This window comes from Cryptomeria japonica, chromosome 5 (genome assembly GCF_030272615.1).
Source record: "Cryptomeria japonica chromosome 5, Sugi_1.0, whole genome shotgun sequence".
In the NCBI taxonomy this organism is placed as follows: domain Eukaryota; kingdom Viridiplantae; phylum Streptophyta; class Pinopsida; order Cupressales; family Cupressaceae; genus Cryptomeria; species Cryptomeria japonica.
Genome location: NC_081409.1, coordinates 881,982,989 through 882,127,167, shown reverse-complemented (window position 1 = coordinate 882,127,167; position 144,179 = coordinate 881,982,989). Strand labels below are relative to the sequence as shown.

Below are 144,179 nucleotides of genomic sequence, written 5' to 3'. Positions count from 1 at the left end.
GAGCAAGATATACGCAATTGTGTTGGATCAAGCAGTGAAGTCACTACTTATGCAATCAAAGTTGGGAGAACGTTGAGGGAAATGGATGGCTATTTTACAAGAGTTTGATCTAAAAATGCATCCAATGAGGTTAGTTAGAGGCCATGGTCTGTCTCAAGCTATGGTGACTAATATCCCTCAAATATAGTACCAACAGTATACATTGCAGTCATTCACCCAGGACCCATGGTACACTGATTTGGTTTTAATCTTACTGAATAACAAGTGTCCTAAGTGGTTAACAACCACACAAAGATGAGCTTTAAGGCTCAAAAGTGCCAATTATATGATCAAGAATTTGACACTTTATAGGAAGAACTACAATGGTATTTACCTTCGATGTCTTGATCATCAGGAAGCCTGTAAAATGATCAAGGAATTTCATGGGAAGTATGGTATAAGTCATGGGTCAGCAAATGCTACTGCACATCAGATTTTGAAGGCTGCATACTACTGGCCTGGTATTTTTAAAGATACTCATGAACATGTTCGTCATTGCCATACATGACAAACTACATCTTCCAGAGAGAGGAATCTCTTCATGCCTCTCCAACTAGTGTTTGAGGTAAGACCATTTTCCCAATGGGCATTGGATTTTGTAGGTGTCATTAATTATAATTCGTCTGCAGGACACAAGTTCATTCTCACAACAACAGATTATTGCACCTGATGGATGGAGGCCATAGCATGTAGGAATGCTACTGGGGAGGTTGTTCTAAAATTCATTGATGAATACATCATCACCAGTTTTGGTATGCCATTCGCTCTAACAACCACCCTGCTTTTCGATCAGCATAATTAATGTAGTGGCTTTATGAGTACAAGGTAGTTATGAAATTATCATCTAATTATTACCCACAGGGGAATGGAGTAGTTGAATCCACAAATAAAAACATTTTAGATGTTACTAAGGAGCTGCTTGAGAGTAACCCTAGGGATTGGCACAATCACTTGAGGTATGCCTTATGGGCTTACCACACCAGAGTTAAAGTCGCCCTAGGAACTTCTCCATACTACCTTGTCTATGGCCAAAATCTTGTTTTTTCAATCAATTTACAGATACCTGTCCTCCAGCTAATGAAAGATCTTGAAATTAAGGACTAGGTAGAGGTTCATCTCCTGAATCTATTAAAACTTGATAAGAAAAGAATAAATACCCTGCAACACTTTGCTAAGCATCAAGCAGTTTTAAGCGATGGTTTGATAAAAGAGCCAAGGTGAAAGCTTTTCAGATCTCTGACTTAGTTATGTTATGGGACAAGGCTAAAGAAAAGAAGGGTGATCACCATAAGTTTGAGAGGTTATGGGTAGGTCCCTACCAGATTGCTAAAATTTTAGGAGAGAACACTTTTAGGTTGAGCTCTTTGACAGGAGAACTTGTACCATTGCCCGTCAATGGTTAGCTCCTCAAGCACTATTTTGATTAATCTGCAATGGAGTTTGACCTATTGTACTATAGTAGATTAGTTTTGTTTTTTTTGTTTTGTTTGCTTTGTTGCTTGTTTGAGTGTGTGTGTTGGTTGCATGTTTTCATTTTTGTTGCGTGCCTATTTCCCTTTCTATTTTTGTTTGCTTATTTTATTTGGTTTTGTTTCATTTTGTTGTGTCGGGATACATGTTTATTCTCAAAGATTCTGAAGGATAGGTGTTCTTTGCATAACAGATTGAATTTTTTTGAGAGATTTCAACTCTTTGCTTTTTACAATTTCATTATTATTTGGTTAATTTTGAAACCTTTGTCTACACTCGTCCAAGGTGGTATATAATCATTTAAATATGATTTGAGTTCTTGACTCTCAATTGGAAAAGGATAACTTGATTACTCAACACTACCATCACATTAAGTTACATCAGAAAATTTTGTAAGATATCAGATGGACTTGCTTCCAAGTGAAAAATCAGAAGTCAAGATGTTTCACGTTGTCCATCGTGGCTCCCAACCCAGTAGTCGGACTTCAATGTTTGAAAGTTTCTTAAAGGTTACGAAAGAAATAATCGTTCTATATTCTATGATGTGAAAAAAAATGATCTAAAAAAAAATGAAATAGAAAAGAAACGATCCACTTAAAGCAACTAAACTTGGGTGTTTCAAGTAATCTCCACCGAGAATATGGACGCCTGGCTGGCAGTGGAACACTGCTTGACGGGAACCAGAGGTATCTCTGTCGGGGCTATGGACACCCGACTGGCAGCAGAGATATGCCCAGGATAACTTTGCACAAAACACGTTAGTTGACTTCACCTACGTAGCTTGGGCCCAATTTCCTTTGTTTGTCTTAATTATTGAAAATGATGGAGTAATAAATCAGCCGCACACTTAAGAGTTAATCTTGTTCAGTTCTGGACTTGGTTGTTTGTTCATTAGTTCACTCATCTTTTCGCTTTTATACATTGTTTTGAATGATAGTATCCTTAGGCGTCAGTTATATCAGAGATTCTGAAGTTCTAAAATGCCTAGAGTCATTTTTCCCAAATAGTCGCCATTTGTTGTGCCCTGCATAATGACCCCCTTTAGTTTTCTTGTCTTGAAAATATGGGTCCCCCTTTATTTTGCTTTTTTTTTATAGCTTTATTTTTTTAAGTTTTTTTTCCTTAACACCTCGGAAACCCAGAAACCCGAAGTCCTGAGGTGTTCTTTGCTTATCTTTGAAGTCCTACCTCGGTACCATTCCGGGGTAGGCACTTTTTTCTATTGTGTTATTACCTTGAAACCCCAGAGTTCCAAGGTAGGCTTTTGCTTCTTGTGTTTGTCACAACCTCAAAACCTCGGAACCCCAGAGTCCCGAAGTCATGCTTTGTCTTTTGTCATTGAAACCTCAGAATCCTGGTCTCAGAATTCTGAGCTCTTCTTGTTTTGTCATTAGTCACTTCAGAACCCCGAATCCTCGAAGTCTTGATGTTGTGTTGTGTTTTTTAACTTCGGAACCCCGAAGTCCCAAGGTACCCTACTTGTTTTTTACCCTGGAACCCTAGAGTTCTGAGGTCTGTTTGTGGTTTCACTTCAGAAGTCTGGAACCCCAAAGTTCTGAGGTGTGTTTTTGCCTTTCTGTGTTTTCCATCTCGGAAGTCCGGAACCTTGGACTCTTGAGGTCGTGTTTAAGGCAACTATACAAACAAAATATCGGGGGTATAAATAGAGGAAATGAACTTTTTTGAGCTCATTTGTGCATTAAAGTTTTCCAACTTCCTAGCTTTACCTCCTGACTTTGTGCATCCGTATTGCTGAGTTTTTTAGGGTTTTCTTTCGCCAGGTTGGTAGATATTTTTTTGCCTTCTTTGTGCTTTCTTGTTTAGATCTAGTTTTTAGCCTAGATTTTCTTTTTTGTAGTTTTTCTCATTTTGTGTGTTTTAGTTCTTCTCGTGTCCCTTAGGTTTTTCAAACCATGGAACCCCGAAGTTCTGATCTCTATAGTTATTTTTACCTTGGAGTCTCGAGGTTGATCTTTTTTGGGTCATTCTTTTAACTCGGGACCCCGGATCCCCGAAGTTCTAGACCATCCCTTTTGACCCGTCGAATGAACTACTCACCCCAGAACCCCAGAGTTTCGAAGGTTTTATCTCGTAGGCCACTATTTTAACTCGGAACCCCAGAGTCACAGAGTTCCGGAACATCTTTCGGGTCATCATTTGAACTACCTCAGGAATTCAGAGCCCCGAAGTCTCGAATGAGTTGTGCTAACTTAGTCCACCCCAGAACCTCGGAGTTCCAGGTTTATTATTTTAATCTTGTCCTACCCTGGAACCCTGGAACTCCAGAGTTCTAGGCTCCATTGTTTTGTTCCACCCCGGAACCTTGGAACCCCGAAGTTTCGGTCCATGTTATTTTAACCCATCCTTACCTCGAAACCCCGGAGTTCCGAGGTTAGTTGTTTGAGAAAGAGTTTTCCACCCCGGAACCTCAGAGCCTTGGAGTCTTGAGGTGGGTGATATAATTGATATATTTGATGATGTGATAGGCTAATTTGTGGTTCTTTCTTGCAGATCAGAGCAATTAGATAAGAGAGGCAAGGAATTGGATAAACTCCTTGTAACCATGAAGTACCATTATCAGGGGCAGCTTTATGTTTCAAAATTGGATGATCAAATCAAATGGGCAACTGACACAAATGTGGGACATGTTGAATTAGAGGATATTGGAACACAATTGGATAAACCACAGCTAGAGGCTCGTTATAGGAGAATCAAGACATCAGGGCTAGTAGAAGAAACTATTTTATCTCAATCTATCCAAGCCCCCAAATTCATTGTGACCATGGCACAATTCTACAATGCAGACACTAGGAAGTGCACCGATGCCCAAGGAAGGATAGTAATTGTAGACGTATAAAAATGACCATATTCCTAAATGAATATTTTATGTTCATTTCTCTATTTGATTAAATCCAATTTAATTAAATTACCCGCATTCCTCTATTTAATTAAGTAAATTACTCAATTTATTTAAATTAAATTCACTATATCCATTTAATGAATAAATCATTTTATTCAATTAAATCCCCCTATCCACTTTTAATTAAATTCAAATTTAATTAAATAGTTATCCTAAATTGAATAAATCTAATTTATTTAATTGCAACCAAATTGAATTAAATCATTTAAATCAATTAAATCCTATTATCCCTCCATCCACTTGCAAAATCCCAAACCCCTTTCTAATCCCTTCTAGAATCTTCTAATCGCTTCTAATTATCCTAACCCGTCTTCTAAACTTTGTCACATCCCTAAGCAAAGGGAAGTCACTTCTCAAACCCTCAAAGTCTTTGATAACCATTAAAGGCTTTCAACCTTCAACCACTTAATTCCTCAAAGTCTTTGATAACCATTAAAGGCTTCCAACTTTCAACCACTTAATCCCCCAAAGTCTCCAATAACCATTAATGGTTAACTCAAACCCTCCTACATGGTTAAAACATTTGTTTTGACTCAACCTTCATCCAACCCAAGGGTCTCATTAGGCCTTTAATGCTTTGACCATGATTATCTCTTAATCATTTGCACAAAGGTTTATCCTTGGATTAACTCTTAATCTAGTGGGTAATCCTAATTTAAGCTTGACCCTTAGCCTCTAGATAACCATGAGGTCTTCTCAGGCATTCAATGTCTCCAACCCCTTTTCTCAACCCAACCCTATGTTGACACTTGTCACCATTTCATTGGTGCCAATTACAAACATGGATCCCCAACTTTCAAACTCAACCCTTGATCAACTCTTTCAATCCTGACCATCCATTGCCCTGTTTTTGCTATAAATAGAGCTCTCATTCCTCCATTTTGAATCATCCTCTAAATTTGTAGTATCACACTTATTCTCAAATACATTCAAGCTTTCATATCATTTTTATGCTCATCATTTAGCCTCTCTTTAACTAGGAACTAGTCTAAATATGCATGTTTAGAATAATTTCTTTATCATTTAGCTTAAATCATTGAACTAATATATCATGTTAGGATAGTATTCATACTAACCTTGTCATCTTATCATCTAGTTTATTGCATTCTAGAATCATGCATAGCTTAGGATGCATTTCGTTCTAAAATCTATCAAAGCATCCCTCGTTCTTGCATTTGCCATCCCTAAACCATTTTTGCTCAGTGATCTGAGAGCAAAAACATTGGTTTGAGGGACATTGTGAGATAGAGAACCATGGGACCCACCTTGGGAAGCCGAGTAATACTACGTTACTCCATAGCTTGCACCAAGAAGTCCTGTGTGTGTGTGTGGACTAGTCATTTAGCAATATTTTCACATATTGAGTTTTATCAGCCCACTTTTCCACCATACAGTAATAGATTTATCTGCTGATATGCTGGGATTTGTGTTTGGTATTCCTTCAAGAGAGGAAGAGATGTTGTTCACAACTAAGGAAGAAGTCGCTGAAGTATGGAATGGGGATATTGCTTCAAGAAAAAGGCATATAAATGAAAATTTGCTCGAGGAGGAGAGGAAAATAGGATTGAAAGCCAATGAAATTTTAAGGGTTGATTTCAAGGATCCACAACGTGACCTAATTATTATGCTGAGCAAGGCCTTCGACAAGACAGATTATCAATATTTTCACCCATGGATTTTTCACTACATGACTACTATTTTGATTGGAAATAAATATTGTGATTGGGCTCAGATCATACCAGACAATATACATAAGTAATTAGGTGATGTGCATAGAATGAAGAAATTCTTCTTCACCTCCTATGTTGTCTGGGTAGCTACTCGAGCAGGCAAATTGCCAAGACAACGGAGCAGGAGTTACAAGATTTAAATTTAAAATAATTCAATTATGCTCGAGAGTACTATGACCCATACGAAAAACTGAAACAAATAATGCCAAAGGCATATGATGCGCATAAACCAAGATTGGAGGAATTTTGGGCCAACCTCCAAGACAGTTTTGAAGTTAGAGAGAAAAACTATTCTAGACTCTCGGTGCCACAAATAAGGAATTTTGAAATAGAGACCAATTTCCCTAAAGAATTAAGGGATGATGGTGATTGATAAGAAGCCCCTATCTCCAATCAGATGGTTGGGACATGAAGAGGTGGATATAGATATAGTAAATCAAACTATTATAGATAGAACTAGGCAATGGCTAAGTTTGAAGGTTAGGTCGAGTGCTTTGAAGGGGAAGCAAAAGGAATCAACCTCTGGTGTTCCTCAGTCAAGGGCTCATAAAGAGTATGCCCGCAGGACAAGGTCCAACTCTAGAAAGAATACATCTACGGACCCAGAAGAGGTTGCCCAACCTGAAGAAAGTACTGAGGAACTCCTGAAGCAAGTCAAGGAGCAAATGAGGAAGGGCAAAATTTTGAAGAAGGTTGCTGATTTCGGAGTAAGAGAAGGGTTAGGAGCTATGCCATTGGCAGAGGTACATCCCGCTAAGACAACAATTAGGAAAAGGCTAGGAGAGGGCACTCAGGAGGAAGATGAACAAAGGAAAACTGATGAAAGGATACAACCTCCTCCTGATATGACAAGTACATCTACTCAGCCCCCGCCAGCAACAACCACACAAGCTTCGATTTTGACGTCAACCACAACAACCCCTCTACCAACACCATCCGGTATTTTGTAACAACATCAACAAGATTACCTTAAGTAGCCACAGTATTGACTCTTGTTGTAGAAAATGTAATCATTCATAACATGGAGTCAAATTCTAACCAAGAAGATGAGCAACTTGTGGAACAATTGGTACAAAGATGGACGAAAGAGAAAAAAGAAAATAAGTTTACCAAGCTCACGAAATACGTATCGGTTGACCCCATAAACATTGATGAACAAGGTCTACTAGCTAAGCAACCACTTGGGGGAGAGAGGGCACAAAATGAGCCTGAGGATTCACAGGATGAAAGATTGGTCTTAACTCCAAAAGACCAAGAAGATCTACTAAAAGAGATAGTTGCTAAGCAAGGTATGGAGGAAACAAATAAAGGTGGTAGGGAGTTTGAAGAAGAGATGAGTGATAGGTTAGGAGAGTTGCATAAGCAATGATAGTTGAATATTGATGTCACTCTCCGAACCGCCCAAATTCCATCGGCTGCATCAACCCAAGATATTCAAACCCAAGAGCAAGAAGGAGAAGAGAAAGATGAGGCAGAAGAGCAGTCAAACGTACACGCAGTGACTTTCAAAATCGTGCGACATGAAGGTGAAAAAGATAATGATGTGCCACAATGGCTAAACCTCACCTTTGAGAAGAAGAAGAAAGTTGTGCTACCAAAGGTTACACTACAGCATGCCATTACTAAAGAGCCATGAAAAACCAAGAAGGCAAAGACAGTGCACCATTTGTCAAGGACAAGTTCTGCTGAAGTGATTGCTTATGTAGCAGTTCCAAAACAAGCTGAAGGTCAAGATTCTCATAAATACCAGATGTCATGGGTCAAATTGGGTAAACAGACCAAGTGGGGAGAGCTAGATACATTGGAACTTGCTACTAGGGTCATCAAGGGCCGAATAGAAAAGGAGCACATCTCCCATTCAGAGGTCAAGGCACAACTGGAACAATATAAGCAACTATTGCTAGAGTTAGGTAAGCCCCTAGATACATGTATAAATGACAACCTACCTTCAATATCATCTCTCCCAGAAGGAGATATAAAGGCACTGGTTGAAGTAAGACAAGTGGCAACTACAACAAAGGCATGGGCACGAACAAATGCCTCTATAATTAGATTATTCTTGCAAAACACCATGAGAGAATATGAAAAGGCCATGCAAGTTGGAGGAGCATTAGCTTCTTGTTCTCAGCAGTGGGAGCCAAAGCTCAACATTTTTGGCAAATAGTTTCAAGTTTTGAATAAAGTTTTGAATAAAGTTTTGAATCTTGGGGAAGAGGTTATATTAAGAGAAGACCTCTTAGGCGAAGATAGTTGTCAAAATTTTCAATCCTACATATACATTTTGGAGTTGAAGATTGAAATGCTTCAACAACATGGGAAGGATATAACAGGTATTCGGTCTCCCCTTCTCAGTGTAGTAGAGAAGTACGAGAAGTTTGTAGGGAAGTTTTTTAGAGTTTTGGGGCTTGATATAGCCAGTATTGGACATATGGAGGGGGAGGACAAGGTACTCTGCCAATGGGATGCATATGAGGTACATTACTTTGTAGCTCCTACTCAGTTTGATGTTGTGTTAATGGATAGGTATACGTATTTGATAACTCAGTGTCAATAGTTTGCGAAAATAGTAGAAGAGTTGGAAGGTGGAAGAAAGAATGTAGAGGAGATTTTGAGGAAGTACGAGTTCATAATAAAACATGTTGTTGACCCTCTTGTTGAAGTGATTGCATGTATCATTAGCAACTACAAGACCTATAAAAAGAAGTGAAAGATAATCATATGGTTGCTAATGATAGCATGAGTTTTTGAAGGAATTTTTTATGACACTACACTGGGACTTCAACTAAACCTCCAAATTACACTTGAGTTTTGAGAAAATTTTGCATGACTACGAAAGATTGGCTCATGGAACACCATTTTCATAGTTCTCTCTCACTCCCAGTTTCGTAATAGTTAACTAGAGTCTAAGGCAGAGACTTACATGTCAATTGCAACTCATTGCTTTTTAGTTCTTAATTTAGGTGGATTTATTTCCTAGAAGGTAGGACAAGAAACTCTATAAATTGGAGAGTTTGATTCTTTTGTAAGGGTCCATAAATTGATGATTTGAGGCCCACTTAGAGATTTTAGATTATTTTATGCATATTGTTATGAATTAGAATATTTTTGTGATACATTCTTTGAATTTAATTCAAGAAACAACTTATAGATTGCCTGATCTATGTGTATGTGCTATTAATTTGTTCTTTGCAATCTGATTATGTCTATTGTTTGAAATCAGCAACTTGTTCTGGTCTTATGTATATTTCTTTATGAATCATACTGCCCATGTAATGGTGTATGAGAATTACTGGGATTGACGATATCGTGGTGATATTCTTGCCACGAATTTGTGAGGTTGTTGACTTTGCAGGTTTATTGGAGGTCTGTTATTGAATGGTAGGCTAAATAATATTGATGATGTTTTATTGCAGGGTACTAACTGAGTAGTTCATTAAGTTGTGATTGCATTAGTTTTATTGTTATTTTCTTGTTTCCTTGATCTATCTTTTGCAGTTTATTTCAAAAGAGTTTTTAAATCATAAAATACAAAAAAAAGTGAAGTTATTGGGATTCATTTAACCAACATGTCCCTTAACAGGTACAATTGCATCAACCATTGAGTTTCCCATCACCATCGAGACCCGATTATAGAGACCTTGGAGTAGTTAGTTTCTCAAAACTTATTTCTTTTGAGGAGAGGTGGTGAGTGGTCACATAAACTACCTGACTTTTACCTCAAAATTGATGTCATATATCTACATGGTGACCTGAAACCCTGTCTTGAGCTATGAGCGCCCCATTCTTAGGAAGTTCACCTTGTTTTGGATGGATATGGGCATTTGGGTGTCCTTCTCCACAAAAATTGGGCTCAAATTTGAATATCTCGGTGCCCGCTTCCCACTATTCAATTCCCAATCATGATGCCTCAAATTGACCATTGGAGTTCCTCGGTGAAATATCTTGAGAACCCTATATAAGAGCATTCTTCTCATTCATTTTCACACCCACAATTTGTCAGTCAAAAGAATTCATCTACAAGCATTCATTGAGAATTGAGGTGACATTTCATCCCATCATATCCTTCAAGCATTTTGTAAGATCTACATATCATGGAGCAATAAATTACATCAATCCTCATGCAAGCATGTGTTTATGATTAGGCCATTTATGTCTTCTCAAGTCATGTCATGTTATTGCATCAACACTTGTGATCACCTTCAAAAAGCATTGCATCATAAATATTCATCAATCACAATATATCTGAAGTATAACATTCAACATTCTACTTCATAATTTTAAATCCATTCAAGGGTTAATTCCAAACCAAGGGTTTGACCTAGGAAAAACCCTATCCAGAACACATTTGTCTCTTTTGTAGGTGCAAGTGGCAGGTTCAAAAGTTGCAATTATAGAATCAAGTAGAGTAGACATAGACAATTAGATCTAGCTTTAGCAAGAGTAAAAAGTGAAGGACAAAGTCACTCCACACATCTATTTCCAACAACTTCATGGAGAAACTTTAGGAGGACATTTGAGACTACATTTTAATCCTAGAAAAAATATGTGTTGTTTGCATCCAACATTCGTAGGACAAGGTTTCTTGGAGCACCATTGTTCTACACTTTTAGGCTCATATTCCAAACATAGGTTCTTTTCAGTTCCTTGATTCTAGATTTTACATTTAACCTACATCTTTACATAGTCCATTTCAACCCAAATAAAGGGACCACCCAAAGTCAATCAACATTCATCCTTTTGGAGGTGAATCTATTGATTTCATCTCCTTTTAATGTAACAGTGTTGTGTTGGCATTGTGTTGTCATTGATGTCAACCGGTATGGGACGACTATCGGTATGAGAGATGTATGTGCAACACTGTCAAGGAGGAGTACAAGTTGAGATATCTTTGATATCACCTTGTGTTGCACAACATCGATACCAATAAGGAAATGATGTCAACTGGTAAGTGATGTGTTGACATGAAGAAGTCAGATCAACCAAGTGAGTGGTTGTCAGCTTGGAAAGCTCATGACCAGTGTACAAGCTGGAGGGCCAAGGTGCTAGAGCTCTTGTTTGTGATGAAGAGGCAAAATTTTACCTAAATCACATCAACACAACAGGAGAAGAATGAACAGATCACAAGTATGTTGTGAAGTTGCAGAACAACAGGACTCCCTCTGGATGAAGATGTAGTCATCATGAGAAGCAATGATTGATATTGAATGCGCCCACACCGGATCACATGTGCCTAGTTGAAGATATGCTACTCAAACAGGGAAGTCACATGAGTACATTACATGATGCAAAAGACAAGGTGTCACTCCACCGGTAAGTGGAACTTATCTCCTATCATGCTTTGTGTGCATCATAGTTTTATGAGATAAGGAAGAAGAGGTGTGCATCAAGTGCATGAAATCGGGGATATGCATTGAACCAACTGAGAAGGCTTGTTGAGATGTCGGTACAGATCAAGAGTGTTTACCGGTATGTAAGTCAACTAGTAATATGGACAAAGTGCAGATGAAGAAGACTCCCCATCTGATGAAGATGCACATAAGGCATGTTAGCAAGAGTGTTGACCAATTGAGTAGTCCACCAGAAGAGAAGCATAGTGCAAGGTTGATTTCAAACCGGTTTGAGGGTTTAACCGGCAAGGTTAGTAAATTGACAAAGAAGAGAAACTAGTAGAGTGTTTGGTCAGTGATCCTATCTGGACCAACATGAAGAGTAAAGCTGGCAGTTGGTCGACATGGACGCCACATGGATTTAAGATGGTGGACCTACATTCGGATGAACAAGGAATGTACACTGATCGGGTAGTTGCAGAGTTGGTCGACATTAATGGAAGATCCCACAAATCACGTGATGTGTTGCAGAGGTTTGCGACTCGAGGTCTGGAGGACAACTTAGAGCTAGCTAAGAGTGATTAAGGAGATCAAAGTGGATGAAGGAAATAACAAGACCAATCTTGGTGGTTGACCAAGAAATCAATTGATAAGGGAAAAAACATATCGCCAAAGATGGAAGGCGTAATCAAGAAGGTGCATTAATGGAGGAGTTGTATAGTTGCCTGTTTGGGTGATCAGATTGGGTAAGATTTGATTGGATTTGGTTTGCCTCGAGGTAAGTGAGGAAACCCTAACTGCTCAAAGTTTGAATTGGTTTTTGGCAGGAAAACCAGTCTATAAATATGAAAGCCAAAAACAAAGATGGTTGTCGCTGGATGAAAGAGTAGAGTTGTTGCATAGAAGAAGAGGGTGCTACTTCTTCATGTGAGAACAAATCAGTCAAATAATCGATGAATATCTGAGAAGATACTGAGTGTGAGAAAGAACCAGGTTGAAGTATCCAACTGGTAGCAGTGCAGAACCAGTAGTGGTTATACCGATAGAGCAGAAGTGAAGAGAGTTGCAGAGAAGGAAGGCAGTGGACCGACATAGTGTAGTACTGGTGATTAGCAGAGCAGTGAGGAGGAGATCCAACAAAGTAGAAGGAGAGTAAAGGTGAACTGGTAGAGTTTACTAGCAGTGAAGAAACATATGTGAGCAGTAGGAGAAGTGTACCAATGTAGTAGATAAGATATCTCACCGATAGAGTAAGGTAAATGAAATGGTTACAAGATTCACTTGTAACAAGACAACTACTTTGGTAATTGAATTTTTCATTGTGATCACTGAGTTGTAGCTTGGTGCAGGGGTTGTAGCCCATAAACAAGTTAGGGGTTGGTGCTCCTTGGGTTGGTATCCTAAATTAGGGGTTGTAGCTCCTTGGGTTGGTGCCCTAAACATTGTAATAGAGTTTTCATTATGAGGCTGGATTGGAGTAGTAGACTCCAACATCATTGCTCATCGAGGTTTTTACCATCTTGGGTTTCATCGTACATGCTAGTGTTATGAGATGTCCATTTATGTGTGATTGCATTGGTGTTTTTGTCTCCCCTCTAACCAATAAGTCTATATTGTTTTAGATCCCATAACTGGTATGTACATCTAGGTTGTTAAACGAATTGAGTTGAGAACCACTAATTCACCCCCCCTCTCAGTGGTACATTGTGTCTAACAATTGGTATCAAAGTGTAGGTTCCTAGTTAGACGAGCTTTCTCCAGCTTGGGTAGATTATGGATTAAGGACACAATGGTTTTTTTAGTGTCAATCCCTGCTCCAGTTATTAATGGATCAAACTATGCCATTTGGAGTTGTAGAATGGAAGTCTTCCTATCCTCTCTAGGGTTTGATGTGTGGATGTCGGCTATCAATTATCTCCCTTGGAATGGTAGTCCTCCCTCTGGATCTGAAGAAGAAAGAAGATGCTTGTGCAATGAAGAAGCCATGAAGGCCATATTCAGTGAGCTCACCAGTGATGATATTCAGTGGGCTCACCAGTGTAAATCAACAAAGAGTCTATGGGATAGACTAAGGAATCTCTATAGAAATGAGCCTACTACTGCAGAACCGGTTAGTGGTGAATTGATGAGAAATTCATCTCATGTATCTGCAGATGATGAAGGCAGATCCACTAGTAGTCGCAACTTTGATGAAGAAGGAACCCACCTCTTCATGGCTCAAGGATATAAAGATGAGGTGCACACATCTGAAAGTGATAGGGAAAATAGATCCCACCGACAAGATCTATTTGGCAATGATGATGATGAAGAAGAAGAAGATACAGAAGTAGATCTTGAGTGTGAACTAGTAAGTGCTCTAGAAGAGCTTCAAAATGTTAGAAATGATTTTAAAAACTACAAAAGATCAGTTCATGAGGATTGCAGCCAGTTGAGAATCTGCCATGAAATATCCAACCAAAAGGTTGGTTTATTGACCACTCAACTAGAAGAGACAAAAAGATTGACTAATGATTTGAAATCAATTTGGACTCCAAGGGAAGTGAAAGGGAAAATATGAGAAATGAATATAAGCTATTCAAGAATGCTGCTATAGTATAGCAGAACTGACTAACAAAATGCCTTGAAAAATCTGAGAAATGCATCTTAGAGTTGAAGTCTCAAGCAAAGAACATCAAAGAGTGTCGGTGTGAAGATCTAGTATCTAGGATAGAAGTTAAAAATGAAGAATATCAATAGCTACATGGAGAAATGGAGGTTCTTCGAAATGACCTTGAGAAATGTCAGGATGAGCTCAAGGTAAAAATCTGGTTTGATGGCAGTAGTGATGCCTTGGACAAAATGTTGAAAGAGAAAAAGCATGCTAAGGACACTGAAGGATTAGAAAGTGGTGTCGATAAATGCTCCACCAGAAAGAATGTCCCCCACAATTACATTCTGTTTGTCTCCCCCAATAGAGAAAACAAAGGCCAAACCTTCACAGTGAGAAATGTTCCCCAGAAGAAGGTTGATCTAAACACAACCGGTGAGGACTTGCAAACAAAAAGGGAGATTGGTGTTGTAAGAGGGAGGAACAATGCAAATCCCAAAGGTAAAGGGAAGATGGGAGAAGACAACTTCACCAGAAGCAGGAAAATGAAGAAGAAATAAAGAAGACCTCCTACCAACAGAGGACAAAATAATGCTACCACCCACAAGGCTAAGCAAGTGTGGGAAAAGAAGAGACCAGATGGAAGAGCTTCACAGAATGGACAACCAAGGATCCATTCTCAAAGAAGAAGAAATGGGGATGCTAAACTGATAAGATCTCCTCATGCATGGCAAAATAAATTTATAAGTCATATGACATCTTTTGCTGGTTACTTTTTTGCATGTAATGCTTATGGCCATAGGACAGAGGCATGTAAAAAGAGATCTAGAAAGAATAATATAGGATCTCATGGACATCATGCATATGAGAAAAATATATCCAGGAGTAGATACATGCATGTCCTCTCTCTCGGTTATGCAAATGTTGTTTGTCATAACTACAATGATTTTGGCCATAGAGAGTTTGAGTGCAGGAAGAGGAACCTGCAGTCACATGGTGGCCGGTATAACTATGCTCTGTAGAAAGGTGAATTCAGAGCATATGGAAGTCAAATACTTGCATGAAACCAAAGGAGAAATTTCCCTACGGGAGCAAGAGGTCCACCTGTTTCGGTTGCCAGTCACAACAACATGACTAGAAGAAGATGGTCAAACAGGTATGTCAAGAGATTTCCCAAACATGAAGTTGGTATGGATGTTGTGTGCTACTATAGAACTACTTCTAGTTGTGATGGAGGATCAGGAAATGGAAGGACCCATCAGCAGAAGAAGGAAAGACCTGCTCCCAAGCTTGAAAATGGAAGAAGGATGAGACCAAGCAAGTATGGAGGAAGAAGACCACGGATCGGCACTGTGCATCCAATGCACCAATGATATCTCCTAAGGCCTAAAGGAGATGCAGGATCTTAGGGGGAGTAATACACTGAACCTATCACTCACCCCCTCAGTGATGAAGGCAACAGGTGAGAACATATTGCTGTTGGTATGAAGGAAGAAAATGAGAAGATAAGTGTGTGTAGAGGTTGACTTGGCTACACACCCACAGATTAGAGTTGAATCACTATTGCTATATTAATGTATGACAAGGTAACAATTGGAATCAGATACAAAGTGACACAGAATTTCAGGAGTCACAAAAAGGTGCTTTGGTAGTGATAGTGGATCAGTACAGGAAACCAGTATGTATAGTGATGAGTTGATACTTTGTTATATTTTTATCCTCAGAACTCTTGAGTTTTTGTTATCTTTTGGTATGCATAGTAGTAGTTATGTATTGGAAGTTTACTATATGTACTCCATATGTTAAGCTTGAACTTATTTAATCATGTTCTACCTTTGCCAGTCTATTCCTGTAGCCAAGTCATTTATTCCTGCAACCATGTGACTTATTCCTATAGCCATGCAGATTATTTAGGGTAATATCATAAGTAAATTAATAGACGTGTTAATTAAATAAAATGTGTATGTATGTCCTTGTATGTTATTTTTGTTGTAGTGCAGGTAATAAATGATACCACTGTGGATGTTCTCCTATCACGCCTGATGAAGGAAAGGATACGTATGAGATAATTGAAGATCAAATTATTGAGGACCTGAGCAAGTGCAAGGTACGGCGTAAGCAGAGTAGTCAACCAACATTACCAATGTCTAACTTCAGTGGGCATTGAATTTGCAAATACCACCGCGGCATGTAAAGACTGTGGTGTGGTTTAGATCCACGTTTCCTACAGCATAGCTCCAGTTATCTTCTCTATCAGTCAATCATCCGCCTCTTCTTCTGGGTGTGATTTGTGTGGTCTTTTGTAGTTAATTTCTTTTTAATAAAGAGCTCTTCTTCTTCTCAAGAGTTAGATAGAAAAGGAGAAGAATAGAGAAGAGAATTTTTGATAGTCATTCTTGAGTTTCTTTTTAAAACTATGTAATCACTTTTAGAAAAGGATGAATAAAAGTTATGTTATTCTGATCTGTTAAGAGTTGTTTTTCAGGAAACCTGGTATCACTCATCCAAGGGGGTTCACTTGGCGAGTGATCCCCTGTGTTTGTTAAAATTAGTTTTCTTTCTTTAGCAGCAGTACAAGTTCTTGCATTGACTGTCCATGCAACCACTGGAAATAGATCCATTGACTGCTCCTGCAGCCAAACCAGAACAGAGTAATTCCTGTTTATCCATATTGAATTTATCCAGCATTGCTTTTAAGAATTTATGCAGAATTCTTCATGTAGCCTTTTACTTTTTTTCGCATAATGTTAGTTGCTGCAGTAATGCAGAATAGATGTTACATGAACTTAGCGCATATATAGTGCAGACCCATTTCAAGTACTATGTCCCTGGGTTGACAATCAAATGAACACTAGCTATGGAAATCAAATAAACAATCGGACCCAATGTTTGAGTTCCCCATATCTGATCAGCATGATAATGCCAATCTCAAGAACATTCCAGCTTCTTCCCTCCCTAAATTCTATGGATTGGTGACAGAGGACCCAAACACATTTCTGTTTGAGTTTGATGTTCTCTATAGGAGTTTTGACTATACCACAGATGCCCATAGACTCAAAAAATTTCCCACCACCTTGAAGGAGTCTTCCTTGAGATGGTTTATGAGCTTGGGTGGTAGCACAATCAATACATGGGATGAGATGAAATGATCGTTTCTTGCAAAATACAAAGACTATTGTAGAGGCAGTGATCGTCATGGGGATGACATCTTTAGAATGACACAAAAAGAAGATGAGAGTCTTGAAGATTATCTGGAAAGATTCCTATATAGTGTCAAAAAGTCTAAACATAGTACTCTCAATGAAGATTCCCTCAAGTTGATATTTTTGAGGGGAATCAGTGATGAGTGCACTGATTATTTGGATATTATGGGATGAGGTGACATTACATAGTCCACTTGGGCTAAAATAGGACAAATTTGTAAGAAGTATTCTAGATTTGCTTCAAATAAGAATAGGTGTTTCAAACTAGGAGCACCATCATCAACATCTGGTACTGGAGTCTCTAGATTGGAACTTAGCCATTTATTGAAGGACTTTAAGGAGGACATTATAAATAATATGGCTACCCAATTGGATACACTTGCAGCTAAGAAGAAGCATGAAGAATCTGATGCATTTCTTGTAAAATTTTGCCCTCATTGTAGACAACGAAAGAAGGATTGTCGTTGCAAAATGATTGCAAATGTGGAAGTTCCTGACTTCAAGCCAATACAAGGTGAGGATGAGAAAGCCTTCTATGTTTCTCAAAGAAGGCCAAATTTCCAACGATAAGGTATGCTTCCGGATCCACTTTCTTTTTCTGGTTATAGTGGAAATTCTTATGTACCAAATAATCAATGGCAACCACCTTATGCTCAAAATCTTGGTAATTATCAAAATTGGTATGGTTCTCAAGCCCAAGGGAAGCATTTTGGTAATCAAATACTACAGTGGCAGCAGCCACAAGAGAATTGGTATCCACCTCAAAGCCAAGGAAGTTAGTTTCAAGGAAATTGGCAACCCACTTCCTAATGGAGGGGGAGTCAGCCATGGAATGCCCAATCTTCTGGTTATCAATAGCCTATTCCGCAGCCACAGCCTCCTGCAATAATGCCTCCTCCTGCAGCCACTGTAGTCCCACCTAAGCCAATGCAGTTGCCTACTCAACCATTGCCAAATCCTAATATTAAGCCTCAGCAACAACAACAAGCTTATTCAGCAGATCTTAATCAATCTCGGCCTATTCTCTATCTCTAAGTGATATTCACTTCCGATCTGGAATAACTCTGCCTAATCCATCTCCTCCAATTATCACTGAGGTACAAGAAGAACAAGAAATCTCTGATCCAGCAGATGCCATCCCTCAGAAGCAGGTACCACCATCATTTCCCTAGAGATTGCAAGGAAAGGAAGTTCCCACGGAACAAGAGCAAGGCTTTGATATTATAGATCAACTAAAGCATATTTGTGTTAAAATTCCATTGTTGCAAGCAATAAAAGATGTTCCCATATATGATAAGGCACTGAGAGAAGCATGTTTAAAAATACCTGGTAGGAAGAAGAAGGATCCACAAACAATGCATGTTGTGGGTCAATTAGCAGATATTATGTTAGGCAAGGTTGCAATTCCAAAATATTCTGATCCAGGTAGTCCTATTGTAAGTATAGTCATTAATGGCAACCAGATAAGGAATGTTTTAATTGATTTAGGGGTAGCCATTAATGTGATGACAAGAGAAGTAATGAAACAACTTGAAATCAATAGTCTAAGGCCTACACCCACAGTTCTACAACTTGTTGGTAGTTCTAGAGTAAGACCTGATGGTATCATTGAGGATGTAGTGGTTATTTTGGATTCATGGGAATACCCTGCAGACTTTATGATTCTATCTCCAAAGGAAACATTGGGAGGATATCCGGTGATTTTGGGAAGACCTTTTCTTTCCACGGCTGATGCATATATTGGATGTAGATCAGGGTATATAACTATTTTAGATGGGAATTCTACAAAAATATTAGCCTTGTATTCTCCTGCACAACCCCAACTTGATCAACAACAAGTCGTTTGGCCTATTTTAGGAGAAGAATATGAGGGAATTGACTCTATTAATCATCTTATGATGATTAATTGAGGGCCATTCATACAATTACATTATGAAGACTCAATTCTTTATCAAATTCTGATAAATGAATTGATACAAGAACAACAATTGCATGAGTTGGTTCCGAATATTGCAGGTTTGGAATTTCCTATACCCACTGATATATTGCATACTCTGTTATCGCAGGAAGTATCTTCTTCTCATTTTTCTGATATAAACCAAATTGATCTTACTATCAAGATAGAAGTTGATTGAGTAAATGTTTGAATATCAATAGAGATCTTTCAGATACTCAAAAAGAGGCCCTTATGGACTTGCTGAAATGTCATAAAAATACTTTTGCATGGGATTACAAGGATATGCATGAAAAAGATCCAATAGTTTGCATCCACTGTATTTATATAAAAGAAGAGTGTTGCCCACTCAGACAGCCTCAAAGAAGAATTAATCCTGCCTTGAAAGAGATAGTTAAAGAAGAATTGCAGAAGTTGTTAAAGGTCAGGTTTATCTATCCTATCTCTGATAGCCAATGGGCATCACCTTTGGTCATAGTCCCTAATAAAGGAGGGAAATGGAGGGTATGTGTTGATTATAGAGCCCTGAACTTAGCAACAAGAAAAGATCATTTTCCATTACCATTTGGGGATCAGGTATTGGATTCCTTGGCTGGTAAAAGATACTTTTCATTCCTTGATGGATTTAGTGGTTGCAATCAGATTCAGATAGCCTCGGAGGATCAAGAGAAGACAACATTCACTAGTCCTTCGAGCACATATGCATATTTTGTTCTTTCTTTTGGGTTGTGTAATGCTCCAGCCACTTTTTAAAGAGTAGTGATCGGTACCTTTTTTGATATTTCTCAAGACATTATGGAAATATATATGGATGACTTTACAACTTATGGTTCTGAATTTGAACAAGCATTAGGGAGCCTAAAAAAAGTTTTACAGTGATGTGAAGACTATAGTTTGTCATTAAATAGTGAGAAATGCTTCATCATGATGCAAGCAGGAATAGTCCTTGGTCATCATATCTTTGTAAAAGGAATACAGGTGGATCCAGCAAAGATTGAAGTCATTTAGAATATCAATGCTCCTGTGAAGCAAAAAGATGTAAGAAGTTTCCTTGGTCATGCTGGATACTACATAAGGTTTATCAAGGATTTCAGCAAAACTGCAAGTTCCTTATATTCAGTACTTACCAAGGATATAGAATTTAAATGGACCTTAGCATGAAATGAAGCTTTCTTAAAGCTTAAGCATGCCTTGACTCAAACACCAGTTCTTAAAGGTCCAAATTGGTCTTTACCATTTCAAATCCATACCGGTGCATCTGATTATGCAATAGGGGCAGTCTTAGGATAGAAGATTGACAAATTGGAAAATACAATATATTATATTAGCAAGAACTTATAGGGACCTGAGTTGAATTACACAATCACTGAAAAGGAAATGTTAGTTGTTATATATGCACTCAACAAATTCAGGCACTATATCACGAGATATCCTATATTTGTGCATACAAATCATACTGAAATAAGATATCTCATGAATAAGCCTTTAATAATTGGTAGATTGGCTTGTTGGTTGCTCTTGATGCATAAATTTGATATCACAGTTGTTGATAAGCCAGGGAAGTCCAATGTGGTTGCAGACTATCTTTCAAGACTTCAGTTACAAGAAAATTCTACAGTGATAGATGATGCTTTTCCAGATGAAAATTTATTTCTTATCCAAGCTCATACTCCCTGGTATGCTGATATTGCTAATTATTTAGTTGCTGCTAAAATCCAAATTCATTTCTCTCATAAGGAAAGAAGATTGTTAGTTGAAAAAAGTTTTAACTTCTCATAGATTATTGATTGTTTGTTTTATACTGGGCCTGACCAAGTCATGAGAAGATGTGTGAGAGAAAATGAAACATATGATATCTTGTATGCATGTCATGATGAGCCATGTGGAGGACATTTTACTGCCAAAAGGATAGCACTGAAAGTACTAAATACAGGATACGATTGGCCCACATTACACAAGGATGCAACACAGTATACAAGGAAATGTGACAGATGTCAACGTATGGGAAGACCTACAAAATCTGATGAAATGCCATTATATCCACAAATATCAATAGCACCATTTGATAAATGGGGTTTAGATTTTGTTGGTCCAATTGATCCACCTTCTAATGGCAAATCCTACATTTTGGTATGTACAGACTATGTAACAAAATGGGTGGAAGCTCGTGCCATGACACATGCACGAGACAATAAGGTGGATGAGTTTCTTTATGAAGAGATATTTACAAGATATGGAGTACCAAGAGAGATTGTCTCGGACTAGGGACCTCAATTTACTTCAACATTAATAGTAGCTTTGGTCAATGAATATAATATAAGGCACAAAAAATCTACTCCGTATCATCCACAAGCTAATTGACAGGTAGAAGTTACAAATAGGGAGCTTGAGGCTATTCTTACTAAAACAGTATCTGTTCATAAAAAAGACTAGTCTCATAGGATTTTAGAAGCAATTTGGGCATACAGAACAACTTGGAAAACACCAATTAGTTTTACACCTTTTGAGATGGTTTATGGAAAAACAACAATGATGCCTATTGAATTCGAGCATAAAACTTTGAGGACAACTTTGCAATTAAATATGACATTCTCTATAGCACAGAAAGAATGTATTCAGCAATTGAATACTCTGGATGAATGGAGGAAAATAGTTGTCCAACAGACATAACTAATTCAAAATCAGAGAGAAAAGTGGCATGATAATTATATCAAAGAAAAGAAGTTCAAAGCAGGTGACTGGGCACTGCTATATGATTCTAGATATAAAGATGCTATGGGGAAGTTGCAAACCAGGTGGTTAGGTCCATATGAGATAGAAGAAGTTTTCAATAATGGACCAGTTTGTTTGACCACAATTGATCATGTTCGGTTTAAGCTTTTAGTGAATAGTCACCGACTGGGTCTGTATCATAAGTCGACCACTAAAGAGGAGTTCCTGCCACAATTTGACCAAAAGGATGAAACAAAGGTTCCTGCAGCAACTGATAAGGTTCCTACAGCCACTACCGAGGATCCTGCAACAACTGATCAACTTCCTGCTGCAATTGAGCAAAGTAATAATGGTGAGGTTCCTGCAACCACTACAGTGAACATGCTTACCGCTTCATAATTCTTATCACATCATTTCACAATAAATATTTCTATATCTTATAGGAATATTCTTCTTCGTTAATAAAATTCCATCCACGTCATTCCATCCCATTTTCTTATCTGTCATTTCACTTCATTTCACCGTCATTTTCCGTACGACTGCAGGTATGTGCATATTGTGTTTTGTTTTAATTACACATTTATTATTTCATTATGATTATTCCTTTTTAAAAATCCACTACACTCCCCGAAATCTCGTCAGCCTGTGTGGACACATGCTAGGTTAAGTTGGGGGGTGCTTTATGATTCGGTTTCCAAAGTTATTGATTATCCGTCATTTTTGGTACTTAGAATTGATTGCATGCCATCATTGTTTATCAAGTTATTATTTCACGCAAGCAAATAATAAATTTTGCCGCTAGAATTGAAATATTATGGATTTTTCAATTTAGCAAGTCTGTCAGATATTTTGGTTCTTTGTTTCTCAGTTGCATAGTGTTCAATACTAGCAGAGTAAGAGATGGATGGTGATCTAATCAGCCATGAGCCAACAGTTCATGAGGTGTTGCTGCAAGATGCTCTTTGTGAGAATCATTTTAGACACCATGGTTGGCTGGATTACTTCTTGAAAATCAAATACTTTAATGAAGAAATAGCTACAGAATTTATGCATTCCTTAAATGAAGGAGAAGCTACGGTTAAAGGCTTAAGGGTTATTGCAACAAAGCAACGAATAGAAAAATTAACAGGGTTGTTGCAGGAAGGGGAACTATTTTCAGAATCAAAAGATGCAAGGAGCATCAGAGCAGAGTTCACAATTCCCACAGATGAACCTCTAATGGTGGACAAGCAAGGAACTAGAAGGGTTTCCCTGCCAGCAGAGTGGCCTCAGGTAGCTTTGTATGTTATAAAATACATTACTTGTGAAGGGAGATATTCAAATTTACATTCACCTCATTTTAAATTACTTAGTCATTTACGGCATGGTCGGAGGGTGAATGTCCCTAATTTTCTGTACCACCTCATTTCTACAAGTGCTAAGGAGACACGGAAAAATGGAAATCGTTCTATTAGCCATCATGGATTGGTTAAACTGCTTGTAGAATGTTCCCTTGGAGATTTTTCACAGATGGAATGGGGAGTATTTTAGGATATACTACAGTTTAGGGTTGAAGATGCCCCTGTTGCAGAGAATCTGCCAGTTGAAGAAGAAAATGTTTCTGAACCCTCTTCTCTTGTAGTTGTTGTAGAGGATGATTTGCTTGTTGTTGAAAGAGTTGTGGTTATTATGGAGGAAGAGATGGTCGAAATGAATGTGGAACAACCCTCTACCTCTCTTCAAAGAGAGTCACCAATTTCTAGGAGAAAAGGGAAGGAGTTGGAAAGGAATGAAATAGATGAAGAACCCATGATATAGCCATAGGCAACACAAATTTCTCCTGCGGCCAATAGACGTAGGACAAAAAGAAAAACTCCTGCAGCAACTGAAACCATTCCTGCAGCCACTCCAAAAGTTTGTGTAAGAAGAACACGAAGTAGGACCCAGAAGGCTCATCCAGCAGGTGATCCAAAAGAGGTTATTGCAGTGGAAACATCAAAAGAAGGAAGCCCCGCCAATATCAAATTACAAGAAGAAGGAAGCCTTGCAGATGCTGAAATCTAGGAGGAAGTTGATGAAGAGAGATTGACAAATCTTGTTTTTGTGGCACAACAGCTTGAGAAGGTTAATGAAAAAACCGGTGGAGACACTTCACATCATTTAGAGAAAACTATTGAAGAGAATCAAGAGCAGTTTGAAGAAACTATTGGAGATATTTCACAGCAACCTAAAGAAATAATTGGAGATATTCCAGAATGGTTTGAAGAAACTGGTGGAGACACTTTACATCAATTTGAGGAAAATATTGGAGAGATTCCAACACAGATTGAGGAATTTATTGAAGAAATCCCACGGCCTAAGGTAACACCTATTAGACCTCCTTCATCCCTAAGCAGTTTATCCATTGCTTTAACATTTTATAGACAATAGGAAATAGAGAAGGCTAGGTTGCAAGGGATTATTGATAAACAACAAAAAGAAATTGAAAAGAGGGATAGCAAAATTGAGGAATTAGAGGCTAAAGTTGAAACAATTTCTAGTATGGTCCTCGAATTGATGCAATGTAGGGAACCTCCAAGGGTTTATTCTGTGCATTTGAAGGAGCGATATTTAAATTTCAAATTGAACCGCATTGTTAGGGATCTTAACCCCTCTTTAGAAACCCCTGAAGATATCTTTTATGCTTACCAAACCTCTCCACCAGTTGTGGCGAATTTTCTATGTGAATTCTATTTACATAAATATGTTGTATCCTTAGACAGTGAGTGGAACCCTTTATTATATATTGGGGATATTCATATCAAAGCTTTAATGTCATGGATCCAGAATGAGATCAGCATAGGGACACAAGCCAGAGCAAATAAAGATTTAGAGTTTGACTGTCCATTGTCATTAAGGAAAGAATCAAAAGAACCAAGAGTTCTTTATTATGAATGGCAGAAATTACTGGCGAGGGATGATGTTAGAAAACTAGTGCTTCCAATGAGAGAAGAAATCTATCAGGCATATGAGCATCCAGTTCATATTGATAGAGCAACTGTAATAGATGGGTTAACTCAATGCTGCAATAACTTACCAGATCAATTAAAGCAGGGGGAACCTTATTCATTGTAAAATTTTCAAGAAGCTATGCAAAGAGCCCCCAGATATATACAACTAGGCAGAGAGAAAACCAACAACTGGCTACCACTAATCTTTCAACCTCCTATTCTTATGTGGTCACTATTGGGATGTCAGCCTACAAATTAGCCCTATGATGCACTCACAGAAGAATCATACAGATGGTCCAGGCTAGAAAAAATGAAGGGATTTTATTGGAATTTGGCTTCAGGAGGGACAAGTCAAGGCACCATTGGTGATTTGAGAGTTAGTGCAAGAGTCGGAAATTTTCCTTTTGTTGTAGGATCAGCAAGCTCTTAAAGTTGGGGGGCATGATGAGTTGATACTTTGTTATAATTTTATCCTCAGAACTCTTGAGTTTTTGTTATCTTTTGGTATGCATAGTAGTAGTAATGTATTGGAAGTTGACTATGTGTATTCCATATGTTAAGCTTGAACTTATTAAATCATGTTCTACCTTTGCTAGTCTATTCCTGCAGCCAAGTCATTTATTCCTATAGCCATGTGATTTATTCTTGTAGCCATGTGATTTATTCCTGTAGCCATGTGGATTACTTAGGGTAATATCATATGTGAATTAATAGATGTGTTAATTAAATAAAATATGTATGTATGTCCTTGTATGTTATTTTTGTTGTAGTGCAGGTAATAAATGATACCATCGTGGATGTTCTCCTATTGCACCTGATGAAGGAAAGGATACGTATGAGATAACTGAAGATCAAACTATTGAGGACCTGAGCAAGTGCAAGGTACAGCATAAGCGGAGAAATCAAGCGATATTACCAATGTCTAACTTCAGTGGGCATTGAATTTGCAAATACCATCGTGTCATGTAAAGACTGTGGTGTGGTTTAGATCCACGTTTCTTGCAGCATAGCTCCAGTTATCTTCTTTATCAGTCAATCAACCACCTCTTCTTCTGGGCGTGATTTGTGTGGTCTTTTGTAGTTAATTTCTTTTTAATAAGGAGCTCTTCTTCTTCTCAAGAGTTAGACAGAAAAGGAGAAGAATAGAGCAGAGAATTTTTGATAGTCATTCTTGAGTTTCTTTATAAAACTATGTAATCACTTTCAAAAAAGGATGAATAAAAGTTATGTTATTCTAATTTGTTAAGAGTTGTTTTTCGGGAAACCTGGTATCACTCATCCAAGGGGGCCCACTTGGCGAGTGATCCTGTGTGTTTGTTAAAACTAGTTTTCTTTCTTTAGCAGCAGTAGAAGTTCTTGCATTGACTGTCCCTACAACCACTGAAAACAAATCCATTGACTATTCCTGGAGCCACTAAAAATAGATCCATTGACTGTTCCTGCAGCCAAACCAGAACAGAGTAATTCCTATTTATCCATATTGAATTTATCCAGCATTGCTTTTAATAATTTATGCAGAATTCTTCATGTAGCCTTTTAACCTTTTCCGCATAATGTTAGTTGTTGCAGTAATGCAGAATAGTTGTTACAGGAACTTAATGCATATATAGTGTAGGCCCATTTCAAGTACTGCGTCCCTGGGTTGACAATCAAATGAACACTGGCTATGGAAATAGTGACTTTACCAAATGAATGTTCAAACTTCGAATTGAGACTTCAATTAGAGTTATTATTCTTATTGTTGGGGTGAACATATAGGATGTTACCGACATTAATGCTAACATATACTTGTAGGTTATGTTAGACAATGAGGTTGGAAATCATTGCAATATCCCCGATAGTATGGAATGTGAAGTTTATGTCTCAAGAGGTGGTGATGAAGACCTGAATGACATATGTTAGCCTCGTAGTTAATCATGCAGGCATGCATATTTTTGGGCTAACCGGTTCAATTTATGGCATGATGATGTCATTGTATGGCTTTGTGTTCTTCCAGGATCATGTCATAGGTTGTGGTGGATATGATGGAGCCAAAAGATTACCAGATGATCACATATGCATAGCTCAACCAGTACATGGAAGATGATTGAAGCACTAGTATTGGACCTGATTGGAGATAAGGACCTGAGATGTATGACTTAGGGGGAGTTCAAGTGGCTATGATGCAAAGCCAAGATGCTTGAACTTGGAAGAGTAAGTGCACTGACTACCCAAAACTGCAGATGATGAAAAGTTACAGTAGGAATACCCAAGAAAATTTTACTATAAGAGGTATCTACCTGTCATTTGGTTAATTGTATTCATAGTACAATCACATTTGATTCCTACTTTTCAGTTAGTTGGTTGTATTAGTTGTAGAATCACAATAGATTCCTAAAGAAATTTGGGATCAAACAAGAGGTGATGCAGGTTGACCGGTAGGTGAGTAGTGTTCACTAGCACATCCCTCTAAAATTGAGTAGTTTAACAAAAGGTATAAAACTTGCATGCTCAATTGGTGTCAGTTGATGGTTGAGTTCTCCATCTCAAGTGTTGTGACTTGAGAAAATGAAACAAAATGCAACAATTGGTATCAAAGAAGGAGAGACATCTGGTAAAGACAAAGGGGGAGAAAGAATTCTATCAGTGCCTGGCAAATACCAGGAGGAATGATACCCTGACAGTGCCCTTTGTCATTGTTGTCAAAGGGAGAGAAGGATTTTGTAGTATACCTCATACTACATGTGTGAGAATCCATTGGATCATACGAAGGGGGAGAAAGATTATGTAGTATGTTAGATACTACATGATTTGACATCAATGCCAAAGGGGGAGATTATTGGCATTCTGTTGTCATTGATGTCAACCGATATGGGATGACTTACCAGTACAAGAGATGTATGTGCAACACTGTCAAGGAGGAGTATAGGTTAAGATATCTTTGATATCACCTTGTGTTGCAGAAAATCGGTACCGATAAGGAAAGGATGTCAACTGGTAAGTGATGTGTTGGCATGAAGAAGTCAAATTAACCAAGTGAGTGGTTGTTAGCCTGGAAAGCTCATGACTGGCGTACAAGTTGGAGGGCCAAGGTGCTAGAGTTGTTGTTTGTGATGAAGAGGGAAAATGTTACCTAAATCACATCAACACATCAGGAGAAGAATGAACAGATTGCGGGTATGCTGTAAAGTTGCAGAACAACAAGACTCCCTCTGGATGAAGATGCAATCATCATGAGAAGCAATGAATGACAGTGAATGTGTCCACACCAGATCACATATGTCTGGTTGAAGATATGTTTCTCAAACAGGGAAGTCACATGAGTACATTGCAAGATGCAAAAGACAAGGTGTCACTCCACCAGTAAGTAGAACTTATCTCCTATCATGCTTTGTGCATATCATAGTTTTGTGAGATAAGGAAGAAGAGGTGTGCATCAAGTGCATGAAATCAGGGATATGCACTGAACCAACTGAAAAGGCATGTTGAGATACCGGTACAGATCAAGAGTGTTTACCGGTATGTAAGTCAACCGGTAATATGGACAAAGTGTAGATGAAGAAGACTCCTCATTTGATGAAGATGCACATAAGGCAGGTTAGCAAGAATGTTGACAGATTGAGTATTCCACCGGAAGAGAAGTAGAGTGCAAGGTTGATGTCAGACCGGTTTGAGGGTTTAACCGACAGAGTTAGTAAATCGGCAGAGAAGAGAGACTGGTAGAGTGTTTGGTCGGTGATCCTATCTGGACCGACATGAAGAGTCAAGATGGTAGTTGGTCGACATGGATGCCACATGGAGTCAAGGTGGCGGACCTCTATTCGGATGAAGAAGAAATTTACACTGACGGGGTAGTTGCAGAGTTGGTCGACATTAATGGAAGATCCCACAAATCACGGGATATGTTGCAGAGTTGTTGCAAAGGTTTGCAACTCGAGGTCTGGAGGACAACTTAGAGCTAATTAAGAGTGATTGAGGAGATCGAAGTGGATGAAGGAAATAACAAGACCAATCTTGGTGGTTGACCAAGAAATCAGTCGATAAGGGAAAAAGTAGATCGCTAAAGATGGAAGGCGTGATCAAGAAGGTGCGTTAATGGAAGAGTTGTATAGTTAGTTGTCTGGGTGATCAGATCAGGAAAGATCTAATTGGATTTGGTTTTCCACAAGGTAAGTGAGGAAACCCTAACTTCACAAAGTTTGAATTGGTTTTTGGTGGGAAAACCAGTCTATAAATATGCAAGCCAAAAACAGAGATGGTTGCCGCTAGATGAAAGAGTAGAGTTGTTGCATAAAAGAAGAGGGTGCTACTTATTCATGTGAGAAAACATTAGTCAAATACTCGACGAATATCTAAGAAGAGACTGAGTGTGAGAAAGAACCAGGCTGAAGTGTCTAACCGGTAGTAGTGCAGAACTGGTAGTGGTTATATCAGCAGAGAAAAAGTAAAGAGAGTTGCATAGAAGGCAGACAGTGGACTGACAGAGTGTAGTACTAGTGATTAGCAAAGCAGTGAGGAGGAGATCCAGCAAAGCAGAAGGAGAGTAGAGGTGAATCGGTAGAATTTACTTGCAGTGAAGCAACAGATGTGAGCAACAAGAGAAGTGTATCGGTGTAGCAGAGAAGATATCTTACCGACAAAGTAAGGCAAATGAAATGGTTACAAGATTCACTTGTAACAAGATAACTACTTTGGTAATTGAAGTTTTCATTGTGATCACTGAGTTGTAGCTCGGTGCAGGGTTTGTAGCCCATAAACAAGTTAGGGGTTGGTGCTCCTTGGGTTGTTGCCCTAAATCAGGGGTTGTAGCTCCTTGGGTTGGTGCCCTAAACATTGTAACAAAGTTTTCATTGTGAGGTTGGATTGGAGCAGTATACTCTAGCAGCATTGCTCATCGAGGTTTTTCCCATCTTGGGTTTTCCTCGTACATGCTAGTGTTATGAAATGTCCCTTTATGTGTGATTGCATTGGTGTTTTTGTCTCCCCTCTAACCCTTAAGTCTACATTGTGTTAGATCCCATAACTAGTATGCACATCTAGGTTGTTAAAATAATTGAGTTGAGAACCACTAATTCATCCTCCTCTTAGTGGTACATTATGTCTAACATGTTGTGCAACACAAGGATGACACACGATGTAAGGGGGATCCACCACATGTGCCTACTCCAACTATAATAATAATAACTCTAATTGAAATCTCAATCCGAAGTTGGACATTCATCTAGTAAAGTTACTATTTTCATAGCTAGTGTCCATTTAGTTATCAACCAAGGGACGTAAAACTTGAAATGGGTCTGCACTATATATGCACTAAGCTCCTTCAATGGCTATTTTGCATTGCTGCAGTAACTAACATTATGTAGAAAGGAAAAGCAAGAATGGAAAACATAGAATGCTACATGAAAGCTTATAAAAAGTATGTTGGAATGATCTAATGTAAATAACATAAATCACTATGTTCTGGCTTGGCTGCAGGAACAATCCAGGCATGAACTTCTACTGCATCTAAAGAAGAACTAAATTCAATGAACATAAAAACAGGATCACTCACCAAGTGGGCCCCCTTGGATGAGTGATCAAGCTTCCAGCAAAATACTTTTAAAGATCAGAACAACATATTTTTCATTCATTTCTTCCTGAAAATGATTACATGTTCTAAAAGAAAAACTTTGGAATGCTTTTCAAAATTCTCTTCTCTATTCCTTTCTATTTTGTCTAACCTCTAAGAAAAAGGAAGAGCTTATTATAAAGAAAATATCAACTACAATGGACAACTCAAATCACGTCCAGAAGAAGAGGCGGACGATTGATAGATGAAGAAGATAACTAGAGCTTGGATGCAGGAAACGTGGATATAAACCGAAAAACAGTCTTTGCATGTCGTACCGATATTTTGCGAATTCAATGCCCACTAGAGTTAAACTCCCATAGTGATATATGGTTGCTCCAGTTATGCCATATCTTGCGCTCGCTCAGCTCCTCTTTAGTTTGATCTTCAATTATCTCATACATGATTCTTCATTCCTTAGACGCGAAAGGAGAACATCCATTGCAACATCATTTATTATCTGCACTAAAACAAAACAACATACAAGGTCATGCATACGTACTTTACTTAATTAATACATTCATTAACTCACATATGAAACTATCCCAAATAATCCACATAACAATAGGAACAAATCACTTGGCTGCAGGAATGAATTGGCATGGCTACAGGAATAAACTGGCAAAGTTCAAACATGATTTCATAAGTTCAGGTTCAACACATGGAATACATATAGTCGATTCACAATACTTTACTACCACAATGCAACCCAAAAGATGCCAAAAACCTAAGAGTTTTGATGATAAAAACATGACAAAGTATCAACTTATCATGCCCCCCAACTTTAAGAGTTTGTTGATCCTGCAGCAAAAGAAAAATTCTTGATTCTCGCTGTAACCCTTAAATCACCAACAGTTCCCTGACCTGTCCCCCCTGAAGCCAAGTTCCAATAAAATCCTTTCATTTTTTCCAACCTGGACCATCTAGTTGTTTCTTCTGTGACTGCATCATAGTTCTGCTCTCTTGGCTAGCATGCCAAGAGTGGCCACATAAGGATCGGAGGTTGAAAGATCAATGGTAGCCAGTTGTTGGCTTTCTCCCTGCCTAACTGTATGTATCTGGGGGCTCTTTGCATGGCTGCATGAAAGTTTTGTAGTGAGTAAGGTTCTCCCTATTTTAAATGTTCCGATAGATTATTCCAGCGCTGAGTTAACCCTTCTATTGCAGTTGTCCTACCAATTTGAACCAAATGCTCATATGCTTGATAGACTTCCTCTCTCATTGGAAGCACTATTTTACTAACATCATCTCTTATTAGTAACTTTTTCCAATCATAATAAAGAACCCTTGGCGCTTGTGATTCCCTTCTTAATGGCAATGGACAGTCAAGCTCTAATTTTTCATACTCCTTGGCTTGTGGCCCTATGATAATCTCATTTTGGATCCATGACATTAAAGCTTTGATATGGATATCCCCAATATACAATAAAGGATTTCACTCCCTGTCTGAAGGTACAACATAGTTATGTAAATATAATTCACATAGCAAATTCTTCACAACAAGTGGAGAGGTTTGATAAGCAGAAAAGAATTCTTCAGGTGTTTCTAAGGAAGGATTAAGGTCCCTAACAATGTGGTTTAGTTTGAAGTTTAGATACCGCTCTTTCAAATGTACTACATAAACTCTTGGAGGTGCCCTACACTGCATCAACTCAGGAACCATATCATAAATTATTTCTACCTTAGCCTCTAATTCCTCAATTTTGTTGTCTCTCTTTTCAATCTTTTTTGTTGTTTATCAATAATCCCCTACAACCTATACTTCTCTATTTCCCATTGTCTATAAAATGTTAAAGCAATAGATAAACTACTTAGGGATGAAGGAGGTCTAATAGTTACTACCTTAGATCGCACGATTTCTTCAATAAACTCCTCATTCTAAGCTGGCATATCTCCCATATTTTCCTCAGGCTGTTGTAGAACATCTTCAACATTTTCTTCAAATTGCAGTGCCACAGAAGCAAGATTTGCTAGTTTATGCTTAATAACATTTTCTTGAATCTCATCCTCAACAACATTTTCTTGAATCTCATCCTCAATAACATTTTCTTGAATTTTATCCTCCACAGGGCTTCCTTCTTCCGAAGTTTCTACTACAATAACCTCTGCTGGATTACCCACAGGTTGAGTCTTCTGTGTCCTCCTTTGTGTTCTTCTCACATACACTTTTGGAATGGCTGCAGGAGTTTTTATTTTTGTCCTACGCCTCTTGGCTGCAGGAGGAATCTGAGTTACCTATGGCTGGGTAATAAATTCTTCATCTGTTTCACCCATTTCTAACTCTTTTCCCTTCCTTTGCAAAACTGGCAAATCTCTTTGAAGAGAAGTAGAGGGTTGTTCTTCAATTGGTTTTGTTTCAATATTTTCTTCATAATAACTGCGGCTCCTTCAGTAACAAGCAAACCTTCATCTTCAACAGGCGGATTATCTGCAACATTCTCTTCTTCAACCGGCGGATTATCTGCAACAGGGGCATCATTAATCCTAAATTGTTGTATATCCTCAAATACACCCCATTCCATTTGTGAAACATCTCTCAGTGACCGCTGTACAAGTAGCTTAATCAATCCATGATGGCTAACGGAACGATTTCCATTCTTTCACATCTCCTTAGCACTTGTAGAAATGAGATGGTATAAGAAATTAGGAACATTAACTCGTCGGCCATGCCACATATGACTAAGTAACTTAAAATGAGGTGAATGCAGGTTTGAATACCGCCCTTCACATGTAATGTATTTCATAACATACAAAGCTACTTGAGGCCAATGTGTTGGTAGAGAAACCCTTCTAGTTCCTTGTCTATCCACCATTAAGGGTCCGTCAGTGGGAGTTGTGAACTCTGCCCTGGCACTCCTTGCATCTTTTGATTTCGGAAAGAGTTCTCCTTCCTGCAGCAACCCTATTACTTCTACTATTCACTGCTCTGTAGCGATTACCCTCAAAAATTTAACTGTAGCTTCTCCTTCATTAAAGGAATGCATGAATTCTGCAACAATTTCTTCGTTGTAATCTCTGATTTTCAAGAAGTAATCCAACCAGCCGTGGTTTCGAAAATAATGCTCACAAAGACCATCCCACAACAACCCTTCATGGACCATTGGCTCATGGTGAATTAGATCACCACCCATCTTTTACTCTGATATTTTTCTCTCTACAGCTGAACCAAAATATTTGACAGTATTGCTAAAAATGAAATCTCCTTACATATCTTAATTCTGACGATAGACTTTATCATTCACTTGCGTGAAATAATAACATAATAAGTAATGATGGGGAGAAGATCAATTTGGGGTACCAAAAAGGACTGATAATTAATTATATTGAAAAATGAGCCATAAAGTACCCCCCCCCCCCCCCCGAACTTAACCTAGCACGTGTCCACACAAGCTGACAAGATTTTGGGTAGTGGAGCAGATTTAAACAGGATATAATCATAATGAACTAATAAATGCATAATTAAAATAAAATACAATATACACGTACCTGCAATTGCATGAAAATGAAGGTGAAATGAAATGAAATGACATGTAAGAACGTGGGATGGAATGTCGTGGATGAGATTTTATGTACGAAGAAGAATATTCCCATAAAAAATAAAAATATTTTATTATAAAACGATAAATATGTTCACTGCAGAGGCTGCAGGAACATTACCTTTATTATCTTGCTCAATTGCAACAGGAAGCTCAAGAATTGCTGCAGAGTCAGTGTCAGTTGTTGCAGGAACCTTTTTAGTGGCTGCAAGAACCTTTATGTCACTTTGTGGAACAAACTGCTACAGGAACTCTTCTTTAGTAGTTGGCTTATGATATAGTCTTAGTCGGTGCCCATTTACTAAGAGTTTAAATCGAACGGGATCAATTGTGGATAAACGGATTGCTCCATTCTGGAAAACTTCTTCTATCTCATAAGAACCTAACCACCTGGTTTGAAGCTTTCCCATAGCATCTTTATATCTAGAATCATACATAAGTGCCCAGTCACCAACTTTGAATTTCTTTTCTCTGGTATATTTATCATGTCATTTTGCTCATTGATTTTGAATTAATTCTGTCTGTTGGACAACTATCTTTCTTCATTCATCTAGAGCATTTAATTGTTGAATGCTTTCTTTCTATGCTTTAGACAATGTCATATTTAATTGCAAAGTTGTCCTCAAAGTTTTATGCTCAAATTCAATAGGCATCATTGATTTTTTGCCATAAACCATCTCAAAAGGTGTGAAACCAATTGGTGTTTTCCAAGTTGTTCTATATGCCCAAATTGCTTCTGAAAGCCGATGAGACCAATCTTTCTTGTGAACAGACACTATTTTTGTAAGAATAGCCTCAAGCTCTCTATTTGTAACTTCTACCTGTCCATTAGACTGTGGATGATATGGAGTAGATTTCTTGTGTCTTATATTGTATTCATTGACCAAAGCCTTTATCAATATTGAAGTAAATTGAGGTCCCTAGTCTGAGACAATTTCTCTCGGTACTTCATATCTTGTAAATATCTCTTCATAGAGAAACTCAACCACCTTGTTATCTCTTGCATGTGTCATGGCTTGAGCTTCTACCCATTTTGTTACATAGTTTGTACATACCAAGATATAAGATTTTCCATTAGAAGGGGGATCAATTGGGCCAACAAAATCTAATCCCCACTTGTCAAATAGTGCAACTGATATTTGAGGATATAGTGGCATCTCATCAGATTTTGTAGGTTTGCCCATTCGCTGACATCTATCACATTTCCTTGTGTACTAAGCTGCACACAAGTTGCATCCTTGTGTAATGTGGGCCAATAGTATCATGTATTGAGTATTTTTTAGTTTTGTTCTTTTGGCAGCAAAATGACATCCACATGGCTCATCATGACATGCATGCGGGATGTCATATATTTCATCTTCTCTGACACATCTTCGCATGACTTGGTTAGGTCCAATATAAAATAAACAATCAACAATCCATGAAAAGTTGAAACTTTTTTCAACTAGCAACCTTTTTTCCTTAGGAAAGAAATAAATTGGCATCTTAGTTGCAACTAAATAGTTGGCAATATTAGCATACCAAGGAGTATGAGCCTATATGAGAAACAAATGTTCATCTAGAAAAGTTTCATCTATTATTGTAGAATCTTCCTTCAATTAAAGATGTGAAAGATAATTTGCAACCACATTAGACTTCCATGGCTTATCAACTATTGTGATATCAAATTCCTGCATCAACAATAACCAGCAAGCTAATCTACCAGTGATTGATGGCTTATTCATGAGATATCTGGTTGCAGTATGATCTGTATGCACAAATATGGGATATCCTGTGATATAGTGTCTAAATTTATTAAGTGCATATATGACAACTAGCATTTCCTTTTCAGTAACTGTATAATTCAATTCAGGTCCCTGCAAATTCTTACTAATATAATATATTGCATTTTCCAATTTGTCACTTCTTTGGCCTAGCACTACTCCTATTGCATAATCAGATGCATCTGTATGGATTTGGAATGGTAAAGACCAATTTGGCCCTTTAAGAACTGGTGCTTGAGTCAAAGCATGCTTAAGCTTTAAGAAAGCTTCATTGCATGTTGGAGTCCATTTAAATTCTGCATCTTTAGTAAGCAGTGAATATAAGGGACTTGCAATTTTACTGAAATCTTTGATAAACCTTTTGTAGTATCCAGCATGACCAAGAAAACTTCTCACATCTTTTTGCTTCACAAGGTCATTAATATGCTGAATGACCTCAATCTTTGCTGGATCCACCTGTATGCCTTATACAAATATATGATGACCAATGACTATTCCTTTTTCCATCATGATGAAACACTCCTCACTGTTCAAAGACATATTGTAGTCTTCACATTGTTGCAAAACTTTCTTCAAGTTACCCAATGCTTGATCAAATTCAGAACCATAAGTTGTAAAGTCATCCATGTAAATTTCCATTAAATCTTGAGAAATATCAGAAAAAATATTGATCACTGCTCTTTGAAAAGTGGCTGGAGCATTACACAACCCAAAAGGAAGAACATAATATGCATATGTGCCCCATGGGCAAGTAAATGTTGTCTTCTCTTGATCCTCTGGGGCTATCTGTATCTGATTGTAGCCACTAAATCCATCAAGGAATGAAAAATATTTCTTACCAGCAAGAGAATGGAAAATGATCTTTTCTTGTTGCTAAATTCAGAGCTCTATAATCAACACATACCCTCCATTTTCCTCCTTTTTTAGGTACTATCACCATAGGTGATACCCATTGACTGTCAGAAATAGGATAGATAAACCTAGCTTTCAACAATTTCTGCAATTCTTCTTTAACTATCTTCTTCAAGGCAGGATTGACTCTTCTTTGAGGTTGTCTAAGTGGGCAACACTCATCCTTTATGTAAATGTGGTGAGTACAAACTACTGGATCAATCCCACTCATATCCTTGTAATCCCATGCAAAAGCATTTTTATGGAGTTTCAGCAAGTCTACAAGGCCCTCCTTTTGAGTATCTGATAGATCTCTATTGATATTCAAATATGTATTCAATTCCACCTCTATCTTACTAGTAAGATCAATTTGGTTTATATAAGAAAAATGAGAAAAAGATAATTCCTGCAGCAACAGAGTATGCAAGATATTAGTGGCTGCAGGAAAGTCCAAACCTGCAATATTCGAAACCAATTCCCGCAATTTTTGCTCTTCTATAAATTCTTTTATCAGTATTTTATAAAGAATTGATTCCTCATCATATATCTGCATGAGTGGTCCTCGATTAATCTTCGTAAGGTGATTAATAGAGTCAATTTCTTCAGATTCCTCTCCCAAGATAGGCCAAACAGCTTGTTGATGTTCAAGATAAGGTTGTGTTGGAGAATACAAGGCTAATGTTTTCGTAGAACTTCCATTTGAAATAGTCATGTCCCCTTATCTACACCCAATATATGCATCAGTTGTGGCAAGCCAAGGTCTACCCAGAATGACTAGATATCCTCCCAATGTTGCTTTTGGAGATAAAGTCATAAAATCTTCAGGATATTCCCAGGAATGTAGAATAACTACTACCTCCTCTATGATACCGTCAGGTCTCACTGTAGAGCCATCAACAAGTTGGAGAACTATGGGTGTAGCCCTTAAACTATTGATCTCTAGATGTTTCATTACTTCCCTTGTCATTATGGCTGCCCCTAGATCAATCAAAACATTTTTTATTTGACTGCCATTAATGACTATACTCACAACAGGACTACCTGGATCAAAATACTTTGGAATGACAATTTTACCTAACATAATATCAGCCAATTGACCCATAACATGCACTGTTTGTGGATCCTTTTTCTTCTTGCCAGGTTTCTTTAGGCATGCTTCTCTCAATGCCTTACCATATATAGGAACATCCTTTATTGCTTGCAACAATGGAATTTTAACACAAATGTGCTTTAGTTGATCAATAATATCAAAGCTTTGTTGTTGTTCAGTGGGAACTTCTGTGTCTTGCAATCTATGGGGAAATGGTGGCAATATTTGACTCAAGGGTATTGTATCTGTTGGATTAGAGATTTCTTGCTCCTCTTGTACCTCAGTGATAACTGGATGAGAGGGATTAGGTAAAGTTGTTCAAGATCGGAGGTGAATGCCATCTAGTGATAAAGAATAGGCTGGGTACTGATTAACATCAGCTGAATAAGCTTCTTGTTGTTGCTGAGATTTGATATTTGGATTTGGCAACAGTTGAGTAGGCAACTGTGTTGGTTTAAGTGGTGCAGTCATAGCTGTAGGAGGAGGTATTAAAGCGGGAGGTTGTGGTTGCTGAACAGGAGGCTGATATCTAGAAGATTGGGCTGGCCATGATTGGTTTCCTCTCCATTGAGAGGTAGGTTGCCAATTCCCTTGAAACTGGTTTCCTTGACCCTGAGGTGGATTCCAATTCCCTTGTGGCTGCTGCCACTGTGGAAATTGACTAGCAAATTGCTGCCCTTGGCCTTGTGACCCATACCAATGTGGATAGTTACCAAAATTTTGAGAATATTGTGGTTGCCATTGGTTATTTGGTGCATAAGAATTACCACTATAACCAGAAAAAGAAAGTGGATCGAGTGGCATACCTTGTCTTTGAAAATTTGGTCTTCTTTGAGCAACATAGAAGACTTGCTCATCCTCACCTTGAACTGGTTTGAAGTCACGTACTTCCACATTTGCAACCATCTTACATCTGCAATCTTTCTTCCGCAGTTTACAATGAGGACAAAATTCTGCAAGGAATGCATCAACTTCGTCATGCTTCTTCTTAGCTACCAATGTATCCAACTGGGTAGCCATATTGTTTATAATGTCCTCCTTGAAGTCCTTTAACAAATGACTAAGTTCCAATCGAGAAACTCTAGTTCCAGATGTTGATAATGGTGCCCCTGGCTTAAATCTCCTATTCTTCTTAGAAGTAGATATAGAATACTTCTTGCAAATTTGTCCTATTTTAGCCCAAGTGGATTGTGTAATGTCACCTCCTCCCATAAGATCTGAGGAATCGGTGTATTCATCACTGATACCCCTCAAAAATATCAATTTGAGGGAATCTTCATTGAGAGTACTATGCTTGGACTTTTTAACACTAAATAGAAACATTTCCAAATAATCTTCAAGACTCTCATCTTCGGTTTGTGTCATTCTAAAGATATCATCCCAATGACGATCAGTACCTCTACAATAATCTTTGTATTTTGCAAGAAATAACTGTTTCATCTCATCCCATGTGTTGATTGTGCTACTACCCAAGCTCATAAACCATCTCAAGGATGACTCCTTCAAAGTGGCAGGAAAATTTTTGAGTCTATGGGCATCTGTAGTATAGTCAAAACTCCTACAGAGAACATCAAACTCAAACAGAAATGTATCTGGATCCTCTGTCACCAACCCATAGAATTTAGGGAGTGAAGATGCTGGAATGTTCTTGAGGTTAGCATTATCATGCTGATCAGAGATGGGAAACTCAAACATTGGACCTGGTGTTGGTGGTGGTGGATTATTCCCACTAGGAGGAGGGTTCCCTTGCATTGGACTTGTAGGGGTTATTACTATAGGAAATTCTTCTTCTTGTGGACCAAAAAGGAAATGAATACTACCTTCCAGAAATTCAGATTCAAGGTGATTCAAATTTTGTGGGGCTTGGTAAAGCTCAACAAAAGAATTTATATCTGGGAAATTATCTTCTGCATGATTAGGATGAGTGGGCAAAAATCTACCTCTGGGGTCTCTTCTTTTGCTATGCATGCAGATTCATGAATTTTTCAAACAATTAACTAGAAACTATAATAATCATAAAAGGTTCTTAGTTTGACACCATCCCCAACAATGACGCCAAAAATGTCTACTCCAACTATAATAATAATAACTCTAATTGAAATCTCAATCCGAAGTTTGGACATTCATCTGGTGAAGTTACTATTTTCATAGCTAGTGTCCATTTAGTTATCAACCCAGGGACGTAAAAATTGAAATGGGTCTACACTATATATGCACTAAGCTCCTTCAATGGCTATTTTGCATTGTTGCAGTAACTGACATTATGCAGAAAGGAAAAGCAAGAATGGAAAACATAGAATGCTACATGAAAGCTTATAAAAACTATGCTAGAATGATCTAATGTAAATAACAGAAATCACTCTGTTCTGGCTTGGCTGCAGGAACAATTTAGGCATGAACTTCTACTGCAACTAAAGAAGAACTAAATTCAATGAACATAAACACAGGATCACTCACCAAGTGGGCCCCCTTGGATGAGTGATATCAAGCTTCCAGCAAAATGCTTTTAACAGATCAGAACAACATATTTTTTCATTCATTTCTTTCTAAAAATGATTACATGTTCTAAAAGAAAAACTCTGAAATGCTTTTCAAAATTCTCTGCTCTATTCCTTTCTATTCTGTCTAACCTCTAAGAAAAAGGAAGAGCTTATTATAAAGCAAAGGTCAACTACAATGGACAACTCAAATCACGCCTAGAAGAAGAGGCAAATGATTGATAGATGAAGAAGAAAACTAGAGCTTGGCTGTAGGAAACATGGATTTAAACCGAACCACAGTCTTTGCACGTCGTAGTGATATATTGTGAATTCAATGCCCACTAGAGTTAAACTCCCATAGTGATGTATGGCTACTTCGGTTATGCCATATCTTGCGCTCACTCGGCTCCTCTTCAGTTTGATCTCCAGTTATCTCATACGTGATTCTTCATTCCTTAGACGCGAAAGGAGAACATCCACCACAACATCATTTATTATCTGCACTAAAACAAAAACAACATACAAGGACATGCATACGTATTTTACTTAATTAATACATTCATTAACTCACATATGAAACTATCCCAAATAATCTGCATAACAACAAGAACAAATCACTTGGCTGCAGGAATGAATTGATATGGCTACAGGAATAAACCGACAAAGTTCAAACATGATTTCATAAGTTCAGGTTTAACACATGGAATACATATAGTCAATTCACAATACTTTACTACCACAATGCAACCCAAAAGATGTCAAAAACCTAAGAGCTTTAATGATAAAAACATGACAAAGTATCAACTTATCAACATGGATGCCAATTGGAGGATTGATGGGGTTGCCCCTTCTAATTGAAGAGAAAATCATGGCTTAGCTTTTGATAAGAGTGACACATGTCATCATTTCATGAGCTGAAATCTTTGAAATATTTTGACAAAATGAATTTGTGGTAGACCAAGGGAGTGTGATGTAATAAAAACACAACATGTATAATACTATGCTCAATCCTAATGTAATTGATCACTAAGGGGAAGAAAGGTCAAAGAATACAAAGTTCACTGATAAACCATGCTATGTGGCATGAATTCATTATGTCATGACTTCAAGGTGGGACCACTTATAGGAACCTATTGTATACACATAAAAATTAGCTATGAGCAATTAAATAAATATTTATTTAATAATCATTCTTCTATTAAATAGTTAATTTGAAGAGATTAATGTATTTAATTCATTTCCGTGTCTTTCTATTAATTAATATTTTATTAATTAATTTATCTATTCTATTCTTTTAATTAATTAAATATCTAATATTTAATTATTCTTTTAACCAAGTTAATTAAATATCTAATATTTAATTATCTCCTCCAATCAATTAAATATCCAATATTTAATGGTTATTCTCCTATCTTATAGTTTCAAATATTAAATATTTCTCAAAATTATTTAATCCCTTTTCCAACTCACCTTCCATCTCCACTTTATCTTCCCTTTGCCAACTCATCAAACATGTGGCTAAGGAAATTAATATTTCTTAAATATTAATTCATCATTTATCTTCAACTTCCAAATTTAATGAAAATTGTGTACGTACACATATTTCATAATCATTTCCTATATTCTCTCCAACACCCTCTACATCTTAGGAAGGACTTGAATCCACTTGTCCTATCATGCCTAAATTTCCTCCAACCATCCCTGTATTCTCTTAGTTAGCAAACCAATCAAGGTGAGATGAGTGACACTTGTCTTCCCCTTCCCCCTTTCTCTCAACCTTCACCTTTGCTCACAGCCTTTCAAATCTGCAGATTTGATCATGACCGTTGATCTAAGCCACATCATCTCATCCTCTCAAAGTCTATAAAATCAAGAGCTTCAGTTGAGAGAGAGTTAGACTTCAAGTGCATTTTGCAAGCTAATCATATGCATCCGTGAGTTTTAGTTTTGAAGCAAATAGCAATTGTCATATAGCATTATAGCATAATCATTTTAGCATAATCATGTAGTATTGCATATCATAGCATCAGTTAACTATCAGTTATCAGTCCATTCTTCATATGCCATCTTGGAAGCCATCAGTGCATTGTCTGAGAGCACACCATCTACAACCAGGAACAATGGAGTTAGGACACAATGAGACATAAATCATGAAGGTAATATTAATGTTTTTATTTAATCTATTTCATGTAGTTTCATTGGTTGAGTTTGGATTTCCTGTAGCATTTCTATTTGTATTTTGTGAAACTAACTTGTTGCAGGTAGCATTCTGAGGAGGAAATTCAAGTCGACACACCTATGATAGAAAGAGCATGAGAAATGCGATAAAATTACAATACTTGGCACTTGGTTAGATAGTATGAAGGGACCACCACATAAGCACTTGGTTGATAATAATAGGGGCCTCAAGATAGAGGGCTTGGTAACACAACTGTTAGTGTAGGTTTTTTATTTTCCTTATGTTAGGGGGTATTTATTTTTCCTACACATATTATTTAAGCTTGCTTAGGTTTATAGGAGTGGTTTATATGAGGACACGTGGCGAAATACTTCAGCTACATGTGTAACTCTCCACCTCTCATGGGTAGTTGAGTTACACACCCTCTTTTGGCTTGTTGTGCCACCTCTCATAACCACTATTTTGTCATTTCCTAAGTGGGTTATGGGGTAGTTGGGTTTCACACCCTCTTTTGGCCTTATGTGCCAACTTTCTCAACTCCTTTTTTATCTTCATGTAAGGAGGTTATGCCACATATTTTGGCATTTACCAAGAAGGTAAAACCTCCCATTTTTTATGGGGAATAGGAGTTAATGCACCTCTTGGATGTATATGCTTATATTTTTCTATATAATAAGCACTATACTCTCACCTTCACTAATTAAGTAAGTGGAGTGATAGCTCGATGAGAGTTTTCTCCAAATTCTCCTCTTTGTCTCTATTTCTCTCTCATATTGAAATTATCTTCATTTAGCTATTTTGATCTTCGATCATCCATTGTGTGAGGAGTTGCATGTGATCTACAACCGACATCAAATCTTGGCTCGATTCTCGCTTCTCGCAGAATCTCACATGGTATCAGAGCTTATTGTCTGGTATAGCTCATTGCTTTTTTTTTTGTTAATTTGAGGGATTTGAGACTTTTATATAGCTAATATTTTCCTTAAAAACTAAGTATGCTCTTCTCCTGCATTCTCGTGTGATCTAGAAAATCAGAACAATTTAAAGGAAAATAACTTCTAGTTAAATCTGGTTTACATGTATGTGTTCTTGTAAGATCTGGGTGATTGCAGCTTTGTGGTAATATTGGAAGCTTAAAAAGAATTTCCAGAGTGTCCACAAGGCTTGACAAAGTCAAAAGTGACTTTTACTTCACCAAAATCAGAGTTTGGAGGACACAGTAAAAAATCAGAGTAAATTTTTTTTACTGAAGCTGTTTTCATTTCGGCTTTAGTGTTTCAACTTCTGTTCACTTTCACAAAAAACGATTTCTGGGTTTTCTTCCCAGCATCGAAAAAATTCTAGGTTTCAGATGGTATTTCCATAAAATTAATAAATTTTGCAAAAATTGAGCTTTAGTAGGGCCTAAGCCGTTTTTCTATCAGGGAAATTCAACAATATTTCTTAAAAGTTGCACAACTTTTGCCTCGGGTATCAGATTTTTGCAAACAAATACTTGACAAAAAGCTGGAAACGAGCACTCTCCATTATTGCAAGTCTAATTGAAATTTTTTGCCTTTGTCTATCAAATATTAAAGGTTGTATCAGCTGCTTCGTTTTCTCTTCAACTGGTCATATCTTTCTCCTCACAACTCTGTTTTTCAAAAACTAATAGTTGTTGGAAAGGTATTGAGATAAATTAAGCAGTTATAAGGCTAATTTGTTTCAGATCTTGTCTCAAATTATTTGTATTTAAAATCTCTATTGGTTTCTTAAAAGAATTGTAATCTGATAAAAAGCCTTGTAAATGCACTAATTATAAAGTGCCAACTTTGTAATATTTGGGGGGGTGATTTCTGAGACTAGTGAAAAGGGGGGGTGTCTCTTGTGCCTTCTTTCTTGCACTTTTTCTGATTCTTTGCAATCTTTTTTTCTACTATCATGGATGCATCTATAGTTCCACTTTTAACACCATATAATTATTTCAAATGGAAATCTAAGATGATAATATATCTGAAAAGACATGGATATCATCGTGTTACTATGGGACTTGAAATTGAACCTCAAGATGATGCATAAAAGATTAAATGGTTTAATAAATGTGATGAAGCTTTTGGTACTCTATGCATGCAAGTCTCTCCAAACCTTCTTTTTCACATTGAATCTGCCACCACACCAAATGCAGTGTGGACCACTTTGGAAAACCTCTTTGGTAAGCAGGATGAGCTAAGAGGTCATCAGTTAGAGAATGAACTCATAGAGTTGAATCCAACCAATTTTGATATTATACAAGACTTCTTCACTAAACTTAAGTCTGTAAGATTGTAGTTGAAATGGTGTGGAACTAAGAAAGATGATAAGCAACTGATCTTGAGTATTCTTTCTAAGCTTGGTCCTAACTATTCAGTGTTTGTTTCTACATTCTATGCTACAAAATGTGCCCTAGGTACCACATTCAAAATGCCTTCTCTGGATGAATTTGTTGCAGAACTCACTAAGGAGCAAGACAAATTGGTTCAAATGGGTACAATAAAACCCTCTAAGTCACATGCCTTAGTTGTAAATCAAGGCACAAAAGAACAAAAAGGGTCTAGTAAGCAAGATAAGAAACAAAAGAACCAAGGAAAGAAGAAAAAAGATCAAAAATCTACTACTTCAAAAGCAGATAATCAGACCTCTTCATCAAGAGATGAACAACCTAAGAAGGAGAAGGTCAAGTGTTCTTATTGTAAGAGGCTTGGTCATGATGAACGTAAGTGTTTAAAGAAACAAATTGATCACCTTTCAAATCTTCTTGAAAAGAATAATATCAAGGTGCCTGATTCAGTCAAACAGAGTTCATCAGAAGAATCTGCTAAGGATATAGATAAGAGTAAAGGGAAAGGAAAGGGTAAGGCCCTAGTTGTTGTTGCTTCACAACCCAATTCTTGGATAATTGACTCGGGTGCTTCACACCACGTGGCTTCTTCAAAAGATGATTTCACCTCTTTAGAGCCATGTTCTATGCCTTCCATACTAATGGGTGATGACACTCCTGTTGAAGTGCATGGGAGAGGGTCTGTTGATGTGGGCGAAGGAACATTTAAGGATGTCCTTTGTGTTCCATCTTTATCAACTAATCTCCTATCTGTTTATCAGATCACTCACACTGGTTCTAGCAAGTGAGTTGAGTTCACACCAGATACAGTGGTAATCAGTGAAATGCATAATGAGTCTACTATTGCTGTGGGAAAAGCAGATCATCAATCTAGATTATATTAGTTTTCTCACTTTGTTCCTGACTCTCCTTCGACAATTTTACTCACTCATGCAAATGAGATTAGTTGTTTGTGGCATCAATGATTTGGCCACTCGAACTATTGTTACTTGCAACAACTTAGTAAACAAGACATGGTTTCAGGGTTGCCTTCTATTCGATTTTCTGATGGAGTTTGCCAGGGATGTATTCTTGGTAAGCATCCTGAGGAGAAGTGTGATAAAGGCAAAGCATGGAGAGCTCCACAGCTATTGGAGCTGGTACATAGTGACTTGGCAGGACCATTTCCATAACCATCTTTTAGCAGGGCTAGATATGTCTTAACATTTATTGATGACTTTTCCAGATTTACATGGGTTTACTTTCTCAAACAAAAGTTTGAGGTATTTGAAAATTTTCTAGATTTCAAAGTTTTTGCAGAGAAACAATCTGGGAAGTTCATCAAGATTCTACATACAGATAATGGGGGTGAATATGTTAATAATCAGTTTGAACAATTTTGTGCTTTAGAAGGTATCAACATGCAGCACACAGTTCCATACAGTCCTCATAATGTTGTAACTTGAGTTACTGACAGATAGGGCAACATTTAAATCACAAATTAAACAAAAAAATAATAGCTCAAATTGTTTAGGATTTAAGCTAGGGTACAAAATTAGAGCCCTCTTAAAACACTTAGACAAAAACATTAAAAATGTAAAGGTTATACCAATTTATTTTTTTTGCCAAAATTGGGGCATGATTTTTGCCCAAGTTTGAATCCTATATTTTGTTGATTGAGAAGAATGTAATTCATTATTTGTAAAAGGTTATTGAGCAAGTACAAAAGTGTGAGGTTGAAAAAATACATAAATATAAATTTAGATGCAAATAAGAAGCAAGTGATTGTATTGTATTCTCATTTCAAGATAAAATAGATTTAAGATCTCTTTTTTGGTGGATTCTTTCAACCTAAAAGGTCTTTTCTTGACATAAATACTATGTTGTGTGATTCTCTTATACTTTAAGATCTCTTTTTTGATGGATTCTTTTAATCTAAAAGGTCTTTTCTTGACATAAATACTATGTTGTGTAATTCTCTTATGCTTGTTGATTTCTTTATTATTGTTGATTTATATTTTCTTAAATCTTCTTAGGTATCATATGTTGGGACCTTTAAATTTTGCATAAATTTGAGGACCCGAGGTTCAAAATTTTGTTTGTTGCATTCAGAATCACCTTTCAAAGCAAGCTTGAGTAGCGGGTGGCTAAGTATTTCACAATGTAAGAGGGAGTCTTTTTGGGCTCCAAAATTCTATTTTTGAGTTGACCGGTCGAGCCAGTCAACTCACTTATGTTCCACTGTCAGGAGGATTCTCTGTTGTAGGTTTATTGACCCCGCGTATTAGGTCTCTCTACCGGGCCGATTACCTATAATGTATGTCACTCAAGGTTATGTTTTTCGGCCAATGACTACAACTTAGTTATAATTTCCCCTAAGAAGGCCCCTCGCATGATCACTTTACCCTTCACATGTCCCCATGTGCTCTAAGATGTTCACTTAAGTGCCAACTGATATCCTAGTTGTGCGGGGTAAGAAAATCATATGGATGTGTGAGAGGGTGTTATCTCGCGAGTATATTCACAGTGGGTCCCACTCGTGTGGGATAAGCTAAAAGGCATCATGCAGAGGGAGCAATTATCTTGCGAGCATCATCTTGCAGTTTCTTGACAACGCGAGATAAGACTAAAGCCTATTTATAGAAGAAATGTTGCCCCGCGTTACAAAGAGAAGCATCGCCTAGGCTTGCGGGATAAGGCCCGCAAGGAAACACAGCATAGGAAAGAGTTTTCCTTATCCTGCGCATCCCCGCGAGGATAAGGAAAGGGATGCAGGATAAAAGGACGATAGAGGAAAAAGATAAAAGGGGCTTATCCCGCGAGGGTGAAGCAATGTATCTGAGGTGGCACGGGATAAGTAAAGACAAAGAGAAAGGTGGAACCCATTATCCTGTGATGATGAGGACCAAATGATGGAATCATAGGGGTGCATAACACACATGTTATGCGACCTGCCAAAAATGCCACCATGTAGCTCTATGATCAAATTATCCACGTGGAGGGTTGATGAAGGTTGACCAAAGGACAGAGGAGAGTATTTTGAGGATGTGGAACGTGTAGACTGGCCAAATTTCATCTGTCAAAGGGAGAGACGATGCTGATAAAGACTGTTGTGCTGACACACTGCAGGTAGAATTTTGCGATCAAATCAGATTGGATTTCAATGATGGCTCCAAGGAGGAGGTGCATTTAATGAGGATTAGATAGAAGATCACTTGAGCGGCTCCATGAAATCTGAGGATCTTTTGTCTATAATATTTCACAGCCTCGAGCATGCCAGAGGGTCACCAACCGAGAAGATGAAAGGACATAGAGCAGGTACAAATTACTAAGTATAGTAATCTAGATTTAGAGATTGGTCAGGATGGAGAAGAGATTGGTCAGGATGGAGAAGAGGATGAACTTAAGGCAGATTTCTGTAAGGCTTGAAGCACCTACAATTGATTGTCCTCAAACTCGTGGTCCCAAGTCCCAGAGGCTATCTTCATAGCTGCTTGCCTTGAATGTCTTCAGATGGATTGTGTGCAGAGTAGGAAGAGGGACACCTCATTGTATATTTTGTCCCACGCAATCAAATTTTGACATGTATGTCTCACTTGGCCTGAAGCTTGTTTTTCTCCCTTGTGTCTATAAAAGGGAATTCAGGGCCAATGTGAAAAAAAATTCTGAGTGCAAGTTTTTGTAAGTGCCGGAAGCAAGACTTCCATGCACAGTTATGAGTTAGAGTAGTTTAGAGTTTTTATTCTCAGCATGTAATATTTTGTTTTCAAATAGATATAGTTAGTATACAAGCAAAGTTTATGAGTTTTTCTCAAGCTATCTCCTTCATGCATTGTTCTCATTTTATGAAATATATGATCAAGGATCATTTTATTTTGTCCCAACAAGTTTGGTGTCATTTTGTCTTTCATCTTCTCTTCAAGCAAGGGATTAAAATTCCTAAGGTAGAATAAGGAATGGTATGATGTATGTGCAGGATCTCTAAGCATGGTTGCAGGAAAGCTTCAATGGAGAGTGCTCAGACCTAGCTGGTTATGTTCACTCTATTTGGATTCACTTGCTACTTGTTGTAGGATGACTCTGCTGCCTTGATAAGGTATTGGTCATGGGATTTGTTTTTAGTTTTCAGAATCATTCCTTAAGTCAAAATCATTTCATTTCTACTTTTCCTTTCAGCATTAGGAGTAGGATTAGTGTAGAAATCCCCCTTCCTCAATGAGTTCTTAGATGCTTACAAACTAAGGTTAAAGTCATAACCAGGAGTTTATCCATCTTCCTTAGTATCTTTCATTGAGATGATTTGCTGTAATATGTAATGTCAGGAGTGTTTTGAAGCTAAAAGTTGTAGGAAATTGCATAGGTGCACCCACCTTGGTCTTGCGAAGCCAAAAGTGCAAGCGATCTCAGTCTTGTGATTGAATCTCATTCGTTGGCCAAACCCCTCCCCGAGTTTGTCGATGAGTTAGTGGCAATTCCTCTAGGACTTGAGGACTGTTGGTTTGGGAACCAACATCATACAAATAATTTTTTTTTGAGTTGTAAGATAAATTTTATATTCCTATATTGTTGTTGTTTACCTTGATTTTTAATATTTCATGCACCTTTACAAGGCAATACTTTATAACTTTTCAATCATAGTAGGCAACATCCATGAACACATTAATAACACTCAACCTTCCTTGATTTGAGATGCACATGAAGTCTCTAGAGCTCCATCTTAATGGTCAATCACTCAATTTGACTACACAAGGCTCACACTACACAAGACAACACATTAAAGTACTTCTCAAGAACATAGTATAGACTTGCACAACATAACTTTATCATTTTGTGCGATCAAGATAGTTCTACATTAGATCACTGTTATTGATACTTACACAATGCTTGGTTAGATAATTTGTATTGACATTATGCATTTCTCTACATTTTCATCTTCTACATATAGAGAGAAACTTCTCTCAAAAAGGATGTAGAGGTTCAATAACCTCTCCTCTTAGCACTAAATTATAAGGAAACCTCTCCTTGCCATAAATTATAAGTGTCCAAAATTAAGATGATTTAGAATATAGCAATAACATCACACTTAAGACATTCATTTGTTCATGGGTAGAAGTATAATTGCTTCATATCTTCATTAAATCTTGAGCTTCATAAAATATTTCCATCTTCATATCTACAACTCATCATCATGCACACATTCACCATATTGCACCTCATGCACAACTAACTTGTGCACTAACACACCCATCTTTGTTTCAATGTAAGGAGGATGCTCATCACAAGAAAGGGGAAAGTAATCTAGACATAAGTACATAATGATTTGCATAATTAGTGATTTTTTAGATCCAGATTAAATTAAGTTCTCCATTTGTGTTGTATGAATACAATGAAGACCATTATTCTAGAAGAAAGAGCAACTAATCTATGTATATTATGCATGATTCATTTTCTTATGCATCGAGTCAATATATCCTCATCTGATACTATAAAATTTCCTTGCATGCTCAACAAAACATCAAAATGCTCCACGTATGAATAGGATTGACAATGGCTTTGTGCACATTTGCATTAGCTTCAATTCTAATAACTCCTCACAATTTTGTGAAAAGTAGATGCATGCATTCCTTAGTCATACATCATGGAACTTTATGGGTCTACACTCAAAGCTTCAACAATAACATAGTCATATCTTATAACAATGCTTTGAAATACGTACAACCTACACATGGGTGTACATGCATCTACTTTAGCATGCCACTTTAATACCATATGATTCAAACAAATGGTAACATATATAACTACATAATATAACCATCCAACTAGCACCATATGGGTTTAACATCTTTCACCGCTCATCCACATGTAAAGCACACCATACACACAAGCCATTAACACTCTACTTGTAGCCCTAGTTGATGACTATTATACAAGTAATAACCTTACATGCATGCATATGCAACTTTACAAAATCGTCATTATTATGGAATATACCTCTCCAAAGTGCTTCTAACAAATAAGGTGTACATGCTACCTCTTACTGCTTGGTCACGAGACTTCGTTTCTTGTTGTAGCCTCTATGTAATATTACAAACACTCTTGCAACATCAATGAAAAATGATAATATTCTTTATGTGTTTTCTATGTCTTTATTGCACTTCAACCGTGGTTTTTTATAACAAGGTTCTTAAAATTCAAGCTTTCCAATAGAAGTAAACTTATTTTCATTAGCTTGGCTTTACCTTTGACTACATGTAAGGTTATCCTCTATTCTCAAAGGAAAATAAATATTTATAAGAGGTGGTTATATATGAATACCACTCTAAATAGCATGGGCTTTAATTGTGCAAAAATAATTATAACTAATATTAGAAAGGGCCATAATAAATATTTGTGTAGAGGATTGGTTTGACATTCATTTTAATACCTCTTAAGTTATATCTCTCACAACATTAATTTAATCACCACCATTATTATTTGAACGAAACTCTAAAAATGTAATTATGTTAAAAACAATAAAAAATAAGAGCACTAGTTGTGATCCTTATTTCCAAGTTGATCTTTAAGGGAAAACATCCAATACATAAATATTTGATTTCATGTATGATTAGTTGTGATAAATCAACATGGTATCATTAAAGTATTGTTTTGGTCTTTGGACTTTTAATAAATTTTATTTTCAATTGTATCAAATAAATTTCATGATTATGAATTTTTTTATTAATATTATGTTATGTTCATGTAATTATGATATGATCTTTTATAGGGTGAAGTAATGAAATTCATGTATTTTTATGTCCTTATAATATATATTTTGTTTGTTTGTTTGTTGAATGTCTTAATCAACTATTATGTATTCAATAGATCTATTACAAACACCACATCGTAATTATATAATAATAAGTTGTGATAACAATCAATCATTCAACATTCAAATGAATTCAATAAGTGATAATATACAAAATAAACAAGTCTATAATTTCTTTTTGTTTCTAATAATAATACTTTTTAATGTACCTTATTTATATAACCTGTCCAAAAAAACACATAATGTTATTAGAAAGATACATACTCTTAGAAATAAAATTATAGATTTATCAAATTTATGATTTTTTTTTGTTGCGCTAGGGGTATCCCTGCAACTAGTGCAGGAGCACCTAAGGGTTGAAATCCCCTTAACCAATTTTGGCTTGTGAGACCTTCTTGTGGTCATGTAAATACATAAGGACTGGCTCTAATCCATTTGCATGGTTGTTTAGTTGCAGTTTTTAAAATTTCTCTTATCAGCAAGACCTACCCCGGATCGACAAGTCTTACCTCGATGAGTTCGCCAGAGTTTGGAGTGGTTCACACTTACCCCGATGACCCGATAAGTCATCAGTGCTCGGAGTATTGTTATCGAGTATCGGAAGGAGTAGTTTCAAGTTTCCCCGATGATTAACTTGACCTATATTCGGATGGTGATCGCAGATGATCCTACAACTGTCGCTATACATCGATGGGAAGATGATCGCCAGATAATCCTCACGACTTGGTGACAAAGCACGTGCAAAAAAGAGGTGAGTTAACGACCGTGTAGGTTGAAGGTGGATCAACGGTGGTCACTATACCGCAATGGAGAGATGCACGAAAGTTATTCCTCGCGACTTGGCGACCAAGTGGTGGGACCCAACAAGTTAGCAGCTCAGACGAGTTAACGAGTGAGCAAGTCCGGGATGATCGGATGATTGTCGCTATACCGCTATGACGAGATGCATGAAGGTTATCCTTCGCGACTTGGCGACCAAGGTGGGGCCCGACAAGAGAGCTTCATTCCAGGTGGTTAGTGAGGCTGTGCTAAGGTGGCAGGGCAGGGACCCCAGAGCCAATCAAGGGGTACCATGTGGCGGAGCGTAGAAAGAGATCAAGGAAGATCAGACGGTTAAATTTCAAACCGTTGGTGCAGTTGCAAATGGAGACCGTTGGTAACAAGATTTATCTCGTCCAATAGGAGGAGTTCCAAACAAAGGATGTATGTATAAAAAGACCCAACAGGCATCTGTAAGGGGCTAATGGTTAATCGTGGATCATTGATCGTTGTTTGTCGATTGCCTCGGAGAACACATTTTATTTTTCTGAAATGCAATAGAGAAGTCCATTTTTTGGTTTTCAATTAGAGTTTCATTTCTGTTCGTTTCACGTAAGTTGTTGATGTAATTGTTTCATTTCTCCGTTCTGTGAGTTGTTGGTTTGAACTCGTGAATAAATTCGAGATCGGTAAATAAAGCTTTCCTCTTCAATCTTTGTTTCCTGTTTGCAATAATCAAATGACTCTGACTTGAAACTCCACAAGATCTTTGGAGATTGTCAAGCAGAGCCAGAAATGTATAGTAGGTTTTCATTTGAGAGAGACCAGGAAATGACAATCATCAATTCTGCATACTGAGCCTAGGCAAGCTTGGTGATAGTCCGACTAGGTATCAGTAATTTGAAGGAGATAACTTGCAGGGGAAGGAAATTGCTGAGAATTGGGAAAAGATCTAGAAGGCTACAAGCCTAAAAATGAGACATTGTGCAACCATAGGGAAAAGTTTGCTAAACCAAACAAGATGGGTGGTTTTGCAAAAAGAGAGCGAACGTGTGTGTGCGTCCTAAACCCCTGCAAGGATTTAATGAACAAGCTTACTTTGTGAGCTTCAGGAAGGTGTGATAAGCGAACAAATGGTAGGGAAGCCCTTAGAAGTCTAGAGGGGTAGACTTGGAACCCGGAAAGGGATAGAATCAAACCATCACAGAAACCAAATTGATGGCAAACTAGGTTGCTTCCCTACTAGCAACCCAACCCAACGCTTAGGGATGCACACAATCACCCACAAACCACATGCATCAGGTAAGCCTAGGCCTCATAGTCAAACTCAAAACCAATGTGGAGCAAACCTCAGAGCAATGTGAAGCAAACCCACGACCCACGCCAACTCCACTAGTCAATTTTATGATTATTATTAATGCTTATCTTGTCAATTGAATATATTTAAAGAAAATCATCAACATTTGTAAATTAAAATACTTTCAAAATTAGATTTTTATTTTATTAAATTATCAATTACCTACATTTAGTAAATAGCAGAGACGATCAATTACCCATATTTATAAAATAGCATTAATAAGCTCCACAAATTAGGACAACGTTTAAGAAAACACGCTCCTAATAAAAAAATAAGGAAAATACAGAATTGGAAAAAAAAATTCCGGTTCAGTTTGCGAAATATAGTGTTGCATTGGGTAGCGTTCAAAGCCCGCTATATATGAACAATACACACTGTATATATAAAGCACAGCGATCAGTTACGCACATTGCCAATATATTACACAGGCCAATAATCTTAATGATACAAAGGCAATTGAAAGCGAAGGGTTTATTCAGATTTTTACAGGGCCGATCAGTATTATATATAAGAAGGGGGGTTGGAGGGTTTGTAAGATTCTGTTATTCTTGTGCAAGGTTACCGGTCGCTTTCGTTGTGAATTGCAAGAGAGTCATAAAGATGCGGCGGTCATCCACAAGGAAATCCAACGGAGCAAATTCAAATTCGAGCACTCATCATGCTGCCAGCACGGCTGCTCTCACTTCTTCAGGTATTCAATTTTGTTTTATCTGTTTGATTCTTTTTTCTTATTCATAATTTTGAAATCGTATAAAATTTTATTTGAAGGACTTTGTTATAGGTTTGGATTGAATAATGGATTCTATTGAACAGAATTCCCTGGAAAATTAGTGTCTCTGGATGGTAGTTTCTCATATTTTGTGACGAATTTGAGCGTGATTTAGGTCATACGCAGTTTTAAATTTTTTCACGAGTTTAATTTTATATTGAGGATCTGCTTAATTGCGTTTAAATTGGAAGATGCATTCTTCCGGATGAAAACCGAAAGAAATTCGTGTCCTTGACTGCCAAAAGATCATGATATGCGATGATTTTAAACTTGCTGTAGGCTCAAACGTACTTTAAGTTTTAGATAAATTGAATTTTTATATGAAGGGTTTTATTATTTACGTTAGGATTGGAAGATGTCCATTCTATTTTCAACAAAAAAACCTATGGAAATTTTGAATTTTCGACCAAATATTGCTTTTAATCTTTCGATGGATTGAATTTCTTATGTTGAATTTCATTATTTAGTTTCAGATTGGACGCTTGATTTTATTGAAGGTACGCCGTCTTATTTGACTTCGAGGAGTGTTGTTTTACCGATCCTAAAGGAACCCTGCTAGGTACCCCTTTAAAGAAAAAAAGACTGTTGGTCCTACAAAAGTTTAATCCCATATAAAATGTTGAATGATCTATCTTTTCTTTTTTAATCCGAGATGGTAGGCCTTTATGAGCATTCGTGTTTGGCCTTTTATTCCAATCTTCCAGGACTCTTTGTAGACTTTTTGTAGCTTCTCTGTCTTGCTTCGGCAATGTCATATTCTCGTTTGCCTTTGTTCATCCCAAAGCAAAGTCTTCAGTAGAAGTTGTGTTTGTTCCTCTACTTCCTCATTTTACATGGAAGGTTCATTAGCATTTATTACATTTAGAAGCAGTTAAAGCTCTAAACATGTCCTTGCAACAATATGAAGCTAAGGCTACCCCTTTTTCTCAAGAAAAGAGTGGCGGTCTACTCGTTCACATGAAAGTAAATTCCATTGCCATATGAAGATAATATATTACTTAAATATATAGGATATTCATTGTGCTGAAGTGGTGTTATGTTGTGGCAGTATAAAATTAAAACACAATTGATAAAATAATTCGTATTAAATAAAATAATGTATAAATAAATTAGCATAATATAATTTAAATGTAAAATAAAGAAATAAAAAAAAATAAAAAAAAATAAAATAAGTTTGAAGTAATTCTAAAGTGAAATTGAATAAGTCTTAAAGTAAATAAAATCTGTAAATAAAAAAAATAAAATAAGTTTGAAGTAATTCTAAAGTGAAATTGAATAAGTCTTAAAGTAAATAAAATCTGTAAATAAAAAAAAAAAAAATAAAAAAAATCTAAAGTAAATAATAAAAATAAAAATAAAATAATTCTTAAACGGTTTAAACTTTTAAAGTAAAATAAAATAACTCTCAAGAAAATGAAAACTCTTAAATAATTCTAAAGTAAAATAAAATAATTCTTATGTAAATGAAATAATTCAAGACTGATATCATGTTTACAGTTTTTTCAATAGATGTATTTAAAATATCTATATTAATATATTTAAATTATATTTTTTGATAATTTGTTTGTTTATAAAACCTAGTCTAGGTCCAGGAACCAACAACAAAAAAGGGGCATAACTCATGGAACAAACTGTGAGCGTATAGCCTCAATAGTCAATGAAGTAGCAACAAAACAACTATATAAAATTGCTCAAGCAAACAAACAAACAAGGCTGAAGCCATGAGAAATGTGCATGAGTTGACAATAGCTATCATAACCTCCCATGCCTAATCGCCTAATCTGAAAATCATAGCCTCCATTAAGTTACCTCATAATCCAAATGAAGACATCTTATATGATATATCTCTTCCAAAGACCCATTATGGGGTGGATGCTCCTAGATGTCCTACAACAATCTGATTGTCATGTGGGAAATATTTCCCACCAAAATTTCGCAAAGCACCCCTTTTTATCATGAAGGCATACCCCCTGATTAGCAACCCAATCAGCAACTTGGTTCCCTTTTCTAAGTTTCTTCCAATATGAGTAAATTGATTTTCTTCAAATGTTTTAGCCCATGACTTTGCCTTCTCATTAATCGCCTCCAATCTCCAATTTTGAATTGTTCCTCCTTTCATCGCCCCAATCACCAGCTTAGAATTGCCTTCCACCCATAATTTCCTGCAGCCTTTGTCTCTAGCAATCATTACAACCCAAAGTGTAGCCTTGGCTTCAAAATATTGCTAGAACCAATATCAAAGTCATAATTGAAGAGCCACACAGATTGACCCTGTGAATCCTTGAAAACACCACCACCCCTATCCTTCCTTGGATCATCTTTTGTTGTACCATTAAAATTGAACTTAATCCATTCAGGATTCGGACATCAAATACTATCCAAATTCTTCTTCTTTGGTATTTGCCCGACTTGCCCAAGCTACCTAAAGTGTCGCCTAGCATTAGCCCAGGTGATTTCATTATCTCTTATGAACCACTCATGAATTTCCTAACTCAGGGATGGCATTATCCACCATATCCAAATTATTTCTAATGTTTTCTCAATACCTTAAAAAATCCTATTCCTTTCAAGCCAAATATTCCTTATGATCAAGGCAGGTGCACTATTCTAAATGAGTTCTAAACTTGGGATCTTAATCTTTAGACTCCAACTTTCTAAAGACAGGGGTTATTAACAAGCATTACCCACTCCAATCCTCGTCTATTTAGGAAAAAAATCCAAAGCCATTTCATAGTGAATAAACAGATGATGGCTATCCTCTCCTTTGTTTTTGCAGATCACATATCTCAAAGGGCCCATTCTACTCATTATTTTTCTTTGCCCTGAGTTAGCGCACAGTGTTTCTAGGTGATTGAGAGAAAAGCATTTGCCTTAGGGGGCCTTTTGCATTCAAAATCTTCTTAGCAACATTGGAGCAGAAGTTGTTCCTCTAACTGAATTAAAATTAGAAAGCAAATTTCCTGAGATGATATCGCTGCCATTACCTCCCCAGACCAGTAAACCTTCATTATTGACCCTGGAAATTGGCCATTTGTCAATTTTAGCTTTTAAGTCATTGGAAGCTTCAATGAAACCCTCATTGGAGGATGCCAAAGTTTTCCATCATCTTTGTAGTGGGCTACCTATCAAGTAATACTAATCTTTGACCAAGATTTCTACCGAATTTTCAAAATTAGTGACAAGGTGGCGTAGAGAGGGGAAATCCTTCAGTGTATCATCCTCTAACTGATAATCATGCCAAAATATGATCTTATCCCTCTTTTCTAATTTCCATTTGATATCTTGATTGATAAGCTTACAACAAGATCTAATGAAATTCCAGATGCTTGAGCCCAAAGGGAGATTCATTGCATTCCTAAAAAGGATTTTTGGATTATTCCGCAGATATAGAGTTTATGAGAGAAACATAGGGGCTCATCTGCGCCCCCCCCCCCAAAAAAAAACTATAGTACATCTTAAGGGTCATTAGTCATATCATAAATATTCTCTATATATTTTGCTGTTCTTGGTATTGGTTTTTCTCTCCCATACTCCTCACCATTGGAGAAAAATGCAGAAACTTAAAAAAAACAATGGTAGCATGGAGGCAGAAATGTTGTTTTACCCACTTATGTTTGTAAAATGAGGCAAATAGAAGTTAAGTGTACTCATTTTAGGGTGAAATTGGGTATTTAGGATACTTTTTGTTTTTAAAAATGTTTTAAGAAGTTTTTTTGCTGGCTGGCTTATAGGTCCTCCTAAGTTTGCCCTGTGTCCATTCGGGGTGCCTATGGTCAATTTTGGGCTAACCTAGAGCTGTCTTGGCTTCAAACCTGGCCTGAGGGTGGACCCGTACATGTATGGGGGGTTTGATAGATCTTGGTAACATAGGTTTATAGTTTATACCAATTGTCATAATCAGATTATCCCATCAATTAGGTAAAAAATAAAGTAAAATGATGCATTTATCCTTTTCTAATATTGCACCAATTGAAATTAGTCGACTCTATAAATTCATCGATATGATTATTTATAGTCTCCTTCAATTAATACAACTTTCTTTTCAGCTAAAAGTTTATTCACAAGACTCTTAGATTGATACAATGTACCTTTCTTTTTCCATAGCAAATGTACTGTTTGTTCTCTTGATGCATTCATCAAAACAATAAGTGAAAGACAAACAGATAGTACTTCAAACTTTCTTATCCAATGTAATCCAGTCTTCATCAAAGATGCCACAAAGATTTGTTGATTTAGATACTATATTTCATTTATCTCTTTCCAAGAGGTCTTCTAACTTCAACTTCCACAATTTAATTACTTTAACTTCCACAATTTAATAGTTTGACCATTAAATTTCTCAATCTAAGATCTCAATTTATTAGCGACAATAGATCATGGAATCAACAAATACTCTCATTACAACCAGAAACACACCAAGAAGAAAAAATGTCCTTCCAATTAAGCCTCAACCTATTGACTTTGACACCAATTTACCAAAAGATAAAAAACCACTCAATGATTGCAATAACATTTTGTGATGAAATCAAATTCAAAATTCACTGTTAAGAATCACTTAGAAATATAATACTGGAGTTGCAAGAAGACCTATAAATATATGAACATGTGCAGTATATAAAGAACACAACATATAACCTATAAAACCCTTTGCAAAAAAACAATATCAAAATACAACTAACAATTTATTAATTTGTAAAAAAATCCAACATCCAAAAAAAAGTCAACAATTTATTTATCCGTAAAATTACAAAATTGAAATTTGAAATACAATCAGATATCTCCTTATTTTGCCTTTCTCAAAGTGCAGACTTTCACAATCTGAATTCTTGTTCTATTAATTATCTACTCTACTTCTATTTAACTTTTGTCCCCACAACTGAAGGGAAAATATCAAGCATTGCATGGCTACTACTAACAGGTGCTCTTGCAACTTCCCTCCAAACGAAGATGAAACCATGCCATAAATGGCAAGAAGCATCTATATAACTTCTAAGGCATTGATGTTGGCCAAGAACAAAATGCGTATACAATGCAGGGTATTAAGTGGCCATCGATCTGCCATAATGACCTGTCCACATGGTTGTGTTTACTTGAGCACAAAACTGCCTTTTACACACTTGTATTATTTACTTGTGGCAACTAACATACATCTTGTTGCCTAGCAATGAAGAGGGTTCACAGCAACTATAGTCTTCTTGTGCAACAATTAAGAGTTTGCACAATTACTATGATCTTCTTGCACAAGTAAGAACGTTGCACAGCAACTATGGTCTTATTACTACAATGCATTTTCTTATGTGGTGGTTTCATATAAGTAATTGTGATCATTAGGCACTGCAGATGCAATTTTGCAACTTTTTGCATTTACTTTGTGCCATTACAGGTTTTTTAGATTTTTTCCTTCTTTGATAAAGGTACTTGGGGAATTGCAAGGCCTTGGCCTGTATGTGGCCTCACACTAGGGGTGGGAGTTTAAGCCCATCACATATGCCTGCATTATTACAGCATTCCATTAATGTGGTGTTCGTTGGGGAGTAGGCTGCCTTATGACAGCATGAGCTTTTAGCTGGGACTGAAGGCATGTGAAGATACACAATTACCATTGCACCGGTACACTGTGGGCTAGGATTTAGAATTTAGAATATCAAATTTGAAAGAGGTTAATATAAAAAACATTATTGGCAAAGGTAGACCTGCAAGCTGCTATTTGCCAAATAAATTCTCTCAATATCTTAGAATCTATTGTAAAATACTAGTGTTCTTGTACCCAGGAGCAGATGAAATCCTCCTCCTTAAAAACAAGCTGCTCCTCTTATCAATAAATATTTTTTAAGTTTTGCCAAATTTTTCATAGGTCATAGAAGTGAATATTTTTCTTGGGAATTTTCTGGTAAGCCCAAAAGATAAAAGATATTCTCAATATTTCGGAATAAAATTAGTAAAATGCAGAAAAATTAAAGAAGAATGCGAAATAAATATATTAATAGAATTACCATTTTCAATATTTAAAAAATTAAAGCCATCTTAATTGCACGGACAGTGAGACAGTGAAAGTCAAGGAGAGTACACAATAAGTTTTGAAATATAATTTTTTTTCCATTTTTGAGATGCTGATTACAGTACATTATGCATCACTACATAATTTGACTTTTCAAACTTCAAAATAAATTACAAACTACAAATATAAATATCAAGCCATATTATAAAATTTGAAAATAAGATTTAGAGGGAAGTTGAATGTTGCCTCTAATGTTGAAGCCCTTCATGTAAAACAATACGGAATTAACTAGAGAAAAGAGACTTAAAAAATATTGTGTTAATTTTTATTTATTTTAAAATGATATCTTAAGGCTTTCACAAAGCTTGTGAATGTTCCTTTGCATAATCACCGGAAATGAGGGTGCTATAAATTTGAAAACATACACTGTCTTGGGAAGCTAAAAAAACAGCTTAGCGAAAAGTTTTGTTGCAAAATTTCTTCATGGATAATGTCATATCCAATTGGTGAAAGGTGAACAATAACTGCAGCTACAATGTCAAGTTAACATGCCTAATTTGGTAAGACTAGGCTGTGATGTCCCCTTCTAGTTGACATCTGTCAGCTGAGTAGATTAGCCTATCACTGACCCTCGTAGGCTGGTGAGGTTGGGTAAAAGGTCCTCCAGAGTTTGATTCACCACCTTCAGAGCAAGCACTCCAGGTCTGGTCTTCGTTTGAGGTCTCCAGGACTCCGTTTGAGATACTTTCTATTTTTAGCTGTCCTGCTATTTATAGCCAGTAGGTTGGGCAAGGACAGATTATGGTTTGGCAGTCTCCAGTTCAGACGGCAGGCATTTCTGATGAATACTTAGAGAGATATTAATATTTAATTATTTTTAATTAAATATTAAATGGCGAACTTTAATGTTTTAATGTTTTAAAAGTCACTTTAAGTTATAACTTAAGTGAGGGTCTATTTCTCATCAGATGGGGCCAGTTTTTATATTAAAAGGAAGATGATTTATTTTTGACACTTCAATAGTCAAAAATAAATAATAAAAGTTAAAACATCATTAAAGGCCAAATCGCACTTTTCTTGGGAATCGTGCCAACCCTAAATGGAGAAGATTAAAGAAGATTTTAGGTCTTCTTTTCATTATGCCGAGTTTTGATATTTTGTTTGGAGCTCTGAGAGGAGTTTTGGCCAAGGGTTTCAGCAGAAGATTCTTCTGCAGTGATCAGAGGTATCGGTACAGGGAAACGTGGGATTCTTGTGCAACAGCATCAGAGGCTGTGAAATATCAGTTGATCTTGCTCTTACAGTTGGTTTCATTCAGGGACCAGGTTTGTGCTTATTAGTCAGAGGTACCGTTATCTATCAGTATTTTGTTACTGCAACAAACAAGGAAACAAAGAGACCCAAAGAAGATATTTTTTTTGATGGCTGTACGGCTGCCTAGGGAGTAGCGCCAATCACCTAAGGGGCTGCGATTTGCATGTTGGAAGGATCCAAAAAAATAAATAAAATAAGGAGAAGGTGCGCCTAGCCTAGAGTCATCCATTGAGCTACCATGCACGCTGTTTGGGTCAGTCTGGAGTGAGTTATAGCATGCTGTCATAATGGACTGTGTTTGACCAGCAAGGAAGAAATAAGGGTTTCCAAAAATTCTTGGTATTTTTCAGTTCCTATCTTTTATTGTCTGTTTATGTATTGAGGGTAAATAAAGGTTGAATACATGCAATAAGGGTTTGATCAGTTTATTATTGAATTAGAATTGATTTCTAGCGTTTCCCTATAGTTGCTTTTTGTGCTTAAGTTTGTCAAAATTATATTTGATGTTACAATTTTGCAAAGAACACACTTGAAACGCAACAGGTTCAGTTAAACGTCAGTTGTCTCAGTTGAGGACCTTTTAAGGTTCTTACATAGGCACTGCACCCCAAGTATTTGGAACTGATTATTATACTTTCTATATGCCCCTCACTACTTACTGTATCTGCTATATCTTGACCCAAAGACTGGCCTATTTTTGTGGGAGGGATTGAATAGATTGATAACGGTGCCTCAAACATCATTACTTATTAAGTTTTTATACCCTATGACAACTTGATGTTTAAGTATAGCCTCTAAAGTTAAGTTATAAATCCGAAGTAGTATTTTGGAGTCAGGATTCACAGAATTCTATAAAATTCTTTCCTCTTATATTATAATTTAAACTATTAGTTTGGTTGTGTTTATCTTTTTTACATTGAGGCAACACCTAATTGGCTTGTAAAGACCATAATGTTGTGCCATGCATTCAAACTAACTCTTATGGTTTTTTATTTTTTATATAGATAATAGCAAACAAAATAGAGATTATACATTATGAGGAGCTAAGCTCAAGCAGTCTATCTTATCAAACAACTCTCACAGCCTTGCTGAAGCTACAGTATTGTTTGCGTATGCACAAGCTTCTATTATACCATATGACATTTTAGGATAATCATCATTATGTCTATAATCCCAAAAACTAGGGACAAAAAATCAGTTACATTTATTGCATAAGACAGTTATTAAACTGAAACCCTCATTCCCAGAGGCCCTTAGCATTGCTGCTGCCTTCACAGTAGTCTCACTTGTAGGCTAAGTCACTGCATTCGCCGAATTTCATGTATGAAATTCGAAATTTGGCGAATTTCAATAAAACAAAACAAAATTGTTCAAATTCGGCCCAAAATTCGTATGAAGAAAAAACGGGCTTTTAAGATTGGAATATATTCTGCAGTCGCGAATCCGGAAATGAATAAGCTTATTCTCCTTACGCTGCGCTGGAACAAGGGTTTTTCCCCACAAATCTGAAAGGCGCCATGCACAAATAAGAACCATCGATTTGCTGATAACTGCGCTTCCCGCTGCAAAAATCCCTTTCGAAAAGGCCCGATATACAATAGTCGCGGCGAGCCCCCATTCAACCACTTAGACCATTTAATGTATAAAGATAATGTATTAAAATTATGGTGATGTATTTTTAATTTAGTAATATATAAAAATGTATTATAAATTACAGAATATGACTTAGAGAAGTTTTTTAAATTAATTATAATGTAATATAAATTCATAATATAGTTCTATTTTTAATAATTTTAATTTACATTGTTAAATATTTATATTTACTATTAATTTTAAATTTGTTAGAATATTATTTAATTTTAATAAATAATAGATCTGATCATTCATTTCAAATCTATTTTATTTTATAATTGTATTTTAAATCTTTTTAAAAATTTAAGTTATATTTATAATTTAATGAATTTATTATTTATATACTTCAAAAATTTAAATTTATATAGGCGATTTAATGTTGATTTTTTTTTTTCGAATTTTTTACCCTTGTCGAACTTCATCCGAATTTTATTGTTGCCAAATTCGAATTCGAATTCGAACCTGGTGACTTGGCTTGTAGGTACCAAGAGGTGACTCAATTATGATAACAGTATCAACTTCCATTGCCACCAGCTGATGGCAAACTTTATCTCCATACTTGGTTCTTTCTTTGTCAATTTTTGGGGGTTTCTGAATATAATGTTTATCCATGTACTCTTTTAGAATTGCAAGCTCCTCCTGGTTTAGATTATCTCTTCCATGAGGGAAGAAGTGTGCACATTGGATGTCTGATTTGTAAACTAATGCAAGCCCTTCTTAAAGCAGTTGTAGGAATCTCCAATATCGCTGAAACCTGTATCACAATGGTCAAGAGGGTGAGTTCCCTATTAAACTCAGTAAGGCAGCTCCTTTTGCTTTGGAAAACTTCCTCATTTCTTTTCTTCCAGATACACCAGAGAACTTGATTGGTAAAAACAAGCCAAAAAATATTAAGACCCATTGGAAATGCATTCACATAACCAGAAAAAATTTCAGACCAGTTAAAAACATCTTTGCAGTGCAAACCAATAAACTTTCCAAGAAACATGGACCAAAGGTAAAAAGCAAATTGACATTCACAAAACAAATGCTCAAAGGTCTCAGGAACATTCCTTTCCTTACACATTCTAACAGGTATGGCAGAATTGCAAAAATCAGAATTGACAGCCAGTTTTTTCAAAAGAAGCAATAATCTAAAACATTCTTTCTTTGGTTATCCCGAGTTAGCCTAAATATGATCTAGTCTAGAGGACCAGACTTTATCAAATCAAGAAAGATCCCAACACTTATTAAGCTAGGTAAACATTGCTCTTGTATTAGTCAACATCGCATAAATCTTTTTAGCAGATATTTGGTTAAAAACACTGCCATCACTCCACTGGATCTTATCTAAGAAGTCTGAGTCTTTACTCATTTTGCTAAGAGTATCAACAACTCTTATAGGACTGTGAAAGTCCTTTTTTGAGACTTTGGAATATTATATTCCAGTTGTAAATGCCCCCAGCTTTTTGGAACATTAGTCTCCTAAACATCCTTAAATGTTTGTACCCCCTTATTGACCCTTGAAAGTGCCAAGGGTTTACTTTTTCAAAACAAGTTCCACTGAATCGATCTCTAATCAACACATGAATTTAAAGATACTGAAACAGCCTCACAGTTCTTTAACAAGTTCTTAACTCTATTCCGAGCCTTCCATATGCTACTAAACACTGGTGAGTCGACCTTGCAATCAAATTGATCAAACAGGATGTCCCGAATATGCATATTATTCCAATTTTTTCCCTTTGTGGTTTAGAAAGAGCTAAATTATTTCTTATGAGTACCTTCCAAGGCTCATTGCCATCACAAGCTTTTACAACCCATTTAACAGGCAAGCCAATGCCCTAGACTCTGAGATCCTTGACGCCAAAGCCTCCATTATTTTTAGGAAGGTATAACCATTCCCATTTTGTTGCATGTCTTTTGCTCTTCTCAAGGCCATCCGACCATAGAAATTCCCTAAGAATTTTCTGTAGTTTGTTGAAACGGCAATTAGCAAACAACTAGGCAGAAGAGAAATACACAGCATGAGAAGCCAACACTTTCTGCACCACTTGAATTCTACCAGCCAAGTAGAGAAGGCGAGTCTGTGATTTCTGATGCTTCTTTTCAATTTTCAAGAATAACCACTCTCACATCTCTTTCATGTTGGGAAATATGGCAAAAGGAATTCCCAAGTGCCTTACAATTATATGAGGGCTCAGCCATTGCCACTCATGGTCTCTAAGCCAAATTGGAGGATCATTATCCCAAGTGATGATGGAGGACTTAGCACTAGATATCTTGGATACTGAAGCCAAACAAAATATATTCAAATGATTTAAAACATTATCAAAATTTTACCTACTCATTTCAACAAAGAGGGCTGTATCATCAGCAAACTGAGCATTGAGCAGCTATTCATTATTTGGCAGCCTGATACCCTGGACTTGAGGACAAAGTAGGCTAGTTCTGAGCACAAGATGCAAGGCATCAGCAACTAATACAAAGATGGCCGGGGTTAATGGACAACCTTGTCTAATTGATCTTTGAAGCATAATAGGATTAGTAAGGTCACCTTAGATATCAATTTGGGTAGAAGAATCCTTAAACATAATTTTTATCAATTTGCAAAACATTTTGGGGAATCCAAGAGCTTTTAGAACCTCAGTCAAAAGCCCCTTTCTTTTCTGTCATAAACTTTTTCGAAGTCTAACAAAATCATGGAAACATTCTGATTACTGTATTTAGCCAAGTGCATTCCTTCCCAGCTGGTGATCATGTTTTCCAGGATATATCTGTTCTTAATAAGCCCTGTTTGTGCGGCAGATACTACTTTCCCCGATATGTTAGAGAGTCTCAGAGATAGTACTTTGACTAAGATTTCATAGGAGACATTGAGAATAGTAATTGGTCTCCAAATTCTTGGTAAGATTCTCATCACCCCCTTTGGATATGGATATTTTTGCAGTAACCATGTATTTAATAATGGAACATATCTTTTACATTGGAAATATATATCCATAAGCCCTGCACGTGGCCAACAATGATGCATACACTTTATGCTAGTAAGAAGCTTCTATGATAAGAAGCAGATAATTTAAGAGCTATTCCAAACAATTGAAAACTCTTAAGAGACTAATTCGTAAACTTTCAATGGTTCCCTTACCTGAATATGGTTAAAACATGAGAATAGTGCTTATAAATAGGTCTCAATGTAAGAGATATAAAACTTTACAAGCTTCATGTCATGTCCTATTTGTAATTAATTTAATTTTTTTGGATAATTTGTTCAATTCAAATAAAGATGATTTATTTATTGTAAGGCCTTTAGGGCTGACCTTGTTATGTGACTTGTAGCTTTTAAATTTTAGGCATAGGCACCTATTTAAGATTAGGCTGATGGTATTGAAGAGTTATTTTATTTTATTTTCCTTCCAAATTCAGGTGTGGGATTTTGTGCACTCAAATTTGGTGGCAACAATGTAAAACTTGTAACAATTCCATTTGAGAAATCATCTCATTTTATGTCAATTTATTTGTTGGTGCACGTTGTGTTCAAGTTACTTTTGTGGATGAAAACTCATAGGAGATTGCAATCAGTGGCTGAAAACCCATTGGTTGCAAGTAGCAGAGGACGAAACCCTTTTGTTACGTAAGTGTGAGCTCTTCAGAGGTTACAACAGAGCTTCAAGGAGTAATGGTGTCAGCTAGTTTGGTTTTATGTGTGTTTGCGGGTGTAGATTGTTGTTTGTGTTGCTAGTTTATTTGTAGGGTTTGTTGCTGTTCCATGATATTGTAATGACAGTCATACCAGTCCTATTTTATGCAAAAATTAGATTCATATCATGATATTAAGTTGCAAGCATTTTAGGTTTATTTGGTGTAGTTTTTGTGTTGATTAGTTGCTAGTTTGTGTTGCAGTTTTGCCAAGTATGGGATTTGTGAAGTTTGATTGATGCAAGTTTTTTGTCAAACTAGTTGCTCGAACATTAGTGAAATTGATGAAATTTGTGGATATTTTAGTTAATATTGGAAGTATTTACATGCACGTTAAATATCTTAATTCTCATTAGATCTTGCTCTGGTTTATTAATTTATTTAAATTGGTAAGTGTAGTGTCATAAAAATGCAACCCTAGCAATTTTAACCACATTTGATGCCCTCACCTTGGCGACAACATCTTCTTTCCCAAATTGAGATCCCTCTCTGCATCTAGCCCCGTGAACCCTTCTTGTTTGAGCCTTGAGATAGTCTCAGGACCCTGTTCGGGCCCCAAGATAGGGCAGGACAGGGGTGTGGCGCCCTAGGACAGGGTCTGTCCCCACCTCTTAGGGTCGCCCTACGATGGGTCTGCCCGGTCCCTTCTGCATAATTTGTTCTTCGGGGTTTGCATTCTTCTTTGTCGGCCTTCAGTGGATGAAAATTAATCCTCTAGGCATGTATAAAAGGAGATTCAATTCCCTCATTCGACAACAAGGGATATTGGAACACAATACAGGCATTCAAGTAGAAGGTCTTCATTATTATTATCAAGCATTCAAGCATTCAAGTCTTCTTCATTCATCCCTTGGAGCAACATCACAACATTCATTTGCAAGCATATGTGTGTGTTAGGGTTTTGTTGTGTTACATGCCATTTCATGCAGCACTTGTGATTTCATTCAAGAAGCAAATCAATCATCATCAACAAATTGCAGATCTACAAGGTATACATTTCCATTGTTTACTTTCAAGCATTTGCAATTACTTTCTTTCAAGGTTGATTCCTCAATTGAGGTTTGACTGAGGCAAACCCCTATCCACAACCTTTCTTCCCTTCTTTTCTGTGTGTAGGTTGTAGGTGCGCAGTTGTATTTTCAGATTTGGACTCCATTTACAGAGGCGGAAAATCCCTTTTCGTTTCGTGGATTTTTCGGAGGACTGTGTGCACTTTCAACATGGTTTTGACTACTTTTTTCCAAATTTGCAGGGCAGATCCGTATCAGTCTAAATATCCCAAATCCGAAGTTACAATGTGATCCAGAACCGGTAGCTCCTCATTTCACTCATTTTATCTCTCTTTCTTACATAGTCAACAAGTCCTCTTTCCCATTTACAAAAGAGGGCAAATCACACTTCAACCCTTGCAATCCACTTGGAATTCACATCCTTGTTCCCTTGGATTTGGATCTAGTGGATTCAAGCCCCTCTTTTGAATGTAAAGTTCCTCCAAGCTAAACTCATCCTAGTGGCTTCCTTTCTCTCTCCTAGGCGGGGAGTGACTAGGGATCAATTTTCCACTTTACAGTAAGATATTTCATTGGGATATTACAATGGTATTAGAGCCAAGATCTTTCCAGCTTGTAAGTTAAATTGAAATTGTTAGTCATGGCCCATGGGAGCAGATTCTTTTGAGGTGTTTTTGAAATGGTAGGAGACTTGAGATAAATGGAACAAGACTCAAGAACAATGGGATGAAGAGGGAAGGTATAAATTTGAAGCCCTCTAGTTTCTTATTCAGTATCAAAATATGTTTGACAAAGTCAAAAACCTATTATCCTTCGATGATTATTTGAGTTATCTTGAAAGGAGGAATCCAGATAAAAGGGACTTTTTGACTACATAAGAAGATATAGAAAGGAAAGGGAAAAATCAAAAGTTACTAAGGAGGAGATTAAGGAGAGAGTCAAAAGAATCAATGCTAAATGAAGAAGTAGAACATGAGCTGAAGAAAGAAGTGGAATCAAAACTAGAACAGCATATTGAGCGAGAACGTAAGGATTTTGCTATGCAAGTTAAAGGCAAAATTTCTTTGATTTTAGAAATTTTTTATTTGACTTCTAATGTTTGCATGTGTCATCAAAACATTGATGAAGTGAAGGAGGAAAAGGCATCACTTACTGAATGTGAAGAGGTCAAGATGAAGAAATATACGCTATCCTTCAAACTTCCAAAGGGTGAACCCTTAACTGATTTTTAGAGTAGCATTAAGGATGGACATGTATTTGAAGAAAATATTTTGAGTCACAAGGATAGTAGTGGTACCTTCACAATCCTTTTACAACAAAGGAGTGTGAACTCCTTGTTGGTAGCTCAAGATATGAAAAAGATGATTGTATTTGAGATTTGTTGGTTCCTTCTATATTACAGCAAAAATTTTGTCATCACGGAAAAGTATGTTAAAAATGGTGATAGAGTAAGGGATACAACTTGTAGTATAGGAGGGCGTACCCGGCTGAAAGTGGGTAAGCCCAACCCCAAAAACAACAGTAATTAACACCAATTGAAGAAGTAATTGACACCACAAAAAGATTTCACGAAGGTGTTCTTAATAAATCACAGTAGCACAACACAAGCTTGGTGGAACAATTTTAAATTCAAATATGCTTGCAAAAGAATATCAACAAGGCGTAATGGAGAAGAGTAGTGAGACCATATTGCAATATTTTGTGAAGGAAACATATCAAAGATCATCGATGGCATAATTTAAAGCTATACGGCTGCTATCATCATCATTTACATTCCATCATTTGCTACCGTACAAGAGTTTTTAGTAATAAGATTGAGTGATTTTTAAGTAGTAGTTGTTATTGAAGAATTTTCAATCCTTGTATCGTTGTTTCCAACCTTTATATTGTTAACATTGCTGATTTTTGCATATGATTCAGTATTGCAGCTGTTATACAGATTTTCTATTGTTGATTTCCAAGGTTTCTGACTTTGAACTATTGTTATTAACCATATTCCCATAGGTTTGCAATTTTTATAGTTCTGTATATTTCTTTAATTATATATACCCATAGGTTTGCAAATTTTATAGCTCTCTCTCTCTCTCTACACACACACACACACACACACGTACGGATGAACCCAAGGGCAAGATTTTTTTTGCCTGTACCCACAAACCGGGTTCTCGTACCCGAACTTGAACCGGTAACTTAGCTCCACAATGAGGCATGGAATTTTGGGTGCCCAAATTTGGGTTGCAACGCATAAAATTTGTAACATTTCGATTTAGGAAATCACTTCATCTTATGTCAATTTATCTGTTGGAGCACTTTGTGTTAAGTTACTTTTGTGGACGAAAACCCATAGGAGATTGCAGTTAGTGGATGAAAATCCATTGGTTGTAGATATTATAGGACAAATCTCCTTTGGCACATGGGGGTGATATCATTCGGAGGTTACAACAGAGCTTAAAGGAGTAATGTAGTTAACTAGTTTGGTTTCATGTGAGTTTGTAGGATAGAATTGTTATTTGTGTATCTAGTTTAAAGTAGGGTTTGTTGTTGTTCCATGATATGGTAATGACTCTCATAATAGTTCTATTTGCTGCAAAAATCAGATTCATATCATTATATTAAGTTGCAAGCATTCTAGGGTCATTTGGTGCAGTTTTGGTGTTGACTAGTTGCTAGTTTGTGTTGTAATTTTGCTAAGTTGCATGGAATTTATGAAGTTTGATTGTGCGAGTTTTATGTCAAACTAGTTGCCTGAACATTAGTGAAATTGATGAAATTTGTGGATATTTGAGTTTATGTTGGAAGTCATTACATGTATGTTGAATATCATAATTTGCATCAGATGTTGCTGTGGTTTATTAATTTATTTTTAACTTGTTAAGATATTTCATTGGGGATATTACACTTCATCCATATTTAATTTAATCTTACGTTGTATATATTTACTTTCTAAGCCTTAAGAAATGAAGAAACATGTGTGACCTTTTGTCTCTTTTTCAGAAATGTAAGAGACAGTGTAACCTTTTGTGACTTTCACGGTTTCACCTCCTTTTGATGGAAAAGACAAATTGGGGTGTATACTTCTTTTAAGTGCGTTTTTGGCTTTACTCTTTTTAGAAGGCTTAGCTTTTGTGTATGAGCTTGAAATGACATACCTTTTTTTACAAAACTTGCAAAATTTTTTAACAGCAATTCAAGATTTTGATGCCATAATGATAACTACAAACACCAGATCCATTTTTCAATCACATATACCTCCAATGTTATATTTAAACTTAGATTTCTAGATTTTAAAATATACATTTTCCTGCTCTCATTTTATAGGATATTCTATGTCTTTAAGTTCTTGGTAACACAATGGTGTTTATAATATTGTATGCACCATATTTCTGCCTTAACCCTGATACATATTTGCTTGCACACATTGCTTTAGGTATCTCATGTAATGTGCAATTTACTATTTTAGAATTGTGATTATATTATGTACTAATAACTTAATGTGTGAGTTGAACAGCGGCCAACAAAGCAGCTGCTAAGGAGTTGGAGAGAATAGATGCACTGTTTCAACGATATGCAGACCAGGACTCACTGGGTATGATAGGGTAAGTTACTTTCCTACCATATGTTAATATTTACATGCATAGCTCTCTTAAATTGTCAATCATAGAGTAGTTTTATCTTATTAACATTTTCATAATCTGCACAAGCAATTGATGCTACCCTTTTAGAATTTACTACGAAATAATACAATAATGCCTCTGCTATCTAATATTTTTGTTCTATTTTGATATAATACTACTGACATCTCTTAATGTCCCAAGTTTCTTGTATTGATTCAATCCATTAGCCTAGATGGTATTGCATTAGTTTATAAATTACATCAGTGCTCTCTATCAATCTTTTGTATTATTGTTTTCTGCTGCTTGTTTCCAGTGTTGGTTTTTTTTGTGGAAATGCTCCTTTTAGAGAGAAAAGTTCAGATTATAAGCTTGTAAGCAATTACTGGAAACAAACTAATTGAGACTAATGGTCTTTGATTTTGAGAAAGACGATCTGGTTCTTGCTAACCTTTTTTGTTGTTCTAGCTGCTGCCCTATTTATAATTTTTCCGATCTTAACCGCTGTTCCACCTGCTCACCTACTTTATAGTTTATTTCTTTCTACCCACTAGGATATGGATGTGATTGATAAATATTAAATAACCATAGTAAAATTGATAGTTTTCCTCATTTTTCCCTCTCTGGTTAGAGGAAATTGCTCCATTTCTAAATGAGACTTGGGGAACTTTTCTGGAAAAGCTGACTCAATGAACCCTTTAGCCTTGCTTCAGTAGTGTTCCTTGCTTTTCAACAGCCTTGCTTCAGTAGTGTTCCTTGCTTTTCAACAACGTGTGTCTTCCCCCCTTGTATTGGTCTGATTTTGAACACTGAGCAAATGGTCATCTGGTAACTTCTGTTGAAAAGTAGGAACTGTAACCTTGAGATGGGTTATAGAACTCTATTCCAAGTGAGATGGCTATTACAATTTGAGCTTGCTCACATCAACAACATCATTGAAGCTAAACTGATGTGAAAAATCAATTTGAAAGGCATATATAAGGTCCATATATGAGGGTTTTAAACTTGTGATGTTTTTTGAGGGCATTCCATGTTGGTCATGAAAAGCCTCAAATTCAGCATGAGTTTGTTGAAGAATATCTGGTATTTTATGTGAAGCTTGGCCAAATTTTGTACAAAGGTAGAAGCTTTTTGGTGCTCCCTTTGTTGGTAGGACACCTATTGAATAGGAACATTAACTAGTATTTCATCAGGTGCCAAAGGTTGGAAATCTCAACAGACTTTTAAAGGAGAATGCCTTGAAGAAATATGATTAGACATGTTGAAGAGCATTCTTATAAGTGTCCTGTTACTTATTCTTCTGATGAGAATGTGGGGGGCATGGACTAAAATGGGACTAATGGGACTCTCATAAGAAGGCAATAATAAGAGTCCGATTTCTGAGAATTCTTAGATCATGGGTTTGTGTCTGATTAATGGGACTCTTGTTTCTGTGGACATTTTAATGATACCCAAGATTGTTTTATGGCGGGTTTCTCTATAGCCACCGGAAAGAGAGCAATCTTTCAAGGAGGGATATGGTTTGTAAATAAGGCAGGTTTATTTGCAAATTTCTGGCCTCCTGCTGCTGGGAGTATATGCTGCATCCAAACTTACTCCTCCCACACTCCTTAACAACGCAAGATTCTGTGTGAAATGTGGATGTAGTGTTGCATTTTAGATGGGGCGTTTCTTGACCTGAGGGGTATAGAATGAGAACAGAGTGTAGATTATGAGAACATCCTCTTGACATGCCATCTAGCCTTGGTATGCCCACTCAACACAATTCCACCTTTCTGATTGGGTCCACTGCTTCACAAGTGCACGCAAGCAACTTTCTAAGGGGCATTGGGGAAACACTACTGGATGTAGGCAAAGAGACTGATGACAAAAGTTTAGTTTCAAGCTAAATAGGAGACTACAATAGCTAAGGTAGACTTACAAAATAAGTAATGACAGAAGAAATAATGTTGTTGGATAATTTCACTTTCCAAGGTGGTGGAATTGAAGGATTATCACTCAAATTGGGCTTCCCCCAACACAAGCAAGGAGTTGCAAGAGACAGAGGACTGGATAAGGAATCTTAAATTCTCCCATCCAGAAGACTAAGTTTGGTTCAAAAGAAGTTCTCTATGAAGAGAAAATTGCTGCTGAGTTCATACTGCTACCCCAACCAAGGCTGCTGAGTTCAATAAGGAGAAAGAGACAGGTCTGCATAAGGAGACGATCAATTTTACAACTCCTTACACAAATAATAAAAAAGAAAACAGAGTGAAGGTAAAATTCTTTGTCAGAAATCTTCCAGATCACAGTATCATGTTTGATATTTGTTAAAGAGCAGTCTCAACCGAAGCAATTATCCATGATAGTTCTCTCATGCAATACTAGAATTGTGGAGGCAGAAAACAAGGATATGCTTACATCAGAATGTGTGCCAAGATTATTAGACTCGATTTTTTGCAGAAATAAATTATCAAAGACCAATGGGTGAATCAGGGTGGGTGACAGTAATGTGGAATTCAACCAAGTAAAACTTCTCTCTTACCGAATATTCTCTTGGTGATGCTTATTATCATACTCTCATGACCCATCTAAGAGATCATGGATATAGAGAGAAGCTATGGATGTGAGCTCTAAGATATTTCTTTTTCTGAGGAAGAAGCAGACTACACTAATTTTCTTATGGAGTTATGCATTTGTATATCAAAGATGTCTCAGCAAGCCCTCCCTGCTTAGCTAGATGCAGGCACTTATAAATCTATAATGCATGGTAGAATGAATATTAACATGCTATAACCTGCTTGGTCAGTTAGTTCATCCCTGCTTCCCAAACTAATCTTTTGGGATCACTTTTAGAGCTAAGCCAGATTCGCCTTTTCGTCTCTTGGGAGGATGATATATTCATCAAACTCTGTACAGACAAGTCTCTGAACAATTTAATTGGCAAGTGGAGATGTCTCTTTGGATCCTGGTGAGGATCTCACAGTTAAAGGAGAATTTCCAATTGCAGCCTCATGAATCACAACAATACCCTGTGCATCTTGAATATGCATTTACATCTTATGAGGATTCGGCACCCTTCACTGTTTAGCAATGTTTCATGTCCCACTTACAGACAATAGCAAACCTCTCTCTGTCTTGTCTAGCGACTTTTTTGAGCAGATGGTATTGGGATGTAGATTTCTGGATCTCATTTCACATGCACAGCTTCTCCTTTGAAGATTACAACATCCACCACCTCATCTTGTTAAAAGTTAATTCAATTTCACATGCACAGCTTCTCCTTTGAAGATGACAACATCCACCACCTCATCTTGTTAACAGTTAATTCAATTTGGGGCCCATGTCCCTACTATGAGAGAGATTCTGCATGGAGGCCTTTCAGGGTCAGTAATCTCTTAACAATTCCATGGATGATGTTGAAACTAGAGTCAGTGTGAATGACATGGGTATTAGTAAGTAGATATGTTCCTAAAGCCTCTCTGAGCTGTCTCTGTTTTTTCATGATTTGTAATTCTGGGCCTATGGCTTAATATTTACTTATGATAGTGTCTGTTAGAAATCTGTTAGAAATAAATTGTGATCTAGTAGAATAGGTTTCTTTTGTAATGTCCATGTATGATCTTGTACTCTTTTAATACATTGTAGAACATTCAATTATAAAGAAGAGGATCAAATTCACTTTTTATGAGTTATATGGAGTTTTAAAGGTGAAGAGGTCATGAGATTACATTTAGTGCTCTTTATACTATCGTTTCGTTATTCCCTTAAATGGTTCGGCTTTTGTGATGGCAAAGCAGCCCTGAGCAAATAGAGGATTTGTGCATGGATCTTGGAGTAGAGATAATGGATGTTAAAGTTCTAATGCTTGCATGGTAAGTCAAATGTCTTTTGAGTTTATCTTTTCTCTGAATTGCATTCGGATGTTGATGACCTAAATCATACCTCAGGAAGATGCGAGCTGCAAGGCAGGGATATTTCACATTGGTATGTTTGCTATCTATGCACTAGCAAGAATTTAGTCAAAGTAAATTTCCAATGATGTACCTCAGCTGCTTTCTATTATTCTCTGTCTTCTTTAATGTTATACTAGTATAGATATTATAATTACATCTATCTAAAAGCTTTTGAGAGATGTTTACATCTGTCTTTTAGATAGATGTATTTAAGATAAAAAAGATCTCTTTTTTATTCACTTCAGAGCTACTTTATTTTGCTTTGGAGTTATTTTAATTACTATATATATAGAAAAATTGGTGTTTGGTGTCTTGTCTTTATTTAATATTTTATTATAGAGCTGTTTTATTTACTTTAGAGGTGGGTCTTTAAATGAAAAAAAAATGTCAGCTCTAAATAGTTTTTCTTTCAATTATCCTTTCATGGTCATGACATTAGATGCTTCTTCCCCCTGCTGCCACTTTGAGTTATGCCTCCTGGCATAATAATTATTATCCTTGTAGATTCTGCAGAGAAAAAACAGTTTTTGTATGCAGAAAGCATTTTCAATCCAAATATCTTATTGTTTGCTGTTTGCAGGAGGAGTGGCGCAAAGGCCTTAAAGCATTAAAAGTCGATACAATTGATAAATTGAAGAAGGCACTTCCTTCTTTAGAGCAAGAGGTGTACTGGTTTTATTTGTATGAAAATTTATTCCACACACAAATCTAAAGATTTTAAAACATGTTATTAAGTTTACAAAGGGAGTCATATATTCATCTAATTATGCAAGTGGAATAACAATTGTTGTTACTATGCTGATATTTTATATGTGGATGCTATTCAGGTTATGAGGCCCAATAGCTTCTTGGATTTCTATACTTACTCATTTCGATACTGTCTGACAGGTATTCCTTATGCTAGCTTTTGAGATCTCATCTCATCCTTTTTCACCCTTTTAATTCATATTCTGTGGTGCAGAGGAGAGGCAAAAAAGTCTAGACATGGAAAGTGTGTGCCAATTGCTGGAGTTGGTACTAGGCAAACGTAATCATGCTCAGGTTGCATCTTTGGTGGAATTTCTAAAGGTATGGTAGAATTTCAAAAGGCATAAAGCAACATCAAACCTTAAAAATAAAAAATAAAAATTAATAACTCATTTTAACTAGATAGCAAAAATATCAAGTTGTTCAAAAGTTCAAAAATTAGCTTTTCTAAAATAAAGCAATTTATTTATTTTCATTTAGTTGGGGATAAGATGCCTTCAAATTAAACAGTTTTTTATTTATTTTAGGTTTGCTTTTCATGCAAGCTATCTTTGCAGGAATGCTTATAAAAAGATTCGCAGTGTAATGAACCATACATTTTTCAGGTTTAAGGTTGTGTTTGAAACGGCAAAACACCACATCTCATCAACCACTCTTTTGTTTGAATTGTCACCCCTGTAATTTAGGATATCACAACCATTTTCATTATGGGATATCATTTTCTTTTTGGAAAACTGAAGACATTCTTCTTTTTAGTTAATATTCAGAGAAATTAAGGTCTGCGCAAATACATTTTCCAATTTCAGAAGATCTATTCATTAATACTGAAGGGAGCCAGTAAGTTAGACTGCATTCGTCATTCATTAGGTTCAAACAATACTTCTTTTGATTAAAAAAGTGTTGAATATGATAATCCCTTCTATTACAAAACTCAAACATATTATTATCTATAACTGACAAACAAATTAAATTTCATTATTTTCTACAAATTTTTATACAGAAATGTCTCCTTTCTGTTTGGACCTGAAAGTGGCTATGGTGTTCAGACATGGAGGACACTCTTTTTGTACTATGCACTCAACAGGAGAGTAAAATTGACTCTAATCCATCCGTTCATGGGCAACATCTAGATATAAGTCAAGAGGCGAAATTTTGCATGAATTAACTCAGCTTTTTCTTCCTAACCTTCCCCAATACCTTCTGAGATCTTATCTGCGGTTGAATTGACCTCAAGGGTGAGTCTTTTTTTTGGCTACACTTGCCACTGTTTTTCTGTAATGCCCCCTTTTGGAACTTAACTGAATTTAGTCCTGAAACATTAATTTCAACTTAAGATGAGGATTTCGTTATCTTTATTAATATAAACTTAAAATAAAATTGCCAACTATAAGGTCCCCTTTGGAATGGGCAGATAGAAGTAGGACAATGAGCAATTACTCGTTATGCCCATTGTGGCGTAAAAATATGGATACGTATATTTCCCGACAAACCTATTAGAACGAGACCTGTAGAAATGAGTACGGGTTCGGGGAAAGCCAAGGGATCTCCAGAATATTTAGGGTCTGCACACACCATTAATCACTAGAAACTTGTAGTAGGAGATTAAATTAACAATTCATTAAGAATATTTGCAATCTACAATCTCAAGGATGGTTGTCTTCGTATCACGAGAGCATGGGTGGGTTTCCTGTCTGTCCATTTCGAGGTGGTGCACTTGAGAAGATCCTCGAGCCCGGGGGCATGATTGAATTTCCAATCCTCAACACCTCTTGGACCATAAGCATGGCAGGATTTCAGGTCCACTCTATTCCTCAGTCCACCTTGGAGGTTGGCCATCCTCCTCGATCTCAGGGTGGCGTGCTTGATAAGACATATGGAGTCTCCCTTCCTCAACAAGCTCAGGAGCAATTATTCGTCTCCCAGTCCACGAGCATGGCAGGACCTCCACTCCATCCATCTCAAGGTGGCATACTTGATGAAGGATGGCTGGTACTTTCAACTCTTGTTAACTTGGAAGGCTGGCTGTCCTAACTATTTGTAAGACATCATTAAAAATTCATAGACCGCTAAAGGAATTTGCTAGAATATTTCTAATAAAATACCTCATGATGAAATCAATAGATTTATTCAAATGGCTTTAATAACTTAATTTCTGAAATCTATTTATGTGCTCTCAATTTTTATTTTAAATTAATTTATTTCTGTTGCATTTACTTGTGCCTTTTAATGATCTGGTTTATTTCAATTCTCACTTTATTTCTATTCCAAATAGATGTCTTGATTGATGATCCAATGATTGATATTTGAATGATCGAATGGTCGATAGTAGAACAATTGATGTTTGAATGATGGATGTTCACATGATGGATGTGTTGGGACTGTTATAAAATGCTTTGATCTAGGGTTGCATTTTGTCTTGTAAGCCTTTGAAACCCTAATTTTCTTGTTCCCCTTGGTTCATGTTATAGTTCGTTAGTGACTTGCGCTTCTTAGTGGCAGTTTGTTTTAATCACAATTTAGGGTCTTATAATCCTTTGGTTGATTGGCCTTGAGTGTTAGCACTTTAGGTTTTGCCTTGTCAAGTATCTCCTAAGCTCGTATTGAGTCTTTTGGCTTTGGTATCCCTAGTTCACAACCTTGTCACCCCTTAAGTTTCTAGTAGGGGCTAAGTCTTCACGTGCGGGAAATCTCTTTTAAGTGTTGGGTCCTATCGCTGAAGCTTTCAATGTCGTTGGGGGCTTTCCTGAGCCCCAACGACCCAACGATACAAATAAAGTGGTCATATGGAGTAGGTTATGGTTCCCTTGTTGAACCTATTGTTGGGTGCTCTTTCAAGCCCCAATGATACACCAATCGAAGATTGAATAGCAGCAAATATGACTAGTGGGCCCATACCCTCGGTGGGACTTGTATGTATCGTTGGAGTCCTTTTGGAACTCCAACGATTTGGCAATGATGACATGGTGTATGGGTGGGCCCGCATAGAAGTTGACAAGGTGATGATGTATCAAATGGAAGAAGGCATCGCGGGAATTCTCACTGTTGCTAGAACTTGTCCCAAGTCCCAACGACCCAATGATGGGCAAACAAGGCGGTGATGTGTCAAAAGGTTTGTGTCATTGGTGAACCTCAATATATCGTCGGAGCCTCTTTTAGCCTCTAGTGATCCACCGTTCAAAGAATAGTCAAATGGTCATAGGATTGGTAGGCCCATGCTATCGGTGAAAATATAGTTGTCACTAGTACCTCTCCCAGGCTCTAGTGACCTAGTGATGAAGGAAAAGAGGATGACAACTGTGGCTTATGTCTTGGCTTGTGTGGAGGTTGATGTGGATGATACAAAGGCATCGTTGGGATTTAGGTTGTTGTTGGAAAATCTTTTGGGTTCCAACTACCCAACTATGCTACTAAGTGTTTGTGACTTCGACACCGGTAAAGCTTGTATGTATAGTTGGAGCTTCGCTAGAGCCTCAACAACCTAATGGTCGACTAAAAGGTGAAGACATCTTAGTGAGGAAATTTCAAACTTGGCTGATGTCTATTGATTCTGTTGATCAACAATCAGGATTCAAACTTGACAATGACTTCATTGTTAGTAGTAACTTTCGCATGATCAAGCATTAATGAAATGAACTCATCGATTTAAGTTGGGAAATTCTACCAAATTGTGTTGAAAGATAATTGTGAACTTCTCAGAGCTCTTGACAAAAGCAGTGATGAGATTAAAGGCATTCTGTTGTGGCATAAAGCAGATTTCCAAAGCTTTTAAAGAAGATTGTGGTGCCATTAAAGCAGTAAGTTGCCTAGAGCTTGTTTTCCTGTGTTCCTGATTTTATTTCTTTTTGTGAAGATCTTTGGGCTATAAATTAGGGTTTAAGCAGAATTAGTTTAGTAAAATTCAAACCCTAGTTTGCATTAACTCATCAGGTTCGAGAGTGGGTTTGTGGCTTCGGGAATTTTATTTTTTGCCTTTTGGGTTTGTGGGTTGGGTTCGTCCGTGAATATATATATATATATGTATATATATATTACAAATCTATATACATTTAATAGAATGCTACTTCATCATTGATCAATGCCAAATGTCATTTCAATTTATTGTTCAGAATTTCAATAATATCATATTATGTCATATACTCATATGCCATATAATATATATCAATGTTGTTATAGTGGCATGATATATTTTTCTCTCAATTTAAATTAATAAAACAATGATGAAAGGAAGTGATTGTGATTAAATTTAATAGGCATTGATTAAGGAGAAACTAAAGTTAGACAAACGCATGCATATGTTGGCCGACTGTGTGTTAGTTACGGCGCTCATTTTTGGTACGTTATAAAATAAAATAAGTATCCTTAAGAGGCTGACCTCTTTGGTAGAGATGCCTCACTTGGGACAAGTCACCCCCTTTGGAAGAGTTCACCTCTCTTTGGAAGAGGTGCAAAGAAGATACAAATGGATGGTGGTTTGAACTTTGGGAGTCAAAACAATTTTTTTTTTTATTCATTCCTTCTAAGCAGAAGTTCGCTCTCCAGCAGCAGATTCGCTTTTTAAAACAGCAGATTCGCCTCAAGGATAAGAGTCAATATTGTGCATATTCAAGGAAATCGCACTATCCTAAGTGCAGATCTATATATTGTATTTGCCCTTGAGAAGGGCCTGATTGTAAGCAGATTTTCTGCTCTTATTCATACTAGATATACGAGATTTATTTGCTGAGTTTTTCTCCCTCGAGTAGGAGGGTTTTCTCAAGGTAAATACTGTGTTCATTGTGTTGCATTTTCTGATTTCTTACATTTATGATCCTAAAACTAATAAATGTATCATAGATTCATATATGTCCAGGTTCATGATTCAAATGAAAATCATTACAATTACAAAATTGAAAATCAAAAATAATAATTGTCTTCCATCTTCAATGTTCATCAATCATCAAAAGGATCTAGATCAAGATCATCATCATTTGCTCCAAGTTCAAATTCAAAATCATTTGAACCCAAACAAGTGCCACTCCCACTAGCTCCATCAACTGTAGGTACCTCATTATCATCATTTAAAGTGACTCTAACCAGATCATCAATAGTTGCATCCAAGTTGGTACACTCAGGGGTTACATCCCAAAGCTTCATTGCCCCTTCCTTGTATTGTTTTCCCTTGTGTTAGATGACGCAAATTGGAATGAATATAAACCAAGTCTTCTACTCTTTTTGAAGCCAACCGGTTACGCTTCATTGAGTGGATAAAGGAGTATGTACTCCAACTCCGTTCAGTAGCAGAAGAACTTGCAACCTGTTGAAATTGGAGAGAAAACCAACAAAACTTAAAATTAAAAAAATGCAAAATAAATTAAAGAATGTTAAAAACTTAAAAGCTAAAGTCTACAATACAAATGTTAATATTTAAAAGTAAAAAACTTACTTGTCATAGTATCTTGATTGCAAGAGGTTGGAGGAACATAAAATCTTGACCATGGAGGTACCACCATGTAACTCCATCCATTTTGGATTGGTCATTAATGGGACAAGGACTATGACTTCTTCCTGAGATAAACAAACCAAACTCTTTCCTAACACTGTCCACCACTTCAGGATCACTATAGAGTCTAGCAAATGCTTGCTTGTACCCACTAGCAACTTAAGCATCTCTATATGGTTTAGTTCTCCCTGGCAAAGAAAGTACTTCACTGCTATAGTACATGGGATTTAAGGCATGTGCAAGGAAATGCAATGGCGTGGTCATCTTGTTCCACTGATGATGAATGATTTGTTCCACCCTTTTGAAAAATGTTTCTTGGGGGTCCTTCTCTCTTTGTGCTATTATGACTTTGATTTTTTCAACCATGGTGTCCATGCCATCATAGACTTCGCCCAAACATGCTGCATCTGTATTAGTATACTTGAGCATACTCATGATAGGCTCAGTGAAATTCAATACATATTCCACATTATCCCACCAATTGAGATTCAAGATCAAATCCCTAACCTTATTGGCCCTCCCTAAATTTGTTTGCTTCCAAATACTCCATTGGTTACTAGTAACCATGGAACTCAATGCTTCTCTCACCTTCAAAAGATGTCTCAACATTATTGTATGTGATGCAAATCGGGTCTTAGCAACCTAGGTTCATGTAAAAAATATGTCAATAACACTTTAAAAAAAATATAAAATAAAATTAAACATGGCATAAATAAATTTAAATAGATAAATTAATTTTCCCTTCAGCAATTCCAACCTCGAGAATTTCTTGAAAATGGCTTGTGACATATGGTGGTTTGTCACAAACATTTGGATCTCTTCACCCTCTTCGTAGATATCCTTCACTGACTCTATTTGAGTGCCAATTGCTTGCATCACCAAGTTGAGGGAGTGTACGGTGCATGATGTCCAAAAATGTGTGAATATCTTTGTTCAACCAAAGCACCTGCAGCCCTACAAACCTTTGCATTGTCTGTGATGACTTGGACAACATTTTCATGTCCTACCATAATTATGGAATCAAAGAGGATTCTGGAAATGTATTCTGCATCTTTGAGCTGCCCCCTCACAATCAACTGCCCTCAAAAACATTGCCCCTTTGGGGGGCACTACAATAACATTTATCAATGGACGGTTTTTGGCATCCTTCCATCAATCAAAAACAATAGAAACACTCGATTCAACCCAAGAATCTTTAATCGGTTTCAATGATTGCTCTAAAATAATCTTCTCTTTTGCCAATAAGGTGGTGTGCACCTTTTCATATCCAGGACTTGTGAAACCAGTAGGTGCATTATTGATTGCTGTTACCATTTTATGCCGATATGCTGATCTTACAAAGTTGAAAGGAAGACCTCGGCATAGAGGCAACGTGCAATTTTTTGTTGTGCAACATCTCTTGATTCCATTTTGAATGCTTTCTCCAATGGGCCTCTTTTGCGGGAATGGGAATTATCTACTTCAACTTCATCTTGCATAGCGGGTATATTCAAGAAAGGGTGATTGGGCGCCTTTTCTAGTATTCTACGATCATCACGTAAAGTCATTGGTGTTTTGCTTGGAGATGGATTAGCTCTTAGTTTTTCTCTTGCTATAGCTCTTAGTTTTTCTCTCGCTATTGCTTGATCAACATATTCTTGTTCTTTAATGAATGCTGCTATTGGTGTTGCAGACAACCCATTCCCATTTGGCCCTTCACACATTTTAATCCCTTGCTCAGCAGGGCCACAAAAGTGATGTCTCATTCGATAATATGAGCACCTATAATTGGTTTTACAAAAATTACATTTCCATTCAAATCCCCCACCTCCTGGAAGTTGTTTGATGCATTTTAGTATAATTCCATAAAGGAGATCCTCTATCAACTTTAAATTTTTGGTTTATAGTCTTGTAACCCCCACCCACTGAATTCGAACTTGCTGCCATTTTTTTTTTGCTATTATAAGAAATTAAACATTTTTAAATTAAAAAAGATTTAAAAAATGCACTATTACACAATGCAAAGTATAAAAAAACATAATAAAAAATAAGAGAACTTGTTTATCTTTTTCTATAAAAAAATATTTTGAAAAAAAAACTTGAAAAAATTCTTCAAAAACTTGAAATTTTTTGTTAAAAGATCAAAGAATAGGGATAAATGCTTACCTTAAGTGCTTGAATCTCCTTTGTGCAAGTTCTCCACCTTCATCAAGCCCTCCACGAACAATCTCCTTCAAAAATAATCACTTGCCCTTCAAAATGCCAAAATGAAACCAAGAGAGAATAGATGAACAAATGAAGTTGTTTTGGGTCTTGTTGTGACCTTTTCACACATCGCCCCATTGCTAACGGGGACCCCCTCTTTGCTAGCTTCCTGCGTCGTTAGGTTAGGGTTTTGGCTCCTTAGTGGGCAATTTTGCGTTTTCCGTGCCCGAGTCTCAGAGTTTCGATCATGCCTAGTGCCGTCTAGGGTTTTTGAAGTGTTAGGATCAAGTTGCAAAAGATGATATTTTTTAATGATCCTAAGTTTTGCTAAGTGTTTGAGCATTTGAACGTTAACGTGTTTTTAAACACGCGCATCAATAATTTTAAAGTGCTAAGATATTCACAAACCTTTTGAAGTTGTTTTCTCGCTCCTAAGGTAATATTTAAGTTGGTTTCGCACTTTATTCCAACATTTTCCTGGCGTTTCGCTCATATTTCTGGAAAATTAGTCTAAGTCCAGTTAAATTTAAAGTTGCTGAGTGATTTTGAGTGGTTAAAATGTTAAAATCCTAAGGGAAATCCATATTCCAAGGGTTAAAGGGTCAAAATCCATGCTAGAGGTGATTTTCCCCTCACATTCCAGACTACCCAACCCATTCCCCCACTCAAAATCCATACTACACATGGGTTTCCCCTGGAATCCATACTGGCCACTAATTTCCCCCACTGTTTATCCACACAGGGATCGATTTTCCCCTGAGCTTTTTTGTAAAGATTTTTGTCCAGACAGGGATCGATTTTCCACTGAGAACATTATGAAGAGTTTTTGAGTCCGGATTTTTGTCCAGACTGAGGTCGAATTTCCACCAGGGAGGTATTTTTTCAAGTTAAGTGATTTTTGAGTGTGGATTTTTGTCCAGACACCCATCGAATTTCCCCTGGGGGGTGATTTTTGCAAATTGAGTGCAATTTTGTCTGGATTTTTGTCCAAACTCCTATCGATTTTCCCCTGGAGGGTGATTTATGTGCATTTTGATGATTTTGAGCATGGATTTTTATCCAAGCATGGGTCGAATTTCCCCTATGGGGCAAATTTTGACACTGAAGCGATTTTTGAAGGGATTTTTTAATCCCAACCTATAGTGATTTTCCCCTGGAGGCTTTATTTTGGATTTAAATTGCAATATTTTAAATAAAAGCCCCATTTGATTGCTTTTAAATAATTATTAAATGATTATTTAAAATTTAAAAACAAATTTAATAACTTGCAATAATTATTAAATGTTTGAATCTTCTAGAAGCAAGTTAGGGTTTCACCAAGCAAGTATTTATACACGTGTTTTTTTATCCCACATTGCTTGTGTGGTGAAAGTTGGAGCTGAAAGCAAGTATATGAGAGGAACTTCAGCATTATTTTATTATTATTTCTGCCAGGTGTCTCCATGAGAGCGATTTTTTCAAGTTGGGCGAATTTTTTTAGCAAGGCATTTTTGTGAAGTGTGGGATTGGGGATTTATTTTCCTCCATTTTTTTTCCAGCTTGTTGATTTATTCCTCTTGGCTGCCATTAAAGACCAGTTTCAGATTTTCGATTTTGCTAAGTTTGGCGATTTTTTCCAAATTTAGCAATTTTTGGTGAAAGTTGGCGAATTTGTGTTTGGAGACCTTGGGCGATTTTTCCTCCACCATTGTTGCTTGCTGTTCAGACCTTCATTTCTGCAGATTGCTGCCATTGACAACAGTTTTTAGAATTTTGAAAATTTCGATTTTTTGTTAAGGAAAGCAAATTTTTTTGTGTTTGGGGTTTTCAATCCCAACTTGGGCGATTTTTCCAGATTATTGCCATCCTCCATTATTGCAGATCCGAGCTACCATTGGCATCAATTTTTCAGATTTCCATTTTAGTGCTAGACTTGGGAAAATTTCGATTTTGCTTGGAGGCCACATTTTGGTGGATTTTTCATGCATGTTTGTTGGCTGTCATCATTTCCAGCCTGCTGATTCGCTTCAGATCTGAGGTTTGCTTCAGATTTTGACCTCCATTAATGGCTGCCATTAATTTTCAGACTTAAGTTTTTATTGCCCAGCCAATTCTAACTTAAATATTTAGCATTTGGAGACATTTTGTGGAGTTTTCTGTGCACTTTTTAGACCATTTTATCGCTGTTGCAGGTCTGAAATTCCATTGTTAGGCGGTTGTCCTTAGAAATTTCATTTCCAGCCACTTAACCAATTTTGGCGAATTTGCTTGGGGCTGTTTCCTAAGCCTTTTTTCATCATTTTCAGGGATTTAAACCAATTTTGGCGAATTTGCTTGGGGCTGTTTCCTAAGCCTTTTTTCATCATTTTCAGGGATTTAAACCACTTTGCAAGGTGCTGGTAAGTCTGAAGTGTTCGATTTTCAGACTTGTCCTCAGAAAACTAATTTTTACCAGCCATACTTACATTCCAGAAAATGATTGTTTTCATCAATAAAACTGATTTCTATTGATTTTATGCACATTTTGAAGATTACAACATATTTTGAAAGTCTAAATTTTCAGGTTGTCTTCAGAATTTTGACCTCCATTGTTGACTGCGGAAGGTGTCTTCAGACATTCATTGTGTGAAAACACAACCTTTCACACCTTTCCTAAGTCATCATCAATCTGGTATACTCCTTTGCATTCTTTGCTTGCATATTTTCTAAGCGTAAGGAGGTATAAATGAATTTTTATGGAAGGCTTCCATGCCTTAGTGTTGTCACACATTGAATGTAATTGCTAAAATTTACCAAGTGTATGGATTATTTTCTTGACTTCATGCTCTAAACTAGCTAAATCTCTAGAAAGTCAGGAATTTTATTACAAGTATTTATTTTTATCCTAGGACTAACTTCCAGTTTCGTACAGGTGCGATGTTGAAGTTAGGATACAAGGAAAGGAAAGAGCTGCTGAAGACGTTGGAGATTGGATTTTATCCAGAGTTCAAGATTTCATCCAGATGGAGGGAGATCACTGATACCAACATGCATTTCCTGGACTTCGACCAGATGCAGCGTCGGATGTTCGGATCCAGAGATCAGGTTCCTTCTCCAGCATATGCGAATATTATGAAGAGTGGCATTTTCCATGCCGCTGGGTTTCCACAATCCATACAATGCAGTGAGTTGATCCTGGAGTGTGCACGATGTTATGATCCGCTCACAAGAATGATCAAGAGTCCGAAGGGTGTTGTCATCGCCTACCTTGTTGAGGATGCCATTGCTGAGGTATTCGAAATTCCACGCAGTACAGACATGAAGGATGTGACCAAGGAAGATTATGCAGACAGATACACGAAGAAGATGGGTGTATGCAAGAGTTTAATTAATAAAGAATGGATGATTGAACCTAGAAATCATCATTCCAAGGCTCCCAAGACACTAATGTGCGTAGATTTTAAGGAGGAATATAGTGATTTGATAGTCCTACTCAACAGAGTGATGGGAATGCCGCAGGAAGCAATATTTCATGGATGGATGTTCTACTTCATCCAGGATTGTCTTAAAGGGACACTAGTGAATTGGTCTAAGATCATAAGCGACAATCTGGATTTTCAGTTGAGGAATGTAGAGAGGTCCAAGTCATTCGCCATGACTTCTTACCTGGTGTACCTGCTTGCACGGTTTGTTTCATACAGAGGATTAATATGCAAAGGTGAAGTCGGGAATGGGCAAGGACAGTTTAAGAGTTATGAATGCTACCTCCAGTTGAGTATGCACAAAATTGAAGACTATAAAAGAGTGAATGATGCATTCACTATGTACATCACACGGATGCTGCAGGGCGGAATCCACAGAAGATTGTCCAAGGAGGCAACAGAGTTAATAGAGAAATATGGATCGTGGTATATACAGTTTCTCACTTTCACATACCTCAGGATTCATGGGTTTCAATCTGAACCCTACAGACTTCCTAGGTATCCTACTGACAGAATGATATTGTTGGAAGTGGTAAGGCAGCTTCTAGAGTTCGATGTTATCCAAAGAGAGAAGCACAGGACAGGAATGACATTCCCTATTTCAGTTGGGAAGACGTCAGAGGTCTGCCAATCCGCCATAGCTGCCAGCACTGCAGGTGAGGAGATTGCATTCTACAGATTCGCTACCTACAAGAAAAGAGAAAGATTTGATCCAGACAAGAAGGTCGGAAGGATCAGAGGAGAGAAGTTCACTCACAAGGTTGACATAGAAGATTATTGGGCTAACCTAATGGATGAACCAGCAGTAAAGAGAAGAATGTGGTCCAGAATGTCAGTGGATTTCATGAGGAAGTGTGGACTTTTCCTCATCCCTGATCAGGTATTAGATGAAAGAGTCATACACACCCACATTATGAGAATGAAATGAAGAAGGCAATCCTATTGCCAAATTGGTCAGAGTCAGAGGAGACTGATTTGAATATATTGATGAGAGAAGTCTTGAATTTCTCCCGCACATGGGTAGATATGCAGATGAACAGATTAGTTGACATGGATGTTCCCTTCACTTATGAGAGGATGAAGACGGAAGAGTCTACTTCCGAGGATAATCAGAGGACTGTCAGTGATGTCAGGATTCATGCAGACGAAGAGAGTCAAGCTCCCAAAAGAAGGAAGAACATGCATGGAGAAGTCAAGGCTAGAGAGAAGAAGATTGAGGATGTGAAGAAGAAACAGAAGACTATCATTCCTTCACCCCCTCCCAGTGTCTCATCAATCGAAGTGGTTGAAGTAACAGAACAGAATAAGGAGACTCAGCAGTGTTCCAACACAGTGATACTACCAGAGAATACTCAGGAATTTCATGCCACAGCAACATCTGCACCTCCTAATGAGAATGATGACCAGCCGGGATCCCCTACTGTCCTTTTGGAAGTTAGTTTGGGAAATGATGTATATGATTGGACCAGGAATAATCCTGATGATAATGATGAAGTTATCTCGGCACTGAAGGACCTTGATCAAGAAATATGTCTTGATGATGGTATGGAGATGACTGCTATTCCTGAATGGTTGAGGAAGAGTATGGAGAAAAGTAAACAAATGATAGAAGTACAACCTATTGAGGATATTGATGACTACCTAGCTAGGAGTGCTAAGAAGAAAGAGCCCAAGAGAGCGGAGATTTTGTCGCACATAGCTAGAGATGAGACAGGAATGCGGATTGCTGTTCCTAGAGCAGGCGTGACAGTGGACACTGCTACTCCCATGGATTTCCAGATCACTTCAGTTGCCCTTGGTCGTCCATCCGCAGGGCAGGAATTTCAGGAGATTGGTGACAACCTCCAAGCAATCAATGCCAAGTTAGACACAGCGATTGCGGAAAATGAAAGGTACAAAGAAGAAAATATTAGACTCAGAGAGTATATTGCAGGGACAAGGCGTGGGGATCCCACCCTTATTTCCCCTATTGCAGTTGACCATGGAATACATTCACACTGCGAGGTAGCGAGAGGTACACACTCCGAGGTGGAAAAGTGGATTGAAAGCACAAGAAGGTAGGAAGATGATTTCCTTACTCAGTTTGTCCAAGCATATGATAAGACAACAACGCTTGTATTCAGAATCCAGTATTTGGAGGGAGTTTGGGAAGAACTCCGGCCTATCCAAGAGAAGACTATTCCACGCCTCCTGGCATTGAAGAAGGTTCCTAATTCCATTTTGGTCAGCGAGAACATTGTGCACAGTGGAGACATATATAATTTCCGTGGCTGGTATTGTGCACTAGCTTTGAAGAAATCAGCTTATGAGAATGCCCAATCTAGTTGTATGGAGATGGAAGGATTAATTCAGGACATTCAGATGAAAATCCTTGCCTCGATTGAGGAATTATTGGGTGTTGATGTTAGTGATGCTAGTGGTTTACACTTAGCCGAATTAAGAGACAAGATAAAATTTATGTATTTTTGCCAGTTGGACCCTTTGCAGAAGAGTCAGATAGATGACTTGGTCTCTTTGTTGATTCATGTTCATAATTCGCAGAAGCTCATACCTGAATGGGAGAACACTTTGAATGCTTGCTCGGATTCGTTGGATGTGATTGATTTACAGCAGGATACCTTGCCTAGCGTTTCCATGGAGGAGTTAGATTCAGTTTTGGCTAGATTCTTGGAGTATGCTAGGAGAGAGAGAGATGCAGGGAGGAATCTTCTAGAAGATTCTCTATATGATGACTAGGTATCTTTCTATTGGGCCATATGTTGGTGGCACCATTTTTGATGTAACCCTAATTAGGGCAATTCTAGGGTTTTGTTGGCATGATCTTGGCCGTTGATCTTAGATCAATCTGGGCCATCCATTTTGTAAGAGACTCTATATATGCCCCTTTGTCTCTCATTTGTAAAAGAGAGTTTTTGTAGAATTGTTGGTATATGCTACAGCTATTTGAATCCTAATCATTGTTCAATTGTTGGTGATTTTGCTCTTCAAGTGTTGTATTTGCATTCATGGTTCTCAATTCCTCCAAGTTAGATTAGAATTTATTTTCATGTATGTTAGATTGAATGGAAGATTTGTTGAGTGTATTTGTGTGGAATTCTTAATCCATACCACTAGCCTCTTTCCGTTGGTAAGTGCGCCTTGTGTGGTCAACTGGAGTTTGAGTAAGCATAACTTCAACTATTATGCGTCCGTTGACTACATTCCTAGGATTAGAATAGATTTCCTGAACCCTATTCTTTTTCCCCCTTTTTTAGTAAGAAGTAAATCCAGAGCCTTATTGATAAATCTTAAGTTGTCAGCACACCTATTCCGCATCATTCATGATAATCCAAACATTTGCGTAAGTCCCCAAAGTGAAACACAACAATTCACATCAACCACTGAACTTACCCACTCGTCAAGACCTGACATGTAGAAACCTTGGAATCACATTAGTTGATCTCATCCTTAGCATCTGAGGTGATTTTGTTCAAGAGGGTAAATTACTTTGGTAATTTATTCTGTATTGTTATGTGCATAAAAAACACATCAACAGGTCTCAAATGCATTTAGCAAGGGTGGATTAGGGTTTTTGGCCCTCAAAAGGCAAAAAAAAAGTTTTTAAATATGAAAAAGTCACTTTTGGTGACTTGACTGGCCCAACCCGTGGGATCGCCCGGGTCCACGTCGAGGTTTGCTTGGGTTCACTCGGGTCTGGCTTGGGTTCACCCTAGCCGGACCCAAAGCAAACCCAACACGGACCCGGTCTGCATTTGGAGGCCAAAACTGGCGAACCCAGTAACTGAGGATTGAATTGATCAATTACTTGGTTTGGCTCCAAGGCCAAGGCAGTGACAAGGTTCTAACCCTCATTTGGAAAGATTTGAATATTTGTCCCTTGATCCTTATTGAGATCAAAAGCGGGAAGGGAGGATGATTTAGATAGGGTGGAGGTAGATGGAATGAAGGAGATAGGATGGTGGATATGGGAGGACGTGGTAGGTAGGATTGAGTGGATGAAGCTTGCCCCCAAATGTAGATTGCAAGAGGGGAAGTGGGGGGGTGTTAAATATTATGCTTGTTTGTCAAGTTTTCATTATGGTATTTACCCAAAGTGCAATGAGAAATGGTTTTCACCATTGGTCAAGTTATTTTTCTTTACTTATTTGATTTTGTTTTTGCTCTTTGAGATTTTTTGAATTGTAGGGATAGAGAATGATGAGGATAAGGATTTCGATGAGTGAGTGTGAAACATAGTGGATGGGTGATAGGGAGATGGAGGAAGGACTCAAGCATCTAGTTCCATGGATGGTATCCATTTAGGAGGTGTTATGATAGACCATGGTGATTGGGGGTATGCTCATAGACATTGATAGAATGATGGCAAGGAGGATGAAATGGACAAGGAGATGAAAAGGGATAAGGATTTATATGAAGGATTGGATGAAATGGATGGGTTGATGAGTGAAGGTTGGATGGTGGATGGATATGTGTGGATAGAAGGATGGGATGGTGGTGTTATGTGGTGATGGGAATGTTTGCAAGACCAATGTTGGCACACACCATGAGGGGTGGCGGAGTTTAGGAGTAGAAGTGGATGTGGAATGCTGGGATTTCAGATGTTGTGAAGGTGGATTTTGGGAGATAGGGGCTTAAAATGGATGGAGGAGATGATGGATGACTTAGGATAATGGAATATGGTGCATAGGGACCCAAAATGGATTTCAAAGATGAAAGATTTTTAGATGGAGGATTGGAGGACTTTGGAGGGGAGGAAGCTTTTGGAGGAGCAAATTTGAATGTCAATTTGGATTGCGCTTTGGGATGCATTGTTTCTTTTGTTTGCTTTGGAATCCACATGGCTTTTGTTTTTGAGTTTTGCTTCATGGGCCTTTGTAGCCTTTTGGATTTAACTTGTATTTGGATTGAATTTTTCTTTGGTTTAGAATGTGTTTCTGATGGGACATGGTGACCCTTGGATTTGTGTAGATATTTGGCTTAATGCATTTTTGTTTTGAAATTGAAATTACTTCCAATTGTAGTGGTATAGGTGTGAAAATGAATGATATGGAGATCTCATGGATGAGGTGATAGAGTATGCTGGAAAAGGTTCAAGGATGCATGCCTATGATGATCTTGATTAGGGACTTGAGGAGATGAATGGGTAGGATGTGGGGATTTTGATATAGGAGTGATTGGGGTTGACAAATTCAAAGATGCAAGGACCCAAAATGGATGGGGAGGATGAAGGATTTGATTTTGTGATATAAGCACCCAAAATAGATTTGGAAGATGAAGGAATGGGCTTTGGGAGTTAAGGGTCCCCCCTAAATAGATTTGGAAGATGGGGGATGGGGATGTTTGTATTTAGATGGGGGGTTTAGGATTTGGGTGGAATACTAATGTCTTGAGAGTGAGTTATGTAGCCATGGATTCGGAAGAGGAATATCAATGTCTTGAGAATTGCCTATGTACCAATCTCTGATTAGGGATTTTAGGAGATGAATGGGTATGATGTGGGGATTCAGAGATGTAAGGACCCTAAATGGATTGGGGAGGATGAAGGATTTGGTTTTGTGATATAAGTGCCCAAAATAGATTTGGAAGAGGAAGGAATCAGTTTTGGGAGTTAAGGGCCCTAAATAGATTTGGAAGATGGGGGATGGTGATGTTTGGATTTGGAAGTGTAAGGGATTACATATTCTTGGAAATTGTGGAGGCACCAATTTGTGGACGCACTAATATGTGAATGCATTGATGTAGATGTGTCCACTTGTACAAGTGCTGAATCAAGAACCTACATAGAACAAAAAGAAAATGCTAGTGAATTTGCTTGAAAAATAGTAGGGACCTACAAATTAGAATGTCAGAAATGGTGGAAATGACAGAAAATCATGTTAATTAACCAACAAAAAGCTAAAAAACTGAAAATATACAAACACATAATGATAGAAAAAAAAGAAAAACACCCAAGGCATGAATGGACTGAATGACAAGGCAAAAGTGCTGAAACACAGAGTATAAGTGACAAATCACTAACCTGCATGTAAAAGCTTATAGAAAAATCAAATGAAAATTAATAGGGATGTGGATCCCATTCAGCGTGCCAAAATGAAGACAAGGGAAACAAAGGTCAAATGCATGCTAACAAACTTCTAACTTGCCTTCCTTTGCTCCTCCAATTGAGCTAAAAGAATAATTACACCCAATACTCTTTTGATGTGCTCACAAGATGAAGTGGATGAAATGCTGGAATGGTATATGTAGGTTGCTTAGGGAACCAACAACATGACTTTGGGATTTGATGATTGATTAACAAAATGGTAGAATATGGATGGATGATCGAATCGACAACATGATAGTATGAATGTGTTGTTGTAAATGGAAGGGAAGGTATTGGATTTATAGATTTTCTAATGAGGAATTGGAGGGTCAAGATGCAAAGTTGGAGGAGGGTTGAGATTTGGGTAGAATGGAAACATGGATTGAAGTTGAAGTGTCATAAGAAGGCAGGAAATATTTAATGAGTGTAAGATGAAATAGTGACAAGTGTAGAATGAATTGGAGGCTACATGTGTGAGGAGCATGCTCACATGTGTGAGGAAGGTAGTGGGCCTTAGCCAAAAGTCATAGAGGAAGTGGAGGCTGGGAAGGTTTCCAAGCTTATAAGCTTGCATGTTAATACATGTGAGAAAGGAGTGCAATGATTAGGCACACTCACACATGGGACGATGGGGAGAGGAGACACATGGCAAGTGATGGTAAGTTTAGATTTTAATTCATGTGGGGAGATTAAAAGGCTAGGATTGAAAGTTGGAAGATTAGTCTGATATGGAATTTAAAAACTAGAAGAGATGTTAATGGGGATTAATTAGCATTGGTTAATTAATTAATCATGGATTAACTAATTAATTGAAGTGGAGGAATTGGGAGCTAAGGTTAATATAATTAAATTGGTTTGATCAACCTACCTTAGAGAACAAGTAGAAATTAATGGCAAAGGATAATTAATTAAATAAATTATTATTTAATTAATTACGAGAATATTATAAAGTGGTGGATTACAAGAATAATATTAATGGAAAATTAGTAAGACAAGAATAAGTGGTGAGTTCGGGGTGCCTACACTCGCTATGGTTTCTAGTTGCCAAAAAAAGAGTGTGTGGGAAAGTCTTACCCAAAGGCAATCTAAAAAATTCTCAGGTCTGCTACCTTCTATAACAAGGACAATCAGGGACTTTATTTTCTGTAATGAGGGAGATATCCTTCATTTTTTCTCTAAGTGATTGTGGTTCATGTGAGCAGCGCATCTTCAGAATATGTGGGCGTTTGTATTGGGGATTTTGGGGTTGGGAGTTTGGATTCACTTACCAGATTTTGTTTGAATTATTAAATCTGAAAATTTTCCTTTTCCCCTTTTTATCGATATTGGGTTAGAATATTTGTTGGATAGTTTTTCATAGTTAATGCCATTTCAATCCCACGAACCATTTGCTGGACAATTTGTCATTGATGTCAGAGGATTCTTGGAAAGTTATAATTGAGCTGCTGTTTGTTTATAATCTGTTTGAGCTGTCACGTGCATGCTTGCTTAGCATTTGGACTTCTCTTCGTATTTGAGTGAGTCAAAGTTTGGCGTCTTAATTGAGCTACATGGATTTATTCTTTTTATCTGTTGTGACAAAACACAAACATTTTTCTAATGCCTCTTGTTACGTGGCATTTTTTTATGAAAAAGAGCTTTGTAAATCTCTCTCTTGCGTAAGGACTGGTGGTTAGGTGTTGGCTTCGAATTGTGTTTTTGCTTGTAATGTGTACTCTGTTTTCACATAATTGTTCCAGCCTTTTCATGTGTCTTCAAGGAAACAAATAACTGCTGTGTTTGGGAACAAATCAAAATCCTTCTTTCTCTGCAGAAAAAAATAATTATGATAATTGGGCAGTGTAATCTGGGCAGTTCGGTGTGTAACGTAAATTCCCGAAGACTGTTGTATGTGTGCCGTTTTTTTTATCATGTCTTTATGCGATGGTTGCAGGTGTAAGTGGTCTGTGTTTTTTGATGCGTTTTTGAAAAAACGTAAAGGTTGGTGGTATGACTATCGGGTTGTTACAGAATCGTGTTGAAAATAAGTTGGTGCCGTTTTTCTTGGTGAAATTAATCAGAGTTAAAAAAAAGAATGCGTTACATTTGAGATGTGAAGTTTGATTGCCTTATGTGTTATGCAGTGACTAAGTGTTGTGGACTAAGCGTTGTGTATCAGGTTTGAAATATTTTTTTACGGAGCTGAGTGTATCGGGTTTTAAAAGTTTTTAAGAAACATATGGGGCTGTGTTGACGTGTATTTTGTACACAATCAAACACAGAATAAAATACCCAAGGGTACCTTATCCTCTCTTGAATAAAGCCTCTGATTGCTGAAGATATCGCGAAAAAGGATCAATCAGGATGACTCCAAGGTTCTTGTATGTAGGGTCTCTACGTGTGGATAAGCACCAGTGGTCGTTGTGATTGCTGTTTCATCAAGGGGTCTTACGTCAAATCCGAACTGCAGGAATAGGATCTCCTAAGACTAACTAGTTCTCAAAAAGATCAAAAGAGTAGGGCTTGCAAGAGATAAAGTCTAATCTAATCCTAAGAATGACTCAATGTGGACGAGACTTGGCAAGATTCTACCAACTTCAATATTGCCATAAAGTAACAACTCAATTGAAATTGATGCGATCTTCTAAGGTAACAAATGATTTTTCAATTCATCAAGGATCATAAACACTACCACAAAGGCACATGTCCAAGATACAACAATGATTGAAAGTTAAAATGATTCAAGTTGATCCAGTTGACCACGCAAGGCGTTCCTACAATCAGCAAGAAGCTAGTGGTTTGGAAAGTGAACCTCACCGACGATCAAGTCCAACACTTTGTCCTTCAAATTAGAATACTACTTTGATTGAGAATGATTCAAGAAAACGAACAACCATGAAGATAACCACAAGAATTGCAATAAAACACCATAACTTCAATATTTTATTGATCTCAAAGCCATCATGAACAACAATTGTTTGAAATTCCTTCTTCAAAGCTCATTCTTGCTACAAAATACTTGCTTCTATCAAATTGCTAATCTCTAATCACTAATTTCTTCTCTCTCTCTATCTATCTATGTATCAAAATGAAAAGAAATGAGGGTATAAATAGCATCCTCAATTACAATGAACGGTCCAGATCAAAAAGAAGATCAATGGCCAAGATTATGACACCTAAACCCTAATTAGGGTTTATTACAAATAGTCCCCTTTTTACTGAACAATATTAAATGCATAGCCAAATATTAAATTTTGGCACAAAAATCTAGGAGACATAGACCAATGAGAATTAAGGTGCCATGTCATCTATAATAACCTTTCTTCTAGAATCTTATTCCCTTTCCAATGCTCCTTTTTAGCATATGCAATGAATCTTGATACGATTCCTTCGATCTCAGCAATTGGAATCTCGGGAAGATTCCTCATTCGTTCCTCCAAGTGGATGATCTGATCGAAAGCCTTGAGGAGAGCAGCGTCCCATTCAGGTTCAAGTTCTTTAGTCTTCTCAATCAGGAGCATGGTAGCAAACATCTGGTCCCGTTGCTCATTTGTAATAACATTTTCATCTTTGCAAAAGATGACCTTAACTCTTTCCTCCAATTCTTGCAAATCCACATCTGTCTCAACTTCGATCCTCCTGCCAAGAATAATACGTAGTACCTCAAACACTCTGTCCTGGATCGGGTGAATAACCTCCTCAACATGATTGCATCTAGTACTAATGTCCTCAAAGAGAACTTCCTTTATCGTTCTGTACCATTGATTCCATAGACTCCTCCATTTCAAGTGTCCTCTTCTCTTGTCGAGAAGACGTGCTGGATGAACGATCTCGGTTGGCTTCTTGCTTCTTCTTGGAGGATTCTCTTTTCTCAGGTCTCTCTTTTCTCTTTGAGCCTCTAAGATGGGGATCGCCTTCACTTACACTTCGGAGGTTGCCTTCACTTGCGCTCTTGGTATTAAGATTACCTTCACTTACACTTGCTCCACCTTCAGCTGGTTTTTCTTCCAAAGTAAAAGTCATGGATATGCCTTGTTCTCTCAACTTCTGATGCTGCACATCAACCCATCTGCGAGTACAAGACAAAATTGGAGCCATCAAAGCATCTAGATCCACAATCTCAGGTTCATTCCAATCTAGCCTCACTGATTTGCTTTCTCGATCATAAGATGATTGAAGATGTCTGCCACTATCCTGAGCTTGGTCCGCCACTCTGTAAATCTTGCATTTCCTGATGAAATCCAAAGGCAATCTAGAATGCATCTTTCTTTTCACCTCAAGATCGTCTAAGAGATTCATCATAAAATCTTCTATCTGAAACTCATGCTTATATTTCCTACCGACCGTCTCCTCTATATATCCATGTGGATCAAAGCTCTCTCTCAAGGCAAAGAATGAAAATGAGTACAAAGCCAACTCCTTCTCTGCGTCATCCATGGCTAGAGCATTAGGACATACCTTAACTGAATTGCCTAATATGATAGGTACAGGAACTCCATTCCCATGTCTGTGTCTGAATGCCTTCGCATAAGCTGCCAACTGTCTTGTTACCTCAAGTAACACAATTCTGTCTGTCAGATATCTCGGCAACATGTATGGGGGTGAAGGACATCCATGAACTCTAATATATGTAAATTTCGGGAATCGGATAAACCAAGCACCGTACCTCTTTACTAGTTCTTGTGCATCCTGTGATAGCCTATTGTGAATTCCGCCTTGCAACGTCCTGGTGATGTTCATCGTGAAGGTATCATTAACTAACTTGTAGTTACTTCCCGGCGAATGATGCAAGTGAACATAGGAATCACAAACTCTGACCTCGCCGGGTCCCCTTCCAATCACTCCTCTGTGAGGTAGTCCTGTGTACTCAAAGCTCCTGACCAAGGCATATATGATGTATGAACTCATGTGGAAAGACTTGGTAGCCTTCAATCTCCTTAACTGTACGTCCAAGCAATGGCTAATTATTCTAGCCCAATGAATTGTTCCTTTTCCCTGAACTATCACTTGGATGAAGTAGAACATCCACTTCTCAAAATAGAAGGCTTGAAGGGCTCCTGTGACTCGGTTGAGCAGTTTTATCAAATCTCTGTACTCCTCCCGGAAGTCGATCCTGTGTGGTGTATTCGGAATCTTGCTCAGGCGAGGACGACTCTTGAGTAACCAGTTCTTATTGATGATGCTTAGGCAAGTGTCTGGATCATCTTCGTACATGGACCTGGCTCCTTCTATGCTTTTGTAGATCATATCTCTGTGCTCTGGCAGATGAAAAGCCTCACTTATAGCCTCCTCTGAAAGGTAAGCCAAAGTGTTTCCCTCCTTGGATACGATCGATCTGGACTGTGGATCATAATGGCGAGCACACTCGATCATCAACTCATGGCACTGGCTTGCTGGAGGGAAGCCGGCCGCCTTAATGATGCCACTTTCAATTATCCTCCTGGCGACAGGTGATGGCTTGCCAATGTAAGGGACCTCTCGAAACTTCTTCGTACTGAAGTTGCCCAAGTTGGTATCTCCAATGTTGCTCCACTTAGACACGATCTTGGTCTCCACTTCTTCGTTCTTTTGATCCTCCTTCATGAGAGCTGGACGACTGGTGGATGCTCCTGTCTTCGGGGTCGCCATTGTAACACCTACACAACATTTCATAATAAGTAATAGATTTTGCAATGTACAACTATAGATTAGAGATTAAATTTAGGAAACTTCATGATAAGTCTTTGAGTTATCATTTCCTAAAAACGATTAAGCTAATGGAATTTCAAAATTTCAAAATTCAAAATTTAAGATCAATATTGAAAATTCAAGACAAGGGAAGACTTTGCCATACCTCACTTGCGAGCTAACTCTAAAAATGCAAAATAAGGAAATCGCCTAGGCAAAAATCGAAATCTGAAGTATCAATGCGATCCTCTTCTAGCAAAGGCGCCTTCCTTGTCAACTTCGCCAACTTGTGGGGTCTTCAACGTCTTGATGGCAAATTCGCTCCACTTCAAACCAAGTTCGCACTCCCCTTTGAATGGAATTTCGCACCTCTCCTTGATGAAATTCGCACCTCTCCTTGATGAAATTCGCACCTTGTAATTGTCTTCTCCAAATCGCATGCAAAGGATGGTTGAATGATGTTTTAAAATGCCATATCACACCCCCTTTATATAAGCGCTTACCTCCTTAATTGCCTCTAGGCCGACTTGGAAATAAAGCAAATAATAACAAAAAATAAATAAATGGAGGCCGACTTTTGTATAAATATAAAAATAAAACCCAAGCGCTCACCTCCTTATTTAATTAATTAATTAAAATACCTTTGTAATTAATTGTTTCGATTTTTAAAAGGCAAAATTAATTATTAAATGCCTTGTGCGCACCCATTAAATGCCAATTTTAATTAAAAATATCAAGGTTTATCGAAATTTAGCATTTAATGCAATTTAAAAATGATGTTGGCGCCTAGACATGGGAAGAAAAATGAACATTAACTTCATCGCTCTGGTCCCTGGGAGAGGGACAGGAGCGATTATGCATTTAGGTCCTCCATCTTTCATTTTTCACGTTTGAAACTTCATCCCCTACGTCCAGAATGAGGTTCTCGCTATGTATTTTGATTGTGACTTATTTCATCTTTGGAAAGAATGCCCTTTAGACCATTTTCGCCTTGGTCCCTTGGTGAGGGACAGGAGCGAACTTGTATTTACCCCTTGGTCTTTGCCTTCTAAGTTGCCAATTTATATCACAAGGCAAGTAACAACTTTATTCTTTCATTCCACGCATAGTTTACTTGTCTTTTACAAGGCAAATTTGATATTTGAGTGTTTATCGCCCTGGTCCCTTGGAGAGGGACAGGAGCGAACTTTGAATCCTAGCTCAAATTTGTCATCTTTTAACCTCAACTCCTTGTTCATCACCTTTCAAATGACATTTCGGATCTTGTGTAACCTTGCTTTGATGTGATCTAGGAAGAAAAATGATTGATTTTATGAATATCGCCCTGGTCCTTGACTGAAGGACAGGAGAGATCTTGCTTCTTTGCTCAAGTTGATCACCTTTTGACGTTTGGTTCCTTGCTTATCATCTTCCCAAAGACATCTTCGACCTTGTGTGACTTTGATTTGACCTTGCCTTGACGTGGTTTTTGAGAGAAATGGCCAACTTAGTGAATATCGCCCTGGTCCTTGCCTGAAGGACAGGAGCGATCTTTGGTGTCTTGGGCTCATTCTTGTTCCTATCAACTCGCAATGGCCTTCACAGTGTAAAATGAGGTCCTTTAATCCTTCTTGAACGTATGAAATGGGATTGATATTCAAAATTCAAGCACACCTAGAGATTTCGCTCTGGTCCCTTGGAGAGGGACAGGAGCGAACTTGGGCATTTCCATCACATTTTGCGGTCTTTGCAACTTCATTTCTCTTCGAGGCGTTCCAAACATCATTGCCGCCTTGCACCTTAATTTGGAGTGGTTTAAACTTGGAAGAGAATATTAAATAACCTTGATTTCGCCCTGGTCCCTTGATGAGGGACAGGAGCGAACTTTCACTTGTAGGCTCATTCGTGCTTTGCCAACGTTTAAAACTATCTTCAATTGATCCGACATGCTCCCCTTCACTCATCCTTGACATGGAATTCGTTTCAACTTGGCGAGAAATTTGTCTAAGGAAGAAATCGCTCTGGTCCCTTGGAGAGGGACAGGAGCGCCTAGGACAATATGAGCTTCATTTGGCGTCTTGCAATCTTCAAATTATCTTCAATGGATTTGTTACGCCTCCTTTGCTTGCCTCAAACTTAACACTCACTTGATCTTCGCCCAAAACTTGTCTTATAAGGAAAATCGCTCTGGTCCTTGAGAGAGGGACGGGAGCTATCGCTAAAATTCGCCCTGGTCCTTGACTGAAGGACAGGAGTGAACTTGCTTCTAGGGCCAATTTTCCTCATGATGGCACTTTCAAGTTATATTCAATTGATGGGACGTACCTCCTTTGTTCTTCTCAAATCACGAAATCATTCAAATCTTTCAAGGACAAGGCAATTTTGGATTTCAAGCTCCGGTCCTTCAGTGAGGGACAGGAGCGATTTTTGTTCCTGGCACATTTCCTTGTTTGCAAATTTCTTCAAATTATATTCAATTGACAGAACATGCCTCCCTTTATCTCTTCCAATCCAAAAATCATCTTGATCCTGCAGGGACAGTAAAATTTTGAGAAACAAGCTCCGGTCCTTCAGTGAGGGACAGGAGCGATTTTTGTCCTTGAGGGCAAATGTTCAACTTTTGTTGCAAATGACTAAGTCCTGGCGTTCCATCACGTTTATTCCATCTTTCATCACGTCCTTGACGTTTTAGCTTGATCAAAATGAAGTCAGAATGGTCCAGACAAGACATTTCGCCCTGGTCCCTGACTGAGGGACAGGAGCGATTTGTCCTAAAACTTCAAAAATTCGCCATTTTCAAATCTCAAAATCTTCAAAGGTTCCAATTTACGTTCAACTGCATCTCCTGGCGACCCTGCACAAGACAAATGAAACAAATTAATAACCAGGATGCATAAAATACCACTTTCGCCTTGGTCCCTGGCTGAGGGACAGGAGCGATTTTGCTTCCCTAGGCCAAAATATCAAGATTTTAGAGTTTTAAGCACTTGACAAGGCAAAATTAAGCTATTTCCAATGCCTGGGATCAATTATCAAAATTTCAAAAATTTGGTCAAAATCACAAAAAATTCACAATTCCATCACCAACACTTAGGCAAAATTTCGGATTTGCATTCGAAAACTGACTGAACTTAGACCAACTCACTTGACCCCTGACAATTTACCTTATTTCAAAAATTGCATCTACGCGAGGATGCTCAACAAGTCTCAAAATTGGACTGGACTCTGGCTTAAAATCATCAAAACGGAAACCCTAAGGCCTAACCCTAATCCAGACGACTCAAAACCCTAAAAGCAGAGAGAGAAACAGGCAAAACCGAGCAAAAAGAGGGGGTCCCCATTTTAATGGGGCGATGTGTGAAATGGTCACAACATCTGGCGACACCACTGAGAAATGTTGAAAAACATTTGGGAATCAATCTTTCTTGAAGAAAACTCAGAAAACCTCCCGTAACAAAACCAGGAGTTAAGAAACACTTACAAGAAGAGACCATCATATTGAGACAAAGTATCAAGTCCACAGTTACCCATGTGTGTGCAAATGAGTTAATTCCCCTCAACAAGACAATCATGATATCCAGGTTCCCCTGTGATAAGCTACGTAGTTTATCTGTACTCCAAAAGCATCCTGGATAGAGCCTCGTTGCCAGTCAGACGTCCATAGTCCCGACGAGGTTATCGCCGCAAGCTCACGAACATTGCTCCATTGCCAGCCAGGCGTCTATAGCCCCGATGGAGTTACTCGTATATTCCCTTTAGCCAATTTGATATTTCTTTGTCAGCTCATTTTCTTTTCTTTTGATTCTTCTCACTTTTCATTTTCTCATTTTTTCTTTTGATATTGCTTTTCAGTTCCGTCAATTCTTTTGGCTCGTGAGCAGCGAAGCTCACTAGGGTTTGAGGATTGCGGTGGCGCTGAAGTCAGATTTTAGATTTTTCGCCGATCACAGCTTTGCCTGGAGAACACAATGACTCGGAGATTATAAGTGTGAAAAGATATAATAACTGGAGGACAAAAATACGTGAGTTCAATAAACTAATCTTGCTTCATTGCAAATACGTCCTGACTCAAAGCTTTACTAAAAGAAACTCCCTTTGTAATTCCAAAAGACCTCATGATTGTCCAAGTGCAACCAACAATCTAGCAAGAAGTCAGAGCGTTACATAACAAAATCACCCAATTTCAAATGGATACCCCCCAGGACGAAACAACTAACCTAAGACAAAACACCTAAACTAAGAACGAAAACAAAGCGAAAGGCGAACCAAAGCGAAAGAAAAGCAAACAAACCATGAAAGCAAACTAGACTAACTATGTACAAAGGAAGGCCTTGGGCATCCTAGGACTGGAAATAATGTTTGAGATACCTCCCATTGACAGGCAATGGGATGTCTTCTCCAGTTAAAGTCTTTAGCCTAAATGCATTTTCTCCCAAAATCTCTGAAATTTGATAAGGGCCTTTCCAGAGCTTATCAAACTTGTCATGTTCTCCCCTTTTCTCGTGTGCTTTATCCCAGTACAAGACGAGATCTGAGATCCGGAATGCCTTGACTCTAGCTTGCCGATCAAACCATCTTTTCACCACTCCTTGGTGTTTTGCAAAATTCTCCAATGCTTGATCTCTCTTCTCTTCCAGATTCATTAACTGTGTTAATCGGGCTTGAATAGCATCAGTGTCTTCCATGTATTCTTGAATAAACCTCAGGGTTGGGATCCTGAGTTGCATGGGGAAGACTGGGTCTTGGCCATAAACTAGAAAATAAGGCGAAATTCCTAATGCGTTCTTGGTCCTGATTCTGTCTGCCCATAGAGCAAATCTCAACTGAGTATGCCATTCTCTCGGACTTCTTTCTAGCAGCTTCTTGATAACGCTGAGTAGGTTCTTGTTAGTTGACTCAGCTAACCCATTACCCTGAGGATAACAATTTGATGAAAATTTGAGGGTTATTCCATATTCAAAAGCCCAATTCGAAAATCTCAATGATGTGAATGCCGAGCCATTGTCGCAAACTAACGCATAAGGACATCCAAACCTTGTGATGATGTTTTCCTCCAGGAATTTGATTACAACTTCAGTAGTGCATACTTTGAGAGCTTGTGCCTCCGACCATCTGGTACAATAATCAGTAGCTGTGATGATATACTTGTGTTGTGCCGAAGATGCGGGGTTGATAACACCAATGAAATCCATTCCCCATTTAGCAAATGGTCTAGCTTCAATCACTGGATTCAGTGGCATAGCAGGATTTCTTTCTCTGAAGGCTGCGACTTGGCATGTGTGGCAAGTCCTGACATGATTAAACGTATCTTTGAAAAGTGTAGGCCAGTAGTATCCTGCTCTCAGGATCTGATGAGCTGTTGCGAGGTTGGCTCCATGTCCAGTCCCAAACTTGGAATGAAAATGTTCAATGATTTGTTTGGCCTCCTCTTTGCCAACACACCTCAGATATATCCCTTCATGATTCTTGCGATATAGAACAGATCCTTGAAGCATATAATGTTGGCACTTTATTCTTAGTGCTCTTTTCTGCGTGGGTGTCATGTGAGCAGGACATCTGTTGTTAAGCAGGTATGTCACAATATCCTCGTACCATTCATCGGGAGTGACATCCTCTAATTCATAAATTTGTTGGACTAAACCTGGTCCATCAATTGCCAATGTCTGCGCCAAAGCCTGTCCTCGAACAAGTTTCATGGGCTGGATTTCAATATCAAATTCTTGGATAATGGCGACCCACTTTCCTCTTCTTTCTCCTAGTTCATTCTGCATGAGAAGAGTCTTGACCGCTGCATCTGGCACTATTGCATAAATTTTGGCTCTTAGGAGGTAATGTCTGAATTTCTTAACGGCCTTTACCAGTGCGTATGCTTGTTTCTCAATATTGGGATACTTGAGTTCTGCATCTTTCAGCGGGGTGCTCATGAATGCAATTGGATTCTCGTCCCTTTCTTCACTTCTCTGGGTGAGAATAGCAGCACAAGTGTAGTCAGAAGCGAAGGAATATAGATAGAAGGGCTTGAGGTAATCAGGACTGATCAATACTGGCGCTTCTGCGATTGCCGTCTTTATCTCCTCGAATGCCCTTTTGGCTAGTGGTGACCATTCAATCTTTGCGTCCTTCTTTAGCATCTCATTCAAAGGTCTGATTATTTCAGCAAATCCGGTAATGAATTTTCTGACAAAGTTGATCTTGCCAAAGAACGATTTAAGTTCTTTCTTGCTAGCGGGTAAATTGATAGTGGATATAGCTTTTACTCTTTCAGGATCGATTGAGATTCCTCTTTCTGAAATGACATGTCCTAAAAGTTTTCCTTCTGTTACCCCGAACATGCATTTTTTCGGATTAAGAGATACACCATATCTTCTGCATCTTTGGAAGACTCTTCTTAAGTCATCCACATGATCTTCTCTTTGCCTGGAGAAAACTGTGATATCATCCATATATATAATAATGCATTTTCCAATTAAGTCCCTGAAAGCGATATCCATGGCTCTTTGAAATGTGGCCCCGACATTGATGAGTCCAAAAGGCATTCTCTTGTACGCAAATGTTCCCCACTTGGTAGTAAAAGCAGTCTTTAGTCGATCTTCGGGCTCGACCAGAACTTGGTTATAACCTGAGTATCCATCCAGAAAAGACATCATCTGTGACCCATTGACAATTTGTAACACTTCATCTAGAGACGGTAGCGGATAATTGTCCTTTTCTGAAGCTCGGTTGAGATTTCTGAAATCAACACATAATCTAATCTCTCCATTTTTCTTTCTGACAGGAACCAAGTTGGCGACCCACGTCGAATGTCTTACCGGGAAGATGATCTTGGCTGAGAGCAGTTTTTTAACTTCTTGATATATCAGGGGTTCCAACAAAGGATTAACTGGTCTCTGCCTCTGCCTAAATGGCTTGCTTCCTGGCTTCAAAGGGATTGTGTGAGTAATAATTGCAGTGTCATAAGTCTTGAGATCTTCATAACTCCATGCTATGACATCTGGAAAATCCCTCATGTTTCTTAGGATCTCGTTTCTTTCCGCTGCTGTACAGGATTTTCCAATAAACACATTCTTAGTTTGTATGTCGTCACCTACGTTGACGGAGTCGCACATGTTTCCTTCCATGCTGTGGTTCTTCATCTCTTTCAATTTGTCAGGATCAAAAATTCTTTCTAATTCTACCATTCCCTTTGGAATAGTGTTTGTCTTTAAGTTCAAAACTCCTTCAGCATCAAATTCTGCTTCTCCCACTTCTTCTTCATCAATGATCTGGGCTAGGAAGACGTCTGTGTTAGTTAAGAAATCTAGTATGTGCTTGTCGTCTTCAAAAACTTGAAAATTGGTGATGTTATCTGGTACCGAAGGGACTGATGTCAATTCTACTGTGAACTTCTTCAATCCTTCCATCGCTAATGGTATCAAAGAGCTGGCGGCTTGCGCAAGGGAATTAGCCACTTGATTTTGATGTCTAAATATAGAATTGATGTTGAAGGCCTCAAAACTTTCAATGAGGTCCCAGACTCGGTATCTGTATCTGGTCAATCTTTTGTCATGGCAAACATACTGCTTCCTGATTTGCCTTATAGCTATTTCTGAGTCTCCATATACTTGTAGTATTTTTGCCTTCTTCTTGATGGCTAGCAATAACCCGTGAATCAAGGATTCATATTCGGCTACGTTGTTGGTGCAGGGAAATTGTAGTCTATGAGCGGCAAGGTAGGTTTCTCCCATTGGGCTAATCAATTCATAACCGGCTCCAGATCCTTGTTTAGACTTAGACCCATCGAACCTTAATGTCCATATTGCACTTCCTCGATCTTCCGTCTCCTGGTCTCCTTGACTTTCGGTGGATGTGTCAGATAAAGTCTCATCTCCTGAGGAGCTTTCCGCTTCTGAATATTGAACCTCTTCTATAATCAACGTCTGTGGGGCTCTTTTGTATACTTGCTCTAATGCAGTCTGACATAAAGCACAAGATAGTTCTGAATGGACGGCATTGTGTATTCTACACCAATTTGGAAGAAGCTGATCTCGGACGGATGTTAAGTTACCTAGTTGCACACTTTGCTGGATGTTTCTATGTACGAACCTTCTGAAATTTTCAAACATTCCATCATCTTCTTGGTCGGACCCTTGATCACTTTCGACGACAATTTCTGTAGATTCTATCACTTCTTGCTGGTCGTCTTTATCTTGTATGTTTTGCATCATCACGACCTCACCTATTTTAGGTTTGTATGTCCCTAGATCGGATTCTAAGAACAGGACTTCATTGTCTTCCCCATACTCAGTTATCATAAGTCTCAATCTCGGAGTGCTGTCAATCTTGATTTGATTCGGGACTCCTCTCCATGGTAGCCACATGTGTGCAAAATCAGTTGACACATACCCATTCAATTTTCGCGACCAATCTCTACTCAGAAGCATCCCATATGAATCAGGAATATCCACTACTGATATGTCTATGAAGTTTTGAACTCTTGGGTCCGCGACCAATTGCATGTGAATGTTGTTCAACTCGCCCATGACTGGAACTTCTGTCTTGTCTAGCTGGGTGACCTTTCTTTTGGTAGGGGCGGGAGTTATTCCTAGCCTTTGACAGACAGCCAGGGGCATCACGTTGCTGGAAGCTCCTGAATCATAGAGGCAATTGTGTAATAATTTCCCAAAAATTCTGACTGATAACAGGAAGGGGGCTGGTTCATCTTTTCCATGGGAAAGGGCTGAAGAACTCCCACTGTGTTCTTGATGTTTCACTTCATTAACTTTCGGATTGTTGTCCTTTACTAGACCTTCTTCTTTTGAGTGATCGATCTTGTTTGGAGATTTTCCTTTCTTGACCACATCTTTCTTAATGGCCACTTCTTTTTCTGGAAGGATATGACTAGTGGTGAAGCCTTCTTTAATAGTAGATTGAGTTTTCTTAATCTCGCCCCTTTTGAGTAACACCTTTCCTTCTAACATGTCTTCCTTTTTGGCTGGGAAGGTTATGGTCTGAACCATGCATTCGTCTTGTTCAGATTGCCCTTTGTTATCGGCTTCCTCTTGGGTCACATTGATGGTAGCTTGAGCTTTGTTGGTCGAGTCCTGAACATTTGACCTTACTGTGCTAGACTCACTCAAACTATTGATCACTGCATCTTTGATTTCTGAAACTTTGAGTAACTCGTAAAGTGGTAGACTAACTTTAACCTTCTTGAGTTCATCTAGCACCAACGTGGCCAGTCTTTTCATTTCATTGCCCACCGGGGATGTGATGTTCCTTTGTCTGTATCCTTGCGTATGTTGTGGATATTCTGGATTGTTGCTGGCTTGGGGATCTGGAGGAGTAGAGAAATTGTTTGGAGGGATCGATGTAGTTAGAGGTTCTTGATTCCTCTGATTTCTATGATATACCCTTTGGTTTACACCTCCTGAAGATTGGTGAAATACCTCCTTTATCCCTTCGACTAAGACACTGTTGTTCAAAGGTGGAAAATAATACTCTGAGTCTTCAACGGGTCCATTAGCGGATGCAGGTGGGAACTGGGAGCCAGGCGGTATCATCGGTCCATTAGCAGATTCTGGTGGAAATCTCCCATTTTGAGTCTGATTATCTTCTTCTTGTGAATATCCGTAGCTTTCCACAATCATGGCTTGATCGTACCGTGTAGTTGGGATTATTTCATATCCAGGTGTTGGTGGATTTTCAGGTGGATCAGTGCTACGCATTTCTTGTTCGAAAATGTCGGCCGCGATCTTGAATTCAGGACACTGTAACTCAGAGTGTTGGTTCGTATTGTGGAGTCTACACCAACTGGACAAGGCCGCCTCTGCTAGAAACACTTTGCTGGTAGAATGATTCTCTTGATTCTGGGAATTCGGTGGATTATCTAGTGGCGTCACCACATTTCCATTATTGGGAGCCGTGTTCCATGGTCTCTTCTGAAAGCCTTGGTTGTTATTTCCTTGATAATTATTCCTGAAACCTTGGTTGTTATTTCCTTGGAAATTTTGATTGTTCGCATATTGGCCATGGTTGGCCCTCTGCATACTTTGGAGTTGATTATTCTGGTTCCTCAGATGAGTTACTTCGGTTGATAGTTTCTTGACTTGTTCAATCAACTCTTTCATTTCATCCTTTTCTTCCTGTGTTCTTGACGAGTTTGTTGCATTTTGTAGGTACACAGGTTGTGCTGGTGGAGCTTGTGAAATCGGGACTCCAGGATGAAGGACCAATTGATTTGTCGGCTGCACGCTCGGATATGTTGCTTGTGGAATCGGATTCATAACTAGAGTCTGGTTAGCTAATGCCATTCCAACTGTCTGCATTTGATTTGGTGCCGCGACAGGTCTCATGTGTAGTAGTGGCCCCGTAATATTTTGTCCCATGTTCTTGCTAACTTCAATAGCTTTCGCATATGCTGCGTTTAAATCATTTGGTATAGGATGTGTCCTTACAAACATAGCAGTGAGATGATCCAAAGCCCCATAGTAGATTTCCCTTGGGTCCGCAATGAGATAAGGATGCCGTAACATCGTGTATGCACGGTGAAACCTGTTGTTGAAAGAAGTGATTGGTTCATGTTCTCTCCTTCGGACCTCAACAAACTGTCTATACAACTCAGCTGGTGTGGTTGGTATACCAAACTTGGCAATAAATGCGTCTTTCATCGCATCCCAAGTCCTGATTGACCCTATAGGCAAATGAATAAACCAGAAGTATGCCTCTTCTCCCAATGAGTAGGGAAAAAGCCTACATGCTACATCTCCATATTCGATTTGTCTGTTACGAAGATGATCTTCGAACATCTTGATATGATCCTCCGCTGTACGATTGAAATCACTGACATTGAATTTGGAACAAAAGTGTTCTGGATTCTTTGGCATATCATGATAGACTGCAAATTCCAATGGTGATGGGTTGTTGATTAGCCAAGTCGCGCCATTAAGTGCATGAGCAGGAGGGGGAGGAGGAGGAGCATGGTGAGCCATTGTACTCTTCGAGGCTTGGAAGTTTGTCGAGGGGCTTGATGAACTAACTTGACTTGTTGTCTGGGAAATTGCCTGGATACTTGCTTGAATTGCCTCTTGTACTTGTTCTTGAAGAGATGGAGCTTGTGATGATTCAGGGGATTCCTCTAGTCTTAGGTCAAATTCCTTGGGAGGATCTTCTCTCTTGACTCGCTTTGCCTTTGAAGTAAACTGAAGCTCACTTAGATTCTTGATGCCTGGTGTTGACCTCAATACCTTTTGATGTTTCTCGGGCGAGAAAGAACCAATGCGATCCAGCGTGAAGTCTTGCGAAAATTATTGTAGGTTCCTTTGATTGCGAAGCTCTCTAGCTGCGATTCTTCGGTGTTCTTCAACCCTATTTTCTTCTTGTTCCAAGATGATTCTCACTCTGTTATACTCAGCTTCACTTCTCCTCACGTTCCACGCTAGGTGATTCAATCCTGAAACAATATCTTCTTGAATGTCGCCTATCTGCAAATTAGGTTGCACTACTTGATTCAACCCTTCATGTGGCAACACCATCGTGATTCATGATCATGCTTGTAATGTATTCTTCTTTTTTTTTGGTAAATTTTCTGGATAGTACTGTTCCTTCGGATTTATTTGGTTCAAAAGAGCCCTCCTTCTAGCGCCAATTCTGTTGTGCGCGGGAGGAGCGACAAAAGTCCTGCACAACTCATCGTAAATTATGAATTGATAAACTCTGGATTTTGAGGTGGTAGGCATTCATCGCGATCAGCCCTCCTTCTAGCGCCAATTCTGTTGACGTGTATTTTGTACACAATCAAACACAGAATAAAATACCCAAGGGTACCTTATCCTCTCTTGAATAAAGCCTCTGATTGCTGAAGATATCGCGAAAAAGGATCAATCAGGATGACTCCAAGGTTCTTGTATGTAGGGTCTCTACGTGTGGATAAGCACCAGTGGTCGTTGTGATTGCTGTTTCATCAAGGGGTCTTACATCAAATCCGAACTGCAGGAATAGGATCTCCTAAGACTAACTAGTTCTCAAAAAGATCAAAAGAGTAGGGCTTGCAAGAGATAAAAGTCTAATCTAATCCTAAGAATGACTCAATGTGGACGAGACTTGGCAAGATTCTACCAACTTCAATATTGCCATAAAGTAACAACTCAATTGAAATTGATGCGATCTTCTAAGGTAACAAATGATTTTTCAATTCATCAAGGATCATAAACACTACCACAAAGGCACATGTCCAAGATACAACAATGATTGAAAGTTAAAATGATTCAAGTTGATCCAGTTGACCACGCAAGGCGTTCCTACAATCAGCAAGAAGCTAGTGGTTTGGAAAGTGAACCTCACCGACGATCAAGTCCAACACTTTGTCCTTCAAATTAGAATACTACTTTGATTGAGAATGATTCAAGAAAACGAACAACCATGAAGATAACCACAAGAATTGCAATAAAACACCATAACTTCAATATTTTATTGATCTCAAAGCCATCATGAACAACAATTGTTTGAAATTCCTTCTTCAAAGCTCAATCTTGCTACAAAATACTTGCTTCTATCAAATTGCTAATCTCTAATCACTAATTTCTTCTCTCTCTCTATCTATCTATATATCAAAATGAAAAGAAATGAGGGTATAAATAGCATCCTCAATTACAATGAACGGTCCAGATCAAAAAGAAGATCAATGGCCAAGATTATGACACCTAAACCCTAATTAGGGTTTATTACAAATAGTCCCCTTTTTACTGAACAATATTAAATGCATAGCCAAATATTAAATTTTGGCACAAAAATCTAGGAGACATAGACCAATGAGAATTAAGGTGCCATGTCATCTATAACAACCTTTCTTCTAGAATCTTATTCCCTTTCCAATGCTCCTTTTTAGCATATGCAATGAATCTTGATACGATTCCTTCGATCTCAGCAATTGGAATCTCGGGAAGATTCCTCATTCGTTCCTCCAAGTGGATGATCTGATCGAAAGCCTTGAGGAGAGCAGCGTCCCATTCAGGTTCAAGTTCTTTGGTCTTCTCAATCAGGAGCATGGTAGCAAACATCTGGTCCCGTTGCTCATCTGTAATAACATTTTCATCTTTGCAAAAGATGACCTTAACTCTTTCCTCCAATTCTGGCAAATCCACATCTGTCTCAACTTCGATCCTCCTGCCAAGAATAATACGTAGTACCTCAAACACTCTATCCTGGATCGGGTGAATAACCTCCTCAACATGATTGCATCTAGTACTAATGTCCTCAAAGAGAACTTCCTTTATCGTTTTGTACCATTGGTTCCATAGACTCCTCCATTTCAAGTGTCCTCTTCTCTTGTCGAGAAGACGTGCCGGATGAACGATCTCGGTTGGCTTCTTGCTTCTTCTTGGAGGATTCTCTTTTCTCAGGTCTCTCTTTTCTCTTTGAGCCTCTAGGATGGGGATCGCCTTCACTTACACTTCGGAGGTTGCCTTCACTTGCGCTCTTGGTATTAAGATTACCTTCACTTACACTTGCTCCACCTTCAGCTGGTTTTTCTTCCAAAGTAAAAGTCATGGATATGCCTTGTTCTCTCAACTTCTGATGCTGCACATCAACCCATCTGCGAGTACAAGACAAAATTGGAGCCATCAAAGCATCTAGATCCACAATCTCAGGTTCATTCCAATCTAGCCTCACTGATTTGCTTTCTCGATCATAAGATGATTGAAGATGTCTGCCACTGTCCTGAGCTTGGTCCGCCACTCTGTAAATCTTGCATTTCCTGATGAAATCCAAAGGCAATCTAGAATGCATCTTTCTTTTCACCTCAAGATCGTCTAAGAGATTCATCATAAAATCTTCTATCTGAAACTCATGCAAGTGAACATAGGAATCACAAACTCTGACCTCGCTGGGTCCCCTTCCAATCACTCCTCTGTGAGGTAGTCTTGCGTACTCAAAGCTCCTGACCAAGGCATATATGATGTATGAGCTCATGTGGAAAGACTTGGTAGCCTTCAATCTCCTTAACTGTACGTCCAAGCAATGGCTAATTATTCTAGCCCAATGAATTGTTCCTTTTCCCTGAACTATCACTTGGATGAAGTAGAACATCCACTTCTCAAAATAGAAGGCTTGAGGGGCTCCTGTGACTCGGTTGAGCAGTGTTATCAAATCTCTGTACTCCTCCTGGAAGTCGATCCTGTGTGGTGTATTCGGAATCTTGCTCAGGCGAGGACGATTCTTGAGTAACCAGTTCTTATTGATGATGCTTAGGCAAGTGTCTGGATCATCTTCGTACATGGACCTGGCTCCTTCTATGCTTTTGTAGATCATATCTCTGTGCTCTGGCAGATGAAAAGCCTCACTTATAGCCTCCTTTGAAAGGTAAGCCAAAGTGTTTCCCTCCTTGGATACGATCGATCTGGACTGTGGATCATAATGGCGAGCACACTCGATCATCAACTCATGGCACTGGATTGCTGGAGGGAAGCCGACCGCCTTAATGATGCCACTTTCAATTATCCTCCTGGCGACAGGTGATGGCTTGCCAATGTAAGGGACCTCTCGAAACTTCTTCGTACTGAAGTTGCCCAAGTTGGTATCTCCAATGTTGCTCCACTTAGACACGATCTTGGTCTCCACTTCTTTGTTCTTTTGATCCTCCTTCATGAGAGCTGGACGACTGGTGGATGCTCCCGTCTTCGGGGTCGCCATTGTAACACCTACACAACATTTCATAATAAGTAATAGATTTTGCAATGTACAACTATAGATTAGAGATTAAATTTAGGAAACTTCATGATAAGTCTTTGAGTTATCATTTCCTAAAAACGATTAAGCTAATGGAATTTCAAAATTTCAAAATTCAAAATTTAAGATCAATATTGAAAATTCAAGACAAGGGAAGACTTTGCCATACCTCACTTGCGAGCTAACTCTAAAAATGCAAAATAAGGAAATCGCCTAGGCAAAAATCGAAATCTGAAGTATCAATGCGATCCTCTTCTAGCAAAGGCGCCTTCCTTGTCAACTTCGCCAACTTGTGGGGTCTTCAATGTCTTGATGGCAAATTCGCTCCACTTCAAACCAAGTTCGCACTCCCCTTTGAATGGAATTTCGCACCTCTCCTTGATGAAATTCGCACCTTGTAATTGTCTTCTCCAAATCGCATGCAAAGGATGGTTGAATGATGTTTTAAAATGCCATATCACACCCCCTTTATATAAGCGCTTACCTCCTTAATTGCCTCTAGGCCGACTTGGAAATAAAGCAAATAATAACAAAAAATAAATAAATGGAGGCCGACTTTTGTATAAATATAAAAATAAAACCCAAGCGCTCACCTCCTTATTTAATTAATTAATTAAAATACCTTTGTAATTAATTGTTTCGATTTTTAAAAGGCAAAATTAATTATTAAATGCCTTGTGCGCACCCATTAAATGCCAATTTTAATTAAAAATATCAAGGTTTATCGAAATTTAGCATTTAATGCAATTTAAAAATGATGTTGGCGCCTAGACATGGGAAGAAAAATGAACATTAACTTCATCGCTTTGGTCCCTGGGAGAGGGACAGGAGCGATTATGCATTTAGGTCCTCCATCTTTCATTTTTCACGTTTGAAACTTCATCCCCTACGTCCAGAATGAGGTTCTCGCTATGTATTTTGATTGTGACTTATTTCATCTTTGGAAAGAATGCCCTTTAGACCATTTTCGCCTTGGTCCCTTGGTGAGGGACAGGAGCGAACTTGTATTTACCCCTTGGTCTTTGCCTTCTAAGTTGCCAATTTATATCACAAGGCAAGTAACAACTTTATTCTTTCATTCCACGCATAGTTTACTTGTCTTTTACAAGGCAAATTTGATATTTGAGTGTTTATCGCCCTGGTCCCTTGGAGAGGGACAGGAGCGAACTTTGAATCCTAGCTCAAATTTGTCATCTTTTAACCTCAACTCCTTGTTCATCACCTTTCAAATGACATTTCGGATCTTGTGTAACCTTGCTTTGATGTGATCTAGGAAGAAAAATGATTGATTTTATGAATATCGCCCTGGTCCTTGACTGAAGGACAGGAGCGATCTTGCTTCTTTGCTCAAGTTGATCACCTTTTGACGTTTGGTTCCTTGCTTATCATCTTCCCAAAGACATCTTCGACCTTGTGTGACTTTGATTTGACCTTGCCTTGACGTGGTTTTTGAGAGAAATGGCCAACTTAGTGAATATCGCCCTGGTCCTTGCCTGAAGGACAGGAGCGATCTTTGGTGTCTTGGGCTCATTCTTGTTCCTATCAACTCGCAATTGCCTTCACAGTGTAAAATGAGGTCCTTTGATCCTTCTTGAACGTATGAAATGGGATTGATATTCAAAATTTAAGCACACCTAGAGATTTCGCTCTGGTCCCTTGGAGAGGGATAGGAGCGAACTTGGGCATTTCCATCACATTTTGCGGTCTTTGCAACTTCATTTCTCTTCGAGGCGTTCCAAACATCATTGCCGCCTTGCACCTTAATTTGGAGTGGTTTAAACTTGGAAGAGAATATTAAATAACCTTGATTTCGCCCTGGTCCCTTGATGAGGGACAGGAGCGAACTTTCACTTGTAGGCTCATTCGTGCTTTGCCAACGTTTAAAACTATCTTCAATTGATCCGACATGCTCCCCTTCACTCATCCTTGACATGGAATTCGTTTCAACTTGGCGAGAAATTTGTCTAAGGAAGAAATCGCTTTGGTCCCTTGGAGAGGGACAGGAGCGCCTAGGACAATATGAGCTTCACTTGGCGTCTTGCAATCTTCAAATTATGTTCAATGGATTTGTTACGCCTCCTTTGCTTGCCTCAAACTTAACACTCACTTGATCTTCGCCCAAAACTTGTCTTATAAGGAAAATCGCTCTGGTCCCTGAGAGAGGGACGGGAGCTATCACTAAAATTCGCCCTGGTCCTTGACTGAAGGACAGGAGCGAACTTGCTTCTAGGGCCAATTTTCCTCATGATGGCACTTTCAAGTTATATTCAATTGATGGGACGTACCTCCTTTGTTCTTCTCAAATTGCGAAATCATTCAAATCTTTCAAGGACAAGGCAATTTTGGATTTCAGGCTCCGGTCCTTCAGTGAGGGACAGGAGCGATTTTTGTTCCTGGCACATTTCCTTGTTTGCAAATTTCTTCAAATTATATTCAATGGACAGAACATGCCTCCATTTATCTCTTCCAATCCAAAAATCGTCTTGATCCTGCAGGGACAGTAAAATTTTGAGAAACAAGCTCCGGTCCTTCAGTGAGGGACAGGAGCGATTTTTGTCCTTGAGGGCAAATGTTCAACTTTTGTTGCAAATGACTAAGTCCTGGCGTTCCATCACGTTTATTCCATCTTTCATCACGTCCTTGACGTTTTAGCTTGATCAAAATGAAGTCAGAATGGTCCAGACAAGACATTTCGCCCTGGTCCCTGACTGAGGGACAGGAGCGATTTGTCCTAAAACTTCAAAAATTCGCCATTTTCAAATCTCAAAATCTTCAAAGGTTCCAATTTACGTTCAACTGCATCTCCTGGCGACGCTGCACAAGACAAATGAAACAAATTAATAACCAGGACGCATAAAATACCACTTTCGCCCTGGTCCCTGGCTGAGGGACAGGAGCGATTTTGCTTCCCTAGGCCAAAATATCAAGATTTTAGAGTTTTAACCACTTGACAAGGCAAAATTAAGCTATTTCCAATGCCTGGGATCAATTATCAAAATTTCAAAAATTTGGTCAAAATCACAAAAAATTCACAATTCCATCACCAACACTTAGGCAAAATTTCGGATTTGCATTCGAAAACTGACTGAACTTAGACCAACTCACTTGACCCCTGACAATTTACCTTATTTCAAAAATTGCATCTACGCGAGGATGCTCAACAAGTCTCAAAATTGGACTGGACTCTGGCTTAAAATCATCAAAACGGAAACCCTAAGGCCTAACCCTAATCCAGACGACTCAAAACCCTAAAAGCAGAGAGAGAAACAGGCAAAACCGAGCAAAAAGAGGGGGTCCCCATTTTAATGGGGCGATGTGTGAAATGGTCACAACAGGCTGGTTAAAAATTACAACGTTTTTTTAAAGAAAGATGATTAATGCATTTTGAAGAAGTCGGGTGGTGAAATCAAATGTAACAGTTCGAATGATTTCAAAAAAATACAGGTGTACCATCGCACGTTGAGGAGCTGGATGTGTGCTTGATTTTCTTCAACTGGTTGAAAAAGTCTGTTAGTGTGTAGTGTAATATACTTGAGAAGATATGGTGGACAAGGTGAATGTTGTTGAGAGAAGTTGATGTCGAAGTTCAGCGCTGGGCGATATAGAATTATTCTTTTTAAAATGCAGTGTACATGGTTCTAATACCTTTTTTACCAAAAAAGAGTGTGGGACAGCGGGGATCTTCAGTCACTTATTTGAAGAAATTTGAAGGTTAGCGCTTCATTTTTCTGTGAGGAATATGTTCAGATTGGGTGAAAGAATTTCTTGAAGATGAAGATAGTATGAAGATGAAGACATTGGTTCTTATGAGAAGTCAGTCAACTTTCAGAGGGGCTGTATGTTCAAGTTTTTTATTAGAGGTTGGAGCATTAGTGGTATTTTCTTTGGTGGAATTTCTCGAGGTTTGAGCCTCATTTGTGTAGAGTTGGTGCTCTTTGTGTGAGTTGTAGCTCACTTTTTTATAAGGGTTGGTGCCCAAATTCATTTATGATTAACTATTTTGTGCCGTGGTTTTTTACCATATGGGTTTTCCACGAGATAAAAATCGTGTTATCTTTGTGATTGTTTGTTAAGCTTCCTCTTTCAGTAAAATTTGCTTTAAGGTTTCTAAGATACCGATTCACCCCCCCTCTCAGTATCTTTGGTGTTGTTTTCATCATTAATGGGATACATGATATGAGATGCTTTTTATGGATTTCCATCCTACGAACCATTAACTGGATGCATGATATGAGATGCTTATTATGGATTTCCTTCCTATGAACCATTAACTGGGCAGTATATTTTTTTAGTCAGTTATATAGATTAGTTGATTAATAATAATTTCGGGATAAAAGACAAGATTAGAAGTATCGTTAGGATTTCTGAATTGTTGAAATTCATGTTTAAATAACTAGAAAGTTTGAGGGGATTTTATGTTGGAAGTAAAATAAAGGCACAAGATAGTTAGTGGTCAACAAGTATACTGAGTAGATATTAGCGGAATTGAATATGTCACACATTCCTATATTTTTTATTTCACATATACATTTAGTTAATTTTATTCTCTCATATTTATTCAATTGATTCTCTATTATTATGTTTATATTCTTTTATATTTGCATTTTTCTATTCTTTTTCTCCTCTATTCTTACCCCTCTTCCTCCTATCATGTTCCCCATTCTCCGTTCCTCCTTTTCTCTAGCTTCCCTTTAAGATTATATCTGTACAATGTTTTCATTCATTATTCTCTTTCTGGTGATGGATTATTGAGTGTGATCTAAAACATTAAAGAAAAACATATATACTGAATCCAAAACCATTTTTATATTTACAATGTGAATTGTGAAAAAGTCATACCAGCTAATTGAAATTATAACTAAATATTCTGAAGTGGGAGAAGATTGAATAACATCATTAGTCTTGAGATAACATAGACATCATTAGTCTTGAGATAACATAGACATCATTAGTCTTGAGATAACATAGATGATATTCGAAAATGTCCATCCCACTTCTCACCTATGGCTCTCCTGCCTCTCTGATCTTGAATTCTGTTGCTGCTGTCGGTGCAAAGAATGGTGCCTCTTCCCCAATGGTGTCTTCTGCAGCTGCTGCTGTCGGTGCAATGAACGGTGTTGCCTCTGCCCTGGTGGTGTCTCTTAGGGCTGTGGCAGTCTTCCTTCATGCCCTTGACCACTGATTCCCCCCCTGCCCGCCCCCCGCCCTTCCTGGCATAGGGACTGTTAGTGACCTCTTTGGTGGTAATTTGGTTATACCCTCGTCGCTTGCTGCTGGTTCGGCTCCCTTGTGCTATGCTCCTCGGGTGGACTCTGCTGTTGTGGGGGTCGTGGCTGGTTCGTGCCCTCCCCCACTTGGGGGTTTCCTTCTGGGGAGTGTTGCTGGTGCTGACTCTCGGGGTGATGCTTCTCAACCTATTGTCATGTATGCTGGTGGTGCTAAGATCTCACTCAGAGCTTCTTTTGTTGGCAGGCGCAACTTTGCTCATGTGGCCAGATTTGCTGCCCAACCTGCTGAGAGGGTTCGTCCTTTTCCCTATGCCAAATCCTCCTCTGTGGTTGTTTGTGAACAAGATGTGGTGGACAACATTGGTTTCTAACAACGCTGTGCTTTAGTGTGCAGATTCTCTGGGCTCTGGCCTTCTCTATATTACTCTTTGGGCTGGGCTCACAATATTGCTCTTTTTCCTTGTGCTAAAGGCTTTTTCATCGCTTCTTTTACTTCTCCAGTTGATCGGGATTTGGTTTTGGGCAAGTTGTCGGGTTGGGGAGTGCACTCCCTCTCTGTTAAGCCTTGGACAACTTCCTTTAACCTTTTCAGTGAACCACTCAATGTATGCCCAGTTTGGGTTCGCCTTCCAAATCTCCATCTTCATTTTTGGGAGCATTCTTGCTATGAGGATATCTGTAACTCTATTGGCTGTTTTTTAAAGGTTGATGATGCTACGTCTTTTATGGACTACACTACTTTTGCCTGCATCTTGGTTGATATTGACATCTCCTCTCCTCTCTCGGGAGATGTGGTTCTCATGGTTGGGGAGTGGCCTTGGATACAACCGTTGGATTTCGAGGGCCTCCCCTTTCACTGTCAGAAATGTTCCTCTACGAGTCATCTTTCTTCGAACTTCTCTATTTCATGCCACAAGAGTGCTGCTACTTGGTGGAAGGATGCTACTATTGATCATTTGACCATACATGTCGCTGATCCTGATTCGGATGACTCCCCTCGGGAGGTTGAGGTGCCTCTTACTGCTGTTGATGCTGTGATTGATTCCACTGTTTTGGCTCCTCCCGCCGTCATGGTTTCAACTCCTATCGCCTCTCACTTGCAGCTCCGCTCTACACCTACTGCTTCTGCTCCTGATGCCGCTCCTCTGCAGCAGCCTGCTGTTGTTTTGCAGCAACTGGCTGCTGCCCTGCAGCAGCACTTTGTTGTTCCTAATGATGGTCCCAATGATCATTCTCTTGTTGGTCCCAACGATAGTATTGCCTGAACTGTAGTTTGTCGTAGGCGGAAGGGAAAGTCCTCCTCGCCCCCCATACCCCTCTTTGTCAAGGCTCGGGTGTCCATTCCTCTCCTTCAGTTGGGGTTGGGTTGTTGAAGGTTAGACAGGTTTTTTTCTTTGGGGCTTGCTCCCATTTGTTGTTGTTTCTTACTGCCCGCGGGCTGTGTTTGTGATAGTCTCTGACTATATTAAAGGGTTGGCGCTTTAGTCAAACCTGCTTTTTAATAAAAAACATAGACGTGCTGTTGTGGATAGGATTAGCTTTCTCGATTATGTTAATAGGAATATTTTGTAGGTATAGTTTTTTAGTCAATAATTTCATTTACAGGTTCATGGTTATAATTAATTGTGGATCACATCTGTGAGGTGATTGTTATCGGATACAGTTAACATAACATTTATAATTGTTAGAAGGCTGTAGTTGCTGTTTTTATTAAGCTACCTGAAATGCTCGTTTTTATTGTAATTTTTTTTTTGAACACTTGAAGCTTGACCTATCTATCCTTTCTTTGTATGTTGTGTTTCTCAACTGAAGCTTTTTCATGTTTTCAAAATTCAGAATCAAAAGGAGTACAAAGCCATAAATCTTGATCAGTGGCTATCCTTCCTACGTTTTTGTGACGAGGTATGATTAAATGTTCTTTGGGTTCTTCAGTTCTAGGTATCTATGATATTTGTTAATGTCTTTATTTCCTCTGTTTCAGGTCAAGTATCCAAGCTTTGATGATTATGATTCAACCTTGGCTTGGCCATTGATTTTGGACCAATATGTTGAATGGGAACAAGAGAGGCGGAGTTGAGACAGCATCCTTTTTATTGATAATGAGATGCATCTCTGGCTATTATTTATGAAATTTTAATTGTAAAGGTCTACAATAGATGAAATAAAATCTCTTAAAATTTGTCAATGGATGTTTGTGATTTTTTCATCTGTTTTTCAGTTTCCAGCTATTTTTCCTTTCTTCTCCACATGGAGAACAACAATTTTGGAATGAACAGTGTAGCAAATATTGAATTCAAATGAAGGATAAATACTACATTTAAGGTAACTCGTTTTAGTCTGATACGAGTGTATAGAAATCTGCAAGGAATTATTGTACAAAAGTGATCTAAATCCAATTAATTTTCCCTTGTTTGTTCTGATCTAAACTACAGTAAATCTCTGAATGCTTAATACTAAGATTTTATGTATGTACCATTTTACCAGGCCTCGAGCTGTATTTTTATGATATTATCGCAATTTGTAAAGATGCAGGTTGAAAATCAAGTGTTTTAAGCTCTTAACAGTACACTCATAGTGAATCTTTTTTTGTTAATTGAATCTGATTTTAGACAAATTTACACTGCAACACTTGATTGGTAATATATATGTGTTTATATATTTCAAGGTGACTTTATTCATCCTTGAAAATCAAGACTTAATGGTTATTTCACTGAATAAATTATTCATATACTTTTCTCCTGGTCTGAAACATTGTTCAATTTTATCACTGCATCAAGAAGTAAAAAGCAGAAACCTTAATGGTTGCATTGAACTAGATGTTTTCTCACATTTGTTTGAGGGTGTTGGTCTTGATGCATTTATCCTTATTTTGTCATGTAGAACATGGTCTTGGTTATTTTTGTCAAAAAATGTGTTTTAATTGTGGCAATAATAAAAAAATTATTTATTAGTAATGGTAAGTTGTCTATTAGTATTATTCAATTTTAAAGATAAATGTTATAAGATTTTTTCTTTATGGGAGCATGCCATGACTTAGCTGATGATTTTTGTAGTGTAGTCATTAACGACTCGTAACTGATGTTCATGGTGAATGGTCATTAACGATTCGTAACGAAGCATTTTTATATAGGGGAAGAAACTGGATTTTGGGCATTTCACCTCTTTTGTGTGGATGTTGGCTATAATACCTTCTTTTTTCAATATCCATATCTTGTGGGCATTCACCAGTTTGTAGGAAGGAGACCATATCGTGTACCCAACTTGAAGGAGTAGTTGCAGCTATTTGGACATCAGATCGAAGGACTAGAACCACCTCTTTTTGAATCTCTTAGCCATTCTTTAACTCATTAGGCAACTGTACACACAAATCTTTGCCTTCAACCAGCTTAGTTACCTTGACTTTAACATCATACTCCATCACCATGGTGATCCTACCAGCCCTTTTTTTATTCAAATCTTTTGCTTAACAAAAACTCTTTGACACTAGGATGAGCAACCATTAGGTTAATCTTGTTTCTTGATACCGGGTGTCCAAATCTTTTTAGATTTCTAATCACAAGTACATAATTTTCAACAAATGTATGCACTAGCATAACTAAGATAGTGTCGAGATTTACATATGCATAGAAGATAAAATCTTTAGAAAAATTAGGATTAATAATAGGAGCTTCTACGAATGCTTCATTTTATGCCTTCAAAACTACCTTTTTCTTCTTTTTTCTAGCTGGAAGGAACATTCTTCTTCAACAGATAGTGGCTTCAAAGATTAGCAATATCCGGCATAAACGTCCTACCAAAGTTGATTCTTCCTAAAAAAAAATTGTTAAACTTTTCTTGTGAGCTAGTAGAGAGAAAAAATAGCACTTACTTTTTTGGATCAATTGCGATACCATGCCTGGACAGCACATGGCCGAGAAGCTTACCTTCATGAACAACAAAAATGCACTTCTTTGGGTTATGTTTCCTACATCTTTCAAAAAATTGTCTTAGATGAGTTGGATGCCCTTTTGTGTTATTTGGCTAATGGTAATATCATCTAAATAAATGAATGCTATCTTGTGCATCCCTTGAAAACTCAAATCCATGGCTCCTTGAAAATTTGACTTGGCATTGAATAAACAAAAGGGCATCTTCCTATATTTCATTGTGCCCCATTTGGTGGTGGAGGTTGTCTTATATTAGTCTCTAACTCTGACCAAAATCTAATTTTAACCAAAATATCCATCAAGCAAAGAAAACCTATCACAATCTAAAACAATTTACAAAATTTGTTCCATAGACGACAGGGTGTAATGGCATTTAAGAAAAGCTTTATTGAAGTCAGAGAAAATCTACACACAGCCTTATCTCTCCTTTCTTTTTCCTGAAAGGTACATGATGAGAAACCCATGAGCTGTGTTTGATAGGAAAGATAATGCTTCCCTCAATCAGTTTGTCAGGTTCGTTCTTTTTGCTTTACTAGGTTTGCATTTGGTTCCAACTCAATAATGTGTTGGACAATTTTGGGGTCAAAGCCTTTTGAATCAAAATACTCTGATACAAAAATATCACGACAAAGCAATATGAAGGGCCCTTTCTATTCTTTGGTACACACCTTTCCTAGCTTGAGAAGCTTACCTTTGATGATTTCTACCTCCTCATAGTGCTCTTGTTTGACATGCATGCGAGCCTTTTCTTTTTGTACTTGATTATTTGAGTTAAAAATGGACTCCAAAGTCACTAATCCCCTTGACAACTTGTTTGTTTTCAGTTGTATACTTTGATCTTCACATTACTGCTGCAACTTTTCTGAATTCCCAAATGAAAACTTGCCTTTTCTCGCAAGAAGTTCACTACCTCTTGATAATTGTCAATCACTTGCCAATGAATGTGATTATCAAGAATAGAAGGCCTTACCCCCATTTTAACATACTACTATTTTTAGTATTTGTATTTCCTTTGAAATGTCTTAGTCAACACCTATAACAGCTTGTGCCTATCGACATGCTTGTTTTGAACTCTTGGTATAGACAACAAATTAAAGACATGTGAATATTCAATAATGTACCAAACTCTTTTACCTAAATGACTTAAGAAAATCAATCTGAGTCATATTAATGCTTCTCACTTAATTGGAAATCAGTTCATTGTCCCCAAACACTTGAAAGTAGCCAATACCTTTTTTCCTTGAAAGTAGCCAATATTTTGATTTTGGGCATTTCACCTCTTTTGTGTGGATGTAGGCCCATATAAGCCTTTAATCACTTTTGCCATTGTTAAGGTAGACCTCATCATTGTTAAGGTAGACCTCACACATAGTAAGTATGCAAGCTATCATAATATATCCTTATTGAAATTTATCTTTATTGTTTAGTATTTTAACATGTGACCTCTTTTCCTTGGAAGTAGCCAATATCTGAATTTTGGGCATTTCACCTCTTTTGTGTGGATGTAGGCCCATATAAGCCTTTAATCACTTTTGTCATTGTTAAGGTAGACCTACACATAGTAAGATCACTTTTGTCATTGTTAAGGTAGACCTACACATAGTAAGTATGCAAGCTATCGTGATATAGCATTATTGAAATTTATCTTTATTGTTTAATATTTTAACATGTGACCTCTTTTCTTCGAAAGTAGCCAATATATGAATTTTGGGCATTTCATCTCTCTTGTGTGGGTGTAGGCCCATATAAGCCTTTAATCCCTTTTTGTCATTGCTAAGGTGGACCTCAAACATGGTAAGTATGCAAGCTATTGTGATATAGCATTATTGAAATTTATATTTATTGTTTAGCATTTTAACATGTGAGAGTATTGATGGTATTATAATATGTGAAGAAAGGTATAAAAGGAAACTCAAGACATTGGAGAAGATTTTTTTCACAAATGTTTGAAAATGTTTATATGGAAATCTCAATTCATTCAGATAGTAAATATATTTATGGTTAGTCAACATTAAAATGATTTATGAGGAATAGAGCATTAATGAAGATTCTAACAATAATTAGATATATGACTTTGTCTTTTGCATAATTACTTTTTGATGAATACATGTATAATATTTGTAAGATAGATTTACACCTTCACAAAAAAAGGTGGGTAGAAAGAGATACCCCAAGAGTTCAGAATGACAAGGTGGGGCTCAATCATCCTAATTATTCTAGGTCTAAAGTATTCACTATAGGATCCCAATCATCATAAGTATCATCTTTTTATGTTTTGGAACATCTCAAATAAGAGAAATGACAAGATTTACCCAAGAGAATTTGTTAGAATTTGACAAACCATTAGTTGTGTAACCAAAAATTGAAGAAGAAATAAAATGATTAGTGAGTTTCAACCACCACTGTTGAGCATAGTCTCTTTTCATAGGTAGCAAAGATGCTTGAGAATGAGCATCTTGATTGCCATGAGAAAAATGACTATATGCTTAATGATGCACATAAGGTGGAGAATGACCGCAATTGGAGGCAAGGTTCAAAGAGCATTTGGCAACAATATGCAATCTAGTTGCACTTGAAGATGAGCAACTTAAACTACAACCTTGTTGGCTTGCACTTGAATTTGTATAAGCACATTAAAAAAATCATGATTGCAACACAAAAATGAGAAATTAGGATCACATATAAAAAATAGCAAAATTTTTGTTCTTCCAAATTCTAAAAAATAATTTCAACTTGAAAGCATACCAGGTTTGAGTGAATCTCGAAGGAAATCTAGATTAATCTCTTATAAAAACCATGTGCCAAAAAATGGTTTAGGTCGGGAAAGCTTGAAAAAAGTCATAAATCCAAGTTCAAACAACTTGAGCTCTAGGGCAACACTGGAAAAGATGCTTAAGAGATTTTTTATGACTACAAAAAGGACACCGGGGACCTTGAATCTCAAAATGGATTGGGGACCTTGAATCTCAAAATGGATTAATTTATGATGTAGGAGCATTTGGATAAATGGCTAATCAACATCATCTCTATTCTAGTTGTTCCAATTGACAATTTTGCTTTTGATTTCAATGTAGTTTTGACATATATTTTTATGTTTTGGGTATAGTTGAATATTGCTGATTTTGTTCAAAATTAAAGGTTATCAATAGCAAATGTGATATTGGTAATTATTTAAGCATATATATTTGAGTGATCATATAGAGGATATGCGAGCAGTTGGGAATATTTAAAAAAAATTAAAAGACACAAATTTAAGAGATTACATATGATATTATGAGGTGTCCAATAAATCCATGAGCACTAGAGAATATATAACACTGGACTTACATAAAGAGAGACTAATTAGAGATTTTTGGTAGCCGATAGGATGCACCAAGATATCAATACCTTTTGTACATTATAAATACATTACGATAGATGTTCGGTGCATCATAAGAGCATTCCTATAGTAGCATGGGGAATTGGAGGCACCAAATATGTGGAAAGACAACTTGCGTGGAAGATGAAGAGGCTGAAATTAAGAGTCAACAATAAGACACTCCTGCACTAAAAATAGTGAGAGAGAGGGCCATAGGATTTAATAGAACAAGCACTAAAAATAGTGAGGAGAGCGCTATAAAGGAAGTGAATAGGGAGAAGTGCGCAACAATAGGAAAGGAGAAATGAGATAAACAATCAAGAATGCTTGAACAAGTGTAGAAAATGAGTGTGTGCCAGAAGAACATAGGAGAAGGCAACATTGGAAAGAGTATAGGAAGTGTGTAGAACAGATAAAATGCTTGAAGGAAGAAAAGAAAGTTGAGGAGGGCACAAGGATGAGAAAAGATAAAACAAAAGGTGCACAGAGGGGAATTTAGAGAAAAGAAGAAAAGAGTGGCGTGCCAAAGGAAAAGAGATAACAACAATGCAAACATAGAATGTTGAGGTGGAGAATAACTCCGAGATGGGATCATGGGAAAATGTGAACAAAGATTTGCACAATGAGGAGTGAGATAATTGTAGAGAATGTGCTTGAAGAAAATAGAGCAAGCATTTCTTGTCTTTGTTAAGATGTAGATTTGAATTCATGAATTATTAGAAAATAAGAACCAAGTGTGATTTGAATGGTCACATTTTGACATTGTAAGGAATTGCATGACTTGAGATTTGATTCTTTTGGCAATTTTTTGTTGGGTAGTTGTTTGTTCGGGCATATCATTAGGCATGACTGCATCAGTTTAGGTTTAACTAGAAGACCTCGAAAAAGAATACACTAGACAAAACAAGCGAGCTTTGGTTAAGAATAGCTGATCAGACAATGTTTGTGTTGAATTGGTTAATGAAAACTGTAATAGTAATCTTTCATTTAAAATATAGAACACAGGCAAAAAAAAACTAAGAATAACCTTTGTAAGGTTTATAATTACAAAATGGTGTATCACTGCATAATTTCTAATTTTTAGTCCATTAATTTTTTTTGATAATCTAAGATATCGAGCTCTTGGTTTTTCATCAATCAGGAAATATAATGATGTTAGTGACACCTTAATGACAGTGGGAGAAAATTCATTTAATGCAAGCATAAAAATAGGGTTCATGAATAGTCCTTACAATAAAGTTGGGACCAAAACCTAACCCTAAGCCATCATTCCCAAACCCTTAAACCCACTAGTTGGGACCAAAAAAAAAATGTCTTATAAAGATAATTATCAAATCAAAATTTTGGAGTTAGTGAATCCAAATATCAAAGTGGACATATACAATGAAAATGGATCCACACCATAAAAGGTCTCCCACTTATCACAAGTGTCCACTTCCTTCCAAATGGTCTTCAATCCCAACACATGCAAGGTATATAAAGCTATTGGTCCTAATCACACTCCAAATTCAGCATTTAAATTCCATCATCCACCATCCCAAGTTTGGAAAATTAAAAATCATACATCCAAACCGCCAAATAATTTATCTACATCTCTTATCCCTCATCACAACATTCACAATCTCCTAGCTGCAACACTTTATCGTAAGGATTCTCATGGCACTTTATTACGATGCACAACATTCATGGGTTATCTACAAATTTCATGATCTTGGCAAGGCATTCGTTAAGGAAGGTCACTATCGGCATATCATGATAACACCATCTACATCAACACTATCAGGTGATCCCACATAGTTGATGGTCCTTAAAAAAAAGTACTAAAAAAAGTAATAACTCATCCAATAGTGAAAATCATTCTTATGGTGCTTTGAATAAGCAACTTGATGAAAACCTATTCCTGGGCATCGTGCATAAAATAGATTATCTATGTATACCATTCTAGTTGGAAGCACATTGTCTCATCCCTCATGATATTGGTGTCCCTCCAATCCATAGCATTTCCATCCATCATGTTTATCCACCTTGATCTTGATAAAGGCTAGGGGCATAAAATTCAAAACTTGCTTATGAAAATGCTTGACATGGTCATTATTTTTTTACCATATGGCATCTAATGTCATGCATCACCTGCATAACCATATCAAAACCCTTAGCTTGGATAAAACATGTTATCCCATTGTGATATAGTCCTTGGAAGTCAAAGCCCCTATCCTTCATCCAATTCCATAATAATCCATCCTCTCCATCCTTCATCTATCCATTTCAATCACACTAGCCCACTAATAACTCGTAATGTTCCATGCATTGTTATACATTGGGAGTAAATGATTACATCCTGCTTTGGAATAATTCTTGATAGATGTCTTCTTATTCACTTAGTGATATGGATAAATTCCATAAAAAACAGAAAAAAACTTTCAAGAGCATTTTCATTATCACATCAATTAAATTTCCTGTCAATCATTTTTCATCACCACAATCTAAAAAATCCCAATTCAGATAAATTCCATAAAAACAAAAAAAAAACTTTCAAGAGCATTTTCATTATCACATCAATTAAATTTCCTGTCAATCATTTTTCATCACCACAATCTTAAAAATCCCAATTCATCGTCGTCGTCGTCGTCACATCTTTTTCCAAACATAAAAAATTTCTATTTTCTCCAATCATTTGCCTTTGTGCGATGCATCTTTCCCCACATTAGAAATAATCATCCTCTTTTTATCCTATTATCACCTTGGTAAGAGGTTATACTATTGTATGTCAGTTGAATATTGGTTTTTTACTTCTTTAACTAATCTTTTGATCTTTCAATCTCCGATTCATCTTTGACCTTTGAATTACCTCTTTGATCTTTTGATTTATCTTTTTGATTCTTTTGATCATGAATCTTTTGACCCATACTATGCCTACTCCTAGTCACCATGATCACTATATATTATGTGATAGTTCTGATACTAAATATGATTAGTACAGATGCCAAGCTAACAATATGAGAGGGGGGGGGGTGAATCATTCAAACTTAATCTTCAATAAAAACAACAGATTCAACCTCGGTAACCTTATCAGAAAAACAGTAATGCATGCAGACCCATAAATAGATAAGATCACAAACATATAACACCAGATTTAACATGGAAACCCAAATAGGGAAAAACCACTGTGGGATTTCGGACCCAGTAAGAAATATACTCTTCTAGAGTATGCTCAGTTAAAAGCAAATCCTGTTAAAGATTACAAACACATTGTTAGATGTGACCCGGTTAAGGGATTTACCTCAGATCTGTTAGGATCTTCACCTTGTTAGAAGTGACCTTGTTAAAGGATTTCAAACACTCAATAAGAATGTCACCTTGCTAGAGGATTTTACAAATAAGATTGTTAAGTCCACTCAGTTAAGAGATTTTCTGCTACTTCTCAAAATAACAGTAATAAAAATATGTCTGCAACTTCACATCTAAAAATGTTGAAGCAGATTCTTATTTGCTCAATACAATCAATTAATAGGACTTATCTTGTCCCTCTGCTGGGCTCTATACTCTATTATCAAAACAGGTCTTCAAGCTTCTGTGCTTGGTAATCACTATGTAGCATCCCTGTGCATACACTTGCCTGCATACATTATTTATCAACAGTTTCCTATTTATAAACAATCTTCCAACCGCTTAATCTTCCTTGATCACATTTCCCATGATCAATCATAGCCATCAGATCTTCAGTCTTGTCCAGGTTCAATGTATCCTTCGATCTGAAAACGTTTTATCCTGCCTTGGAACTTGCATTTTCACCTTGGAACTTGTGTTAGGGTATTGCGGTTCAATCTGAGCTGTAGATCTTCCTGCCGATCTTTCTTTACCATAGATTCTTTAACAATCTTCATACACAACTTACCAATCATTTAATCCGCTCCAGCTCATCAGCTTCCTTCATTAAATATCACATGTAAGCATTTAATGCATTTTGTTATAGCTCGGTTGTAACTCGGTAAATACTAAACTTCACTCGGTAGACATTCTGCCTTCATTAACCGATAGCGATAACCTTAGGGTTTACCGACTAGGTTCTTTGCTTGGTAACATAGTATAGTATTAACCTTTCAAACAATAGCATATGTAGGATATCAAAACAATCTAAACATCATGATCTCGTCATTGTCTAACTTGGTAATAGTTGCCCATTGAATAACAAGATTCTTTGAAATGTTAATGGCACTAGTGTTATCACAGAATATAGTTACTGGCTCGGTAACTTGCTCATTTATACCTTCCAATAGTTGTTTGATCCATGCTATATTGGTGCAATTCAGTGTTGCAGCAACATATTCAGCTTCTGCTGTTGACTGAAAAAACACATCCTTGTTTCTTGCTAAGCCAACTCACTAGTCTTTCTCCTAAAAAGAAAGCTCCTCCACTTGTGCTTTTCCTGTCATCAATGTTGCTTGCCCAATCAGCATCAGTATAAACTTTTAAATCAAACTCATTTCCTTTCTGATATACTAAGCCATAATCTTCAGTGCCTTTTAAGTATCTGAAAATTCTTTTGATTGCCTTCATGTGTGTTTCCTTAGGATCTATAGAAAATCTTGCAACAATACCTACTGCATGTGCTATATCTGGCTTGCTGTGAACAACATATTGCAACTTTCCAATCATAGATTGGTAAAGTGTCTCATCAAGAGATGCAGATTCATCATTCTTTGATAGTTTACAGTTGGTAGTCATAGGAGTATTTACTGGTTTTGAATCCTCCATTCCAAATTTCTTCAAGATTTCCTTTATGTACTTGGATTGGGTAATGAAAATCTCATCTTTCATTTGCAGTATCTGCAGACCTATAAAATATTTTATCTCATCGATTAATGACATCTCAAATTCTTTACTCATTTCATTTCCAAAGTTCTTGCATAGAGAGTTATTTCCACTAAAGATAATATTATCAACAAATATGGCTGAGATCAGTATTCCATTTTCATCATTCTTCATGTACATATTGCTGTTTTCACTTGTTCTTATAAAACCAATTTTGATCAAATATGAGTGCAATCTCTCATACCATGCTCTAGGTGCTTGTTTCAGACCATATAAAGCTTTGTTCAATTTACATACCTGATCATTATTTTCTCCTTCAACAAATCTTTCAAGTTGTTCAATGAAAACTTCTTCTTCTAATATACCATTCAGAAATGCAGATTTGACATCCATTTGATATACCTTGAAATTCTTGTAAGCAGCATATGCCAACAGTGTTCTTACTCCTTCAAGTCTTGCCACAGGTGCAAAAGTCTCACCATAATCAATTCCTTCTTCTTGGGCACAACCTTTGCAAACTAGTCTTGCTTTATTCCGAATGACCTCACCTTTTTCATTTAGCTTGTTTCTGAAGATCCACTTTGTATCGATTACATTTTTGTCCTTCGGTCTTGGGACCAGTGTCCATGTGTCATTCTTCTTGATTTGATCGATCTCTTTTGTCATAGCATTTATCCAATCTTCACTGTTAAATGCCTCTTTCACTATTCTTGGTTCAAATTCATATATTAGACGTGTTCTGTCTCAGTTTGTTCCTTGTCATCACTGGATCATTCTTATCTCTTATAATCTGACTTGGTGCATGATTCCTTCTGACATACTTGGCTAATACAGGCTCGGTAGGCTCTGTATGATCTTCTTCATCACTCGGTAACTGGATATTCTCTTCATTTTCTTCAACAGTCTTCTCGGTAGGACTTCTCGGTTGAACATAGACAAATTCATCATAGTCTTCTGGTTCTTTGGAATTTCCTTCATCATTTCTTTCTGCAAATTCATCAATTTTCACATTTGCACTTTCTACTATTTTGTTAGATGATTTGATCAGACATTTAAATACTTTGCTTCCAGAAGAATAACCTAGAAATGTTCCTTCTTCACTTTTCTGATCAAACTTACCATTTCTATCATCTTTGTGAACATAGCATCTATTCCCAAAGATTTTGAAATAACTTACATTAGGTTTCTTGTCATACCAGATTTCATAAGGTGTCTTCAAAGTTCCTTTCTTCAGTTGTACTCGGTTCAGGGTGTAAACTGCCGCGCTTATTGCTTCTCTCCAAAATGTTTGTGGAACTTTCTTTTCAATCATCAAGGTTCTGACACAATCCACAATAGATATGTTTCTTCTTTCAGCTATTCCATTCTGCTGTGGAGTTCTCGGTGCAGAGACTTGTCTTTTAATACCATGATCATTACAAAATAAGTTGAATTTATCAGATGTGAACTCTCCTCCTCTATCTGATTTGAGACATTTCAGTTGTCTTCCTGTTTCATTTTCAACTCTAGCCTTGTACCATTTAAACATTTGAAAAGCTTCTGATTTTTCTTTTAAAAACATTACTGACATCATCCTTGAGTAATCATCCACAAATAATATGAAATATTTATCACCATAATAACTCTGAACTTTCATAGGACCACAAAAATCAGTATGCACAAGATCTAAAATTCCCTTAGAAGTGTAAGACTTACTTGTAAAGCTTGATCTTGTCATCTTACCCATCTGGCATCCTCAACACATAGCATTCTCAGGTTTTTCAAGACTCGGTAGACCTCTTACTCGGTGCTTCTTACTTATTTTGATCAAATTATCAAAATTAACATGACAAAACCTTTTATGCCATAACCAGGTGTAGACACCCAAAACTGTCTAGTCTAATTAAATAAATATTTTATTTATTTAATTATCTAAGCTTAATTCTTCTATTAATTAAATAAATCTTTATTTATTTAATTAATTCATTTATCCTCTTCTAGCCTTATTTCTCATTTAAATAAATACATTTATTTATTTAAATTATCTTTTTCCTAAATTAAATAAATATCTTATTTATTTAATTATCCCACTTCTTCTATTAATTAAATAAATCTTTATTTATTTAATTAATTCATTAACCTTTTCTACCCATGACACATGTCATTCATCTCTTAATTCCTACACTACCTACCCCTTTCATTATTTTATTATTTCTTTTACCTACCCTCTAATCATAGCCGACCTCCTTTTACACCTCTCAATCTTATCCCTCCATTTCATATAGTGTCTTCTATATAAGAGGATACTTCCTTCATTATCAAACCCTAATCAATTTTATGCACTTGACTACACTACGCTTTGCATATGCGATCCTACTTACAACCACATTCCGTTCTTTGTTGAGCTCTTGTGCACATAAAATCTGAGAGAAAATATATCAAGCAAGATCAATGGAGATAGGAAGAATGGAGATTCAAACCCTATTGGACATGTGATGGTATAATCTTTGTGATTTCATTGTCTTAGGTAATCTTCATATGTTATGGTGGATCTTTGTTGTTGTTAGGCTAGGGTTTTGTGGTTGAATTCATTTAGCCTTTCAATATTGTTATTATTGTTATCCATTTTCACCATATACACCAGGTATCATCTATCCTTGCATATAGACATTTATTCCGAGTTGAGTCAAGATGAAATGTATTACCTCTTGTTTGTGTCCCAGTAGCAACTAACTTTCCATGCTTGTCATTAACTTTGACAATTCCTTTTTCAAACTCTATTCGGTAACCTGTGTTGTTTAGTTGTGCTACACTCAACAAATTGTATTTCAAACCTTCAACCCAATAAACATCATTACATTTAGCATTGTCAAGAAGTGTTATGGATCCTTTACCTCTTACCGGACATGGTTCATCATTACCAAATCTTACATAGCCTCCATCATAATCATCTAATTTAATAAACTTGTGTTTATCACCTGTCATGTGATGTGAGAAACCAATATCTATGATCCAAGAATCATTAGTATTTATATGAGATATTAAAGCTTTTTCTTCATATCTTTCTTCATCTGATCTATCTTTGATAGCCACATAAACAACTTCCTCTGTATCAGTTTCATCTGATTTATCATCATTAGATTCCTCATCAGCTATTAGGCATGTCTTTTTATCTCTTCTCCTGAAGTCTCGGTGTCCTCTGTAATGATTATCTTTCTGTCTGTCATCTTGGTAATCTCTTTTTTCAGTAAAATCTTTGTCAGGACAGTTAGAAGCCATATGTCCAATCTTATCACAATTGAAACATTTTAAAGGTAGCTTTCCTTTATACTTACCTTTTCCTCTCGGTAACCTTTTGGCCAATAGTGCTTCAAACTCTTCTTGCTTTCTGATTTCTTCATACAGTTTGTGTACCTCCTCCATGTTTTTGCGAAATCTTTCACTTGCTCCATTGTGATTCCCTTCAGAGTACTTATACTTTCTATCATTGTAATCATCAGTTTCATCAATATGAAAAGAACTGAATGCATATTCAACTTTATTTACCGATGACCCACTGCTATCAAAGTTACTTAACTCAAATGCATGTAGCTTACCAATAGTAGCATCTAAAGAAACTGACATATTGGGTACATACCTCAATTCATTGATTGCAGCGACTCGGATTGCATAGGCTGGTAGAAGGGTTCTTAACAACTTACTTGTTATATCTTTTTCTTCAATAGTTCCACCTCCTCCTTTGATTTGATTGACAATCTCCTTTAGTCTTGTACTGTACTGAGTTATGTTCTCACCTTCATTCATCCTCATAGATTCAAGTTGTCCTCTTAGACTATCCACTTTTGCTCTTTGAACATGTTCATCTCCACCATACACAGATATGAGCTTAGTCCACATTGCCTTTGCAACAGTACATCCTTCTAGATCATTAAACTCTGTTGGTCAATGCAGATGTTATTTCAATCATTGCTTGAATATGTTCTTGCTTTGCCTTTATCTCTTCCATAGTCAATGGATAGGTGCTCCGTGTGATGAAATCATTCTCCAGATAATAGACAACATATTCTCCAACTCCTGATAGATGCAGCTTCATCCTTTTCTGCCATGTAGAGAAACTTGACTTATTCAGCTTTGGTGCATCCCTCTTATACATCTTTGGATCTTTAACTCAAGTGCCTTTAAACTTTCCTTTTGGAGTCTAAAGCTTTGATACCAATTGATAGTTTTGATACTAAATATGATTAGTACAGATGCCAAGCTAACAATATGGGAGGGGGGGGGGGGTGACTCATTCAAACTTAATCTTCAATAAAAACAACAGATTCAACCTCGGTAACCTTATCAGAAAAACAATAATGCATGCAGACCCATAAATAGATAAGATCACAAACATATAACACCAAATTTAACGTCGAAACCCAAATAGGGAAAAACCACTGTGGGATTTCGGACCCAGTAAGAAATATACTCTTCTAGAGTATGCTTGGTTAAAAGCAAATCCTGTTAAAGATTACAAACACATTGCTAGATGTGACCCGGTTAAGGGATTTCCCTCAGATTTGTTAGGATCTTCACCTTGTTAGAAGTGACCTTGTTAAAGGATTTCAAACACTCAATAAGAATGCCATCTTGCTAGAGGATTTTACAAATAAGACTGTTAAGTCCACTTGGTTAAGAGATTTTCTGCTACTTCTCAAAATAACAGTAATAAAAATATGTCTGCAACTTCACATCTAAAAATGTTGAAGCAGATTCTTATTTGCTCAATACAATCAATTCATAGGACTTATCTTGTCCCTCTGCTGGGCTCTATACTCTGTTATCAAAACAGGTCTTCAAGCTTCTGTGCTCGGTAATCACTATGTAGCATCCCTGTGCATACACTTGCCCGCATACATTGTTTATCAACAGTTTCCTATTTATAAACAATCTTCCAACAGCTTAATCTTCCTTGATCACATTTCCCATGATCAATCATAGCCATCAGATCTTCAGTCTTGTCCAGGTTCAATGTATCCTTCGATCTGAAAACATTTTACCCCGCCTTGGAACTTGCATTTTCACCTTGGAACTTGTGTTAGGGTATTGCGGTTCAATCTGAGTTGTAGATCTTCCTGCCGATCTTTCTTTACCATAGATTCTTTAACAATCTTCATACACGGCTTACCAATCATTTAATCTGCTCCAGCTCATCAACTTCCTTCATTAAATATCACATGTAAGCATTTAATGCATTCTGTTATAGCTCGGTTGTAACTCGGTAAATACTAAACTTCACTCAGTAGACATTCTGCCTTCATTAACCGATAGCGATAACCTTAGGGTTTACCGACTAGGTTCTTTAGGGTTTACTGACTAGGTTCTTTGCTTGGTAACATAGTATAGTATTAACCTTTCAAACAATAGCATATGTAGGATATCAAAACAATCTAAACATCATGATCTCATCATTGTCTAACTTGGTAATAGTTTCCCATTGAATAACTTATCCCCTTATTCATCATATTCTTTCTGTGTCTTTTACCGACATCTTTATACTTATCAAATCATACTTCTTAAGATATGGCAACATCATACTGAATTAGAAAATCAATTTCTTGACATCAATGACAAAATAATAGTATTAAGACAGTAATCATCCTTAATCAGTTATATCATAGTCATCAACAACCTTCTCAATATCCTTATTGAAATCCCAACAATCTCTCATTGTAATTGGAATGCCAACCTTCTTCTTGTCTGTTATAATGCCAACATTATGGTGTGCTTTGATTGGTATAGATTGGGTCTTGGTCATTTGTTATATCAATTGGGAGTGTTGGGGCATCTTGTTCTTTGTTGTTTTTCTTAGTGCTAGTCCATGCATTAGATACATTTTCACTTTGGTCCTCTCTACCTTGGTACCTAACATCCATTACTATATCAAAACAAGGTATCTCTTTATATGCCAAAATAACAAAGAATTCTTAATGTCTACTCATCCATTGTCTACATTTCATCTATTCACTTTACTTGCATCCATGTCTTCATCACTCATCATTGAAGGACTCACTCATGTCACCTTTTACATGACTACCCTCTTGAGTGGGTATCATCATCTTATCATTGTGTGAGTGTAGGATCATGACGGGACAAACTATACCTCTAAGCGAAAATAAAAAATATAAAAAAATAGAGTTAAGAAACTTCACATAATTCTTTTTATAGGTTATTAACACAATTTATAAAATATGTAGGAATAGAATTTGTAGTAAATTGATTATAGTCTGTAGGCTACTATGTTTTTTTGAAAAGTAAATTTATTTGGTGAAAATTTAAATTTCAACGAATCATTACTATAATTTTTGAAAAAAATTAAAAGTGTCATTCTGACTAACCTAATTATTAGCATTATTTTTAATTTTTTTGCAAGTAAATAATAAGTTACGAATTTACAGAAGAACCTTTTTTTTAGCTAACCTAACATGGTCAAAAAATAGTATTTTTTAAAATCTATAGCTAATGAAGTAGAGAGTGATGCATCTTTTGGATTTGAAAAAGGTGAAGTGGTTTGAAAGTTATGAATTTTTCTAATAAGTCTATCAATTACAACTTCAGACATTGTGCATGTAGAATTTTTTTTTTATCTATTACATTCAATACATTCAAAATAAGACATATCTTATATTGGTAGAATACAATTGTTTTGCCAATAAACCCTTTTTGTTTCATTAAATTCGAATACAAAAATTTGTGAGCACAAAGGATGAAGTTTAGGAAAGAGGATGAAACTTCTAAACATGTTAGAGCAATTTGGCTCATCACTTGTAGGACTAATCCCAAATATTTCTTGAGGGAAAAAAAAAAAAATTGTTAGAAGAAACAGATAACTATTTCCAAAAAAATATTCATCTAAAAAATAAATATTAGAGTAAGGTGAGGAAATTGGTGCTGTTAGGGTTTTTTCCTTTTGTTTGTGTACTTTGGCTTGTCATTGTGTGTTTTTCCTTGCTTCATACCACATTTACTGCGGGATTTTAAAGCCTTGCTTTACATGGCCTAATCTGGCTTCAACCCATCAATTTCTGTTGACATTGATAGTTTGGTGATTGTGAACAATGGCTCCTTTGAGAAAACATCCTTCAAAATTTGTTTTGAAGGTCAATCATGTGGTATGTCTTTTGAAGCTCCCACAAAAGTAGATTTACCCACCTCAAATTTTGATTTTGCATGTCAATAGATAGAGAAACATACTCTTATTGGTTACTTTGTTGGGAAGTACCACTTTCAAGAATACTTCAAGATTAGGTTGCCAAAACCTAGGCTCCTGATGGTGTCTGCCTTGATGGTGTTAAAAATCTCACCAAGGGTTTTTTTTTGTTTTGTTGAAGTAAGCCATGTCCAAGTAATTTTTCAACATGACCCTTGATATCTCGAGTCATCTCTTTTAGTTTTTCAGCCATGGACTTGAGATATTAGCCTTGAGTAAGCCTAATGATTCTTCACCTATGGATATGTATATTCCTCCTCTACATCCTAGAACTTGACTTCTTCCTACCCCTCTTGTTCCTCCTATATATGTTGCCGACCCACATTCTACATCTTATAAAGGTAAAAAAGAAAAGTGTCCAACATCTTGCATCTCTCAACCTAGTGAGGTTTCTTCAATTCCCCCTTTTACAAAGGAAGAATTTAGAAGCCTATATTGATTGATCCCCAAACTTCCCAAGCTTCGATTCATAACAAGATTGTGAGAGAACACTGATGAAGACGTCGTGCCAAGGCTTGTAAGCTTGCCTCCCAAAATGTTTCCTCCCTTAAGCAGTTGAATGTTGACTTGGTCTCACTTTCCCAACCTTCGCTTAGCCGTAGAAAGGAGCTTTATCTTAATAAACCACATCAAAAATTGATATTATCCATGCAAGGTGATTGTTATTTCTCATCTCCTTTGCGCATCATAGATCCTATTTTGATTAATTTGGATGATGACGTTGATGCTAATAATGTGCATACTCATGGTTCTGATGATATGTATGAGGTTATTAAGATTACTTATATCTTGAGGATTTTTAAAAGCTTTAATCCTAGCTCCTAGCGACAAACAAAGCAATTCATTATAAAAGCATGGTCCTTGTTTTGAACGTGCACTAGCTCTTTCTACCATGCTTGTTGTGGCTCCTATTGCATTGTGTTCACCATCCCTAAATGATGGTAAGAAAGATTAAGATGGAGATGATTTTCTAGACTAGCTTCACTTGTATAGTGGACTCTTTTGTGTGTTTTCTTGCATGTGATGTGATGCTTGATGTGTCTTTGTGTTATGTTAAGTTTCTATATGTCGTAAACATGTTGAATCATAAATGTGCTATTGTTGTAAATATGTTTTTGTGTATTATACTTGGGGACGATGCAAAATATTTAGATCTCTTTTTCGGTCTCTCCCATGTTAATCAAAAAACACTTGTGGTATTTATCTTACATGCTATTCTTCCATTGTGTTCACAATTCCACCATCTTTGGGGGATGAGGTCAATTCAATACATCATACTTGATATACATGATTTATCTGATCCACATACTAACCTAGATAGGAGATTCCTTATGCGCTCTCTCTTTTGTGTCTTGTGACCATCACCTTTTATTTGCCTTTTCTTAGGGGCATGCCATTGTTGCGACATGCTTGTCTTTTGGATGCATGTATGCTACCTTAAATAATTTGCTCTCGGTAAGGTGTACACAATCATTTTAACGTGAGAGCATACACTTTGCTCTTTGTTAAATTTGTGCACACATCACCAAGGTTTAGTTTTTACATTTCGATCACAGACCATTACATGTTTGGTGCACATTGCAACACCCATTTTATAGTTGATCTTCGTTCATATTACTTTGAAACCCAAGGATTTGTTTTGTAATATTTGTACTTGATGCATGTTGTAACAACCATTTTATAGTCAAGTTCTTTTGAGTTTATTTAGAAACTTGAGTTTTTTCTTTGTAATATTCTTTTGTGCCAGCATGACTCATAGTAAGCATATCCTTACTAGATCAAGAAGTCATGTCTTTTCTTCTCTCTCTCTCTCTCCTCTTCATGTGTTGCTCCTTTTATCTTGATATTAGATTGATGGGATCCTATGTCCCTGGGGTATTGGTCTTCTTGTCTCTTTAATATCTTGTTGAAAGTCTCTTGATGCTAAACTAGATACTTTACTGAGACTATGAGCATAAGTTCATACTCTCGATAAAGTTTCTCGACTAAATGTGGTGTTGTAAATTGTATCCTTTTACAATTTCATACTCACTTAGGTCTCACTTTAACGTTTCCACCTTCTATGCCTTAATTATGCCTGATTTTGCTTACACCAGTACCAAATTTATGATCCTCATTCTCTGCTTTAATTCTTGGACCTTGTTTTATTCTAGATGGACAAGATAAGGGCACCTAAAACCATCGTCTAGACCAAAAGGGTCCTTTTTTGAGCCCTGTAATGATAAAAAAATAATGAGCAAGAATTGATTTTTGATGTCGGCCTTCTTTGTAATTGTAGCATCCTAAATTGTACTCCCTCACAATTTTGTCTGCATTTGAGCCCTCACCTTGGCGTTTAAGCTCCGAAACCTGAATAGGACCTGATTATGCTCTTTCTATGAAAATTTATCATCATTTTCATTATGCACATCATCATGCCCCTTGATTTGGTGCCTGATTGGGTAGGACTAGGGTGTGGCGCCCTGGTTCCCTCAGGACCAAAGTGCCCAGTGCCATGGTCCTCCCAATTAGGACCCAAATTTGGGCCCCTTAACGGTCATAAAGTTTGAGTTGGAATTCCAGCTTTGTGTTGGCTCATGTTGGAAAATTAAGTTGTTTTTCGATGAGAAAGTATAAAAATAGGTCTACCCCTCTCATTTGATCATCCACACACATTAAATTCAATTTGATATCAAGCAATCAAACATTCAATAATCAGTCTTCTTTCAAGCATTAGAGGAGAGATAAAGTCAAGATTCAATCATTAGAATTGACATTGATGTTCTATGTTATTGAAGACTTCATGAAACCCTAATTCTATGTAGAGAGAAACAAAACTTCACAAGGAGGTATATTATTTGTGTTTCAATCATTATTTAGCATTTCCCTCAAAAGGAGAACATTTCCATTATTGCAATTCAATCATTTTCATTTCTATTTCATGGTTAATTCCAAAACTGGGGTTTGACCTAAGGAAAACCCCTATTCCCAACCTATTTCCCTTTCCTAGTGTGTGCAGGAACATGTACGAATGTGGTACGAAGTTGCGATCTTTTGGATAAGCTTTATTTACAAAGATGAATCAATTCCCTATTGGAGTGCGAAAAGTTGGGAGGACCAGAGCGACCGTCACACCGGTCGCGACAAATCAGAAGCTCCTTTGGGGAACAGGATCAAATCCTCTTACAATCCTCAGATCTAAGTTTGTGGCTTGATCCAGTGACTATAGGGTAAAAGCACACAACTGTGTCACATTTCAAGCCAACTTATCAACATAAGCGAATTTAAGTAATTCTAACTAAAAATTAATTTAAGTCAAACATATGATCTATATAGATTCATTATACCTGAGTTATATATGGCCCACAATTTTTCCAATTGAAAATGTTTACTAAATGTATATTTTATACTACTTTGGGTCTAATTACCGAAAAATAAAAAAATTCAATTTTTCAACAACTCCTACTCTTATAAATAATATTTTTTTTTGAAATGTAAAAACACGTCCAAGGGGTTGAGCTTACTTGGTTAAATCATTGAGTTCTCAATGTGGAGACCCAAGTTCAACTCCCATGAGGGACACCTTTGTGTAGAATTCTAAGTTGTGACTCTTGGTTTTCCATTGGCTGTTTAAAGTGGATTTCTAAGTTGTGACCCTTGGTCTTCCAATTGTTGTTTCTAGTTTGGTGCTCGAAAGGAGCTAGTATTTGTAATAAGTTTGCTCAAAAGGAGTTGGTATTTGTAATAAGTTTGTAACGTGGATGCTCGAAGGAGCAAAAAATGAGCTTTGTGATTCTGTGATACTTAATATAAAATGTAAAAACACCCTTTTATAGATCTATAAGTGAATTTTCTAAAAATATATATCATTTAGTATTTTAATTAGTTTTTAAATTTTAAATTTATTTTTATTGAAAGTAGGTCATCAACACTAAAATATAAGGTTGATTATCTTGTCAAGGAAAAATACTAAAATTTATTTAAAATTTTTGAAAAAAATATGATATAGTAGAGAAAAAAATCTATGTCAATATGATTTTTTTCTTTCTAATTTGGATAAATAATTAATAAAAAAGGCGGTGGCAATTGGAAAGAGTTATATTTCACAACACACAACTTTTCAAATTTATTGAAAAATATATATTTATTAAAAATAGTAAGAAAATATATTCATGCACTAAAGTTTCAAGTTATCAATGCACACAAAAAAATTGAAGAAAAAAATTTAAAATTTACTAAATAAAGCATGGCTGCTTGTGTATCTTCAATTTTAGCATTTTATCAGCAACTAAATTATAGTGTTTACTTTATAATAAACTACCATTCAAATAATTTTAAATTTTTTTATTAAAATTACAAACATAAAATAGACAAAAGAATATAAATTTTATTAGTTTACATCATTTCAAAATTCAAAACATATATTTCACTTTCAATTGATTTGATTTAAAAAGTTGAATCAACATTGGCCATTTCCTTTATAAAAGTGTGACATAGCTTTGTAGTTTTACCCTATAGCTTACTATTTATCCATTTTTACGTCAATTCCAACACATTTACACTAATTTGAACAAATTCAATAAATCAATTCAACTCAAGGGAAAAAAGAGTCTCATCCAAGACCCCCTGGAATTAGATCAACATTCAAACCTCTTAGGTTTAGATCTATCTAAATCCTATCTTTCCCCAAATATGATTGGTCTTAAGCAAGAATTGATTTATGATGTCGACCTTCTTTGTAATTTTCAATACGTTTCATGAGGATAGATATAAAAGAAATAATTATCCACTCATTTAAAAACATCTCTCTACAAGTTTCCAATTCAATTCTAATTGAGAAAGCAATCAAGCATCATAAGAACAGTCAAGGAGAGGTCACTATTTAGATTTCAAGCATTCAAGATGACATCCATGATCGAGTTATTATAAAAACATCCATGAATTCCTACATGACAATATCAATATCTTTATGAGGAGTTCAAGGAAAAGGAGATTCATTAAGAAGGTATAACATTTCAATTTAGCATTATATTTGTAGATCTATCTCTTTTCTATTTCATTCATCATAGGGTTAATTACAAACTTGGAGTTTGATATAGGCAAACCCTTATCAACCTAGCAACATGTTTCATATCTTGTGTGTGTGTAGGTGACAGGTTATGAAGAGAAGGAATATAGATCCAAAAAATACAAACTGAGGCAGATTGAACCAGATTTTGAAGAGCCAAAAATCATAGATACTAACAATCAACAAACAATGTCCGACACTTTCACAAGAAAATTTTAGGAGATTTTGAGCAATATTTGATCCCAAAACTTTTTTTGATATCTAAATCTAACACCTTCAAGACTAGGTCGCCTAGCCCTACAGTCCTTGATATTTTTGAGCTCAAATTTTAAATACAGGTTCCTCTTTGCTTCCCATTTGTAGATCTGTACTTAGTGTCTACATAGCTGATTTGAAATTGTTAGTTCATGCTAATTTCTCTTAATTTTGCATCATTAGCCCTTTTTTTTGGTTCTATCTTATCCAATTATAATAATTCAAATAAAATAAGGTGAGTAAATTTCAATGGCTTTTGCCTTCCTCTTTCAGTACGTTTGAAGTTGGGCCTATTGAATTTGATTTCTCCTTAATGTGATGTTGTGAATGGGTTTGATTCCTAGTTTGCATGTTTAGACTAGTGCACCTCATTTTCCCATATTGTAATGTGAAGACGAGGTGGGTCCACCAATATCAATCAATCC

At 37.2% G+C, this 144,179-nt stretch overlaps 1 protein-coding gene across 1 annotated transcript; it reads left to right on the top strand.

Annotated features, from left to right (window-relative positions):
• Positions 1 to 53,973: 53,973 nt before the first annotated feature.
• Positions 53,974 to 121,554, top strand: LOC131079556 (uncharacterized). Its single transcript, XM_058017536.2, has 9 exons — positions 53,974 to 54,384; positions 71,603 to 71,690; positions 75,485 to 75,559; positions 75,635 to 75,671; positions 76,221 to 76,304; positions 76,468 to 76,528; positions 76,602 to 76,708; positions 120,965 to 121,030; positions 121,110 to 121,554. The coding sequence occupies exons 1-9, from the start codon at positions 54,054 to 54,056 to the stop codon at positions 121,203 to 121,205; spliced, it is 945 nt and encodes a 314-aa protein (XP_057873519.1). The 5' UTR covers positions 53,974 to 54,053; the 3' UTR covers positions 121,206 to 121,554.
• Positions 121,555 to 144,179: the final 22,625 nt, after the last annotated feature.

Excerpts from the sequence above, each read along its gene's own strand:
- LOC131079556 (XM_058017536.2), top strand. The coding sequence starts at position 54,054 with ATGAACAATACACACTGTATATATAAAGCACAGCGATCAGTTACGCAC. Across the intron at positions 75,560-75,634 it reads AAAGTTCTAATGCTTGCATG|GAAGATGCGAGCTGCAAGGC; the intron begins GTAAGTCAAATG and ends ATCATACCTCAG. Across the intron at positions 76,709-120,964 it reads CTTTGGTGGAATTTCTAAAG|AATCAAAAGGAGTACAAAGC; the intron begins GTATGGTAGAAT and ends TTCAAAATTCAG.